Here is a 144,179-nt window from a genome sequence, read left to right as displayed (position 1 = left end):
AATTGTACAATTTTAATAAATATATATTTAAATAAAATGACAAGTAGATTTCTATAAATATTTTTAAATTAGTTTGGGAGAAGAATAATGTCAAATACTAATGAACATTCAAACCCATGATATAGCTGCTAGTTTAAAGGAAAAATTCAGAGCCTATAACCACATTATATATTTAAGTATGATGCATGTAAACCTCCTTTTTAAAGGCATTAAAGGTAATATGTGTGCATTTTGGAGAAATTGTTGATTGCAATCGATGTTATAGGAACACGATGATATTAAAAAAAAATCACAAAATGACCTTTTTGCCTCATTTTCTACTCACTGATTTTAGGTACATAAGTTAACTTTCTACACAGGAGTAGATTTTCTCAATCAAAGCCAAACATGCACTTTTGTGCAGACCCTGTGACTGCCTAACATTACATTTTGTAAAGTAGCTATTTGGGATAGAAGTAGAGTGGGACCCAGAAACAGATGCAAACTTCATCTGGAAATCAAAGCTTTGTAAAAGCTAGATGTGCTAATATTGAGCGTGTGAGGCTTGTGATTACAAGATTTCTATGTGAGATATGAATCAATATAGTTCAAGCAACGGATTTGGATAAAAATCAGAAGGTGAAATAGAACTTCAGAGTTTTTTGTGAGCCATTATTATTATTAGCATGTCACTGATGGAGACAGATACACAGAATGATTAGGTCATCTGCTTGAGTCAGTATCAAAGCCATGACTATCTTATGATAGAATTTACTGGCTAACAGAACTGAAATGTCCAGAAATCCAACAATGTCATCAGTTTTCTCCTTCCACATTTCAGGCTGGCTTTGTGCATGTGGAAAGCCAGATGATCTTTGGAAACTCCAGACACACAGAGAGACTCAACTGAGAGTTTCAATAAAAGTCTTTCTTGATGGCTTTTACTTGGTCAATATCCCAAGGAAAATTGGGCTTTGAAAATTTCATACTATATACTGAGTAATCTGGAAAATTCAGGGTTATATGATGTCACTTTTGAAGAAAACGAAGTACTGAAATGCAGCACAAATTCTCAAGACATTGTCAGAAGAATTATAAGGCAAGACATCAGTGATTTTGTGGATTTAGTAACCCTTATCAAGGCCAATGAGGCAGTGTGAGTTATGGTTACGAGCCAGGGCTTTTAAAGTTAAACAACTCTGGGTTGAAATGTTCAACTTTTACTAGCTGTGTGACCTTAGGCAATTTACTATACCTTTTCAAGTTTTGAAATCTCACTAGTAATGTGGGAATAATGCTATAAAATAATTCACAGATAACATATGAAAGGTAGTTGGGACTCTGTCAACTCCAAGATTAGCTACTGTTATGACAGTCACAATAAGATAATTTATAGATGTGTGATTAAATACTGTAAGAAGAGAAACAACACCTACTGTGGTTGGTAGCACACATACATTTTGGATTTGATGCTAACTTGCAATGATAGAGGTGCCTATCTTTTATATTTTCTTCAAGCAGCCTTTCCAAATTTCTTTATTCTCACTGATTCATCTTTGGCTCTGTATAATTGAACAGATTCAATTCCTAATTATAGTTTACTTACAACATAAACTATTGCATTAGTATTCTTTCCAATTTGAACTCAAGTAACTTTTCTGCAGGAAACACACCTTGCTTTTTTATTGATTCTTTATAGCATCAGCCTGAGCTTACAGTAATCAATAAATACTTGTCAATGGATTGACCAGAGGAAGGAACTTTCTTTTCTCCTGTAAGCCTAGATCTCTGTACATAAGTTGGCAACAGACCCACATACCAGTCAACCCCAGGTATATGGATCAGGATAAGTACCCATCTGATATTTCGTAAAACTCCTCAAGGTCTCCTTTGGTAAAGATAAGCCTCAGGCCCATAAATCCCACATTCTTCTCCATTCACAAAAGCTCAAATACATCTGTCATGCTGCTATTAGCTTAATATTCTTCAATATAAAAGACAGAGGGAAAAATGGGTAATGGGAGAAGGATTTTCTGTAACTCTCATACCCATGGATAAATGTTGCCATCTTTGACACCATGGTTTGGATTGAGGCTGAGCCGGAAGGTCATTCAGTATATGACAATAACCAGTGGTCAAGTGTCTCCTGAGATTCTGATCCAAAAGCAACATTATCAATGTTGTAACATTATCAATAGACTTAAACATTTGGTTCTTTCAGTAAGATATTTCCCAGATGCCTTTCAGTCCAGCAAGGTGGAGACTGAGGTATAAGAGTGTATATCACATTATGCCTCAACGGCAGGACAAGTCCCCACATTGAAAATTAGTTAGGAACATTCTTACACCCAAATAGCCTTGGGAAAGACTTCTAAAACCTTGTCCTCCATCTTCAGAATTTCTGTCCATTCTGCCTTCAATATATAGCAGCTCTATTTCTTGCCGTCTCTGCCTCTTCCAGTTGTCTCATTCACTTTTCCCATTTAGGTAACATTTGATTCAATAGTCCCAATTTCCAGGTCAGCCTTGGCTTCTGGTGCCCATGCAGGATATGGAACCATATCTGCCATTGCTTCAGTGCTTATAAGACACAGGTTCCCCAACTATATGCTTATAAGCTCCCCTTCCCCATTCCAAAACTATAACAAACTGAACTGGGCCAAAGACTACCAGTTGACAAGCTCATTGCTATTCTCCATCAACTTGTGTACTGATTAAGAGTCTCTGATCTTTGGTAGTTCCCCATCCCCACCCATCCTGGGAAATTTTGTGAGAAGGATACATTTAAGTTAGTTTCATAGATTCAAAGTTAAGATTACATATATTCTTACTTTCTCACATACTGATACTTCTGGTATCAGTTGTAATTCATTAAAGATAGACATCAAGTGTATAATGAAATAGTTTTAATCCCCAAATACTAACTCTGCAATGCAGTATACAACTGATGTTATCTGAAATTCAAGATACATAGAAATAGGACAACTTATATCAGAAGTTCTCGCCTATGGCTTATGACTTGACTTCATATTTTGTGGCAGACATGCCATTTAATAGAACTAAGGAGTGACATTCTCAAGTTGTAAAAATCAAACATATCCTGAGATTTATGACATCACAAGCCCAGATTGCACAGTTTGTCCCCCCCCCCACACCCCACATTCCCTGGACTACAAAACTTCTATAGAAAAACAAGAGCTTTCTCATCAAGAGAAGCCCCCAAAGTTTGTGGGCTACAGGAAAAGCAGTGCTGAGAATTTATACCATTGAATGCACATATTATAAAAGAAGAAACTGATAATCTAAGTTTCCCCAAAAAGAAACTAGAAAAGTAAGAACAAATTCAATACAAAGCGAGCAGAAGAAATAAGAATTAGTGCAGAAACCAATGGAATTGGAAATAGGAAATAAATTAAGGAAAGTAATGAAGCCAACAGCTTGTTCTTTCAAAAAAGAAAATTGATATACTTCTAGCTAGGCTAAGGAGCTAAAAAGCCCATAACTCTCCTGTTTATATATGAATACATGATCAGTGAAACTCCATGTCATGTACAACCACAAGAATGGAATCCTAATTAGAATAAGTTATACTCCATGTGTGTACAATATGTCAAAATATACTCTACTGTTGGGCTGGGATTGTGGCTCAGTGGTAGAGCACTGGCCGAGAACGGGAGAGGTCCTTGGTTCCATCCGCACACTTAAATCAACTAACAAAATATTAAATTACACACTGTATATCACTCTCACCTATCATCACACACACACACACTCCTGTCATGTGATACCTGAAAATTTAAAAAAAAAACACACTATTAATATCAGAAATGAAGAAGGGGCCATAACTATAAGTTCCACTAGAAGAATTGCTATGAACACTTTCATGCCAAATTTGATAACCTACATGAAATGAACCAGTTCCTTTGAAGATGCAATCTGCCAAAATCCACACAAAAAGAAATCAACAATCTAAATAGGCCAAAATCTATTAAAGAAATTTAAACCAATAACTCTTAACTTTTCCAAACTGGAAGCACTAAGCCTAGATGTGTTCACTGTGAATTCTATCAAACATTTAAGGAAGAAATCACATCAAACACTATCTCTTTGAAAGATTAGAACCAAGGGAATTTTTCCCCAAACTCAGTCCATAGTCCACAGGGTCAGCACTATCCTCATCAATATCAGAAAAAGATATATGAAAAACCACTGACTGATATAAACAAATGCAAAAATCCTCAAGAAAATATTAACAAACAGAATTCAACAATGGATAAGAAGAATCATACACTACAACCAAGTAGGATTTATCCCTGGTATGCAAGACTGGTTCTGGCTTAGTGTCTGAAACCAGGCAATGGGTTCATCTCCTCAACAGGCTATTAAAGAAAAATCATATGATTATGCCAATGGAAACAGATAACACATTTGACAAAATCCAATACCCATTTATTAAAAATTAAAAAAAGCTGTTAGGAAACTAAAGAGAAGGGAACTTTCTTCACTATATAACAAATATTTACAAAAACCCTACAGCTAATATCATTCCTGATAAGAAACTCAATTTTCCCTCAGATCAGAAACAAAGTAAGAATCTAGTCTCTTACTAATTCTTTCTCATATCATATTAGAAATCTCAGCTAATGTAATAAGAGAAAAAACTTAAAGTGGTACACAGATTATAAAGGAAAAAGTAAAAGCTGTTTATCACAGATAATATTGTCATCTATGGAAAACCTGCAAAAATGGACAATAAAACTCCTGGAATTAATGAATGATTATAATAATGTTGTAAGATATGAAGTTAACATAGAAAATTTAACTGCTTTGTATATGCCTGCAATGAACAAATGGAATCTGAAATTAAAAAAAAAATACAATTTATGTTAGCACTCCTAAAAATACCTATGAACAAAACAATATATACAAGAGCTATGAGAAAAATTACAAAATCCTGATAAAAGAAATGAAACAAATGGAGCAATATCCATGAATCAATAGTAAAACTCAAAATTTTCATGATTTCAGTTTTTTTCAACTTGATCTATGGATTTAATGCAATTGTACTCAAAGTACCAGCAAGCCATTTTGTGGCTATCTATGATCTGATTCCAAAGTTTATATGGAGAGAAAAAAGACCCAAGACACACAATAAAATATAGGAAACCTTTGTCAGATTCAAAGACTTCGTCATAATAAGAGCAACAAAATATCCTGGAATCTGCCACCCTGGCTCCACAGCTGAGGGATGGGGAGTTTCTGCTTGGAAGGGGTAAAGGTGAAAGAAAGAGCCCAGAAAACTATCAGTGCAGATGCTGGCAATTCTAGCAGCTGGCAAGTTTCCCAATACTCATAGACTTGCAGCCTGTTTAGATAAGTTACCTGAAATTTTCACAGTAGCCTCTGAAAAAGAATCTCACATTATCTCCCAGTAAAACCCTAGGGAACAGTAGCCATGAGCTATCTTGAGGGCTAAGCTATTGTCTGATTTTTGGACTGCTCTAGGAGTTAGAAACTCCTGCATATTTCCATCTCCTGATTCCAGACCCTACACTGCATTGACTTTGGGGGATAGTTGCCTTGCAAACCCATCTTGGTCCGGCAGAATGCCTGTGCCCCAAACCTACTAGGTGTTCAGCAGTGTAGGGAAGGGTTATTGCAAAATGAAGGAGAAAAAAGGGCACTGTTTTTGTCAACCAGGAGATCAAGGGGCTTTCCCTTTAAGATCAAGGGCATAATCAGTCACATATCGACTCATATCAGCTCCAGGACAGACTCATCCCCTTGTGCTGGACTTGTGGACCTGTTACTAAAAGGGTGAGGGAACAATAGTCCCCACTGCTGCCCTGATCACAGGGTGTATCGAGGGGTCTTAAGCAACTCTGACTCTGGCTATTGCCCCAACCCTGGATGCACATGGCTGGGGTGCTGGATATAAGCTTTCATGGCTCAGGCAAGGTCCCATTTCCAGATGGGCAGAGAGGAACACCACAGTTCCTCAGGCCGTTGCTTGTTAATGGGCCAAATAAATCAAAAGAAAAATATTAAAAATTCTGAAGACAAAGGAAGATGGAAAAACAAATCAAAACCTGTGAGATGCACAAGAAGCATTACTAAGAGGGAAGTTCATAGCAATCCAGACTTACATTTTTAAAAATAAATGATATCAAATAAACAACTTAAGATATATTTCAAGCATTTGGAAAACTAAGAACAAACAAAACCAAAAATTAGGACAGAAAATCAGAAAAAAAAAATTAGAGTTGGTTCTATGAAAAGGTAAACAAATGACAGACCATTAGATAGATTAACAAAATAATAAATAAATAAAATAAAGAGATAGTGTCTTTATTCATGACAGACCATTAGATAGATTAACAAAATAATAAATAAAATAAAGAGATAGTGTCTTTATTCACCTCTATTTTTAAGTTGTATTTCCAACATCATAGAATACAAAGGATCATTGTGGACTAATATAAATAATCATATGCTAACAAATTAAAAAACCTAGAAGAAATGGTCAAATTTCTGGACACATATGACCTACAAAATTGAGACATGAGGATATAAAAAGCATGTATAGCCCAATAACAAGTAAGGGGATCGAATCAGTAACAAACTCTTTGAACAAAAAAGCCTGGGACTGGATGGCTTCATTATTGAATTTTACCATCTTTGAAGAAAAACTGACAGTCATACTTCAAGCTCTTGCAAAGAGTTGGAAGATGAGAAACCATGCAAACCCATTCTATGAAGCCAGCATTGCCTGTTCCAAGACCAGACAAAAAAAAAAAACAATAAAAATAAAACTGTACACCAGTATCCTTGATGAACACAGATGCAAATTTTCTCAACAAAATTTTACTCATCAGAATTCAACAGCACATCAAAGATCATTCACCATGATCAAGCCAGGAATGAAAGTATAGAAGGATGGTTCAATACAGGTAAACCAATACATATATCACATAAATGGAATGAAAGATTAAAAAATGATATGGTAATTTCAACAGATGCAGAAAAAGTATGATAAAATTCAATATCACTTCATGATAAAATCCCTAAACTAGGTAAGAAATAATTTAACAAACTCATAGTCAACATATTACTAAATGGAGTAATAATTAAAACATTTTCACTAAGATGAGGGATAAGACAAGGGTCTCACTCACTATATATTCCATATAGTTCTAGAAGTTTGAGCAAGAGCAGTTAAACAAAAAATTAAAAGGCATACAAATTGTTTACAGATAACATGGTAAATTTAAAGACTCCACTAAAAGTTGTTAGCACTGATAAAAGAGTTAAGTATCAGGATGCAAAATTAACATAAACCTTTAGTAGCTTTTCTATACACAATTAACAAATTATGTAGGAAAGAAATTAGGAAAGCAATCCCATTCACAATAGCTACAAAAGTAGTTTATCTAGGAATAAACCTTAACCAAGAAAGTGAAAATTAGGAAACACTGTTAAAAGATACTGATACACAAAAGATGAAGGCGTCTCCCACATTCATTCATAGGAAGAATTTTGTTAAAATATCATATTACCCAATGTGGTCTGCAGATTCAAAAATGCAATCTCTGTCAATATACCAATGATGTTCTTCACAGAACTAGAAAAAGCAATCCTAAAGTTTATATGAAAACACAAAAGAGCCTGAATAGTAAAACCAATTTTGAGCAAAAAGATCAAGTTGGAAGCCTCACCCACAATACCCACTGTGGTACTGCCATAAAAACAGACATAGGTCAATGGTAGAACATAAAGATCCCCCAAATAAATTTCTATTTCTATAGACAACTAATTATCAACATAGATGCCAAAAACATATCTTAGATAAAGGATAGCCTCTTCAATCAGTGGTATTGGGAAAACTGGATCTCTACATGCAGAAGATACAAACTTAACTATGTCTTTCCCTGTAGAAAAATGGACTCAAGCTGCACCAATTCTAAATTAAAGACCTGAAACTTCTAGAAGATGACACAGGGGAAACACTTCAAGTCACTGGGACAGGCCATGATTTTATGGATAGAATTTTAAAAGCACAAGGAACAAAAGCTTAATTTGGCAAATGGGATCACATCAAACTAACAATCTTCACAGTAAAATGAATGATCAAAAGCAAAGGAAACCTGTAGAATGGAAGGTAATATTGTCTAGCTATTCATCTGACAGAGGCTTAGCATCCAAACTACATAAGGAACTCAGAAAACTTCACGAAACTCTGTAAGGCAGTTTAATAAATGGGAAAATGATCTGAATAGACACTTTTCAAAAGAAACACCCCCCAAAAATATGAAAAAATGATCAAAGTCACTATCTACCAGGGAAATGCAAACCCAAACTACAATGATATTATCTCAGTTAGATTGACTAATATAAAAACAAAAATTAAATGCTGGTGAGGATGTGGACCCAAAGCAAAAGCAACTCTTGTACACTGTTGATGGGAGTGTAAATTAGTACAGGCATCATGGAAACCAGTATGGGGTCCTTGAAGGATGAAAAACAGATCTACTATGACCCAACTATCCCGCTTCTGGATGCATATCCAATGGAAATGAAATCAGCATACCAAAGAGACACCGCACATCCAAGCATACTGTGGCGCTATTTACAGCAGCTAAGATGAATCAACAGAGGTGCCCATCAACAGAGGACTGGATAAATAGGGTATACATGCACAACAGAGTATTATTCAGCCATAATGAAAAACTGATGTCATTTGTAGTAGAAATCATAAAACTTGAGGACATTATGTTATGTGAAATAAGTCAGACACAGAAAGACAAGTACCAAATGTTCTCTCGCATAGGTGGAAATAAACAAATTTGACCTGAAAGTAGAATAGTGATTACTAGAGGTTGGGAAGGGTGTGTGAGGAGGCAAGGGTAGGAAAAGAGGAGGCTGGGTGGTTAGTGCTCACTATTTACATGACAGACATATCATGCTGAATCCCATTAATAAATGTTAATTTTTTAAAATTAATAAATAAGAAGTCTTGCTTTAAACTTACAGTAATCAAGAAATGTGGTATTAAAAGAAAGAGAAAGGAAGGAGAAAGGAAGGGAAAAAAAGAGAAAGATCAATGGATGGTAACAGAGAAACCAGAGGTAGACTCACATATATAGTCAACTAATATTTATAAATGAGTAAAGATAATACAAAGGACCAAAGATTGTCTTTTTATTGAATGGTGCTAGAACTGAACATCCCCTGACCAAAAAAGTGCATCTAGGCTTAGACCTCACATCCTTCACAGAAATTAGTTCAAAAATGAACCAAAGGCCTAAATATGGTGTTCAAACATTTTAAAGGCCTGTAAATAGGAGAAAACCCAGATGACCTTGGATATGGCAGTGACTCTTTATGTAAAACACTAAAGATAATACATGAAAGAAATAATTGTTAAACTAGACATTATTAAAATGAAAAACTCTGCTCTTCAAAGATAAATGTCAAGAAAATAAGACAAAGAGAAAATATTTACATAAAAATGTCTTAAAGAACTATGATCCAAAATTTAAAAAAGAAGAACTCTTAGAACTCAACGAGAAAATAACTCGATTAGAAAATGGACCAAAGAGTGCAATAGACATCTTACCAAAGAAGATACATGGGTAGAAAATAAGCATATAAAAATATGGAACCCATGATATATCATCAGGTAAATGCAAACAAGACCCCACTGTACATCTATTAGAATGTCCCAAATCTAAAACGTGGACAATACCAAATGCTGATGATGCTGTGGAGCATTAGTAACTCTTTTTTTTTTCCTGGTGGGAATGCAAAACCATACAGCCCCTTGGAGAAACAGAAGCTTTTTAGAAAACCAAAAGTACTTCTACCATATAATTCAGCAATTGGTATTTATCCTAGGAGTTGATGCCTTATGACTATACAAAATTCTGCACACCAATGTTTATAGAAGCTTTATTCACAACTGCTAAAACTTGGAAGGAATCAATCTTTCAGTAGTTGAATAGGTAAATAATTGTGGTATATCTGGACAGTGTAATAGTACTCAATACTAAAATGAAATGAGTTATTAAGCCATGAAAAGACAATAGAAACCTTGAATGCGTATTACACATTGTATAACTTCAACACTGTGGACATTCTGGAAAAGACCAAACTAAGAGCACAGTAGAAAGACCACTGGTTGCTCCTAGGTTTTAGAGGGAGGCATGAAGGGCATAGAGGAATTTTTTGAAGAGTGAAAATATTCTGTATTATACTATGATAAGTGATACATATTATTATACATTTGCTCAGTTATATAGAATATACAGCATTGAGCATGAATTCCAACATAAACTGTGGATTTGGGGTACTTAGGATATTTCAGTACTCGTTCATCAATTCCAACAATTTCCCCACTCTGGTGAGCCATGTTGATAATGGGAGAGGCTGTGCGTTGTCCTCTAGGGCATGGGGCACATGAGAAGTCCTTGTATCTTCCTCTTAAATGTGCTATGAACCTAAAGTTGCTCTAAAAAATAAACATTTAAGAAAAATCTCCTTGTGTCCTCTTTTGTAAAAACTTCCTAGAAACACTTTCATTAAAGACAAATAAGCTCACACACACAAAAAACAATATTTTTTTGTTGGATCAAACATGACCCAGTTGATGGTGAGATATTAAGGATACACAATCATTTGGCACCTGTGTTCAGGCATTTTGCAGGTCAAGATGGAAGCCAAAGAGCTCTTCTCAGAGGAAAAAAGAGGTCATGTCTTGCTTTAAAACACTAAAGGGCTGGGGCTACAGTTCCATGGCAGAGCACTTGCCTAGCATGTGTGAGGCACTGGGTTTGTTCCTCAGCACCACATAAAAATTAATAAAATAAAGGCATGCTGTCCACCCTTGACTATACACACACACATACACACACACACAAAAAAAAAAAAAAAAAAAAACCCACTAAGGGTTTGTTCTCTGATTCTTTTGTCTCTTGGCAGAAGCTCTTACACTTAAGATGCTACATCCAATCAACTACCAGTGGAATAGAAAGGCAACAGAAAAATTATGTTGAAAATGAAGGATGTGAGGAATGTTGTTGCCAAGGGTCTTTATTGAAGCATCTATTAGAAAGAAAAACTTTAGGCCATCCACATGTGATTGCAAAGATTACAGCAGAAAAGACTTGTGGTGAGAAATGAGTCCTTTTAACCTCAGTTCTGAGATTAAACAGCAGGCCAGGATAATGGCTTTGGAGCAGCATATGAACTTTATTAACCTTGACAAAATTGGAAGGTGGGATGAATGAGCAGAGGCAGTATGAATAGGGTGGTTTCCTTTCATTTTAAAGCTGAGAACGATGAATTGAGCACCAGAAGTAGAAGGGAACAAAGGTAAATACTTGCAAAGATAATTCTGTCCACAGATTCAGGTAGTAAAAGGAAAAGAAAATTCACTAGCTTATCATTGTTTATGACAAAGTTGAGATATACTCTTTAATTAGCGGATTCAGAGTTATTACTAAGCTTTATATTTAAAATATCCACTAGCATTTAAGTGTAAGCCTTCCAAGTGATAAACATACCCCCCCCCATGTTAAAGGATTTTAAAAAATGCTAACAAAACCTCCCTTTTCACTGGGCTGGTGTTGTAGCTCAGTGTAGAACCTTTGACTAGCTTGTGCAAAGCCCTGGGTTCCATTCATAGCACGGGGGGCGGGGGGTGGGGGATCCTATGCCCTTTACCTTAAGCTTATTAACATTTGAATGGTTATGGCTACTGTCCTGTGTAGTTTTATATAATCTAATAATTAGTGCACTAAATGTCAATTAAGCAATTCATGCTACTGTTCCCTTGAGGCTATATCTGAAATTCTCAGCATATTAAAAATGATAGACAAAGCTTTATATTATTTCCTAAGCCCAGGTGAGCTCTTTCATTAACATTTCAGGTAAATATACCCAAATCGATGGCAACTTCTTCAACCAAAAGGCAGCTTGTTTCTGTTGAAAATGCTAGAAGACTCATGAGTTAAATGCACCTCTGCTCATGAGGTATATCTAATATTAGTGATGAACGGCTAAAGTTGTTATTTGGCCAGAAGAAAGCACTTTCTAGATGGTGGAGTACTATCAACCATCCATCCCTTTCCCCGAACAGCGGAGTCAGTGAAGAGAGATGTCATTACTGTGGAAGGGCTGCTGTGACGTAGTACAAACAGGGTGGGCTGAATAACAGAAATGCATTTTTTAGAGTTCTGGAGTATAGGAGTCCAAGATCAAAGTGTACTCATAGTTGGTCTTTCTGAGGACTGAGAGAATCTGGTCCTTGCCTCTTTCCTAGCTCTTGGTAGTTTGTTGGTAATCTTCAGCCATTCTTGACTTGTAGATGCATATATTTTTTAAATTTTGAGATAGGGACTTTGGCAAAACCCTTGGTTCACCTCAAACTGCAATTCTCCTGCCTTAGCCTCGTAAGTAGCTGGGATTACAGGCATGTGCCATCATGCCTTGATTGTGGATGCATAATCTTGATCTCTGCCTTCATCTTTATATGATCTCCTTCTGTGAATGTTTCTCTGCACTTTTTTTTTTTTTTTTTTTTTAACTACACTAGTCATACTAGATTATGGGTCTCGCCTACTTCAGAATGAAGCCATCTTTAACTCTATCTGCAGCCATTTAGTCCTAAAGTCACAATGGGAGGGATTGGATGTTAGGACATTGCATATTAATTTGGGGAGGGTGTAATTCAACTTAGCAAGAGCAAAGAGAAGCAGGTAGTATTGCACTGACAGAACATGTAAACTGCCAGAATACATGATGAAACCAAAGTGGATAGCAATAGAAATTCTGTAAAATCAGGTGCCATCATTTTTTATGTGCTGAATATTACTGGCTCCTGTTAAAGAATTATCTATTCTCCCAGTACATCTTCTGCTTATTAATATGTATCACCGATTTGTAGGAGGGTAGATGGGTACAACCGAGGATGAAAAGAATGCATAATGAGATCTATGTATAAGTGTCATGAAACCAGGACATGTTGTGATGAAGGAAAACCTTCTTGAATCTCAAGACTTTCCAAATTAAATAATGGTTCATGTTTGTTTTTTCTGTCCAGCATGTTATTTATTGCAACCCGATATTGATAAATAAATACAATTCACTTCTGCTATTATATCAAGGCTTCTAACAATTTCATCTGGACTACCCATTCCTCACTGAGATGCATATTCTCTGTTCTGGAGCCAGTCATCTCACAAGAACCCTCTTCCAGTTTTAAAGGATAACTGGGGTGGCTTCATTGTTTACTTGTAGAAATAAACCTGGTATATAGAAGAGTCAAAAGGCTTTCATATCTTTCAGGTGGGAAAGAAACTATCTCATGAAATCCCATTTTAGCGGATCAATCAGTATTATCTAGGTGAGTTCTGGTATCTAAGAGGGTATTAAGCAGGAAGAGCTGATTTAGGACGCTATTTACACAAGATAATACAACATCCATGTCTATGGCGAGATTTTCTTCTTTTCTTTTGTATTGATATAATCAAAAGAATTAACTCCTCAGTCTGGTACTAGTGTGAGTGTAATCCTTATCACCCTCTGATCTCTCTTGTAACACAACAGAAGAAGCCACAGCTCAGGGGCCCTTGGTTACTTGGAGTACAATGGTGTTTCTTCATTCTATTTATTTTTATCATTATTTTCTAGTTATAGTAATTGATCTAAACATTCCATTCATGAAAGGAACAGATTTTTTTTAATAAAATAGAAAATTAAAGTAAGCTACAAAAATATAGTCATGCTTTTAAGCAAAAATATTAAAAATAACATGCAAATGCCTAAAACTTGGGAACCAGGGAATTCATTCTTTCATTTATTCCAAAGACACTTATATAAAAAAAAAAATCAAAAAAGCATTCCACTGGGTGCTCGATGAATGTTGCAGGAAAAAGTTATCCTCTGCACACAACTAACTTCATATATTTGACAGAAAACAAAGTCCCCTGAAATAACAGATTTTTCATTTGCTTCAATGGAATCAGGGCCAAATTCCAAACATTTTTGGAGCTGGTGGCCACGCCTCTTCCTCCTTTCCATTTTTTTTTTGGGGGGGTGGGGGTGGGTCCCTGGCAACCCTGTTTTGCATTGTTTTTGATCCCACCAACCACCTCTGATCCTTTTGGGAATAAGCAGAGTATATAAAAAGGGGGGGTGATTAATCAGTATCTGTTGAATAAATGAATATATAAGTGAATGAATAAGTAAACAGAAAATAGATGAGCTGAGAGGGAGAATCACAAAGCTCTGATTGTTCTCAGTCTCCTGTTTTAATAAGGAGAGTGATGCAAGGAGCTTACTGTGATTGGAACAGGGAAGGTAGCACCCTGCGTAGTCCCAGGTGGGGAAACGTGAAGTCTGAACCAGCAGGAGATTAGAAGCAAAGAAAAATTCCTTGGTGAGTGTTTGCCTTCTCCCTAGATGTGTTTGCAGGGTTGGCTGATAACCTCGCATCATCATTGGACACAGAAGCGACTTTTCAGGCAACTCAGAGGAAGCTAGAGAACCTTCTAGTCACCTTGGCTAACCTGCAGCATCAAACAAACTACTGAAGCCTGACTTATAGGAATCACGAAAAGAGTGTGTGTTGTTGATGGAAAGTGATTAAATCCCATTTGGAATGGGAACTTAGCCTGAATTAATAAGAGGAGAAAAGTGGCATAGAAGGAATCTGTCTTTGTTCTCTGCTCAAGAAAAGCATCAGCATGACAGTGAAAAGCTCTTCCAGGGACAGGAGAAAAACCCTCTGGGCCTTTTGAAGGTGGTTTTCATTCCTGTTGATGGGATGACTAATGGACTATTGAAGAAAATGTCCCTGGCAGAGCAAAGCCAGGCCTCAGAGTAAATCAAACTTCTTGTTCTTTGTTTCATAGAAATTTGCATATATGTACCCCACCCCTTAAATGGAAATCTCAGAAGGCAGATCTACTTTTTGATTCATTTTTGTATTCTCTACAGTACCCTTGATTTCAGCAGCAACAGGTGCTCAATATATATTGGCCAAATGTGTCCATGAAAGTAGACATTGGAAATCACTATAGCTGCTAGAACAAATTCTTTTCCATGAAAGTTTGAGCATCTACCATGAACTAGACACTCATTTTAGCCACTAAAGGAATTTAAAAAATGATTGCAACTGCTCCTGTTCTCAAACCGTTTGCAAACTCATGGCTGAGGTAGCCAGAGACACAATTAACTTTTACATGACTAAGAACATAAGCAAAGTGAGAAATAGTTAAGGATAAAGGATTCAGGTGCTCAGGGAGAGTGGAATCGGTTTTAGCCTTAGGAGTTGCTTAGGATGGGAACTGAGACAGACATTTATTGAAGACTTGAAGGATGAACTTCCATTAGGTATGGGTAACTTTGAAGGTTATCCCAGGGGGGAAATTGAGAAGGGAGATAGAACAGAGTGGGGGCACTCAGTAGGAGCTATAAAAATGTCCAGAATGTATGATAGAGGTTGTGTGCACGTGGGCACGCGAAAGCTCATGCATTGGGTTAGAGGGAGATGTTAAGGAAAGAACCAATGAAATAAAGTCCCTCTGGGTACAGACCTCCAAAGCCTTAACATCTTTGAGTCCCTTTGAATTGAATTTTAAAAAATGAATGTTATGTAGCAGGAATAGGGCACTGTCACAGCTTCTCTTTAGGATCTATATACAATAATCAGCACGTATGACCACCAAATCGAGGGAAAAGTTATTAACATCAGTTCAAGGTTCAGCCTTTTCTTTCCAGGTATCATGGGGGCTTTATTCAAAAGGAACCCCAAAATGATGACAGCTAACTTAGAGGAATAGTCTTATCCTGAAATTCACTGCAGATGATGAGAGAAGACTAGGTAAGAGACAGAGTCCCTCTAAAGTACAAGGTACATTTGTCTCTATTTGAGGCGCCTATTTAAAAAAAGAAAAAGAAAAAAGAAAAGCTTTCTTGAACATTCTCTTTTAAAGGTAAGAGCCAATGCATTTATTTTACTTTCCAGCAGGAAATGTATCCCTGGGTAACAGAATGCCCACAGTTGATGAGTGAAAGCTCTACTTCACAAAGGAATGTCAGCTGATAAGCTGGAATGAGTGACAGAATTAGAAAAAGCATTTTGCAAACTCTAATGTAATTGATTCAGGCACTAATTTTCATTTGGTATTAAAAAAAAACTATTCGGCAAATGGAAACGTAAGCTTATCATGAATAAAACCCAAGAGAGATCTCATCACTCCTCTGGTCAAAACTCACTACTGGCATGCATTTCACTTTGAGTGAATTTGAGGTTTCTCTTGCTGTAACAAAATGCCTGAGGCAACAAATAATCCAGAAAAAAGATTTTAGCACAGGCTCTGGTCCAAGACCAGGTGGCCAGATATTTTGGGACTTTGAACGAGAGTGACAAAGCATGGCAGGAGTGTGTAGTAGAATAAACCACTCAGGTCACAACCCAGGAAATGAGGAAGAAATGGGAGTCCCACAATCCCTTTCAAGAGCACACTCTGCAACCTAAGGACCTCCCACTAGGCCTCACTACCTAGATTCCACCACCTCCCAGGAGCACCACTCTGGATACTAAGCCTGACTGCATAGATATTTGGGGACACTCATCTAAACTACTGCACTGAGTAAGAGCCCAAGCCCTGGGCTCACAGGTCCTCAACACAATCTGCCCCCCATTACTTCTTTGACCTCAATTGAATAGGAGGTTTGTGAGCAGTCTGGTCAATCTCACTTTTGCCCAAAGGCAAAAATTACAACCATTTGAAGATTTTTGATCAACTTTAGTTTCCATTCTAGGATTGGGCAACACTTCACTTTGTAAGGGCGGGCTCAGCAGAGAAGGTTGATTTCCTAGACAGAAAAGGACTAGAAGAAAACACAAAGAACACAAAGCATGGATCGTTTCAAAATTACATTTCCAATAATATGAGAGTAGGTTAACAGAACAAAAGGAACACAACAGGTCAACATTACTTTATTTTCTTATAAAGGATTAAAGCAGAGGGGATTTTACTATTTTATTATCATGTGATTGAAAGTGGCCTGTTTGGGAAATTTGGCTGGGATCTCCACCTCCTGATTTTTCGGGAGGTCAGTCGATTTTATTTGGGTGATGTGGAGCTGTAGGCTGGGTGACTCCATTAGGATTCTGTCTGGTCTGTTGGGGTCCAGTGTAGGAGCTCAGTCGATCCAATATCTTTTCCTAATTTTTATTTAGCCCTTGATAAACGGCTACCCCTCTGCCTCTGCATGTAGTTATCGTACTGATCACAAGTGTGGACTGGCCCCTGTGTACTCGGAGGAAGAATCTTGGCCCATGGGCATTCACTACCCTAAGTGTGTGAGAATCGGTGCCTAATTAGGGGATGAGGGAAATGTACTGATGTTGAGAAATTAATGAGCTTGGGGTAAAGACGATCATCACCTCTGACAAAGAAATCTCTGAGAGAAACATAAATGCAGCAGAGGCCAAGAGGAGGGTGCAGCACCAGTTTCCAGACCTGGGGCCACTCTGCTTCAGAGACCTAAAATTTTTGTTCCTGCTAAATCTCACTAAACAACCAACAGTATTCTCTTGTTGAGAGCCACAGCCGAAGGGGCCCCAGCAAACTTCCAGCTGCCAGCGAACTTCCAGGTGCCAACCGATGATTGGCTCACAGCAGCCCCAGCAAACTTCTAGCTGCCAACTGATTGGCTCCTCTGCGGTGATGCTCATTGGGCTGTTTCCCCGCCCTTTCAGATCATGGAGCTGCTCATTGGGGGACTTTTTTGGCTCCGCCCATGCGACCCAGCCAATCGGCCTCAAGAGCAGGAGGACTGGGGGAGGGGGAGTGGCTTGTGGGAAGCCGGTGGTGGCAGTTGGGCTCTGAGGGTTTTTTCCTGAGCTGTTTTGTTTGGCGTGTTTGGTTCTAAAAATAAAGTTCATTTCTTTTGACAAGTGGCTCCTGAATTGTGCCCAGTCAGACTGTGGCATTCTCTCAAAGCCCAGGCACCTTCTCTGAACCTTCTCCATTTTGTGAGCTATTCTAGGAGCCACCCAAGGGGCTGCCCACGGGTGAGAGAATGCTTTGTCTGATTAGGGAATAAGGCAATCTGCTTCCTGAGTCCAGGAGGACCTTTGTGCAGGAAGAAGTGGGTACTAGATTTTATCACCCTCTGGAGTCAGAAAGCAAAGGGGAGGAGGCAGAAGCAAGCAGCTCAGAAGGGAGGCCTCTTCCTGGCTCTGTCTTCCACTAGATGTGGTCCATGTACCTGCAGCCAGTCCTGTAAGCTCTCCAGGAGACCCTGACCTCTCCACAGTGACACCTGGGCACTGCGCCTCTGTACATGCTGCTCCTCCTGCCCAGACTGCTGTATACATTCATATGTAAAACTACGTCTATCACCTAAGAAGGGATGAACAGAATTTTTAAAATTCTGAAGATCGTCTTTATGGATGGTTGAAGTCTTCTTGACTCAGGATTTCCAGGAGTGTGAGGGACAGTCCTTCCCTATGCTTTCCATTGAAATTTAAGAGCAGAACAATTTTTGCCCCTGCATACCTTCAGTTTCCCTTCAGAAAGGATTATTATTTTTTTCTCGTTTGTGGTTTCCCTTTCTAAACTGAGCTTTATGAGCAAAGCAGCAGCATTGTGTTACTTTTCCTATATGCAGAACCTTCCAGAGGGGCCTTCCTCATCCAATGAGGCAAGCCAGGACTTCTCTTGTATTTTGGTGACCAAATGGTCTCCAGTTGCTGTATTTCTAACTTCACAGGGAAATAAGAAGTGACAAGAGCAAATACAAAAATGTTTCCCTGAGGGCATTTATCACCTGGCCAACTATTATGGTTTGGATCTAGAATTCCCCCAAAGGCTCCTGTGTTGAAGGCTTGGTCTCCAAGGCAGCAATGTTCAGAGGTGTGACCTTTGGGAAGTGATTGGATCATGAGAGCTCTGACTTCATGAGTGGATTAATTTATTTGATTTATAGCTTCATGGATATTAGGTGGTAGAAACTGTGGGAGGTGGGACCTATTTGAAGGGAGTGGATCCTTAAAGGGTGTGCCCTTGGGGACCATGTCTTATCCCGGGCCTCCCATCCCCAGTGTCTCTTGGCTGCCATAGGGCTCTACCATGTTGCTCTGCCTTAGTACAGGTCATAGCAACAGAGCCAGCTGACCATGGACTGAAATACCTTGTGGGTCAAAACAAATCTCTCTTCCCTTTAAGTACTTTTTCTCAGGTATTTTGTTACAGTGATGAAATGCTGACCAACACACAAAACTTAAGGGAGTCCTACACTAGAAACAAAAGGACAATAACCCCTACCATGAAACACACAAATGTAAAAAACTCAGAAGAATAAATGAAAGAAACAGAAGAGAACCAAATCTTAGCATGTCAGAAAACTAACAAATTCCAAAAAAAAAAAAAAAAAGGTAAAAAGGAACAAAAAGTATACAAACCAAGCAAAAAAAATTATCTAAATAACAGAAGGAAGTTCACACTTATCCATAATAACATGGATTTAATTTTACCAATCAAAAAATATAGGTTGGACAAATGAATTAAAACCCAAACACCCAACTATATGCTATGTGTAAGAAATTCACTTCACTACTAATGGCATTGAGCAAAGGTGAAGGGTTATAAAAAGATGAATCACACAAATGGAAATCAAAATTAGCAGGAGTAACTATCCTCACATCAAATAAAGCAAAAATTAAAATTAAAAATTACAAAGAGAGATAAAGAAGGTCACTATACATTCATAAAAGGGTCAATTCATCAAGAAGATTTAACAATTTTTGTGCACCCAACATGAGGGCACTGAAAACATAAATTAAATATTAGATCTAAAGAAAGAGGCTCTAATACTAAAATGGTTGGGTACTTTAATACCTCACTTTCCTCAATGAACATACCATTCTGATAGAAAACCAACAAAGCAGCAGCAGTTAAATTGCATCATAGAACAGAGCTAACAAACATTTCTAGAACTTTCCACCCAGCCACAGCAGAGTACCCATTCTCATCATCAGCACAGGGAACATTCTCCTGGATAGGTCAATGTCAGGCCAGGAACCAAGTTTCAATAAATTTAAGAAAACTGAAGTCATTATGTATCTTCTTGGACTACAATGAAACAAATTACCAATCAATAAGAAGAATGCAAAGCATACAATCACATGGAATAATATGCTAAGTGACCAATGGATAATTGAAAAAATTAACAGGGAAATAAAAAAAAATCTCAGAAAATAAAACACATTAAAATCAAGCAGTATTAAAAGGGAAGTTTATAGCAATAAATGCACACATCAGAAAAATGGAAAAATGTCAACTTAATGCATCCAGGGCATTAAAAGAAAAAAACCAAAAGTCCACATTACAAGGAAATCAATAATAAAGATTAAGCTGAAACAAATACAAAAGATCAAAGAAAGAAAGATTTGAGTATTTGAAAGGATAAGCAAAATTGACAAAACTTTAGCTAGAGTAGCTAAGAAAAAGATAACTCAAATAATCAAAATTAGAGATGAAAAAGGAGCTCTTATGGTGGATGCCAAAGAAATGCAAAAGATCATAAGAAGCAACTGTGAATAATTATATGCTAAAAACTAGAAAATTGATAAATTCCTGAATTCAGCCTTCTCAAAATTCAATCAAGGAGAAAAATATAAACAGACTAATGAGATGAAAACAGTAATTAAGTCCTCCACTTTAAAAAAAGTCCAAGACCTGATGACTTTGCTGATAAATTCAATATAACATCTAAAAAATAATTTGAGCTATTCCAAAAAATTATAATAGAAGGAACTCTACAAAACTCTTTTGAAGCCAACCTTACACCAATACCAATAACCAAAGGCAAAATAAGAACAAAACAAAATACACACACACACACACACACACACACACACACACACACTCACTGGTGAACCAAATTCAACAGCACATCAGAAAGATCATACATCATAATCAAGCTGGATTCATGCGAAGGACACAAGGATGGTTCAACATATGCAAATCAATAAACAAGATGCAACACATCAACAGAATGAAGAACAAAACCCATAAGATCATCTCAATGGAAACAGAAAAAAAACATGTGGTAAGGTTCAATGCTCCTTCATGATAGAAAGTCAACAGATTAGGTATGGAAGGAACGTATCTGAAAACAATAAAGGCTACGTATGAAGAACTCACAATCAATATCATCCTGAATCGGAAAAAGCTTTAAAACCTTCAAGACAAGGGTATATAAATTCCCCACTTTCTTACTATAATGCCAGTATTTGGTTTTGGGGTTTTGTTTTGGTACTGGGGATTGAATCAGTCACACTTACACTGAGCTACATTCCCAGCCCTTCTTATTTTTTGTTTTGAGACAGCATCTTGCTAAGTTGCTTAGCACTTAAGTTGCTTAGCCTGGCTTTAAATTCATGATCCTCCTGCCTCTGTCTCCAATTTGTTGGAATTACAGGCCTGAGCCATGGCACCCAACAGTACCAGAAATCTTAAGAAAAATTATGTAGAAGTAAAGACTCCCAAATTGGGAAAAAAGACACTAAATAAACCATATATGTAGGTGACATGATTTTATATGTAGAAAAATCTAAATACTCTCTATCCAAAAACTGTTAGAACTGGTAAATTCATAGAGTTGCAGGATATAAAGTCAATATACAAAAAAAGCATTTTTATACAACAATAATAAACTTGAGAAAAAGTAAGAAAGCAATGTGGTTCAAACAGCAACAAAAAAATATTCAGGAGTAGATTTAACAAAGGATATGATAGATACCTATAATAAAATTATAAAACACCAATGAAAGAAATTAAAGAATAGAAAAAAAGACATAGCATGTTTTTGGATCAGAAGAATTAATAGTGTTAGAAGGACCACACCATGCACAGTGTTGTATAGAGTCAACACAATTCCCATTAAAATACCAAATGACTTTACATAAAAGAGAAAAAAAAATATATATAAGTATATATTTTCAAACACAACCACAAAAGACCCAAACAGATTCTGAGGGGGGGGGGGGGAGAAAAAGTTGGAAGCATCACAATATTTGACTTCAAAACATTCTACAAAGCTGTAGTAACCAAATCAACATGGTACTGCTCTAAAAACAGAGACCAAAGGGGCAGAACATAAGATCCTGAAATTTATTGATATTCTTACAGCTGATTTTTGACAAAGGTCCAGGAACTTACATTGGAGAAAAGGTCACTTTAATAAATGGTAACAACAAAATTGCATATAAGTATGAAGAATTAAATTGACCCCTTCTCACTGAATACAAAAACCAACTCAAAATGGACCAAAGATGTTAAAAACTGAAACTATGAAAGTTACAAGAAAACAAATACTTTAGGACATTAGTATTGACAATGATTTTTTTCTTTTTTTCTTTTTTAAAGATAAAATCTTCAAAGCACAGCAAGACCAGACAGCAATGTGTTCGACAAAGGACACCAAAACACAGGAGGAATTAGTTCTGTTTTCTATAGCACAGTAGGGTAACTATTAAAATAACCTCGGATAGATTTTAAAATAACTTAAATATGATGTCTCAGAAGATAAAAAGCAATGTTCAGAGATGGAAATGCTTTCTTTCAAACTAAGAAGCTTCTGCATAGCAAAGGAAATAAAGGGATTTAAAAGAACATCTGTGGAATGGCAGAAAATATTTGCAAACTATTCATCTAACAAGGGATTAATATCCAGAATATATAAAGAATTAAAAAACCGAACACCAAAAAAAAAAAAAAAAAAAAATGTCTGGTAAAAAAAATGGGATGAAAATGTAAACAGACATTTCTCAAAAAAGATATAAATAGCCAGCAAGCATATGAAAGTACTGTTCTATCTCACTAATCATCAGGGAAAGGCAAACCAAAGCCACAATGAGATACCATCGCCCCTCACTTCTGTTTGTGCTAATGCACATGTTATTTTGGAAATTCTGGAATTCCCCAACCTCCCTGGAGAAGAAGCATGATGGATACAACCAGTGAGGGGAAGCGGCAATCCCCATCCCCAGCCTTGATGGGAATGTAAATTAGTATAGACTTTATGGGAAACAGAATGGCAATTCTTCAAAAACAAAAAAAATAGAACATATGATCCAGCAATCCCACTACTGGGTATCTGTCCAAAAATGAAATTATTACAAAGATATTTGCACTCCCATGCTTATTGCAGTACTATGGAGAGTGAGCTATAAAATATGGAACTGATCTACAAGCCCATCAGTGGTTGAAAGAATAAGGAAATGGGCCGTATATGCCCAATGGAATACTAATCAGCCATAAAGAATGAAGTCCTGTCATTTGCAGCAAACATGGATGGAACTGAAGGACATTGGGTTAAGTAAAATAAGACAGACCCCCCAGGAAGATAAATACCACAAATTTTCACTTGTTTGTGGAAGCTAGAAAGTCAATCTCAGAATAATGGAATGGAATAGAGTCCACTAGAAGCTAGGGAGGGCAAGGAGAGGGTGAATGAAGACCAGTTCAATAAGGGGCACCAACACACAAGAGGAATTAGTTACCCTACTGTGCTACAGAAAACAGAACTATTAAAATAACCTCTGATAGATTTCAAAATAACTTAAATATGATGTCTCAGAAGATAAAATCAGTGTTCAGAGATGGAAATGTTTATTACCCCAACTTTATTACTACACATTGTATACATGTATTGAGTTGCCACAATGTGTCCCATGAAGACATGCAAGTATTATGTCTCAATATACATTAAACTCTTCCGTTTGTGTTACTGTGGATCCTGAGAAACACATCAGATACACACAGAAGCTGCTTAGAGAATGGAGGGGTGTGCAAACTTTTTAGTAAAGTAGAGAGAAAATATTGTGAATCCACTCTCCCAGATACAGAAGACCAAAGGGAAATAATATCAAATTCTCTAATTGCCATTAAAAATAAAAAGGTGGGAAATGGAAGAAGAAATGTGCAGTCACATGTAAAAATTTTGGGGGAAAATGTGGCAGGAGGGGGGACTTCAAAGACATAAAAATCAATTTAGTTGATAACAGGTGTGCTCCTGAGCCCAGTTTGGTGATTTCCCAATGCATACTTACGTCACAACATGAACTGTGTATTTTCAATACACACAGCTTACTGTATGACAATTGCATCTCCATAAAACTCCTAAACACTAAAAATCAGATGAAAGAAACAGCAACAAAAAGTTAGTCATGGTTTCTCTCTGACCTCTGGGCTCAGAATCTAGTGTCTGTAGGTGGAGAGAATGCATGTTATTCTGGGAATTCTGGAATTCTCCAACCTCCCTTAAGAAACATGATGGAAACAACCAGTGAGGGGAAGCTGCAATCCCAATCTCCAGCCTCTAGAGGGCTCCCTTCCCTGGGGGTGCAGAGGAAAGAGCAGTGGCAGAAGGCACTCAGCTGAAAGACTTCCAGCCCAGACAACTTCTGGACACAGGTCTTGCTGCTGTGGTTCTTATTGTGTTTTATCTCTGTGGGGCTCAGACATGCAGTTCAGTAGCTCTTGACTACCCTCCCTTCTCCCAAAGCTGCCTCCTTAAACTACTGAATGGTCTCCCAATCCATGGATCAGGCACCCTCTCCCCTCTGACCCCGTATCTTTCTCCCCCACTTTCCCCTACTCAAATTCCATTTTTTCTAGTCCTACTCCCACTTTACATATAGTTAACATTTGTTGAACACTAAGCCAAGTAAATAATAAAGCCAGTGTTTTATTTAATCTATAATAGCACCAGAGGAAACAGTAACGACCATTTTACAGATGAGGAAAATGATATTGTGACAAGTAAGGGCTTGCTGACATCCTGTCTCTTGTAAGTACAGAGCCCATATTGCAACAGATGCTCCCTCCAACATCTGAGCTCCTAACTTCCAGATATACCTCCTTTCATGATTTTCCCCATTTCCTCCTTGTATATAGGAGTTAATATGTGCTACTGCTATTAGGTAAAGTATTTTATAACATACAATGTAGATGTATATTACATGTATGAAAAATTCTCTGCATACTGTTAAGTACATGTTTTTACTGCTCAAAACATCCAGTAATTCTGTACTTAAGATCAGTGTGTAGGTAACAAACTAGAAGCATCAATTGTATCAATGATCATCTATATCATGGGTAAATGATATTTAGTTTTTTTTGTATATCTGCATTTCTTTAAATATTTGTGATGGAGACATTATTTATGTCATCAAAAAAAGTAAAAATCTGCTTAGAAGGGAGGGATGTGTTTTTCCATTTTAAAAATCTTGGTTCCTATTAGGAAGTGGCATCTCTCCTTTCCCAAGAGTAATGATGTTCTTGCTCATTGTAGGGAAATGTCAGAGGTGCAAATTGAAGCAGGCCTCAAGCAAAACTGAGTTCTCAGTTCAGAATGAGTGCTAAGAGTCACAATGAGCCAGAGAGGGGCTCATGCTTTGCCAATGTTGTGAACTTCCCTCAGATGCCACATTCTATCTAACACTTGCTATGTCTCTCTTGCCCTACAGCCACTTCCCTTCTTCCTTGGGGCTTGGCACTTCCATCTATACCTATCTTATAAAATCTATCATTTGCTCTCGACCAATGTGTTAATAGAGGGGTTTTAGATGTTTAACGTAAAGGTCCTTCTACCTCCTTACTTGATTGTGAATCAGTTTAAGAAAAGATATCTGTTTTCCTAATGTGGCCCTAGCAGCTAGCATTCATCTAAAAGTTAAATGTCTACTCTGCTCCATACTCTGGACTGAATTCTGAGGATTGATTAGTAAAAAAGACAGTGGAAAGTCTAGGCTTACCTAGTCATGTGGAAGGCACATCCAATAAACATGAGTCAAATAGACACTAGTGGACTGAAAACTACCCTTGAGGAAATCTAGATGGCAACCAGAGGAAGAGGGACTGGTTTTCAATATGGTGTTAGGGACAGTCTCTGGGTAAAGCCAATATTTGAGCTGAAAGTTGGACAGAAAGTAGCTGGTAGGTACTAAATATTTGCTTCAATGGTTGGACTGATTATTTCTTCATTCTCCAATAATAACTTGTACATGGAAGAAAACCTATAAATTATTGAGCTTGATTCAGACAACAGGTTACTAAGCTCTCCTTATCTGCTAAACACCAGGTACTATATATAGACTATCTCATGTAACCTCCCTAACAGGAGGTAGTCCTTTATTTTCCCCACATTCTGCTGTTGAAGAAAATGATCAGAGAAGTTCATTTACCCAACATCACACAGCTGAGGAGTAACTGAGTCCAATCTGTTGAACGCCTTCAAAAGTGCACCTGCTTCAACTAATTCCTTAATGAGTGAAGTGTATGTGAGATCATATACAATCTAGAAGATAATTTGACAAGGTGAAAAACCAGCCTCTTCCTCAGAGCAAAGCCTGTCCAAGGAAGGGACATCACCTTTGTCCTTGGAAAGACCCACAGAGCACTCCTAGGCACATTCCCACCCTGCTAAGTTGTTTATCTACAAATAACAGGAGAGATCTGCTGCACCAGGTGTCCCTGACTCAGTCAGGCTAGGTGGGGACCCATAGCAACCCCCTAGCAGCCACCAATCAGCATGAGACAGGGAAACACCTGGGATGCCAGATGACCCTCCCAGTAGTTTATGGTGGTTGATAACATGTTGGGAAACCATGTAGTTCGGCACGTACACCCCTCTTGGCTTAAACCAATCAGTTCAAATGAATACCCCTTTTGTACTGACCAATCACCCCTACCCAACTTGTTCCCGCCAGTGAATGTGCTAATCATGTTTTAGAGTTATTTGATTTTCCCGCGGTGTGTGATGATTTGCTAAGAGATGCTATGATGTATGTGAAGTCCCTGCCTTCTCCAAAGAATGTATAAAACTGCTGCAAACCCTGGGCTTGGGGCCTTTCAGCATCACCAGTTGCTGTGTGCGCGCGCGGAGGACCGAGCTAGCTTGCAATAAACACCTCTTTGCTGTTTACATCCATCTTGGTCTCTGGTGGTCTTTTGGGGGTCCCGAATTCAAGCATAACAAAGGGAGCTGACTAAAATAAACACATTTTCATTTAAAGTATGAAAATGCAAAGCCAAAAGACCATTTTATGGAAGCCATTTGTTCTTTTAAGCATGAGGTGAAATTCTCAAAAATCTAGACCATTTTTTTACAAGGAAAAAAAAAAAAGCCAGTCTCATTGTTTTGGTAACATTTCAAACTGGCCTTGCCATCGATTTGCTATGTGACCTTATAGAAACAAGTATACCTCTCTCGCCCTCAGGGTCCCCAACGATGCCCTAGTTGTCAAACACTCAGTATTGTAAGAGATTTTTGCAGATGCGTGGGTGAGAACTAGTGAGGTTAAACTTTTTTGAAAGTAGAGGAACACTGGGCACTTGAGGAGATAAATGGCATAATTGAAAATGGTTTTGATATTGGTTCTGGGAAAAAGGAATGAAGCTCATGATGGAAGAATAAAGAATATCAGGGCAAGGACTAAGGTAATACAGGAAAAAAACTGACAGTTTTTCTTCTTAAGTAGCCAGAGAGTCTTTGATGGCAGTACCTAATATTTCCTAATTCCCTATGAGACTTATCTGAGGGCTAACATGCATTAGAATTTTGACAACGGATTGCTTCATAGCTTGGGATGTTTTGAGAGATGGGAAAGGGCATTGTTAGTTGTTGTGTTGATTAGTAAAGGGATACAGAGATGGACGACAGTCTGAGGGCTAAAGGGACCCATTGGATAAGCTTCAGGAGTTTGTCACTAGTGGTAAGCATGGACATACTTCATGTGCAGATGTGTGTGTTTGAATAAGTACATGTGAGCACCTGTCTGTGGACGGCAGCATCTGATTTAGAAGAGAAATGGCATCAACTACTTTACCTCCAAGACTAATGATAGTACCTTAACAACAGAGGTGAAAGCCGGAGGGTTTATTATTAGTGACGAAACAGACCAAAGTAAAAGGAGTCTTAGAGGCAAACCTGTATAGACAGAGAAGGCAAGTCTCAGAAAGGTCAGCTTGCCCAGGGCTACGAAGCTTGACTGTGTCAGATGCAAGTCCAAAAACCTAGTTTTCTGACTTGCAGTCTTCAAGTGGCCAAGCTGGGTCTCTGTTCTCATTGTAGTGGGGCTGAGCAGGTGGCAGGGACTAGAGCTTGAAGGTGTCCTGCATGGGGTCCCAGCTTCATCTTGCTGCGTGAAGAAAGCATTTCCAAGAGGCTCAACCTATAGGCACTCACAGGTCCTAACACCATTCTGTCTGTGCTGGGAATGGGTTCTGCAGTCATCATGGGCTCAAGGTCCCAGAGCATCTTTCAGTAAATTGAAAACTTGTGATAACAGGCATCTGTTCTTTTCTGTAGCATGAAATGCTAAAGACCTAAACATCTGATGGCCCACTGTGAATTAAATGCTTCAGAAACTTAGTACAGTTTTAATATTTTCCCCTCACTAGAGTTTTGGTAGCACATCATTTAGGGAATCTGTCACATGCTTGAGAAAATTACAGCTTGGCTGCCATCTTTGGCATCACTCAAAACAGGAAGGACAGGAGCACAGCATGGCTCTCATTCTCCTTCACATGTTCCTTGTATAGGGAGGGGTCAGTGTGTAAAGTGAGTGGCTGTAAGCTGCAGCTCTGTGTGTACCCCAGGTCAGTGAGGAATGGAATTAGCTTTAGGAGGCTCTCTCCTGATATCAGCTCAGGGAGGTGAGTGAGGAGGCAGGTTATACTGGGGGTCAGGACATTCATGGGGTAGCCTTCCTGCTGAGTTACCACCTTATACTCTTCCCACCTCCACAGACCAGGCAATAGCCAACTCCTGTTCACTATCACTAAGTTAGACATGGTTTCCTGCTTTGTGAAGGAGACTCTAAGGCAGGGGCTATAGCTCAGTGGTAGAGCACATGCTTAGCATGCATGAGACCCTAGGTTCAATCCCCAAGACCACAAAGATAAAAGGGGCTTATGTTCAGAAAATTTTAAAACGTTCTAAGAGTAGCCTAGTGGTTGATGTATAGTCTCCAGAGTCGGACTTGTAGGCTTCCAATTTCCTGGCTGGGTAGGCAACTTAATCTCTTTGAGATTCCTATTTATATCTATGTAATAAAGATAGAGCTATTAGGGGCTGGGGATGTGGCTCAAGCAGTAGTGCGCTCACCTGGCATGTATAGGGAGCTGGGTTCGATCCTCAGCACCACATAAAAATAAAGATATTGTGTCCACCAAAAACTGAAAAATATTAAAAACTCTTTAAATAAAAAAAAGATGGAGATATTACTAATACCTATGTTAGAGGGCAACTGTGAAGAGTAGATTCTGCATCTTCATGATCTAGACATAGATGCAAGATAGGTAGGCAGTCCTGACAAGGCATGAGGTATCATAACCCACTTATAGCTATCTGTGTAGAGAGAGATCTATGTATGTATCAGTCACATTACCTACAATGTATACTTTATCTAATGTGATACCTTCTCAAGGCTGTCTGCCCAATTTCAAAATATATATTTTAGGCAAAAAATATATTTTGCCTGTGTTAGCAAGAGAGGAGGAGAGGCAGATGCAGTTTTACACATTACATACAACAATGTATCCATAATGTTCTAAAAAGTGATTGTCAGGAAGCAGGCACTATTGATAGCAATATTAATATTGCTGATATTAACTGTGTGTTCATTTCCATGGTGACTTTATGCTTCCTGTAGGTGCCAGCGTAAGACAGTGTAACTTTTCCTGGCCCCTATGAACCATAAAAAGTGAAATGACAGCAAGATGGTGACTCAGTAGCCTTCTCTATTTTGCAAATGGGATAACAGACCCAGCAAGAGGAGATTCCTTAAAGCTATACAATTAATAAGAAAATGCATGAAATTCAAACAAGCTGGAAGAAAAATATCAAACATCAAATCAAACAGTTATTAAACAGTAACTCTGGGCTAGATATTTTATCAAGCCCTTAAAAGAAACCTATCATTGACATATTACTGCTAGACCCATTTTACAGATAAGCTGAGGCTTGGAGAGGTTAAAATCCTACCTAATGTCAGAGAGCTAGGGTCATTCCAGACTCTGGGTTTTACTACGTTATATTATGTATGCAACTCTTGATAGTGAGATTATAAGTAAGGATTTAAGTACAGATTGAGCATCCTCAATCTCATAATCCAAATAGACAATCAAGATCCAAAAATTTTTGAGCACATGACATTACAAGTGGAAAATTCCATACCTGACCTCATGTGACTGGTCATAGTCAAATCCCAAGAACACTAAAACATTGCATAAAATTACCTTCAGGCTATGAGTACTAAGCATACATATAACAAATGAATTTCGTGTTTTGACTTGGGTCCCCTCTTCAATATATCTCATTATGTACACATGAATGTTCTAAAATCCAATGCACTTCTGGTGCCAAACATTTTGGATAAGAATCACTCAACTTATATTAGATACATTCAGCCATTGGTGAAAAAATCTTGTGCTACATTTGAGAGTTAGCTGCCATTTCATAGCTCTGCTGTTGACCTTGGGCAAGTCACCTACGTCCTAGGGTCCTGGGTTCCTTGAGTATAAAGTGGAAAAAAAAAAATCTGTCCCCAGTTCTGCTGAGAAAGTTAGGCAGCAGCCTAGTCATTAAGAAAGCAAGTCTGACTCACAGCTCTGCCACTCTAAAGTGGGATATTTGACATTTTATAACTGGCTTATAGCCTCAATTAAAATAGGTCAAGAAACAAGACCTTTACATGGAGGGGTTGTTGTGATGAGTAAAGGAACATTTATACAAAGCACTCAGTCCAGATCCTGAGATTCAATGAGCATTTCCTAAGTGCTGTTACAATGCCTATAAACCCTAACTACAGCACGCAACACATCACAGACAACCAATAACTGCTGGCTATTACATGGATGATAAACAGTTCTTTTGGAAAATATTAAAAGCAAAAAGGTTTACGCCTCAGCTTCTGCCTCAAGCCCATCTGGCTTCCCAGAATTAGAAAGATATACTTGGGGTAAGAGGTGGGATGGGACGAGGGTTGAGAGAATTTTATTTACCCAAAGTCTCCCTGTGGAGACTTACTTATGCTCTTCTCCCATTTTCTCTACCCCTTTCCCCTTTTTCTGTGATTGCACGTGGAAATCTGCCCCAAGGTATATCTGGAACTACGTTAGTTTGGCTTTTAGGTTTTTAGATTTTGAACATTACAACCTGGGAATGGTCTAAGTTCTGGAAATATAGCTTCCATTTGTTTAGCCCCCAGAATGGATCAGGTATAGTGCAAGTCACATAAACATTTAAAAATATTCTCCTGCTTCTTTTGTTCCTGTGTCATCATGGAAGTGGGTTGTGCTGAGACATTTCGTCACAGAGGGAGGATTTCCAGCACACAGCAGCCCCCCTGGGTAAACACTTTTCAATCAGTTTACTCTCCACAACCAGTAATCCACAGGGTTTCCTGGGCCAGGAAGGGGGTCTGCAAACCCCAAGGGGCAGCCTTTACACCCCTCCTTTTGTTCATAAGCAACATAAGGGAAAGAACCAGTGGAAAGAATTCTTTAGGCCAATTGGTATTTCCTCTCACCTCCCTCATATAAGAGGACATTGATTAATGTTAAACTGTGGACTTTGGCAGACACTGTAGATTATGAGGTTCATATTTTCAGATGAAACCACCTGTTCCTTGCATAAATCTACCAAAGGGCATTTAATCTACTAAAAAAAAATCCCATGACCCCTTTCCCCCTCCTAATCTGGGGGTGAGGGAACAAGTTTATCTTGGGTTATCTGTGCTCCACTGGAAGGAGATGCCTGCCAGAGGATCTAAGAAGTGAATATCTCCCAAATTAACAAGTGAATCCTAACACACCATTAGGGTGTCCAGGGACCACCCCCCCCCGCCCCCCCCCGCCCCCCCCACCAGAGCACACCTGGAATGTAACCCTTGAAGAGTTCCTTTAAAATCCCCCTGTTCCTGATGGACAGAATCACAGTTTCAGGGACAGGGACTCTTGTGAGTCCCTTGTGCTTCTCCTTTGCTAGCAAAGCAATAAAATTTTTTTTTCTTTCTCAAAACCATGTCCTCCTTGATAAATTGGCATGGGGACAAGGACCCAGCTTTGGGTTCCAGATGCATGACTATGCAGATCCCCCCAGCAGGATAATGAAATCGTCCTATAACACTTGACATCATTGAAAGAGTCACCTCCACCAGTTATCACGAGTGTTTGCTGGCCCGTGGCTATTGAACTAGTAAGTGGAAGAACTTGGATTCCAACCATGGGAGGTCTGATTACAAAGTTTATGCCCAGCCTCCAGCCTCCATGCATCCTAAGTGAGGCTGCTTAAGGGCTTGGGAAGGACTGGAAAAGGCTGCAGTTTACTTTTCACTTGCTTCCTCCCTCTCCCCTCCCCATGGAGATCTCATCTCAAGAGGACCCTGGATCACTTACTGTCCTCAGCAGGAAAGCAACAGGGATCTGAAATGCTTGGGGTCCTTAGCAAAGAATACCCCAGGTTACCTGCAGCTCCCAGCAGGAGGAGGTGCTGCTTATCATTATGTTAATGACTTTGCTAATGTGATTCCATTCATACCCCTCACTCTGATGAGAGGGGGGCAGGGAGGATGTTCTTTGGATGGTTATTTACTTATTCTGCTGGTCAATCCTTCTCCTGTCCTCTCATCAAATCTAACCTTCTGTCAGCCTTCAGGACCTCTCCATTCTGACCTCAACTTCCTTATTTTCTACCACCATGCTCTGCCCTAAGAAAGATGATTTCAATTTAATTCAGTACAGAGGATCCTCAGTTTATGATAGGGTTATGTCCCAATAGATCCGCCATAAATTGAAAATACCTTATGTTGAAGATGCATTTACTACACTATCATAGCAAACATCAAAGCTCAGCAACAACACCCTATAGGACACTGGTTATTTACCTTTGTACTCTTGGGGCTGCCGGAGAACTGGGGCTTCCTGTGGTAGCCCAGCATCAAGACAGAAAACTGGTACAACTTGTCACCAGCCCGGAAAAGATCAAAATTCAAAGTACAGTTTTTAACCAAAAGCACTTCACTTTCAACGTAATTATAAAGTCATAAATTTATTAAGCTATCATAAGTCAGCTATATTAAATATTCTATATATTAAATATTAATCAAATGTCTATTCTGTGCCAGGGGCTGTGCAAGGCTCTGAGGAATGAAGGGTGCTGTAACAGATAAGGTACCTGCTCTCCTCCAATGGCCCAGAGTCTCAATGGAGCCAGGACTGACAGGCAAACACAATGCACTGTGATAACAGCTCTGATGGGGAAGGCCTGGGGTGCACTGGGGACACTAAGAGAAGCTCAGACTACCAGGAAGGGAGCCTTTCCCTAGCACTGAAAGAAGCCCATTTATTTGGCCAAGAATTAAAACATGATGGAAAATAAGATGCAGCAAATGTCAGCTTTTTTTCTCGGAATTCCTGATTTGCAAACAGGAAATGTAGCTGCTGGTGACTTCTCTGCACAGATGTTGTGGCTACAGAGGATTCTGACACATCAGGGGCTGATAAACATTCTGAAAGAAATGAGAACTTTGAGCTTCAAGAATCAGTCTTCCCAGCCTCTTCAACTTGGTAGCAGGGCTAAAAGCAAATTTGGTATCCATGTCTCCCCCCCAAATGGTCTCTGCTTCCAACTCCCTTAAAAATTTGCTTCTATCACAAGGAACCGTATCCAGGCTGAGGCAGGGTTATCTTCTCCTCACCATCCTCTTCCTTGCTATGCTCAAGTCTGCTTATGCTGGTGCCCTAGAAGGCTACCACCTCTTCTTGCTTTAATCCTGCCAAGCTTCAGCCATCTCCCCAACCCTTCCAACCTTTACCACGAAGCAAGCCTTCTCTGGTTTTTGCAGTTTGCATTCCTCTTCTCTCTTCTGCCCAAGAATAAACATTTAGGTAATTGGAGATATGAAATCATAAAGAACACTCTAACTGGAAATGGTCCTTATGAGAGTTCTGTTTAGGACACCACTGTCTCATTGTGCTCCCATTGATTTCTTAATCTCTGGTACAATGGCCAACTAAATATTAAATAGTTGGGTGTGCATGGTATGGTTCAAAGTATTCAGCAGGTGTTCATTAGATTTTTGGACCAGCTTATGAGGAATAGAGCAAAAAGAGGCAGATTGGTCCAGGACATGGTGGGTCCCCAATTCTGAGATGGTATGGGATGAGAAGGGAAGGGGTACCATGGTACAGACACTTTGCTAATGACAGCACACATTGCCCCTGTTAATTTTAGTAACAGCTCTCAGCAATGAGCACTATTAACCTGAATTAATAGATAAGAAATAATATGGCTTTGGAGAATGATTCAGATTCTAATCCGATACTAGAGTTTTGGTCTTATATCGCACTGATTCCTCCAGCAGACTTGCCAAGGGGTGGTTCCCGAGATGTGCAGGAGCAGAGGAAAATGTTGGAAGGCTTTCACAGACCCATCTCTTGAGCCAGTGAGTATCTTGAATGAGGAGCAGAATCCCAGTAGCTGTAGTGTGTAATTGTATGGTTCCCAGGGGCGCAGTGATGGAGACGGCCCAGATGAGCTGGTTTGCAGGGCCACCCACCAGATTGTGCTTCTGTTTTGACTATTTTAGTATTTAAAGAACTAATGTTGACTTAAGTGGCGTAGAATCGCTTCTGTTTTTTTTTCTTTGTTTATAAAACAGCTAAGTGATTGGAATATATGAATCTCTAATTATGAGGGACATAAGATATTAAAGAAAAAACTTGGGGAAAATTGCCATTGCAAGGAGTACAGCCAGGTGTCAGTTTGCATCTCCAAGGCCTCGCCTGACAGACATGGAAGCTGCCGGCTACAAGCTGCTCAGTCAAGTGGAACAGCGACAGTCAGGAAGCCAGGAGATCCAATTTCCAAAGCCAAACAGTGTTTTGATGACCTTGCATGAGTTACTTCATCTTTGGGCTTTAGTTCTCAAGTCTGTTAAAGGCAGTGGTTGGGCGAGTTAAAAAGTCAAAAATCCTTGTTACAGCCTGAGAAGCTTAGCGGAATCAGGCCTCTCCCTCCTCCCTGTCCACTCTCCTTCCCACCTGAGGGCCCGAGTTGGCCCTCAGGTTTGCTTCTAATCACTTCCTGAGATACCCTCCTGTGCTTTTCCTTTCAAGATGGTTCTGGGTGCTCTTTTACATATGAGTTTAGCTCAGAATGGCTTTCCCTGACTCTAGGATAGTCCTCCCCAGGTCCAGCTCCATTACCTTATTTCATTTTATTGAAAGTATTCATTGTTTCTTAAAAACCTCCCTCACTGTATATTCTCCGTCTCTTCCCACCAGAAAGAAAGTTCCCCAAGAGCTGGGACTTTTGTTGATTCTATTCCATGCTCCAACTCCAAACGGAGAACAAAGCCTCATTCTAGTATCTGCTCAGAAAATATGGACTAACCAAATAAACAGCAAAATTGAGTGCTTCTATAGGTCTCCTCAGTTTTCAAAATAGTCTGCCAGATTTAGTCTCATTAAGGCTTTATTGTTCTGTAAGCAAAAATTATTGTATTTCAGTAATGACGTTTTTTTTTTTCTTTTAGTGGCAAGATGATCAAATTCAATAATCATGGGAGCATGTACTGGATAAGCTTATAATTTTTGATGCTGAATCTGATTTTAAAATGTCAGTGGCAAAAAAATAAATAAAGAGGAGTATGACTTAGAATCAAGAAAATTTCATTTATACCCATTTGTAAAATGGAAGAGAAACTTCCTTCATGGCCTGATGCTGGCCAGGGTTAGAGGCTGGCTCTCAAACTACTCTTTCATCTGATGTCTTGTGCGCCTCAGGCTTTATGATGACTAGCACCATCTCCATCACCTGCTTTCATCTGATGTCTTGTGCGCCTCAGGCTTTATGATGACTAGCACCATCTCCATCACCTGCTTTCATCTGATGTCTTGTGCGCCTCAGGCTTTATGATGACTAGCACCATCTCCATCACCTGCTTTCATCTGATGTCTTGTGCGCCTCAGGCTTTATGATGACTAGCACCATCTCCATCACCTGCTTTTCCATGGTTGAAGACACAGCTGCTACAACTCACTCCTGAGTCTTCTGTTGTGCCCTGAACTCTTAGAATCCCACACACGTTATCCCTCATCCTTATCTCCCGTAACCCAGTTTTTAAAAAATAAGAACTTCAAAGAAGGAACATAGGTTTCAGTTGACCTGGAAGGTTTGGTGAGAGAAAAGGAAGAGATGAACTACAAGGAAGACTGAGACCTCCCTTCACTTCCTGTGGCCAGGATGCAGAAGTGCAGATCCAGTTGGCAGGAGGAGGCCAGACTAGATGCCTTTCAAGGTCAGTTCTAATCCTAGGGCTTGGATTTAGGTGAACAGAGGAGTGAACATACTCAGGCACATTGAAACTTTATCATAAGCATATGCAAGTCCAGTGGATGGATTGCCCAAGAACTTGATTAAACAATTAAATATTAAAAAGGATGGGAAGGATGGTAGAATGAGACAGACATTATTACCTTACATACATGTATGGTAACACTATGGGTGTGACTGTACCATGTACAGCCAGAGGAATGAGAAGCTGTGCTCCATTTATGTACATGTACAAGGTGTCAAAAATGCATTCTACTGTTATGTATAGCTAATTAGAACAAATTTAAAAATTAAAAAACAAATAAAAAGCAATCTCCAGCTGGGTGCAGTGGCATATGCCTGTTTTAATCCCAACGACTCAGGAAGCTGAGGCAGGAGGATAGCAAGTTCAAAGCCAGCTTCAGTAACTTAGTGAGACCGTCTCTAAATAAAATTTCATATGTATATATGTATATATATATATATGCATGTATATATATCAGGACAATGCTCACGGAGCTCTTATGGCCCAAGTCTGCCATATATATATATATATATATATATATATATATATATATATATATATATATATATATATATAAATGAATGAAAGGGCTGGAGGTATGTGGCTTATTTAAGTGCCCCAGAGTTCAATCCCTGGTACAAAAAAAAAAAAAAAAAAAAAAAAAAGATCTATGGGAGATGTTCTTTCTCCAGTGGTATTTAAGATAAAAGTTTCTCTTCAGGAGGTCTAAGAGATCATCACAAGGTTATAAAACTAACTCAGAAACTCAAGGATCAAATGTCTTCTTTGATATGCAGAAACTAGAGTAAAATAAAGGGGGAGGGAAGGATAAGATATCCTAAAGTAAGGGGAAGATCAGTCATGCAGAGGAAGGAGACCTAGATGCAGAGAGGAGGGGTGGGTAGGAGGAGGCAATGCAGAATGAATTCTTAAATCATGTTATGTGTATATGTAAACATATACAGGGAACTTCACCTTTATGCATAGGTAGAAATAATCAAATATAAATAAACAGATGAGTGGAGAGAAGTCTAGTAAAAGAAGGAGAATGGAGGAGGGGAGGGGAGGGAGTACAGGAAGGAAAAGGGGATCAGGAAGTGAAACCCAATTCTATGCACGTATGAATTTGTTGGGATGAATCCAACTACTGTGTGTCACTATAAAAATGATGACTTGGTTTCTTTAGACACAAGAACATGATGACATCATTCCCACATGACTTAGGAGGCACTGGTGACCTCATGTTAAACAGGACAATGCTCATGGAGCTCTTATGGCCCACGTCTGCCATCTAGTAAGTATGAAAATGTCGGTTAAATCATGACTATTAATCTATTCCAGTTTGATATTTACATAAACTGTTATGTGTAAAGAGCCAAGAAAAGCATGACTGCCAAGGAGCTTGCATTTCAGCGGGGAGGGTATTATGCACATTAAGTACACTGGCATTGAAAAGGACTGAGTGACAAGTGACTCCAGATGGGACAGGTAAGGCAGAGCCATGTCCCCTTCATACCAACTAAACTCCAGCCCTCACAAGGTAGACCTAGATGAAGACAAAAGAGCCGATTTAAGATAAGGCATAAGATTTCCAAGGAAGTAGGGGATTTTTTGGGGGTGAAAATGATCATTTGTGATTTTTAAGATTCAAGAAGGATATTATAATAACTATAATAAACAATTATGCTTTTTCTACCACTTGAGGCCCGAAGGACTCCAGGGTGGAACGGTTCAGGGGGTGAACCTCTCCTGGAACACCCCATTGCCCTGTTTTCTCTGCAGCCCTGTAAAGCATGGGGTTTGCATCTTTCAGGCTTCTTCTACTGCTTTGAGGAATGGGTATTTAAAAGGACCAAACCACAGGTGAGGGAGAATGGCTATTGAGGACAATGACTCAATAGGGCATTAGGACAAGATGACCCCTAATTCAGTTACAGAGTAGCATCCTGAGTATATTCCACAATTGCCGTTTTGCAGATCATGACAGTATTCCCAGTTTAAAACATTTAACTCTGTTAGGGCAGCAAGAAACCCTTCTAATAGACCTTCAGGTATCTAAACAGGTGAGATGATTGTTTCTTGTCCTTCTAGGGAATACATGCTGGCATGAGAATCAGGGTATCCATGTTTGGTCCTTAGCTCCATGCATTTTGCAGGATTCAGCAAGTCAACTGCCCGCTCCTTGGTGCCCTTCTATTTTTGAAATCCCAGGAACTAAGATTTGTTTGACATGGTGGGATGCTAGAGGGATTCCCTTTTGACTCCTTTTATCTCTTCCCCCTCTCAGTATTCTGTGGGATCGAGGAAGCAAGGGGGTACTGGTGGCATTTTTCCATAGACTGAAGCCTCAAACTCAGCTTTGGGGAAATGAAGGCATCACACAGTTAGTGTTTGCATTCACAAGTTGGCCTCCCGGAGCTCATTATCCTAGTCTATCCATTAGCTCCATCTCCTTGGCCCAAATCTCCCATCTGAATTTGGTTTTGCAACTTCTTTCTCTCATTTTCCTTTAGCTAAAAGCTCTTAGGAAAAGAGTGCTGGCAATAAAGCTGAAGAAATTTAAGGAACCTGAATGTACTGTCTCCTTTATGTATTCTTGATGCTTTTTCACTTTTTACAGGGCCAGAAGCCTCTTGCTGATAGTAATGAGTTACTCAGGGCATGTGGTATTACCAGGCCTGGGTGTAATGTAAATGAAATTATTTGCCATGGAAATACCCAGTCCAATCTCTTAGCAAATTGCAATTCCTAGAACCAGGTCCCTTTGGAAGCTGCTTAAATAAATGTATACCTTGTTTGAATAATCTACAGCAATTCAAGAGAAATATTGGATTCTCTTAATACAAAAATAGATTGGCTTGGCTCTATGTGTAATAAAATTTAATTAGCAATCATTTATCAGAACTTGTTAATTGCCAGATTGTTCACTGTTTGACAGATTAGGCTGAATAAGTAAAATACTTGTCTGAAATGATAAATGTTTGAAGAGACAGAAATGTTTAGCCTGATATAAATATGCAATGTATACATATATCAAACATTATAGGATACCTCATTAACATACAATTCTCATGCTTTTATGTATCAATTAATACATTTAAATTAAAAAAACACTTCTCTAAGAAATGCAAACTATTTTCTACTTTGGTATACATGTATGTTGATATGTTTATATATTTGTAGAGGAAAATTAAACAGGCTTTTATACTTTGCCTGGTTAGATAAATATGTACCAAACTGAGATTTCTTCTGTGTTCAGAACTGTGCTAAGAGTAATGTCAAAGAGGGTACAAAATGCCTACATAACCATTTGAGAAACTTTTAAAATTGAATTGGGAGTTATTCATTTATAAACATGAACCAACCAGAGGAGAAACACTAGGTGACATATAGTTAAGATCACTTGCCCAGGTATTGATCATGCAGCTGTTTAGGGAAAGGACCTACCAACCAGGAATGGAGGGAAATAGGCCTTCCGCCATTATAATAAAAGGCTGGGGAATTTGCTGATTGCTCCCTTTTTAAAAACCATGAGGAAAATCCTTTTCAGGGGTCAGACCTAGAACAACTGTGAACCTGGCCAAGGCTTGCCATAGGTGTTTCAGGAAGACTGGAAGAAATTCAGTCGAGTGTGGTATTCAGACACAACCTGGAGTCGGGATTAGGGGCCTCCAGGTGGGGTTTGGAAAGGCCACCTTGCCTGCCATACAAAGCAAGCTCCTCTCCTGAATTCAAAGTCTCCTGAATCCCAGGTTCTCAGGCCCGTAGGTAACACTCCCTCCTTGAGTGAGTCGAATCGTATTAAACAGTACCTTTACAAGTTTTTAAGAATATGATTACATTTGTTGTCTGAAGGTTGTGCCATAGAGAGCGCTATGTCCCTGGGCAGAGAAGGGGAATCACACGATGGGGGAAATGAGGCATTTGTCCTCCCCATGCTTTGGCCCAGGCCTGTCCCTGAAATGCACCTACTACTTTCAAGTGCCGCCATGCATTTTTGAAACTTCAGCCTCCTTTCTGGGTAGCAGGAGTCCACACCTCCCAGAACAGCCCTTTTGCTAGCATTGAGTCTAGTTCTCCCCTGTGTTTTCACTAAGGTGAGAACTGTAAAGTTATAATATATATATTATATTATTAATTATTAATTATTATTAATCATTAATTATTATATTATATTATAATATATATTATATATTTCTTCTACATAGAAGAAACCAAAATACTCAGGAACTTGACCAAAGTTTTACAAAAAAGTACACAGGAGACCAACAGTGAACTCCAAGTCTTTGTGATCATGTTATAATGTCTGCATTAGGGATGTATGTACTGACAAGGACACCAGGAGACCAGGGCTATCTGGATTCTAGACTTGACTTTGCTGCTTCTTCATTCAATGATTTCAGGCAATTCCTTGTCACATTTTGGGTCTCAGTTTTCCACTGAAGACACAGCACCAAATGTTCCCTTAATTAAATGCAAAAGACATTTCGGTACATAGCTCATCAGACAAAGGGTTCACAGCTTTCACGGATTCACAGAGGAATTCATGATCCTCTCAAATGTTAAGCACTAATTTAACAACGCTGAGCAAGGAAACAACTGCCAGCGCTTATGAATACTGTCTTTATCCTTCTAAGTGCTGCACATGTTTATTTAATTCTCAAGACTAAGATAGCTGCTCCTTTAGTTCCGTTTTATTTTTTACATATATTAGTTGTCAATGGGCCTTTATTTTCTTTATTTATACGCGGTGCTGAGAACCCATCCCAGTTCCTCACACATGCTAGGCAAGCACTCTACCACTGGGCTACAACCTCAGCCCCTTTAGTTCCATTTTAAAGGAAAAATAAAACCAAAACCAAAAACAAAACAAAAGGTGCACAAAGAAGAAACTTTCCTAAGAACACAAAAAAGTAAGTAGTAGAAGCCAGATTTCAACCCAGGCAGCTGGCCCAGAGCCCTCATTTTTGACGATTCCACCCTATTTGCTTTCTAATAGACAGCCAGAAGAGGACTGTGCCTCCCAAGATTACAGCTGGAAGATCAGGGGCTGCTACAGTTCAGAGGAGGTCATCTGCTTCATGGCTTCTGAACCTTTTCACACTCCCCTGGACACTACTTTCTTATCCCCTACAAGGCCATGTGACCTTTACAGGATGCTGCTACATAAAACAGATGAGAGCTACTCAGAGAGAATGGGAGTGTGTGAGTGTATAAGAGCGAGACAGCGTGTGTGTGCATGGGCAAATGTGCACGTGAGCAGGTGGGGTGAGACGGTGGGACCAATGCCTCAGAATCCTGCCCTTGACGACTCTCAATCATCTCTTCCAAACCGCACAGCTTCAAAGAACGTAAGAATCACTAATCGACTCCTGCCCTTTTGTCTTGTAGGGTATTAGAAGAGGCACAGAGCACAGGTAGGAGGAACACATGGGACATCCTAGGTAAAGCTAGGCCTGGACACAGAGAAAAGTGCCTGGTTCAGGAGCCTGGGCCAGGCCACTTTTGTCTTTGTGACTTACCTCCTTACTAAAACCAGGTCTCTGCCCAGCTCCTCTCTATGGACTGTTATCAGTCACAAACACTCACCTTCTTCACACCTTGCAAGCCTCCTCCTGGGCTGCCTGGATGAATAAACTAAGTGTGAGTGAGTGTGTGTGTGTGTGTGTGTGTGTGTGTGTGTGTGTGTGTTTTGCTGGGGAATCAAACCCTGGACCTTGTGCATGTGAGACAAGAACTCTACCAACTCTATCCCAGCCCTGCCTGGATGAATAAACATTTCCCACTGTGCCCTGGCTGGATTCAGTCACTGGGAGGCTTTCTAGGCAGGGGCAAGTGGACAAAAATTCTGGGAGGGTTTGGCAATGTGGGGGATGTCAATGTCCCATGGATCATGTTCAGCTACAACTGGTGGAATTGGGGTGGGAGTGAGGTTGTCAGTCACCTGGAATATCCTTATAATACTCAAGGCAAATTCCTCCATTTGTCAGCTCCAAGTAGAGCAATCCGGATGAGGAGGAAGATGGCAGCTGTCCCCCTGCAGGTCCCCAGACACTGAGGAGACTGATTCCTCCAGATAGAACATGTCTGGGGATGTCAGACTTGCTTACGACTCACAGCTTTGCTGGCCTCCCTGCCACTTGCCTTCCCTTCTGGTTTGCTGTGATTTCCCTTTTCTCTTAGCAGTTGGTATCTGGACCTGGCTGAGTGTTCCAAGGAACAAGTTCTTGGGGAGTGGTGGCCCGATTTCAGCCGGGTGGGGACCAGAAGCCACAGCACTTCTTGGCAAGTCCCTGCAATGCAATGGAACTGGGTAATTTCCAAGCTCAGCCCACAGAGGAACACCCTGTGGGACCACAGTGAGGAAGGAACATTGGTGTCCTCCTCTGCCTACTTTATCTTACCACACTCAGGGGCTTTACCAGGCTGCAGATAGAAAATATTCTTTTCATTGAGAATCTATTGGGTGCTTAGCACTGTTAGGTGCTGAAAGAGAATGAAGAGAAAACCAGTTACTGAAACTAGTTATTGTGAAACTCCTGGTACTTAGGGGGAGACAAATTGAAATCCAATAAGCACATAGGTTATGATTAGCCATGGCTATAAACCACATGAAAGAAACACAGGAGCTGGAAGAACAAACAGGATGCTTGATTGTATCTAAGGATGAGGGATGGTGCAGGGAAGGCTTTTGTGTATCAGTAATACAATTGATATAAGGTCTAAGTAGTAGGTAAATTGATGAGGAGGAGAGGTGGAAATAGCATCCAGGCGGAGGGAACAGCAAGTGCTGAGATCAGATGGAGCGCTTCAGGATACTCACCATGGGAACATCAGCCACTTGAGTACATACACACATCCTGTTTATTTATCAGCTCCCAAACCACACAAACCTTGCAAGTTCTTGATTCTTTTTTTCTTAAGTTGTTGGAGAGGTAGACACAAATGTGGAAGAGTTAAGGTAAATGAGAGGTTAGAAGGAACATAAGAGGCACACAAGGGCAGGCCACACAGCCCGTGCCATCATTCTATAAAGGGAATTTATTGGGGGAAATAACCTTTGACCAAGAGTAAACTTCCCAGGCAAACTGACTGAGGGCAAGTAATCTTGGGTAGAGGGCACAACTGAAGTTGTTTGAGTGACAGCAAACAACCATCTGTATCAGTTATCTGCACAGATAACTGTCACCATTTCCGTGTCACTGGGAGACCATTGCATAGCAGCGAGACTAGGCAGGAAAACTTTATGTGACATCCTTGTGCATGTTTATTCTTCCTGCGAATACTTTCCTGAGCATCTGCTACATTTCTAGGCTCTCTCACTATGATACTGCACTAATGAGACTTTGTCCACAGCCTTGGAGTCAGTACTTTCATGAAGCAAGTACTGAGTCAAGAGAGGAAGACAACCCAGCAGACAGACGGGAGCTGGGGAGGTGCCTGGAGTAGCAGGAAGAAGCCACACTATGCAGAATATCAATGGGTCTTCATACTCAAAGCAGCAAGAAGTTCTATCAGGGTATTGAGGAGAGAATTAAACTCATTCAGTCTTGCATTTTGAGAAGATGACTTTGGCATCAGTGGAAGGAGGACTATTGTCTGAATTAGACGCCCTACTTTCTTCCCTCAATTAATGTCCATCAAGTCAGTGGAAGAGATCCGGGGAAGCCACTCTCCAGCATCATCTGCCCATGCAGAACTACCAGCAGCTTCCACCAGCTCTCTGTACACACTTGCAGCCATCTCAGGTTGCTAACAATGACGCCTTTCTGACTGCCTCTGAGGCTAACTGCAATGTCTTCACAACAATTATAGTAATATCAAGCCAGGAATGAGCTGATGGAAAGCTGTTCATCCATGTAATGAGGTTTCAGTTATATTTTAGAAATGTGTCAGATAATTTGATGAGAGATAGGAGAAATATTGCTGTTTGTCAGCGGGGGGGGGGAGGTGGAACTCGGGTTCCTTGGTTTTAGCTGCAGTGTGAGAAATGTCATCTATATGTGGGACGATAAGAGCAGAGTAAGAAAATGTGAAGGTATAGTGACAGCTGTAAGAGCCAAGGATACTATGCAAGTGAGAGGGGAAGGGAGAGTAGGTGTCCATGCCATAGTTATCACCTAATCATAACCTAATCATATAATAGGACAGCATTGCCTAGCTACTTCATTCGAATGATAGCCCTGTGGGACAGATCTTAACCTCATTTGACATAGGACCCCGTAGCATTCAAATTTATAATTTCTAACTTCCAACTCTAATACTATTACTCTGACTTTATGCTCTATCACTGGATTTAAAAAGCCCATACCTGTTTTGGTGTAGAATTATGAAGTTGATTTTCTTATTATTGAACGAAGAGCCTTGTACATGCTAGGCAGGTGCTCTACCACCGAGTTGTATTCCCAGCCCAGGATGTTTATTTTAGTTAAGGGGGGAAATGTGCACAAAATTTCTAAATAAGAGCATCTTCCCCACCAAGCTCAGGTGAATCTCAATATTTTATGTCTGTGTGATATTCATGGGATCTGAGATAGTCATTCTGATCGGATCTCCCAAGTATGGGGCATGCAGTGCCCCATACTTTTAAACAGTACCTAGAACCCACATTGAATAAAAGGGAATCATTGTAACAAAATTGGTCCTATTATTTCAACCCCTTTCAAGTTCCCAGGTAGACTAAGTCAGTGGTTGATAGCATCAATCACCCTGTGGAGTCATCTGGGAGCTTTTGCAAACCCCCTGGCTCAAGCTCACCTCAGAGAGGCCAATTTATATGGTCCCCTACAATACTTCTAACACATAATTGCCCCGAAAGTCACTTTGGGTCTTGGTAAAGTGCAGATTCTGATTGCATGGAGCTGGGTGGTTCTTAAGAGTCTGTATTTCTTACAAGCTTTCAAGAGATGCCCAAACTGCTGGTTGGGGGACATCATCTCAAGAAGCTGGGGTCTGGGATGCAGTCATAATGAGAACCTGCTTTAAGGAGAAGTCCCAGATTGGTGCTAATCTTGCCCCCCTCCACACCTTTTTTTTTAAGTTTCAAAAAATTTTTTAACAAGGATAAGCCATACAAACACAAGGAGCAGAAATCAAATGTTGTGTGGCAAACAAGGAGCTTGCCTCATTTCTATTCCCAAGTGCCAGAACCCCTTTCCTTCTACAGAATCAAATCATCCTCTCAGAAGGATCCTTGCATATGCAACCATGGAAGTATGTGCATATATCCTTTGAAAAAGGTCAGCTCCCTGTTCAGTACTTTGCTTCTCCCCGCCGCCACTTGACAATATGTCTAGAAGATGGTGTCATCATTTTGCATAAAGAGCTGCCTCATTTTATTTTATTGTGGTAAAATATACATACAACTTACCTTTTTAACCATTTTTAAGTGTACAGTTTAGTGACATTAATTCACACTGTCATGCAGCCATCACAACAATCCATCTCCTGAACAAGTTCATCTAGTTCTGTACCCACCATGTTCATATTTAATTTGGCTCATATTTAACTCTTTTTAAACAAAACCAGAGCTTTCAGCAGACAGGATCTGGCTAGAGTTGGCTCGCGTTGCTGTGCTCATTGCTGTACTACTCTGTGGCAAAAAATACTAATTTTCCACTTAAAAGTGGTTCTCTTTTTAAAGAAACCCAAGTTCCATTGAAGCAGCAATGTCCAGTAAGAGTGAAGTCTGCACCTGTTTGTACAGCAAAGTGTGACAGTCACAAGTGAAGGAATGACACCCAGGACACTTCCCTCCCTCTTCTGAGCACCCACCTGACCTTTACCTCCACACATGGAGCAGCAGAAATGGCTTTCATTTCTGGCGAGCAGGAGTTAGACCCATCAGCAATCTTTTCAATGTCTAGAGCTCCCTCTTTTCTCCTCCTTAACACAAGGGTACCAAAAAAGAAAGACGGGAGAATTCAATCCCAGGCACATAATAGGTGACATTGAGATTGCCCATCTAGAAAATGACAACTTTGAGGGTGGGTATCTGACTCCAGAAAAGGCAGAGAAGGAACATCCACTCTAACAGGAACCTTTATAACAGACCTTAGCAAAGGCAAGAGGTGGCTTCACTATGCAGCTCAGGAGAACAGCTCGGGATTGAGAGCCCACAGTCCTAGAGAGAGGTCCAGGTTATCACCCCTCAGCTCTGTGTCCTGTAGCATGTCCCCTTTACCCCTCCAAGCACCAGCTGTACTCATCTGCAAAATGCCGAGTTGAAGATTCAATGTAGTAGTGCGGGAGGAGTTTGGTGCTGTGTCCGCACATTGTTAGTGTTTAAGAAATGGAAATGTCATAGTCCTGCATTCTTCCCCACAATGGAATTAAAGAAAGAAGGTGGCTGCCCAGACAAGTATCCTCCTGTTACTACCCAGAGTAATTCAGCAGAGAAACCCTAGGTTGATAGAAGAAAGTGTGTCCCTAAAAGTAAAAATGGCAATGACCCAAAACATTTTGTACTCTTAAGCAGACTAAACAGAATTTGGGGGAAAAAAAAAACAACAAACCTGAAAACATATCTTTTTAGAAGCCAATAGTGACTTAATAAATATTTGAACATCTCCCATGTGCTTGGAACTGCTCTGTATGCCAGGGGACAAGACAAGAAGATGGACAGGATGCTTATGTTCAGAGGTTGGCACCCTAACAGGCTGCTCCAAGCCCCTGGCCCCAAGGCCTACACAGCTCACCTCACATATTCCCTGCTTTTTTCCTAGTGCCCTGGAAAGCCACAGTGTCTGGTGACTCCTGCCATGCAGAGGAAGAGAGAATAAGTGGTTTTATTTTCAGAGGTAAGGACAAGTATTGCTACCCTGTGCATTATACTAGCCCAGGCAATGGATTTGGACATCAGAAGAATCCTGTTCAGGTGGCGGCTTCACCATTTAACTGGTGTTGAACCTTTTCCAGTCTTGGTTTTCTAAGATGTAAACTGATGACTGCAATATTCACCTCATTCGATGGAGGGGAGAATTTCATGCAAGGGAGCACACGAGGGGGTCTGCACAGTATACTGAACACGTGCGCGGTAAAGGTGAGGAGCCCAGGAACACAGCATTATGCTGCTGTGGAAAAAGAGTTACAGGTATGATCACACGGGCATTAGAGGTGCTGTCCCAGCCTTCACTAGAATCCCGTCTTCCCTCTACAGAGCTCACAGCACAGTTATAAGAACACCACATAGGAGGGCCAGTGCGTTCTTGATATACAGCTGCAATGTGGACCACTATTTTGTCTGCTTTTATCAATGATGGAATTCAGAGGCTGGTCTTTAATCTAAGATGCCAATTACTTGAATTATCTCCCAGCATTGCAAACATGCTTTATGATCTGTCATCGGACACAACTTGCTACTAGAGAAGGCTGAAAAGAGAACAAGAGAAATTGGAAAAATAAAGAGGAGGGGCTTTGGAGAGAAAAACTCTGTCATTTTGATATATTCTTCTGTTGTTGGAGGAAAGTCAAGGCAAGTAGTTAAAGCAGCTCAACCATGCCTAGGAAAAAAATGAAGCAGAAGGAAAATGTACAGGCTCTACCAGCCAGAGCAGGGCTGAGGTGCCCAGGGAAAGAGGTCAGGCAGGTTTGTCCACATCACCTAGGAGGGGTGGCAGCAGGACGGGTTTTTCCAATGCTGATCTGTAATGGGTTATCAGACCATCTCCTGAGTGAGATTCAAGCCAGAGGAATTTGGCAGTGAGGGCAGAGGTGAGGAGCCTGGATTTATGGCCTGCTCTTCTGGCTGTCAGTCGGGTGGCCCTTGCCAAATCCATGTTCCCTCAACCTCAGCTTCTGCCCCGTAGGAGGGGATAATACCAGAACCCACTTCACAGCGTGGTTGTGTCGGGATTACAGGAACTAATCAGATAAATTCACACATAGCAAACACCGGATAAAGGAAACTGTTATTAATTCTTTTTGGTACTGGAAAAAGCAACTTGGAGCCCTGCATGCTTTGGGAAGTCACCATTTTCTTGGTCACAGTGGCCTTCCTGAGTATTGGGATCCCAGCAGGAACAAGTGCCCCTGCAGGGGGAGAGTGGGCCAGTGAAATAACAGGTACCCCACTGGCTGGGTGGGCGGCTCACAGAGCACAAGGAAGGGAAACTGACTTGACACCACAGGTTAACTCTAGATTTTACATCAACAGATTTAAGCCTGCACAGGACAGTGTTATCTTAAGGTTGAAAGAAGCTCCCTCAATGTTCAGGTCCAGACACTGCTACATCGATGTTCATAGCAGCACAATTCACAATAGCAAGACTGTGGAACCAACCCAGATGCCCTTCAATAGACGAATGGATAAAAAAAAGGGGGGGGGCATTTATACACAATGGAGTATTACTCTGCATTAAAAAATGACAAAATCATAGAATTTGCAGGGAAATGGATGGCATTAGAGCAGATTATGCTAAGTGAAGCTAGCCAATCCCTAAAAAACAAATGCCAAATGTCTTCTTTGATATAAGGAGAGTAACTAAGAACAGAGTTGGGAGGAAGAGCATGAGAAGAAGATTAACATTAAACAGGGGTGAGAGGTGGGAGGAAAAGGAAAGAGAAGGGAAATTGCATGGAAATGGAAGGAGACCCTCATGGTTATACAAAATTACATACAAGAGGAAGTGAGGGGAAAGGGAAAAAAAAACATGAAAATGTTTTACAGTAGATGGGGTAGAGAGAGAAGATGGGTGGGGGAGGGTATGGGGGATAGGAGAGGATAGGAAAGGCAGCAGAATACAACAGACACTAGTATAGCAATATGTAAAACAGTGGATGTGTTACCCATGTGATGCTGCAATCTGTATACGGGGTAAAAATGGGAGTTCATAACCCACTTGAATCAAAGTGTGAAATATGTCATGAACTATGTAATGTTTTGAACAACCAACAATAAAAATTAAAGGAAAAAAAAATGTTCAGGTCCAGAGCTCTGCCCTGGGTTGCATCACTGATTACGTCTAATGAGCAGACATCACTCCAAGACTAATCCCATTGGCCACCCATGAGAGAATTCTGAACAGAGGAGAAAGTTCTGGAAAGTTTGGAGAAATCCTAGAGACAGAACTTTGTTTTCAACCAGGCACTTCTCTCTCCACCCCCGAGGATGAGAGCAGGCCAATGAGTACTTAGAGATGCGTCTGTGGAGGGAATATTGGTTGGCTTTTAGAGTATGAACTCGTGGCCAACTGGATTCCCAGAGAAATTGTGTTTCCTTGGGAGTTTATTGAAATATGAGCTTGAAGAGGGCAGACTCTGAATTAGGACAGTCAGAGGTTCAAATCCTGACCCGACCAACCCACGAAACCTGACTACTTATCAGTTTTTTACACATATAAAAAGATTATCAGGGTGATCAGACCTACTTTACAGAAGTGCTGAGGAAAAAGTAGAAGCAACAAGTATTTGAGAGCTCATTACACACTGGTCACTGTTTAAATGCTTTCTATGTTCATTTATGTAGCCCCCATGATGATCCTGCAGGATAGGTTCATTATCATCCTCAGAGAGAAAATAAAATAGAGTGGTTAAGAAGATGGTCTCAGGTCACCCAGCTGACAACTGACAGTGTCAGGAACCATAAACCATGAAGTACACCCTTAACCACAATGACATATTCTCTGTTGCACATGAGACAATCTTAGGAAAATGTTTCTATTGATGCTGGGTATTAAAAAGTAGCTAATAAATGATCACTATCATTATGTGCTTAGTTCTTAGTAGTGCCCATCACATCTGGAAAATCTCCTAAGGGTTTGGAGAATTTGAGAAGTTTGGTTTTAGCCTTATATATACAGTAGTTTCTAGGTTAGGGCTGATTTCATGTTCCCCATTGTCAAGATGCACCAAAAGGAAAATATTCTTTAAGAAAACCTTTCTTTTGTTTTTTTAAAGGTCACAAAGTCACCTCTGGAGAAAACAAGTTCCTTTACAATATTTTTTTAAATCTTGGTAAACAGATGGGCAGAAGTATAAAAGAAACAACAATAACAACAACAACAAACCTTGCCATTTCCAAGAATCTCCATAGGCTTCATCTCATGGGATGACATTCTGTGATGGGGACCCACCTGGTATTGTCAATGTTTGTATAAAGCAGGGTTTCAAGGGGGTCCAGTGGAGAAGAAGGCAGTGTCTCTGGCGGGTAGAAGCTCAGGCTCCTGTAGCAACCAGTGTGAGTTCAAATCTGGATTCTACCTTACTACCTGGTGACCCTGTCCCCTCTAAATCCCATATTCCCTATTTCCAGAGACAGACAATAGCAAGGAGACTTAGTGAAACTGTCCAAGGAAACCCTTAGAATTTAGTGATTTCTCAACAAAGCTTACTGCCAATACGGCACATCATGGCCCAAGGAGCTGGAGAAGGATTACCGAGAAGTGTGGCCAAGATCCAAGCCCAGGTCTCTACATGCTTAAAGTAATTCTCTTTCCACGGTATGAAGTTGTTTGCAAGCACCTCCCTCCCCAGAAAATCACCAGGACTCTGTACTGGCTCCTGATTCAAAAATTAATTTTCTTTTAAAATAATCCATTTTCTAAAATATGCAAATCAAAACCAGCACAAAGAATAGATAAGGGGTGTCTTAAAAACAATCACAGAACCAACCTGAGGATCAATTATAAAATGTGATGCCTCTTAAATCAAATACAGCCAGAGCTGATGCCAGGAAGGCTCACCACCCATTACAACGAGGAACACAGAAGTGCAAGGAGGGACCTATAAAAACCACCAGCGCGTGAAACACCGCCAACCCCTTGTGGTTGCCAAGGAGCCCGCGTCACTGGGCTGCACTCTCCTGCTTCTCTCTGCAAAGTATGCTGGGTGTTAATTAAAATGTGTAAGTCGATTTTTGAGGTAGCTGCCTGGGAAAAGGGATCCTGCCAAGAAGTCTCTTCTGCTGATAGACTTCGTTTGGAATCCTGCGTTTTCTGCAAATAAAATTCTCTATAACAAACACTCCTACCTGTGCATCCTCTGCTGCCCAGTGTGCTTGCAGGGCTGAGCACTTGTGAGTGAAACTGCACCTGCTCCTATATCACAGTCATCCTAGGAGCTTGACAGAGAACTTGTGTCACAGGTGCATCTCAGCACAACCTGGCTGGCCACAGAGGGCGGCAGACATCATTCCATTTTACGGAGGAGAAGCAGGAGAACGGAGAAACCAAGAGAGGTTGCCCCCAGTTGCAGAGAACCGTAGAGTTCCATGGAAACACCCCAGATCCTCTGATCTCAAACATGGGGCCTCTTCCCAACCTAAAATTGAGTGACACTCCAAGATATGTGAGTAAAGCCTGGTGGGAATTTAAGAGCCAGCCTGACATAACTGGCACACTCTAAGTTATCTGAAATTGTGTTGGTATGACGAGAAGCCAGGCATGACTGTGATCAATACCATGTCTCCGGCCTCTAAGGACAAACTGCAGTGAGTCACCGGAGGTGCTGCTTATCAAAACTGGTCAGCAGGCTAGTCTTTCTATGGATGAGTAATTCTCAGGGAACAAAGTCCACTTGGTGCCTTTTGGCCTTTTCCTTATGTTACCCAAGAATGAAATCAATTGCCCCTTATGCCCTTAAAAACCCAGGTGCCCTTTACGTCAGCCTTTAGCTGAAGACCAACATGTCCGTCTTCCCAATGAGGATTGAATGGAGATGTTGAGGGTCAGGGAGGCAAAGTGGTGGTCATGAGATCCCCTATTTCTTTCTATCATTCATTCACTCCACAAATATTAACTGAACCTCTGCTAAGTTAATAGGAAGTCTGCTAAGTCCCAAGGACTCGGTGCTGAGCAAGCAGAACAACGTGGAAGGACTATACCTTATCGGTAAAAACTTGTGTTCTAGGAGGGAAGATAGAAATTTGAAAAAGCATATAGAACGTGATAGGCTTTATAAAAATAATGACCACAGAGAAGGAAAGGGGAGCAGCATTTTAGGTGCTGTGGTCTAGGAAGCCCTCTTTGAAGAGGCCAAATTTGAGCTGGACCCTGATAGGAGACAGGGAGCCAATTATGAAATAGTCAAGAGCAAGTAGAGGGAGGATGGTGTGCACAGGTCCCGAGGAGACAAAGCCTGCAGGTGGCCCGTGTTGCTGCCAACTGGAGGACCCGATGTTAGGAGAGATTGGGAAGGGGATCAGCTTAGGAGCCTCGAGGAATCTGGAGAGACAGGCTTCAGAAGCTGGCCTTAATTCTAAGTGACCCCAGTGTGCTGATTCCCTATTCCCCTTTCCCTTTCTTAAGCACCTCTCTCTCCCTCTTCCATTGCCTATTCTAGAACTTCCAGGATTTGCTGCAACCTCAGCTGCATTCACTGAATTCTTAATGACTCAGACCACGTGGACTAAATAGGCCGTTAATGGTCTCCAAGTGAAGCCTGAGGCATAGACACCAAGCTCTAAATTAGTTTATCAGCATGGCAGTAGGAGATGGAGGCCGTCTACCCTGTTCTGCCTAGAGAAAGGCTCTTTACAAATGCAAGGTGCTCCTCACCAGCTCTGTGCACTCTGGACCCAAAGTCTCTCTCAGTAAAACATGGCATCAGTGCAAGTCCAATGCACAGACTCTGAAATCAGTGAACCTGGTTTGACTTAGCCTCCCCGAGTCTCCTCATCCTCCTTAGAAATTATACATGATAACAACACCTGCATCATGGGCTTGTAATATATAACTACTTCACAGTCAGGCTTTGCAAACCATCAGACTTCAATAAACTTTCACCGTGACTATTTTTATTAGGTACCATCATAAAAATTCCAACTCTCTTCCTTATGCACATTTACTGCTTTCAAAGTTCTATATAATAGCATAGTAAACTTCTGGAAAGAGGCCAGAAATAGTACAAGCGATTACCAAAGCCTGCATGGCTCAGGCTTTCCCTATAAGCAATGCATTTTCAAGCACTATGTGGCAAAGGCTGCCTGCAACAGGCTACCTGGTCATCGGTGTCGGGAAGAAGCCAGGGCCACAGATCAACACCACTGGCTTCAGTGACTCTCAGAAGCCAGTCAACTACATGCCAGGGCCTGCTGGTTTGGGCAAAAATTTATTCCCCACATAAAGAGGAGTGGGGGTCCCTGGAGCTGGTGACAGACATAGCTTTAACCTCAGGGAAGGAGGTCAGGACAGCTTCAAAGACTTCCCTTGAGACAGCATCCCTACCCCCAGCCAGCAAGCAGTGGGGATAGCCTAGGAGAAAAGACCACCCCCATGTCTAAGTGTCCATCAGGATGCTTACCTGTGCTCTCCTTGGTGCAGGCCACAGCTATGGCAGGGTAGTCAGCAAGTCTTGGGGTTCTTATGATGATGGGGCACGAGGGAGGAAAGCTGGAAACCTACCACCCCCAGTTATCCCATCAGAGGGAGGCAAGCAGGAACGCTTCCTTTTTATATCTGGTTGGTGCAGCCAGTCCCAGCCCCTTCTAGAGGTGCAGCCTTCAATTTCTCACACCTGAATACAATTCCTCCGCCCTGATTTTCTCCTCTCCCGGCCTGCTGGAGAAACCTGCTTAGTCCCGCCTCCTCCTCCATTCTAGGCACCCTTCCAAGCCCTGCACCTCCACCCTGTCCTCCCCTGCCTTCTTGGCTCCTGGCAGGACTGGCCTAACCAGTTCAGGCATCCCAGAGAAGCGAGTTAGGTGCTGCTGTTAGCTGGTTCCCAGTTGGCCCCTGGTCCCTGCCAGCCCAGGAGAGAGCACATCAGTTAGAATCAGAACTTGGGACTTTGGCTGAACCCTGAAGAAAAGAAGACTGCTTACTTTCCTATTTTCTGATGCTTGATTAGAAAACTCTAGGCAGATGAAAGCCAGATATCTTGAAGCGATGGAGTCTTTACCGAATTTTTGCCATAGGTTGACTTAGGTTAGGGGCCGGGGGTTGGGGGGGTGGTTCTGACTCCTGAGAAGTGGTCAAATTGCACATTCATTTCAGGGGCCCCAGATTTTCTCACAACAGATGTAACAGCTAACTTTATTCTAGCAGAGAAAACTTGAGCAACAGGTTGCTATCTGCCCACCAGGTCTGAAAGAAATTCCATATTTTCCCCTTTTCAGTGTTGGGGAAATCAGCCAGGAAAGGTTAGCAAAGCACTTCATGTCTGCTATCAAATGTAAGAAGTCACCCCAAAATAATGGCTGTTGCAGTAAATCCACAGGTGGTCTTAAAGATAAGGAGTTAATTATTCTTGGGAAATGAAAATCATTACTGAGTTACCAAATCCGAGAATTTGAGATTTTATTTCCTTACTCGAGCAAAATAATATTATCTCCTTCCTTATCAGAAATTGCCAGAGTTTAGGATTCATAGGAATTTGGGGGGATGTTAAAAGTGGATATTTCTATGTGAAATTCATAGTTCCAGAAGGGCCCAGCAATTGTATTTTAAAACAGTCTCCTGTAGAGATTCTGGTGGATGCTCTTGAAATACTGCCTGAGACGAGATCTAAATTCTCCATTCCCTGCTTGGCATTCTTGGTGCCTCAAAGGCCAAGTTAGAGACCAGCTGTTCTTCATTGTTTCCAACTCAATCTTCTAGCTCTGCCTTTGGGAATTTTCCAGCTGACTCTAGTGTCTTCTTTCTCTCTTTAAATAAGATTTGTTAGAATAGAAAGTCTGAACTTTGTAGATTCTGCTCACTAGGAGGCTTTAAAGTGATAACATTGAACCATTATTATTCAAGCAAAGATGCTAGTCTCTGGTCCCATTTCTCCACCCGAGGCTCAGATGGCACCTTACTGCCACTTCTCAGTTATCTGCAGGCCCATCAGGATTACCTGTCCAAAGCCAGTCTCCCTCCCTGTGCCAATGTCTCTTCAGGAACATCTGGAGAAGAGCCCAGGTAAGTTGGCCCCACAGTTAGTTCTTCTTGCCCCATACTGAGGTCATTTTTGTTCAGTTTCTTTATTTCTTGAATCAGTTTTAGCTTTAGAATAAGATTCTCATGTCCCATCTTCACTCCCAAAGGGAGTTATTATACAGGTCACTTGATCCCATAGGATTCTTTGTCTATGTCAATAATTTACACATAAAGCAAGAAATACGGGACCCATTTCACTCAAGTCACACTTGCAAGCACTTGATGCCTACCAGGCATCGGCTGGGCACCATGCAGGCTGTGAAGAGGACCCGGGTGTCTCTGCTGTGGTTATGGGCATTGTTTTAGCAGTGGATAGGGCAGAAGGCACAGGAGGGGAATCAAATGATGAGAGTGGTGAGGAAACACCCACAGTTAAAGCCATCTGGACCCCAGGGGACATGCTGTGATGGCTGCCCATCCCTGTTCCATCAGTAGCTCAGGTGATTCCCTGTGATACAATGAAGAAACTATTAATAAATGTCTCCTTGCCTCCTCTGAGTTCCATGACATTTTCCCAACATTTTCTTTGGCTTCGATGCTCATCAGATGAAATAAACGGCAGCATAATCGAGAGATCTTACAAACACAGACTTTGACACAGACTCCCTGGATTCTGCTGCTTGCCTCCATCAGCTCACAGCTGAGTAGTTTTGGGCAATGTGCTTACCCTCTCTGGGGAATAATGACAGCACTTCCATCAAAGAGCTGTGACCAGCAGGACATGAACTGATCTGTTATTTTTGATATATATTTTTAGTTGTTGATGGACTTTTATCTTATTCATTTATTTGTATGCGGTGCTGAGAATTGAACCCGGTGCCTCACACATGCTAGGCAAGTGCTCTATCACTGAGCCACAACCCCAGCCCTATAAATGCTTTTTAACAGTGAAAATGCTTAAATATCATTGTTGAGGAGATCCTGGACATTGTTACTATGTGATTTTTTTTTTTTCCACCCTAAAGGACACAAAGTTTTCTTACCCAAAGATTACTAATGGCTCCCAAAATGCTTTGTGTGCTTCTCAATCCCATGTTCAAGTTTTTTTTTTTTTTATTAGTTTTTCCATGCTTCCCTTCATGTATTCATTCAACTATTTTTGTTGAGGATGTGGCATATGCCAAAAATGGTGCTAGCCGCTGGGATTACAAAGGTACACAAACACAGCCATTGTCCCTGTCTGTGTCCCCTGTCTGTGGTACAGCAAATGTTGATGATCGAATAAAGGAAAGTTGTAGAATTAAGGTTATGATGAATGCTAAGAGGGAGAGATCCCTGGTGCCGTGAAAGCATGTGACAGGGGGTTTGACGTGGCCAAAGGGCAAGGTTAGAACTGGGATGGAGTTAATGTGTGGTCTGTGGGAGTGGTACTGAAATATTCCAGACAAGGACCATGTTCCAAATGGTCTCCAAATCTTGGATAGTTTACTCCAAGTAGGCTGTGGGTTGATTGCGGCTTGGCTTGGACCTTGGCTGTGCTTCTCATTCAGGGGATCAAGCTGAAGGGACATTCCCTAAGTGGGACATGCTATGCTCATGGCAGCAGGAAGAATAAGGAACATTGTGCAAATTTGTCAAGTCCCCTAGAGCTTCTGCCAGGATAGAGCCTCCCTCATGTCTGCTTTCATTCCTTTGCTCAAAACCCATTGAGCAAGCAGGGATGCAGGTGGTCCCCTGAGGATACATCGGACCCAGATGGCAGTGGTACCAACGTGGTCTTCTAACAGGGAAGAGAGCAGGAATGAATAATAGCAAAGATAATATTATCTACTGGATTAAAGACCTGCAATAAAAGGCAAATCTCAAAAGATCAGAGACTTGTACACCTAGAGCTGAGAGAGCTGTTAGGAACTGGGGAATCTAGCCTTTCTATTGTGAACGGTGGGAAAACATTGACCTTTCCCCATCTAATCTCTCTTCTTAGTAGTTAAATGAATGCTTTTCACATTTTTTCAAGTTTCTGAAATGATGTCTGTTCATTACAGAAAATTTAGAGATGACAGGTAAAAAAGAAGGAGAAAAAATACAAATTGCTTTTAACTTTACAAATCAGAGTGAACCATCATTGAATGATATTTTGGTGAATGTATTTCTGGACCTTTAAATACTTTTTAACATTCAGGGTTTTTAAAACTAAAATTGGATCACATTCTTTGTCAGTGGTTATGAATATTTTCCAAGTGATTAAATATTCTCTCCATTATAATTTAGTCATCATATGGATGCACCATAATTTAATTCTCTATTATTTGGACATCTAAGTTTCTAATTTGCTTTATAAAAATTTCATAAAATTTTTTAAGAAAAATTGTGCAACAAAGTTCTTTATACTTTGCAACATCCATACAATTTCTTAGACGATGTATGGTTATATTCAAGGATATGAAAAATACTAAGGACATTGATACACATTGTCAGTTGTCCCTCAAGAAGAGTTGTAGCTAATGACCCACAACCTCAAAGTAGGATCTTTCAACACTGATTATAATTATTTTATATTGCCAATTTTATCAGTGGAAAATTTTTCTTTTATATTTATTATAACTCTTTGTCCTTGTATCAGGAAAAGACTCAATTCAAAATCCGAGCCTTTTGAACATGGTGCTTAGAATTCACTCCTGGTTCTTCTTCAGCAAAGGGTGACTCATTGCAAGATTTTCCTCTGCTTTCTGCAAGAAGCCAGTGAGGAAAAGGACAGTAGGAACCACATCCATGGTAGGGTGACAAGGTTCATGTCACTTTGTCTGCCTATCTGGAAAGGATCCCTCCTGTCACTACAGGGCACTCATCCTGAGCTCTGCATGTGTTGGGCTCCATGAATATCTGTGAGAGAATGCTAAGCACAGGCATCATGGCCCAGTGTGTGGGGGGTCATTGTTGAGCTGATGGATGACTCCTTTGGGAAGATTTGCCAATGGCTGTATTAATAAAAGATTGTAGGGAAAAATCTCACTCTGAAGGCCACTCGGGATCTCTCTTTAGATTGTACACACCAATTTTCAATGTTCATGATATAGTTTAGCAATATCTGACTATCTGATTAGAAAGAAGCCCATTTGCTTTATCTTTCTGTGATATGGTCTTTTGTCCACCGAACCAGAGTCAAAGAACTTCTCTCCATTTAAAATGTGGCATGGTTCCTAGTTAACTTTTAATAAGGACTTGAAGGTTGTTTTTCCCTCCGGTTAGAGGTTGTGTTACTGTCTTTTCAAGCTCTTCTGACGATATAACTTGTACCTTCGTTCTCCCCTCCTTGTGTGATGAGGAGGGGGCAGAAGCCTTAGAACACGAAAAGACCATTAACAGAGCAGGCGACTGTGTCATCTGGGAAGGCAGAGAAAAAGGCAGCCCTTGTTGACACAGTCTTGCTTTCCGGAATAATGGGTTAAGTGCTGGAGGGCCTCCTGAGGATTGGGGGTCTGACTATTTCCATTTCTCTTGGCCTTGTTCTAAAACGGGCCTTGAATCACTTGTCTGTCCCTCACTGTACCCTTGCCTCGAAGGAGCAAGGACGAAAGCCTGGGGAGCATCTGTCTCATCACCTCATGTCTTCTACAACTCATCAGAAGGGTGATTTTAGCACTATTCTTATCATTGCTTCACACGCCACCTTCAGTGACTAGAATGGTTACAAGATGACAACCTATTTGCCTTCCCAACATGCATCGATATTATCATTTGGTGCTGGGACCCCCAGGAACTCTAACTGCTGCACCCATTTCGCAAATATTATCTATGCCTTCAAACAAATAAATGCCCATATCCTTCTAGGAACAGTGGGATTTTGGTTTTTAATCATTGTTTTCCAAATGAAGCCAAGGCACACCTGAACAGGTGTTCTCTCCATGAATTACTTAATTAAAATGACTCTCTGAAGGCCTTTGAAATACCAGAGGAAGAGAGTAAAGCACGGAGATTTAATTTTGAGCAACTTCTTTATTAAAATGGAAGGAAATACAATCTGGCCTACTTCAATTTGGAAGACTGCATTAAAAATCCATCAACAAGGAATTATGCCCTTTAATAGAACAGTGTTTCCAGAGGGGTACTAGGAAGACCACATACATAGAATGATGTGGGAGTCTGAAAATTTATTCCTAGCTTCACTCTGGCCCTACTGAACTCTCTGAGGGTAGAGCCTGGAAGCTATATTTTAACACTGACCCAAATGATTTGTTTGTACAATACAGGGCTTCAGGATACTCTAGTGAGAGGATGATTGTGACATGATCTTCTTAAAACTCTGTGTGGCAGAACCTCATTCTTCTACCTCTGGTTTGCTAGGTCTGTGGAGAAAGGGACCAAGTTGAGTTTGTTCCAGTATTCCCAGGCTCAGCAGGATGCTCATCATATCACCGTCAGTGAGTATTATTATTTTTTTTAATTGATACTGGGGATGGAACCCAGGGGAACTTAACCACTGAACCGTGCCCCCAGTCCTTTTGATTTCTTATTTTGAGACAGCATATCGCTAAGTTACTTAGGGCCTCCCTAAGTTGCTGAGGCTGGCTTTGAACTCACCATCCTCCTGTCTCAGTCTCCAGAGTCTCTGGGATTATAGGCCTGTGCTATCACATCTGGCAGTAAGACGTTCTTTTAACTAAGAGATTCCTCTAACTAAAGGAATCATAAAGTCAACTCAACCTTCAGTTCTGAGGAGAAGTGCTGAGGAACAATATTGGTCAAATTATATTGTTATGTTGTATGCATGTACAAATATGTAACAACAAATCCCATCATTATGGACAACTATAATGTACCAATAAAAAAATGTGGAAAGAAAAAAATAATTGGTTCTGCAGGAGTCCTGACAAAAAATGAGAGGATGTGGTTCCCTGAGGAGGAGGACTTGGGCCCTCCAAACCTCTGAGCTACATGGGGACTCTACAGATTTGTTCATTGTTCCCACGAGTTCCTCAGTCTCAAAAGTGTCCAAGTGGGGGTGGCGACCAATGGCTTTTCCAGAAGTTAGTAGTTTCAAAAGAACAACCATCTACTTTTCTTGATTAGAAAGAAGCCAGGTGAGATCTTCAGTTCTCCTGATTCCTCATCTCTTCCTTCTTTGACACTGCCAATAAGAGGGTTTTAAGATTGAGCTGGTGCATTTCCTGTGGTCCTTCTCATTCCTGCTTTGATATCTAACCAACTTCAAGGTGGTGAGGGCATTTTTCTACTTAGATCCCTGATTCCTCTTTCAGGTCTGCTTTCTGGCTCTTCTCTCCTTTGTGTCGTTAGTGGAAGCAGAAGCAGAGGAGCTACTTCTTGAGCAAAATCATATTTTTCTAAAGAAGTCACTGAGCAGACTGTTTTCTTTTCTGCCCTCTAACCCCTTCTTCTTTCATGCCCTTTACTGCCCCAGATTCTGGAAATGAAGGATTGCCCTTAAAATATGACATGCTGAAACATTCTCAGAACCAAGCTTAAACAGAAGAAAAATCAACTTAATTCAAAAGAGAAGAGTGTGTTTTTAGAGAGCAATGTATGTAGAGGCAATACTGAAGCTCTAAACTATTTAGCATGGAGCCACTTCCACTGAAGATAATTTGGGGTTTGCTGTCCAGAAAAGTCAAGTCTATTTCACTGTTATCTTAGGTACTTCTCAGTGGACACCAAACTAATATTCATTTATGCCATGCATCTATTATGTACCAAGGGATATTCTAGATGCTGGGTGTTTGGTATCGATGGTCTCATGATGCCGACAGTATGTGGTCTGAGGACCAAAAGCATCCCTACTACTTGAGGGTTTATTAGTCTTGCAAACTCTGTACCCCTAACCTTCTGACTAGATGAGTAACTCTGGGCTCAGCCTATCAAGCTTTACTTTAACAATCTGGCAGATTAGCCTGATTCATGCTCAAGGTCCAGAGGCAGTGATTCAGAACTGTTTACTCATTAACAGTAGCAACCTATGGCTTTTTCTTCTCCACTTCAAATGAGATATTATTGGGTCTATAAGTTCCAATGCATAGTTTAAGATAAGGCTGTTTTAAATCCCAGGCACAGACAAGAAAAGCAAACAACTGGAAGCCTATCAATCAGGCACTTTGCATGCATTATTTCATTTAACTCAACAAGCTGCAACATTGTTCCCATTTTACAATTGAAAAGAGTGAGGCTTATAGAATGTAAATGAGTCCTATGAGATCATGCAGTTTTGTGAGGAAAGGCAGACCTGGCTTTTTTTTTTTTAATCAATTATTCTTTTTATTTGTTTTAATTAATTAGACATTACAGTAGAATACATTTATGTACTTTGATATATCATACATAGATGAGATAAAATTTTTCATTTTTCTGAGTGTACATGTTGCAGAATCATATTGGTTATGCAGTCACATTTATACATACAGTAATATTATCTGTTTCATTCCACTATCTTTCCTATGCCCACATCCCCTCCCTCCCCTTCCATCACTTCCCTCTACCTAATCTAATCAAGGTAAACATTTTCTATCTATAGTCACCATACTCCATCCAATCCTTTTGTAACAGTGTTTAACTTATCAATATGAGTCAAACAATCCAACTGCACTATAGCAAAAATGACATCTGTAGACCTGGAGCTTACTTCAAGATCCCCTGGACTTCCATAACTCACATTCTTTCTTATTCTACTTTTTCTCCAGGTCCTGGTTTTTATTTCACTGGGCTCCATAAGGACTTTTCAGAGTTTTAAGGGGGAAATAACATGGTCTATATCTTTTTTTTTTTTTCATATCACGAATAGCATCATCTTTACTCTCCACAGGACCTTGAGATTTGAGCAGTTCCCTGAACATATTACCTATTAACTGATTTGGGAGGACCCAGAAAGATGGAGAAGAATCTGTTATGGGATTGTTCTCCCTTCTCTGCATGTACCAAATACTTCCTAATAACCTTGTGTTTTCTTTATTACGTTCCAGAATAAATCAAATTTACTGGAGGAAACAAAATTAAGTTGGGTGGAAGAAGAATCATGGAGAGTATGTGCATGCTTGTGCTGAGAGCACATCTGTGCTTTCTTCTGGATTAGAGTTACACTGGAGCTTAGACTCAGTTGGCTCCAGGCAAAATAGGCAGTATCATTCATTCATTCATTCACCCATTAACCTTCTGTGGCTGCTTGGGATTCAGTCACATGAACCCATCAACAAACAGGCAATTTGAATATAGCAAGATGAGCTTCTTAACTAGCAGAGGAGGACACCGTGGACACATACAGGAGGACCATCTACTGCAGCCTGGAGCTGAGGGAAGGCTCTGGAGATGGTGGTGGCTTGGCTAATACCTGAAGACCACAAAAGCACCATCAGGTGTGGAAGGGGCAAGGAGAAATCTATAGGAAGAGGGAAGGTTTTTCTCAGTAGAGAGAGCAACATGTAAGCTGGAGATGTCACTCAGTGGTAGAGTGCTTGTCTAAAGGCCCTGGTTTTGATCCCCAGCACCCCAAATGTTTAAAAAGAAAAAACACTTAGAGAATATACCACAGAGAGTCTAGTGAGATCCTGGCAATGGTGCCCCAGACTAGCCTTGCTTTTAGGGGAATTAAACAAAGATGGAGATGCAATATCATCTTTGGTCCAGGCAGTCAAAGTTTTGACACCCTCATTATTCTTATCACCATGATCACTTCTGTATTTTATTATAAACAGAGCTCACAGTATTTCAGGCAATATTAATATAACCGTGTGCTTACAATGAAGGAAGGAGAATTATGTAGTCCCCTTTTTGGGATTGGATACCTCTGGAGTTCACTTTTCAAAGCCCTATTAGAAGTTATCCTGAAGTTTTTCAGGATATCGAACCCAGGGCCTCTCTCTTGCTAGGCAAGCACTCTACCACTGAGTGACATCCCTAGCCTGCATGTGCTGCTGAGAAAAACCTTCCCTCTTCCTACAGATTTCTCCTTGCCCATTCCCCATTTTGTGGTTGCCTCTGCAATCTTCAGGTATTATACCTCCTTAGGAGCTTTGCCTCAACTCCAGACCTCAGTAGATGGTCCTGCATGTGACCACGGCGTCCTGCCTTTGCTTGTTAAAACACTCATCTTGCTATACTCAAATTATTCAGTGATTAAAAAAATGGAAAATGTCCTATCTGAGGAATATAAAAAAGAACTGCCCTTCTTCCTTTAGGAGGGACAGGAGAGACCCTTTTAAATGTTCAAGTGTTATTATTGAGTGGACTTAACCATAATATCCAACCCTTGACTTCCTCCCATGGTGAAGCCAAGCTTCACTGTGTCACTGAGGCTAGGACCAAGTTTTTTTTTTTTTTTTTTTTTTTAAACTGTCTTCTAGTGCCCAGCACAGGGCCAGGCACAGAAGAGATACTCAACAGGTATTTGTTGAATGAACAACTGTAATAGAGACAGTATCAGCCAGCTACAGGGATTTTCCATCATCCCACCATTTGCAAAGGGCCTTTCAACTGGAAATTTGGCTCTACCTGAAAGATACAAAGCACATCACATCATTATGGTTGGTTTCCGTGATCTGTCTGTAGACAAATTCCTCTGGAAAGCTTTGCGTGTGGATGAGATGCAACGCGTGCTGGTTAGCAGCACAGCTTGGAGTTTATTGTTCACCATCTGTTCTATATGTCGTAAACCAAAAGATGCAATTGGAACCAATGATGAGAAAATGACACCCCATTTTTTTAGACCAAAAGACCTGGGGGCTGAATTCCCTGCCTAATCTACTCCTGAGCAGCCCAAAAAACAACTCGAGAAAAATAAATACGAGTAAAAACTTTAATCATAGAACTGCTAGGTTCAAGACCCCCCTGCTGGTTTTCTGAACTTCTTGGGCTTCAGGTCATCCTCCTAAGGACACTGCAGAATGTTTAGCCCAGTGTCTTCATTTTTTATATGGGTCAACTCAGGCCTCCGAATGTAATGTACGTTTTCTCCATTAGAACTTCTTATTAATGGCAGAGCAGGTGCCCTATTGAAAAACATGATTTCTCCACTATGCTTTCCTAAGTGGCTGCTGTTTTTTACTCCTCTGCATTCAGCTAAGTAATTTTCTTCTTGTAAAAACCAAAGATGGACTAAAACAGTTAGCTGTCTTTAATTTCTCCAACCTAGGACATGTTCTCCATAGTTACCTCTTTTTCTTTTGAACCCAGGGGTGCTTAAACACTGAGCCACATCCCCAGCCCTTTGTAAAAATATTTTATTTAGAAACAGGGTCTCGCTGAATTACTTAGGGCCTTGCTAAGTTGCTGAGGCTGGCTTTGAACTCGAAGTCCTCCTGCCTCGGCCTGCTGAGCCACTGGGATTACAGGTGTGTGCCACAACATCTGGCTGTAATTACCTCTTTTTATGTACAGCCTATAGTTGACACTTTTCCCTTTTTAACACTGCTGCTTCCTCTTTGTATTTTCTCTGCAAAGAACTTGTATTTAAGTTGTGATAATCACTCATGATAATCACTCATATCTTGGAATTCTGGCAACCTACCACAAAGTGACAGAGGAAGGGAAACCAAAAGGAGGAGGCACCTTCAAGACCATGGCTCTCAAATAACAAAGAGGCATCCCCTTTGCTGACTTCTTGTTCATGGTTCTATGATGATAAGATACACAAGATATAAGCCCATCCTGAGCAGCTCTTCATTTGAGGCGATTGACACTAGTCACCTTGCTTGGCTTTTTGAAAACCATATGATTGATATGCCCTTTAATCTTGATCTTTCCTATTGATTATAGATGCTTGTTCCTAACTAGACCTTAAAACGGGTTTCAGACTGAGATTCTAAGGTCACCAGAAAGCTTTTCCACTGTGGATTATCTTTCCCCTGGCCACTTGAACAAACAGTCTAGAGATAGACAAGTAACCCCTTTCAGAAGGCATTACATCCCCAGAAACCTCCTAGAAAGAAGTTCAGCTCATCTAGAGAAACTTATTTAAGGAATCATGAGTCCGTTTCCCAGAAAGCCAGTTTTAACCTTGGAAATCTTGGAGATAGATATATATATATTTTCCATAAGCAGGAACTAAGAGGTAAGTTTTGGTCTGTGGAAATTTGGAACATATATAAGGGAGGAGACAGGGAAAACGAGGAGACTCTTATGGGAAGAATAAGTAGTACAAGGATAGCCATGAAGAAACTTATATTTCTTCCTTATTTTGCACAGAGAAAAACTTGATAGAAAAAATAAAAAAAACGTGACTCCTAGAAAATTCAACATCTTTCATATATTCTCTTTTTTTTACCAAATACTTCATGAAACCTACTGTGGCTTAGTGGGCAAGACAAGAGAAGAAGAAAGAAGTAACATATTTGGTGTCAATTCCATCTTGCTTGAATTCATAATATAGAAACACACAACTAAGGGATGCCAAATAGGGCAGAGTTAGATGCATTCCATAACAGAGAAGGACCATTAGGAAGGGGAAGAAATGGTAAATGTCAATAATGTCACCTCCCCAACTCTACTTCAAGTTTGGGGAGAAGACTATCCTTCCTTTAGAGAAAACATAAACTGAGGCTAATTTCCCTGAAATCATCTTTTGGATGGGGAACAAACAGGCATTTCCATCTCCATGACAATAGAAGTGGGAAGCATTCTCTATTCACCTTCCCTGAGCTATTTCATGGCGGACTCCTTCTGCTGCTCTGGAAGGGGTTCTTGCTCTCCCCATCTTTTCCTGTTTCTTTCCTTGGATTTCACACTATTCATAGGAAATGAGATTAATAATTTTTTTTTTGTATTAGAACCAAAGGCAAACTGTACAACTACAGTTAAGATAACTAGATTATTCCAGATGTTGGGTTTTTAACTGCTTCCTTACTCTTTCTCCAAAAAAGAGTCCCAGATGGTACTGGGGATTGAACTCAGGGGCACTGGACCACTAAGCCACATCCCCAGCCCTATTTTGTATTTTATTTAGAGACAGGGTCTCACTGAGTTGTGTAGTGCCTCTCCATTGCTGAGGCTGGCTTTGAACTTGAAATTCTCCTGCCTCAGCCTTGGAGCCGCTGGGATACTGGTGTGCACCACTGTGCCCAGATATCAACTGAATTTAAATGAATGACAATGTCTGAAAAACATTCCTTCCCCAACTCCTATCTCAACCCACTGCTTCAGTTTTATTGTAATAATTTGAGTGTTTTGTTGAATGATGCAAATCTGGAAGTTGTGTTGAGAGATCCTGTTTCCCAGCTTTCTGAGCTCTGGTATTTGGAACAAACCTCCCATCCTGATCAAAGTTTCTCTGGAAAAGTCTGCTTCTAAGAAAGAGTAGTTGCTTATCTCAAATTAGAGCACTGAAGGGCAGGATATGAGCATTGTCTCCATTGATTATTACTTAGTGGATATTCTTGTTTTCTTTCAGGCTGTCTTTTGCTTTCTCAACTCAACTCTTTATTTGGGATGTTTTATTTAAGGAAGTGACATTGATTTTCTGGGCATTGGGACCAAGGTTTCTATAGTTTGGTTTGCTACCTCATAGGTGATCCCAGGTTACAATTGGAGATGAACACATCAATCATTGCTATATTCATTAGTGAAAAAAGAAATCAATTTAGGGGAAGAGATCTTAACTTGCCTTGAAGGATGATGGGTGAAGGGACTTCCTTATGAGTTAAAAGTGCTGCTATGTTTTATTAATAATGATACATAAAAATAAATCTTGTTGTATTGCCATGAAAGAGCCTGTTCCTCATATTTGCTTTGGAATAGTACCCTGTTTTAATTTGAGAGCTCTCCAACCTCATCCTTTGAATATCAACATTTTACTCCCAAATCAGAAAAAAAAATTACAAATAATACAAGTATACATGGATTATGCTGTTTGTTTTTAAGGAAAGTAAAGATGGAAAGTCAATAGCAAATGGTACCTCAAGTAATACCTTGCCTTGTGCTTGGTAAAATGTTTTAGAATTTACCCATCACTTAGATATGTGTTTCTTACCTGCTCATTTGAGAGGGCTGAACCAGGTATTATTATCCCCAATGCCAAGATGAGGAGAAAGATGCTCTTTCATTTCAAATGATTTGCTGATGGTTACAAGACTAACAATTCGAAGAATGGGACCTGGATCCAGGTCCATTGACTACTGATCAAAATTCTTTTGGATCAGCTCATAAGTAAGTTTTAAACTCAGGATACCACTTCCTCTGGTAGGCTTTTTTGTGCACTTAAGGCTGAATTAGATATATACCTCTGGGCTTATACCCTTTAGTTTGCCTTCAGATATGAAGAGTCTAGTTTTCATTGTGATGGGTTGTAATGAGTCATATTCCACTGGACTATGAATTCTATCAGGAACAACTCATGGGGGGTGGGCACACAGTAGATTTTATGTAAGTATTTGCTGAAGTAGTCTGAATTTCTTTTCTTTTCTTTCTTTTTTTTAAAGTGAGAGAGAGAGAGAGAGAGAGAGAGAGAAAGAGAGAGAGAGAGAAAGAGAGAGAGAGAGAGAGAGACAGAGAATTTTTTAATATTTATTTTTTAGTTTTTGATGGACACAACATCTTTGTTTGTATGTGGTGCTGAGGATCGAACCCGGGCCACACGTATGCCAGGCGAGCGCGCTACCGCTTGAGCCACATCCCCAGCCCAGTGGTCTGAATTTTAACACTTATTTTGCCAAAGCTAAGAAGATAGCAAAAGACCTACCATTTAGACAGACAGAAGGGCAAGTCAAGACAATGGTGCTGCCATCTTGAATCGCTCACTGCAGATGCCTGAGAGGGCACTCGACAGTTCTTCCTAACACAGATCATGATTCTGCTTTGGGAATCATCCCTATTTCAGTCTCAGTTGCAGGACCTACCTTCCTCATTGCTAATTGAAGCTGTTGAAGGAAGAAAGAATCCTAAAATTGCTCTCAAAACACTGAAACTTCCCTATTGATTTCTTACCAATGCCCACAACCCTGCAGAAGAGATTCTCTGGAGAAGCTCTATCTCTTCCCCAAACCAACCCTCCTCTACCAAGCAGAATATTGTAGTGATAAAATTGGCAGAAGTTATGATGATGTCTCATCATCTCAGACAGAAAAGGTACAAATATTAGGTGAAGAAAAACAATGAGAAGGTTCATTTAAAACCCCAAACATGAGTTATTCAAAATTGGAGGTGGGACTTAGGACCTCATTCGCCTTTGGAAACTTATAAATTCTACCCCTTTTCTGTTGGATTCTCCATTGCGGCCGGCACAGCTAGAGCTGGCTGGACTCCCAGGTGCAATGCAGAGTCCATCTGTTTGGTCACTCTGCCTGGTGTGTGCTCAGAGAATAGCTTGTGTGCATGGGACAGGTTCCAGTAATGTGTGGGATTTCTGAAGATATTAAAGATGCGGTTGTGAGTCCTGAATTCAATAAACCCTAGGAGTGAATGAGAGATTTCACCGTGGGTCCCCTCCCTAACTTGTTAGTTCATATACAAAAAGTTTAGAGGGTTATACCATGCTGTAAGTCTGAGAAATCTAGGTTAGCACAGTGCCTGGTATAGAGTGGGGTTTTAATAACTATTTGTTTAATAATAATAACAGTAGTTTTCTTAGTATTTCTAAACATTAGGTGATATGCTAAAAAGTTCTATCTCCTGTCCTCCCCTGCTTTCATTCTTTCTTCCTTTCTATGAATATTCATTGAGGTTTCTGTATGTATCTGGTAGTGTTCTAAGAGCTTAGGTTGAAGTAGTAAATGGGTAACATTATGTATCTAATTCCAGTATCAAATTCTAGTTGAAGGTGTATTAGTAGTGTTGAAGAAACAAAAAAATCCCCACAAATTCGTACAGTGATATTATGAAAAGATAAATAGAACAGTAATATGACAGTGACTGGAGGTCAGAGAACTACTTTTTTTTGGAAAATTTTTCTATGGGACAGATATTTAAACTGAGCTCTCAATAAATGAGGATGGAGAAAGAATTTGTCCTGTTACAGTGAGGAAAGGGGAATCATGACCTTCCACCCCTCCAACCAATCACTAATCCAGAAAGTGGTAGGGACTGGGAGGGGGATGGGAGTCAGAGTTAAAGGAGGCCAGTTTAAAACACTGGAACTTTCCTGATGGCTGTGTAACCCAGGAAGTGACCAATTCCTCAGGGCTTCAGTTTTCTCATCTATAAAATGAGACTAATAAGAGTGTTTTCCTTCCACTTCCTCAAAGTGTTGTGATAATAAAGTGAGATCATGCCTTCCTATTTTAAGTGCCCAACAAAATATAACTATAAACCAAACCAGTTAAAACACCCAGTATTTACCATGGCCCATTTGCCCTTTCTCTAGTCTTTCTTACTGTTATCTGGGTTGCAGACCCTGCTACCACCATATAGACTTCCTGAATAAAATTTTGAAGATGGGATCCAGGAAACTACATTTTCAACCCAGTCTTCTGCTAATTCTGATGCAAACCAGAGTTTAGAGATCACTGAACTAGACCATAAATCAAGACACAGAGGATGTCAGTGTTAGCCTTGGAAATTGAAGCTATATTTTTTTATTTTTTGCGAGCACATACAGTGTTAGTGTTAAATGGGATTTTGAAACTTTTGAATGCTTTCTTAATAGTATTGTAGCCACAGTCTCAGTAGTACACGAATCCTGATCTACTCCTGTCCATCTTCCATGCTCCCCCACACTCAAAACATTCCCAGGTGAATTACAATAGCCCCTTTTACCTGCAGGACTTATATTCTAAGACCACCAGAAGGTACCCAAAACTGTGTCTAGTACTGAACCCTATGTTCACTATATTTTTTCCTTATATATAATTACCCATGATAAAGTTAATTTTTAAATTAGACATAGTGAAAGGTTGGCAATAATAAACAATAGTAAAATGGAACAATGATAACAATAAGCTATAATAAAAGTCCTTTAAAACATATGAATTGCTTATATATGAAATTTTATGTTTAACATTTGCATCACACTGGACTGTAGATAACTGAAGCTGTGAAAAGTGAGACCATGGACAAGGGAAAATGACTGAAGGAGCAGTAACATGGTATTTAGAATAAAACACATTATGGAGCACATTATGGCAAACCCTAGCTTGATATACCTGCTTAGTCCCAATGTTTAATTCAAATGCTGACATCTCAATCTGGATATTCACATTTCATATTTAATATGTGCAAAAATCACATTTATTTGCTCCAAATTTGGTCCTTCTGTAACTTTTCTCACATAGGGAAAAGCATTCTTCTAGCTGCTCAAACAATTTTTCCCATGACCTGTATCAGCAAAACACGTTGGTTTTATCTTCAAAAGATATTCAGGTTACAACAACCCAATGACCCTGCTGCCACCACCCTGGGCTGGACCATCACCATCTCTCACCTCAAGTATGGAACCATGTACCTGGTTTTCCTAATTTTGCCAAAAGTCCATTAGCACCAGAGAAAGTTTTGGAAACTGAAGTCAAATCAGGGTATCTGTGGCAAGCTGAATAATGACCCCAGTCCCCAAATATATCTTTATATTAATCTGGAAACTCATGGATGTTACCTTATGTGGCAAAAGAAAATCAGTAGGTCTGACTGAAATAAGGATCTTGAGATGCAGAGACTGTCCTGGCTGATCTGGGAGGTCTGCTGTGATCACAATGGTCTTTAAAGGGCATGCTGGAGGAGTTGGAGTCAGTTGGAAGATGAAGTACGCCAGAAGCAGACGGGAGAGAGGTGCTGTGAAGAGGGAGGAAGAGGCAACACAGGCAGTCACTAGACCCTGAGGAGAGAAGGGAAGCAGGTTCTCCTTTCAGAGCTTCTGGAAGGTACCAGATGTGCTTACACCTTTCCCCTTCAGCACAGAGCAGTCAATTTTGGACTTTGGACTTCAAGAACTGTCAGAGAATATATTTGGTTTAAGCTGCTAAACTTGCAGTAATTGTAACAAATTTGTAGGAGCAGCCATAGGAAACTTAAAGTGGCACCCCATTCCCTTCTGACCTGAGTAAAATCCAAAGCTATCACGTGACTCCTAAGACCCCGTGCAATTTGCTCTCCATTCCCTTTGCAACTTGCACCTCATTTCCTACCACTCTTCCCTTTTCTCATTCAGTTCCAGCCTCTTTGGTCTCCTTGCTCCTATAGGCATCAGACATACTCCCTGAGCTCTGCCTTTCCCCTTCCATGCCTGGAGTGCTCTTCTCCCCAGATAGTGACCCTCTCTTCTTCAGGTGTCACTGGATTGTCCTCTTCTCAATGAGGGCTTTTCCTGGCCATCTCACTGGAAATCAGAACACATCCCTTTCCACCCCTCCATTCCCTGGTCCACTTGCCCATTTTATTTTCTCCTGCAGCACTTGGGCCATCTGATGGACTCTCTGTTTTACTTATGTGTTTACTAGAATGTCGTTATCTATTTTTCTTTGCTTTGTGTGCTGCTAGATGCCGACCAGCTACAATGATATCTGTACATAGTTAGTGCTCAAAATATTTTGTTAATTGGAAGGAATCCAAAGTGAATGAGATGCTAATCCAGTGCAACATCCAGCGTGATTTGGCCTGCAGGCAGACAGCATCTGGGCTCCAATAAGACTCTGACTCAGGGGAGTAAGAGCCCCACAGAGACTGAGAGCAACAGAGGCAGCTGACAAGCCCTTCAAGGGCAAGTCCTGGGTTGACTGACTGGCCCTTCAGGCAGAGAGGAACAGATGTTAATAGCTAGCCCTTATAATGTGGTGGTCCTATCCATTAATGCTCATGGCACAATTAATTCTTGATCTCTGATCAATTATATGAACAATTCTTACCCTCTTACCCTTAAATAGAGTTGCTTTAAAGACTTACTGAAAATCTTAATGAAGAGATTTAATAGGGAACCCATCAATCTCCAAACTTTCTGTTCATGACAAACGATGATCTATGAGCAAAGTTTGGCTTCCTTTTCAGTGTAACTGTGAGTTCTATGTGAAGCCAAAGCTCCTCAGCAGTCATCTCTTAGTGATGACATGATCTACGAAAACACACTCCCACACCCCACACTGTGTAAATGCAAGGGAAATTGACACAGTGAATGTGGTGTCCAAACCAGGGAGAGGATTCAAAGATTCTCCAGAGGGTCATGAGCACAGGGGTGGCAAGAGGCCAGCCTCCTTCTCAGTTCTAACGTGGCTGCCTAAAACTCAGTCTTTGTCAAGAAGAAGCAGGGAAAGGGCTATTTTATGGAATTAGAAACGCTGGGCTTGGGCCTTGGAAAGCTACATGTTACCATCTTGCTGACACTGAGCTAGAGAATGCCTCTCAGAGATTAGGATTAGCAGAACAAACTACAGAAAAGCCCGGCACTACAATTTTATACTCTTTCCTTTTCCTTGGATGGTCATCCCTGCCTAATATCCCACTTTAGAATGGACAAAGCAGGGAGAACAAGGCTAGAGGATGTGGTTGAACCTGCATAGTTAATGCACAGAACAGCTAAAAGTCCCAAGGTTTACAGCAACACTTGTGGTCATTAAGCTACTGAGCGTGACCCTCTGAAGGATAGGCACTTACAGAGCAGTAATTCAAATGTATGTCAGAGGCTGCTCATAGAGATCAGAGGCTGCATGGATGAACAAAAAAACCTATGGTCCTCATCTTGATCTAGCACTTTTTTTTTTTTTTTTTTGTGATGTTGGGGATTGAACCGGGGGCCTTGTGCACATGAGGCAAGCACTCTACCAACTGAGCTATATCTTCAGCCCATTGATCTAGTATTTCTTAACACACAAGCAGAAAATAATCTCACTAGTCATCAAATATATGATAGTTATTGATAAGAAGATAAAACTGAAAGGAAAAAAAATCAGGCCTGAAGAAAAGCACCCCTGCCCTTTGATCTTCTGTATTCTAGTGGATTGCCCAAGCTGCTCCGTTCTTGAACTTGGCTGTGATTCAGCCTCCTCCAGAGACCTGCTGATCCTGTGAGAAATACGGGTTTGATGTGTAGCAGATGAAGGTTTTACAAAACACATGTTCAGTGAAGAGGGGGCCTCAGTTTAAGTGGAATCAACACAGGTTCTTGGCCTGGCTCGGATCAAAGGACCTGGGAGTAAGATTGTCCAGAAGGTCATGTAAATATACGTGATAAAAAGCATAAATCCGGGGCTGGGGATGTGGCTCAAGCGGTAGCGCACTCGCCTGTCATGCGTGCGGCCCGGGTTTGATCCTCAGCACCACATACAAACAAAGATGTTGTGTCTGCTGAAAACTAAAAAATAAATATTAAAAATTCTCTCTCTCTCTCTCTTAAAAAAAAAAAAAAAAAAAAAAAAAAAAGCATCAATCCTCACAGAAAACTCTAGGTCCTTAGAGCTTCCTTGCCAGGAGGGAGAGTCTCCTTGTGGGGGATCATTTCCAGGTACCCTGTGATTTGCTGGGCTTTTTGTGATCCTTCTCCCACAGGTCTCTCTGCTATTAAATGGTTATGTGGATAGTCCTGGCAGCTGGTCCCATACAACATTGCTCTTGGTGCTCACAGGCTCTGATGATAGAATCTCCTCCTGTAGCTTTGACCCCTGGTGCTGGGGGTGGGGAATGCCAGGTGACACCAGGCAGAACAGATGGCCCCAGTTTTTCCTAATTCCAGTCAGGTTCTGTTGTTCTGCTGTCAGGTGTGTCAAAAACCACTCCTCCTGAGCAATAATCGTCACTTACATTATTATTTCTGGACTCTGATTTGCACTGCAAAGAAAAAAAAAATTTGGATGCAATTAAAAATTTAAATGTATTTATTTTATAAATTTAAAAATAAATATGGTAATTTTTTTTTCCTTTTTGGTACTAGAGCTGAGCCTAGGGGTGCTTTACCGCTGAGTTACACTCCCACACCTTTTTATTTTTTATTTTGAGACAGGGTCTTGCTAAATTGCGCAGGCTTTCCTCAAATGTGGGCTCCTCCAACCTTAGCCTCCAAAATGCTGGGGTTACAGGTATGTGTCACTGCATCTGGTGTATATGATAAAATAAATTCTAAAACTGTACCAAAAAAGCACAAATTTTTTTTTTAAAAAAGTCTATTCTTTGTGAAATTCTCCTACAATCTCTCTTATGAAAAGTAAACAATACTGATAAAATTTCTTACATATCCATCCAGAAGTATATCTCTACCCCTATCTCTCTTTCTGTGTTTGTATCTCTATGACTTTATTTCTATTTATCAGTGTATACTGGAAAAGTACAGCACACAGGGCTGGTGGTTAATAAGCACATGTGCCAATTATGAAATGAACTTCAATACAGCTGGTGGAATGAATCTGGCTGAATGCAACACCAAAACTACAATGCAAACTAGCTTGACGAAAAAGAAAATGTATCTCACAGAGATGTGGCAGGTCCTAGACATTTTTTGATCAGTGACTTATTAATGTCACCAAGGACCTGAATCCTTCTTTATTTTATCACCTTCAGCAGAAGCTGTCTCATTTTATGAAGGCCACGTGCTCACCGATGGCTGCAGGATTTGCCTGTCTCACCCTCCAAGACTTGAGAACACCCAGAGGAACAATAGGCAACCTCTTTCTGTGCTGCTTTTCCAGGGATAATTGAACCCTTTAACAAGGAGAAGTATCCAGAAGACTGTCTTCTAACATTTTATTAGCAAGCTGGGTGACATGCCCATCTCAGATCAGTCATTAGCAAGGGATGTGAAATTACCTGACCTGGCTTAGACTAATCACCATGTGCAGAATCAATAGGTGGAGTCATCCATAAAAATCCACTAACAGCCACACTAATGGTCCTGGTATTCTGGGGTGCCAGTCCTGGGCACAGAAAAGGTGGTAGTCAGCTACACAATTTAAGTTGGGCCAAAATGAAGGAGGAAGAGGCTTGGAGCTCCTGGGCTTGAAGGAGCTACTTCTGTGATCTCATAGAACATTTTCTGTGTTATAGGCAGGAATACATATTTTCACACTCTCTTTATTTTAGGGATAATTTTACTTTCTTAAGTATGGGTTTCAGACTTAAATGTGATTACAATTGGCACATTTTTCTAGGGTAATGTGTGTGTTGCATTTGGATAGGAGCTTATAGGTGTCAGAGGCTGCAACAGAAAAGACCCGAGGAGAGTTGGGCAGGCAAGGCAGTCACCTCAAACAAAGCAGGCACTGGAAAACCCACACCTCCTTGGCTCTACCTTCAAAATATATCACAGGACAAAATGAGGCTCATTATCTCCAACATCATGAGTTTAGTTGAAGTCCACCCCCACCTCATTTCCTGCCTGTCCTACTCCTGTCTAGTGTTCTGTTCCCCTCTCCTACCTCCTGTTTCCATCTAGCAGCCAAATGAGCTTTTAACAATAAAATTACTCCTGTTATTCCCTGTCTCAAATTCTCACAAAGTTTTCACCTTCTGTGTCAGTCAGGTTTTTGCTGCTGTAAAAAAGCACCTGTGATAACTCTACTTAAAAAGAAAAAAGTTATTTTATTTTTTTGTTTTATTTTGTTTTATTTTTCCAGAGGTTTCAGTTGACACTGCTTCTTTTAGGTTTCGGAGAGGCAGAACATCATGGTGAGAAGTGAGTGTATGGTAGAGGAAGCTGCTCACTGCATGGAGGCCAGGAAACAGAGAGGAAGAGGAAGGAGCTGGACCCCATGCACCCAATGACCTCACTTCCTCCCACTAGCTCCATCTCTTAAAGGTCCCACCACCTCCCAACAGACATGCAAAACCACAGAAGCTTCCTAAGAGTGAAATGCACTCTCCTTACCATTATGCCCTCTATGTCTTCATCATAAAGTAATAGACCACACTGTTTTCCTTAGTCCCTGCCTCCCAACCTGTGTAAACCCCTCTGTGGAATGTTTACCCCCCTCCGTAGGATGCTCTTCATTCCTACTGAACATGCCAAGCTGTTACCATCTCAAGGTCTTTGAACTGGACTTCCAGTTGGTCACATGATCAACTCCTTTGGATGAGGCAGATCTTAACTGCAATGTCGTATCTGCCAAAGACCTTCCCTGAACACCACAGCTAACAAGACCCTACTTCACCTCCCATCGCCTCCCTACCTCAACTTGTATTTTTATTTCTTCATAAAATTTTCACTCCTTGATATCTTATATATTTATATGTTCCTCCCAACTAGATGGTAAACTCTTTGAGGACTTTATTTAGTATTTTATTCCCAGCACCTAGAAAAATTCCTGGCTCAATTTATACTTGAGTGCTTAATTCATATTTTTAACAACATTGGAAAAGTCTATTTTCTCCACCCCCTTTGAAGAGAACTCTCACCACACAGGTTACTCATGGAACCTTGGGGGACCAAAGGACTTCCTGGCAGCCCTGGTTAGTGTGAAGCACAGGACCGTGAGTGAGTACAGGCTTAAGAACTTTTGTCAAGAATATAAAGTCCTGTAATGTGAAAGGGTGACTCTGAGGTCAGCTCACATCAAGTCAACAGGACCAGTAGGCAGGAATTAGAAGACTTGACATAGACTCACACAGCCTTGTTCAAAAATGAGAATCCCAAAATTGCCAGATCAATTTCTCCTTCTTCTGAAAACAGTGATTCTTTCTTGCTGAGAGAGATGCTAAAACAATCTATAAAATAAAGGGTCAGGAGAAAGAGGGCAGTGGAAGAAAAGAAGATACCTCATGAGAACAGAGGAGGAAATTTTGATAAAACAACTTCACATTGAGGAAAAACAAGGGAGAAGAGGGTTTTATTATGCATTGGTGTGAACCCTTTATTAGGATCCTTTTTGTGCTATTAAGTGGAAAATTGAGTTTCTTTTTTCAGTATCTTTGGGTATTTATTGTATTTTTTTGAAAACGAAGTCATCTGAAACTGAACAATAATAAAGGTTATAATAAAGAAATACAACTTAAAAACAATTGGCTACAACTAGGGTAAACTTCCTATTAAAGAAGTTAGTTTCACATCATTTAAAATTCATGCAGAACCTCAGGGACAATTTACAGATTAAACTTCTAAGAGCTGCTCCATTTCTTGCCAGATAATGTCCCTAATCTATCATGTGGTGGAAAGACCTTCTGGGGATAGAATGGAAGGAGCCTCATATTGAGCCACAGATGCATGGCCCTTGCCATTTCGTGGTTGGTACTGAATTGCTCCATCTGGAATTCATGCCAAAATCTCTTGCTAGATGAAGAAGATGGAAGCATCATGGGACTGAGGAGAGGCAGGAGAGTGGTAGCCAGCACTGGTCAGAGTTGTCTCTGAGGCCAGGGCCAGTCCTGATCTCTGTGTGCTCTCTTGCCTCTTGGAAGGAGGGGAATGATGCCTGCTCCATGCAGAGAAAGATCTGGTTTGAGAGCGACTCTCATCACAGCCAAAACTGGGCCCCTGGGATAAATTGAGCAGATCATAGGTGATGGACCAGGCCAGGTGAGCTGCTGAGGAGGGCACTGGACTCTGAATTTGCTTGTATGGCCTTGAGAGAGTTCCCTCCCTCTCTAGACCCTGTGTTGTTGATGTATGAATGGAGGGAACTCATTAGGATTCTCTAAAAGCTTTCCTCGCTTTGAGATTCTGCTTAGCAAAACAGCAGCTCAGTGTGTTTCTGCCACTGCATGAGCCATAGAAAGGTAAGGTTTAGATTAAATTAGGATGCCAAAAAGAAGGCAGAAGATGGCATCATGAATGGAATAAAATGAATTGAATAAGAAAGCCACCAATGAGAATGTGGAGCATCATTAATTAGGTGAGACAAAACAACCTGGCAATTGGCCAGGGCATTGCTAGGACTTCTCAGTGCCAGTTTTTCTGACGAAAGGATTTTTGAGGTATGAAAAACTTCCGATGAGAAATCTCCTATTTCTTCTTCCTTGCTCTTCATAGCTGCTCTGAAGACCTGATGGTTAACAACACTCAAGGCTCTCCACCACCTGGCCCCTCTGTCTTTTCTACTGTCTCTCTATAACCCTTACTGGTCTTTCATTATCTACCTGGGGCTCTTCCTCACAAGGGCTTTGTCCTTCGCTTTCTCACAGTCTCTGCTCAAATTTTTGCCTCCTGAAATGTCTTCTTTCCTTCCTCTGTCTTTCAAAATCCTACATACCCTTTAATTCCATCTCAAAGGCTACTTTTGTCCTTCTTTCCTTCATTTATCCATCCCTTCTGCCCTCTCTAACTAGCTTTCCTTTTAATTGAAGAAGTAGCATTCTTACACGTTATGATAAAAGCACAAGCATGCTATGATGTAAACGATAAAACATAACTTTACATACAAAACTCTCCTTCCAGAATGCCCTTCTGCAAGTAAGTGGTTATGACTAGTTTTGGGAGTCTCTTTGCTTTTTCTTTTTAACATTTCCTTTAAAAAAATCTTAGTTGAACGTGGACCCAATACTTTCACTTTATTTATTTTTGTATGGTGCTGATGATCCAACCCAGTGCCCCACAAGTGCTAGGCAAGTGCTCTACCATTGAGCCATAACCTCAATCCAGGTTTTGGAGTCTCTTATCTGACATTCCACACCCACATCCTGGCGGTTAGGTCACACTATCTGGAAGGAGGGGATAGAGTTCTACCTGGAGAATGGAGAAGGACTTCAGGTCTGCTGCAAATGCTCCCCACAGCTGCACGGGGTCCTTCCTAGGTCCCTAAGATCAAGAGAGCTCCCTCTGCAGGCAGAAGGGTAGAGCACAGCCTTGGGGTTCATGAGTCCCAGACTTCTAAGCTCTAAAACTTACCAGTTGTCTGTTTTGGAGAACTGGCTTCATCACTTTGGAGTCTGTCTTCTTGTCAGTTGGAACGATAGCTATACCTTCAGTAGAGAGCTGGGGATGAAATGAGAGGCTGCTTGTAAGATGCCACTTCAATAGCACATAGTGGTGCTGCACAAATACCACCTGAAACGCCCCCCCCCCCCGCCCCAGGCTCTGCAGGACTCCCTCCACATCTCTGCCATGAGTCACAAAAGGCTGCTCTGTTCTCAGCCTGTCCCATGGCTCCTTTGATGGAAAGATCTACATAGGTACAGCTTTATGTATTTGAAGATCCGATTCTAGTCCAGTGCCTACTTTAACACACATTAAATTAAATTTAAAACTGGGTCTTTTTGGCTCACAAAAGACAAATTATTATTATTATTATTATTTTGTGATGGGAAGACATGGGTGAGTAACCCAGTTCTGTCACCTAATTAAGGCACCTAATTAAGGCGTTACATCAGGCTAGTCCTTTTTTCCTGTCCATGGAAGGTGGTGGCCATTTCTACTCCACAGGGCTGCTGGGGGGAGAGCAGAGAGGAGTGCAGGGGGCTGCAGGACACAGCATTAGGATGATCCTTTCCACCAATGTTCGTGTCGCTTTCACATGAATTCCTTCCCTTAGGGATTCCCAGCATCTCTCTTCCTATTCCTAACCCTTTCCTCCATATTGAGTGCTTACAATAACCCAGGGCCCTTGGGAAAATAAGAAACGCAGGTCTGTGCAGATATGGTAAGAGTGATTCCATTCACAAATTTGAGCATTTTGGTGCACTGCAGCAACTTTCTGTTCCATTTTCAAGGTGACGTCACTGAGTCATCTCCATGGTCATCACTAGGGCAAGCCTCTTGATAGTTTATTGAGCAACAGAATCCACGCTGTTCTGTCCAAGCCTGTCCGCCTGAAAGACAGTCGGCAGCTGAGTGGCAGGACCTGTCACTCTGTGATCTATATTCAGCATCTTCTATGCAAGTTCTCACCACAGTGTCCAATTCTCTGACGTCTTATTTGATATTCCAGAATCTTCCATCTTACTGTCTCCATGGGCAAAGTACCCTTTGTATTCTCTGGTCCTTCCCATGTCCCATCGTCATAAACTGTTGAGGATTGTTGAGGTGAAGACAGTTAAAATGCAGGGCTGTGTGTGTGTGTGTGTGTGTGTGTGTGTGTGTGTGTGTGCTATTTCTCTGTCTTTTGTTGGCTGGACAATAGGACAAAATTCATAGGGACTAAAGGTCTTCTGCCCTCATCTCCAACTTTCACATCCAAGGACAGAGATATAAATTCTTGTTTGCTTATCATCAGCTCAGAGAGGGTGTCCCTAGGATCAGCCAAATCTGGAAACTGACTTTGCAACCATCTCAGTTGGCCCATCACTTGCAAAGCCCAGGACTACCCTCCCCTTTACTTTATCATTGGTCTAAGATTGACAACGTCTTCTTGACATACTATCCAAGAAAGTTCCAAGGCACTGCTTTGAATAAGCTTCTTTCCATGCGGAGTGACTTTTCTCCTGTGTGATGGGCACCTCCTGCCTTATGAAACTTGCTTCTTTTTCTCTTGTTAATCTGCTTTTTATTTCAGGGGAGTGTTCCAACTACAAACTGACGAGGGTCAAAGGAAATTATTGAGGCTCCTAAAAAGATTGTATTTATGTTGATTATACATGTTGATATTTAACATATTGGAAATTTTAAAATGACGTTACACTTTTATAAATTTATTTAAAAATAATAAAAAACTCATTACCTATTAACATCAGAGATATAACACCAACACATATTACGTAGTCCCTGGAAAACTTCATTTTAAACTCAAGGAAAAAAAAAGGAAAGTAAATAGGGAAATTAATGTTATAGTATTACAAAATTAATTTTGACCTCTTGGGTCTCTAAAATAAGTCTTGAAAACTTTTGAGAATCATTAATCTGGTCAAGGACATTGGAACTCTGTCCGTGCGAATGTGTACATGCATAATATAGAAGAATACCGATGGCACATTGTTTAGTGTGGATTAGACACTATTCTACTTCACAGATATTATTTCACATTATTTCTATGATAGCTTATGAGAGGAGTTACTATTATTATCATTTTACAGATTAATAAATGAGGCACAGTGAGGTTCAGACTCAAAACGAGGCACGACTTAGGCTTCTAAGGTATAGAAAAAGGGAAAGGCAAATCACTCTGTGTGTGTAGGGGGGTATTTTAATATGTGGAGATAGAAAACACAAAGATGGCCAGGCACAGTGATTTGGGAATCTAATGCAAAAGGATCACAAATATGAGGCCAGTCTGGGCAACTTAGTAAGAATTTGTCTCATTTAAAAAAAAAAAAATGGCGGGGTTGGGAGGTGGTGGTTGTGAGCTGGATATGTAGTTCAATAGCAAAGTATTTTCCCTAGTATACCCAGACCCTAGGTTCAATCTCCACTAATGCTAAAAGGAAATAAGTGAAAAAGAAAGGAAAAAGAAGGAAAAGATTTGAGGAACACTTTTCTGCAAACCAAACTGTAGGTTAAGGTTTATTTAGCCTTGGAAGATGACAAGAGCAACTTCTAGATGAGGTTCTAACGAGACAGGGAGAGAGGCCGCAGTGGATGCTATTAGAGCTGTTCACAGTGCACCTTCAGAGCTGGGCATATTGATGACTGACTGCCCTCAGTTGAGTGCCTCTCTGGGAATTAACACCTCTTCCCTGGAGCTCAAAGCTGGAATGGGTTAGCAGGCATATAAAGTCTGGCTCCTTTGCTTCAGGTAGGACAATTCCCTGAAGTCCATCCTGGTGCTGGACCTCCCCGAGCTGAGGTTCTTTCTTGCTTGCGCATCCTCAAGTCACTGATCAGTGCTTCCCAGCCTCAGGAAAAAGCATGTTCCCTTTTTCTGAGGTCTTCTGCCCTTCAACACAGTTCACTCCAATTTCTTTTAATTACTAGGTTTCCATAAGGTCAACAGTGAGTCTCTTTAAACTTGATAGTCAGTGTCATAGTCCTGACTTACACTCACCCAGTCTTCTGGGACAACCATCTTTTCCTTCCATGTTGGACACTTCTGACTTTGTGAGTTCTTTCTCCTCCCAAGTTGAACTGAGGGTGCTGTGCTGGTATTTTTCCACTGGGCTTAATGTAACTTGTGGCAGATTGGCCACTGGGCATTCATTCTTCCACAGGGCTGTCAGCATTCCTGTCTGGGTGGTATCTTCATACCAGACCCATGGAGATATTGCCGCAGTCAGAGAGAGCAGGATGTGACCATGCCTTAGGTCTTTCCTATGCTGAGGTTTTCCTGGGAGTTTTCTTTTTGGACATGTCATTCGTGGTATAATGATCATCCTCTATACCCTTCGCCTTGGGATACTGTCCACCTTCAGATGCGGGATGCAGGGACTTCTTGGTGATGGTAGAAAGGAAAACATGTCAGGCAAGGAACCCACAGAAAAGACTTTTCAGGGCTTCTACTAAGAAAAAGGGACACAGAGGTGACAGGACAGTGTCAGACTGGCTCCCAGAATAAGGACAGAGGACTGGTTTTACTCAGGTGAAAGGGCTACTTGCAAAGGGGGCTAAGGTTTGGAATGTTAATGGCTTTTGATACATTTCAAAGGTGACTTCTTCTTTTCCTAGGAGGGCACTTTCACTGTGAGGAAGGCAGGGTTGGCGGGTCATCCGGAGTCAGAGGTCAGTTTTTCATGGACACTGCACCAGCATCAACATCTCTGCCTTGTGATAGGGATGAGCTGCTATGGCTGTTACACAGGTGGGAAATAGAAGGGAACACAAATCAGGCAGGTAACAAGTTCCGGTCCTGGGAATTTACCATTTTGTTGGCTTCTCAACAGTTCTTATCCTTGATTCTGTTTGTACTTGGAGAGTCTTGGCAAGAACATCCTGGTCCTAAGGATGCCCCTGGGCTCTGAAGCTGGTGGGTTAAGGTGGATGGCAAGACACATATCAGGCTTTTAATAGCTGCCAGGCGATGAGCAAAGATGGGAGGGCTGAGAAAAGCACTTGGGCTGTTTCAGTGGCCATCAGTGGGGAGTGCTTTTTTGCTTAGTCCCTGCGGTGGTCCCTAACAGCCTTGTCTCCAAACCATGGCGAGGTGGCAGCAGAAGAAACTCACTTTGTCTTCGTCTTCTTTTTTTCTGATACAGGGAACTTGGAGTGAGGATACCAGGCCCTTCTTGCCCCATGGTTTTCAACTTGCCCTCAAATGCCTTCTTTCTCCCAAAGCAACTGACTTTTGCTTCGTGTCATCTTCCCTGCTGTGTCCTGGAAGGAGGACAATTTTCAGTGTTATTTTTAATCATGCAGCACTCAGGCAGATAATGATATTGATTAAAATGCGAGCCCGAGGAAGGGATTTCTCTTTGAGAGCAACGTATGGGAAAAGTGTGTTCAGCTTCAAAGTCCCACTAGGTGGCATCTTTTTAAAGCAGTATTGCTACTCTGGGCGTTGGAGTCCTCACTTACACTATTATTCTTAAAGGGATAGTATTAGCTCCTTGAAAACTTAAACATCCACATCTCAATGGATAACTATGGTGGGATTTGAAAAAAAAATTTTTTTTGTGTGTTAAAAAATAAATTAGCAGAGCCATGCCCTGCTAAGTCCAGTTTATTCTTAATAGGGCACAGAGATTTGAGGAAAGATTTATAATGTGGGCTGTGATTCTAACTTACGTGACCTTGCATAGGTCACTTTCTGTTTCTAGGGGGATTTCCTTTCCTTTGAAATGAGAAGAAAAAGAGCACACTAGTCTCCAAGGTCTTCTTACTTCTAATACTTAATTCTCTTTCATGTGTTACTGCATTTAAACTGCCATTGTTCTAATACCCTCTTCACCAAATTCATAATACAGATAAAATTAAACCCTTGGTTTGTTTATAAAATATTTGTGTTATGAACTTTTTGTGTTTGCATATGAACTTCCCCAAAGACTCATGGGCTTAAGGCTTGGTCCCCACTGTGGCAAAATTCAAAAATTGGGCTTTGGGTAAAGGATTGGATCATGAAGGCTCATCATGGATTAAACCATTGATGGATTCATAGCTGAATGAATTACTGGGATGCAGTAAAAAAAATGTAGGAGGTAGAACATAGTTCAAGGGAGCTGGTCCTTGGAAGAATGCCCTTGGGGACTATCTTGTCTCCAGTCCCTTCCTTTCTCTTTCTTTGCTTCCTGGATGCTATCAGAACAGCAGCTTTGTTCCACTTCATGTTTCTACCATGATGTTCTATCTCATCACAGGCCAAGAAGCAACAGGGCCAAGTGACTGTGGACTGAAACCTCTGAAACCAGGGGCCAAATAAAATCTTTCCTTCAATAAGTTGTTTTTCTCAGGTATTTTGTTACAGCAAAAAAAAAAAAAAAAAAAAAAAAAAAAAAAAGATGGCTAACACAACATGAAAAACTGTTGTGGTTTTAAGCCATCCTAATTTTTAATATTAAGGAGGACCTCTCAGAGGCATTTCTTTTCATATTGAGTTTCAGAATCTTTTATTTCAAGCTAAACAACTTCAGAAGCCGGCAAGCTCCTGTCTGCCGTTTTAAGCTGTTGTGGAATGAGTTTCTTTGAAACCTGCAGAAACTCATCTGAGAGAGCAGGAGAGGTCTTCACAGATAATTATCAGCATTAGCCAGGTGAAGAGCACCTAACTCCTTTGTCCAGTTCTGCAAAAGAAACCTCTTAAACGTTTCAATTCTTCAGATTGCTTTTACCTGAATGATAAAAAGCCCAGTGAACAGAAGCTTATCATATTTCATGATTTTGTAGAATTTTCCCCATCCTTCTATTAATGACAGACAGATAGACTTGATAAAAAGAAGGATGGCCCTTCAGAGCTCACAGTTCTCTGGGCCTGTACCCTGGGCTCAGGAGAGGCAGTTTAACTCCTTGAGAGCATTATCTTCTGCTGTGGAGGTTTGAAACTGGCTTCTTCTCCTTTCCCAGTGTAGCCCCCCTCCCCAGATCACAGAATCTACAGCTGCTGAGGTCACAGAGGACTTTGGCTGCCTGGCTCCATGTTTATCAGAGTGTCTCTTGAAGGAAGAGGTGCTGTGTGGAAAAGTAAGGGCTCTTCCCCCAAAAAACGTTTTAGAAAGTCTGCAAGAAGATCCTCCAATTGTCAAAGTGCACATTAGCATTCTAGCTCTCAGGAAACTCCTGCAAACAGGTGTGTGACCCAATGTGTGATGAATCCCTGAGATGTTTTGGGAAATATAGCTCTAACTTAGCTATTTTATTTTTACAAAAAAAATGATGAAACAAAATTTAGTCAAGAATAAAATCAAGCATTTTTTTTTTTCGTCATTAAAAACACAGGGGGCAGAAATGTTTTCTGGCTTTGATCCTGTTCTTTCCCTATACATCCTAATTGCAGATCCAGATCAGACATTCCTTATAACTTTTCAAAATGTCACATGGATTGCACACATCATAAAGCAAAGGCAGACCTACATAGAGTTGCTTGATTTTGGTTTGTGAATCATGGGTGAAGCAAGATGCAGAGAGGATAAACTGTTATCCCATGATCAAGACCAAGGAAGAGCAGAACTAGCAATGGGTGAATTTTCTTGAGTGAAATATGCTCAGGGATCCTGTGTATAATAATGCCTCTTTCCACACAAACCCATAGCATTGAGTTAAAAATGAAGATGACATTTAAGTTGTCTTACACCCCATATCATTACCAGCCATAGATGAATTCAGCTGAATAGGATCCTTCCTTTTACTTTAGCAGAGGATTGAACAGTAGAATAGGTAAGTTCGATGACATCATTGCAAACAGAAAGAGCATAAAAGTATGTATCAGATTAGAAAATGTCAAATGCATAACTTTGAACATAAACTCATCTCCTTTAAAGATTGACTTAGACTAGTTTAGTAAGAAATTGTACAATTGATAGATTTTGTATGCAGTTCCAGCTCTGGGTAGCAGTGTAAAAGAGTTTGCATATTAAGGATAATGTTAATTATAGAAACAAAGATTAAATAATATTTTAAGTGTTTATGCAGCACCAGTCACTGAACTGAGGACTCACATGCACTTAACTTTCACAATAAGGTAGGTTTGTCCCTGTTTTACAAATGATCAAGCTGAAACTCAGAGAGATTAAGAGACTTGGAGAAGTTTACACAGTAGCAAACGGTAAAATAAGTATTTGAACTCAGAAATTAGTTTCTGGAGTTAGTCTTCTTAAATGCTTTTTAACATTAAGAAAATGTCACATTAAAACTCAAATTTGAAAATGCTATATTAGAAGTGCCTTTCTCTCTTGAACGTTTCTTTAACATCTGGAAGCACAAGGTCTCCATTGTTTTCTCTCACTTAAGTCATTGAGTTCATTGCTGGTTGTCCCTTAGAACAGCCTATGCTGTCTTATATTCTGAGGACTCTTAAAATATGACAGAAATTCTTCCAATTTCATCAATTACATGAATTGGAGAAGGAAGAGGGCTTAAGCCAAACTTCCATGCCCTGGGAAGAATGAGTTTGCCAGAGCAAGTGATATGAAGGAGACTCCCAGATGCAGGCTGAAGTAAGTGGACAACTTTTGAAAAGCATGACTGTTCCAATGACATTCTTCACAGAACTAGAAAAAGTAGTCATTAAATTCATTTGGAAAAATAAGAGACCCAGAATAGCCAAGCCAAACTTTAGCAAGAAGAGTGAAGCAGGAAGCATTACAATACCATTCCTTAAACAATACTATAGAACAATAGTAACAAAAACAGCATGGCATTGGCCCCCAAATAGAATTGTGGACCAATGGTACAAAATAGAAGACACAGAGACAAACCCACATAAATATAGTTATCTGATACTAGACAAAGGCACCAAAAACATACATTGGAAAAAAGCCTATTCAAAAATGGTGCTGGGAAAACTGGAAATCCATGTGTAACAAAATGAAATTAAACCTCTATCTCTCACCCTGCACAAAAATCAACTCAAAGTAGATCAAAGACTTATGCATTAAAATAGAGACCCAGCACCTAATAGAAGAAAAAATGGGCCCCACATCTTCATCATGTCAGCTTAGGATTTGACTTCCTTAACAAGTCTCCTAAAGTGCAAGAAGAAAAATTTAAGAATCAATAAATGGGATGGATTCAAACAAACAAACAAAAAACTTCTTCTCAGCAAAGGAAACAATCAATAATGTGAAAAGAGATCCTACAGAATGGAAGAAAATCTTTATCACATGTACCTCAGATAGAGCACTAATCTCTAGGATATACAAATAACTAAAAAAATTAACATAAAAAACCCAATCAACAAATGGGCTAAGGAACTGAGTGGACATTTCAGAGAAGAAGAAATACAATTGATCAATGAACATAAAAAAAGTTCATCATGTCTAGCAATTAGAAAATGCAAATGAAAACTACTGTAAGATTTCATCTCACTCCAGTCAGAATGGCAATTGTCAAAAATACAAGCAATAATAAATGTTGGTGAGGATGTGGGAAAAAAGGTACACTCATACCTTGCTGATGGGACTTCAAATTGGTGCAACCAGTCTGGAAAGCAGTATGGTGATTCCTTAGAAAACTTGGAATGGTACCTCCATTTGACCTAGCTATCCCACTCCTCAGTTTATACCCAAAGGACTTAAAATCGACATACTACAGTGACACATCAATGTTTATAGCAGCTCAATTCACCATAGCTAAACTATGGAACCAACCTAGATGCCCTTCAAAAGATGAATGGATAAAGAAAAATGTGGTACATATACACAATGGAATGTTATTCAGCCTTAAAGAAGAATGAAATTATGGCACTTGCAGGTAAATGGATGAACTTGCTTCCTCCTGATGACTTCATGTCTCTGGCTTCTGCAGCCAATCATGCCAGTGGCCCATTTTCCAGTGTGGAGAAGAAGAAGACTACTCACACTGTGTGGATTAGATCACCTTAATGGAGATATGAGAGGCCAAGGAGAGGGGTCACCTTGTGTCCTGCAAAGTTTTCCCCCACTCCTGGTTCCTTCTCTTTCTCTCTCTCCTCCGCCTCCTTCTTAGGAACCAATTTCCCTTCCTGCCCTGAAGGTGTGATCATCCTTCTGAGAGGGCTCAATGTGAGGTGACAGCAGCCTCTACAGCTACAGCTCAATGACCCCAAGAGAGCCTCTCAGGCAACCCTCAAAAACTGTGGTGTGCTTCTGAAGAGGAATTCTGTAGCCAACTGCCAAGAATAAAATTTATCTCCACTTATTATAACTGTATAGAGTTGAAAATAGCAAAATCGTGGCTCTTCTTCCAAATTTCACACATCTGATGTCTCATAAGTACAATTCTCTCTCCTCCTGGCTATTTAATACTAACATCTGATGGAGCAAATTGTTCTATTAAAAATGCTATGGCTCTAAGGTATCTGCTGTCTCATGAACCCTCACCCCTTCTTTATAGGAAGGAGGGAGAATATTGCTTAATTGCCTCAAAGATGAGTAAATCAAGCACTGAGTGTCACTGAAGTACGTTGATTTTAAGTCCTTTGGGTATAAACTGAGGAGTGGTATAACTAGGTCAAATGGAGGTTCCATTCCAAGTTTTCTAAGGAATCTCCATACTGCTTTCCAGTGATTAGTCAAAACCCAACTTTCTGTTTATCTGACCTCAACAGCCACATTCTCTTCTAATGTTCTTCACCACCTTTCTGATTTGCACCCCCTAAAACCTACTTCAGAGAATCCTGAGTTCACCAACACACATATACCATGGCCAGCTATGCTCTCCAGTTCTGGCATCTAAGACCACCGTAAAGAGAGAGAAAGATGGAGGAAGCAGAGACAAGGAAAAGACATCATCACTGGCCTGCCAAGGATTTGTCAAACCATCTGGGAGCAGCTGTCTACCATGGAGCAGGAATGGGCTTTCAATTTCAACTGGTTCATCATTAAAGTTTAAGTAGCTTCTCGCTCTTGTGTTGCAATTCATTCCCCCGAACATGGTCCTGAGTGATCTCCTTGCCCCATTTTGATCCTTCTGTGAGTTTCCTGCTCTTTCCCTCTGCTCCAGTCACCTGGCCTCTTTTTCTAATGAGCCATACTACCTTCTGTCTTAGATCCCTCTTGCTTGCTCTGCTCCCTGCCTAAAATATAACTCCACCACCTCACCTGCAACCTTTACACCTGTTCAGTTTTTTTTCTGGTTCTGTTTTCCACTTATTTGTCCCTTTCTTTTTTTCTTTTTTGATGATTTTTTAAAAAAATGTTGATTTGTTTTATATGACATTAGAATGCATTGCAAATCATATTACACTCTTTCTTTGGAGAGCCCTTCCATACTATCCTGTGTCAGGGAGCCTGTCTTTCATTTCCCCCTATTTATTGTCATCATCACATCCATCACAGACAGTATGACTTGTGTATTTGATTGCTTATTCTTTCTCCTGGTAGACTTTAATGAGTTCCAAATGTACTGCTTACACTCAAACGTTGCTGGTGGGACTGCAAATTGGTGCAGCCACTATGGAAAGCAGCATGGAGATTCCTTGGAAAACTGGGAATGGAACCACCATTTGATCCAGCTATTCCTCTCCTTAGTCTATACCCAGCATAAAAACAGCATACTACAGGGACACAACCACATCAATGTTTATAGCAGCACAATTCACAATGGCTAAACTGTGGAACCAACCTAGATGCCCTTCAGTAGATGAATGGATAAAAAAAAAATGTGGCATATATATACAATAGAATATTACTCAGCAATAAAAGAGAATAAAATCATGGCATTTGCAGGTAAATGGATGGAGTTGGAGAAGATAATGCTAAGTGAAGTTAGCCAATCCCAGAAAAACAAATGCCTAATGTTTTCTTTGATATAAGGTGACTGACTCATAGTGGGGTACAGAGGGGGAGCATGGGAGTAATAGACAAACTTTAGACAGGGCAGAGGGGTGGGAGGGGAAGGAAAGGGGCAGGGGGTTAACAATGATGGTGGAATGTGATGGACATCATTATCCAAACTACATGTATGAAGACATGAATTGGTGTGAACATACTTTGTATACAACCAGAGATATGGAAAATTGTGCTCTTAATGTGTAATAAGAATTGTAATTCATTCCATTGTCATTTATTTAAAAAATAAAATTAATTAAAAAGATAAATGTAGTGCTTAGCATAGTTCTTAGCCTTTGGTACACTTTCAATAGATAACGATGAACGAATGCTTGGACGAATGCATGTACAAGGCAGCAAGGAAGAGTGCTTCTTCTGTCTGTGTTCAGCTCCTTTACTAGCACATTCTACAAATGCCTATTACTGTGTATAGTTAGGGGACCCAGGATTTGATCTGATATGACCCCTGCCATTCAACATTCACAACCATGTGGGGAGTTATGCCCAAGGCAGTTTTCAAGTGCAATAACTAAGCACAGATTTAATATTTTCCAAGTGGCCTTATCTACAGCCTTCCAGAATCTCCTTAAGGTGCCCAACACATTCACACTCCATACATCAGGATGACCTTTAAGCTGCTAGGTCAGCTGTATTAAAGCCAGCACGGCTTCTCCATCCTGCAGTGCCCGTGATTTCCAGGCTTCAGTTGCATTATTTCCTGAAGAACTGCAAGGACTTGTAGGATTAGGAGCCGAATTTAATCTGTTTGTTTATCACAAATGAGAAGGCCAGTCTGCCCATTCCCTTCCCAAAAGGAAAGTGTTTTTAAATTGTGCATGAGAGCACTTATTCCAATCCTCCTAGCTTTCAGAGCTCATGCCAGCCTATGCTTCTCCCTGAACCAGCCTCACCTATTGTGAATTTTCTGTGTCTATTCTTTCTACCTCTTATTTTTGTCAAATATTATTGCCTGAATACATTGCATTATTATTTAGTGATTTGAGGACTGTGTGTATATGTGTACTTTCCTTAGAGAGTTCTCTCTGTGTGTGTGTGTGTGTGTGTGTATGTGTGTGTATATGTGTACTTTCCCTAGGGAGTTCCTTGAGGATAAGAACACTTCTCTCATAAACCTGTAGGAATTCCTTCCTTAAAAGGCTAATTATGTAGACCCCCCCCATGTCATATGTCACATCTTGGTACTAAATAAACCTTATAAGGAGAACTTCATTTTGGACAAAACTCTTGCATTGAGCGCTAGCAAATCAGACTTAAAGTCAAATTGGAATTGCCCTTGACGTATGGTTCTATGTCTTCAAACTAAAACAAACTTATATCTGACATGTCGAAAAATCGGGAGATTGATAACAGCCGAACATCTCAAAACATGCCAGTTTCAATTGGCATGATAATAAAATTCCCTCTCCCTTAATGCACCCACAAAAAAAGATAAACTGGAGCAAGTGGTATTAACCCATCAGTTTTCTACTACTGTTCTGTGACCCTGCTCCTACCTTACAAGGAAAGTAACCTTGAAATGACCAACCTCCCTTTTGTTCTTTGTTTCTGCTTTTTTTTTTTTTTCCAGCCCATTTCTGTCTGTAAAACCAATCTCTTCTGCTCAGTTCTGGACCACTTACTCTATTCTCTGGAATGAAGTGTTGCCGGATTCTAATACTGCAAATAAAACCAATTAAGGTCTTTAAACTAAATCTCTGTGATTTCACCCTTTGACATTGGGCTCTCTGAAAGCAGACAGTGAAATGAAGTTCGGCTGGCAGGATATCTGTTAGAGATCAGTGAACATGGAAGAAAGGTGGGAGGAGGACTGGGCAGAGGGCCATGAGAATTGGGATGCAGGCCTGGGGAAATCTCAGCCACCAGGGTTATTCCATAACAGGCACAAACCTGGCCTTTATATTGTCTAGCCTCTTCCTTGGTTAGTGAGTGTGGGGTTCCCAGGAGGGGCATGACCTTGGGTGGTTTCATGTCCCTAAGACAAAGCTGGAGGAAGCTGTTAGCCCATGCTGTCTGCTGATAACTGTAGCAACACATCCTCCCTTAAAGAAGAATTTGGGTGGCACAGCTTCTCGCCCACCATAAAACAGATTGCACCCTCTAATGAAAGCTTTATGAGATTAAAGTTCGGTAAATATTTATGGAACAGAATTCTATTAATCAGACTTCTGGTTAAACGGAAAGACCAAACAGGAACCCCGACTCCACATAGTAAGAAAAAATACTTAAGAAATTTTGTTCTGGGAGTAATAGAGGACAGATAATGCATCCCCCGAAATGGAGAAGATTACTCTACTCGTAGAAAAAAATCCTCCATTTCCAAAATCTACCCAGGACTGTTCCTTTTTAAAAAGTTCTATGCCCAGCAAATAAAATCAAATGAGAAAATATTTTCTCAAAAATGCCTGAAATCTCTACCATTTCAACATATATGACATCATTTGACTTATAAATATCTGAGGCTGCAATACCTTATTGAAAATCCACAATATACCCAGCATTTCACAAAGCTCTTTCTTAATGTTTATAGAGTTTTTTTCCTTGGATGATCTCACTTAATTACTATAACAACCTTACCCTTATGATGCACATTCCTTTATACCTATTTCACAGGTAGGGAAACTGAAATTTTATGAAGGGAAGCAACCTGCCAAGGTCCAGGCAATATGACCAGGCAATATGACCAGGCAATATGACCTTATGGGAATTTTAAACTTTTTACTATAAGGACAATACTTTCTCATTAAGGAAATCTTCCTTTTTTTTTTTTTTTTTAAATATGCTTCTACTAGTTCCTTAGGTTCTCAAGGCCTCCAGGGCAGGGCCCAAAGTTTCTGAGGGTAGAAAGCTATTTTGCATGACAATTGCATTGTAAGGACTTTCAAGTTCCTCAGGATGGGATGCTGAGGCCAGGTAGCATGGCTTCTTTGTGGAGAAAGTCAGAAGGCATCCCATGACCCCATCATAGTAGGGCAGCTCAGCTCAAGAGGTTTACAACAAAAATAAGTGATAAAAGAAGTTCAAACAGAAAAAGCTGAGTCTGATCATGCATCTAATAAAAGCTTCAGTGAAACTGACACTGCATATGAGGATACTTGTAATAAGTAGAATCTTCAGAGAAACCTGGGGTGAGGAGAGCTTCATCTGGGGGTGCTGGTGACGGAGAAGAATCTTCAGGACAAAAGGACAACTGAGAGCTGGGTTTCCTTTTATTTAAAACTGCCCATCAGGATACTTGACACTGTCATCTTAAGGCTGGTGAAATTGTGACTGCAAGACATTAACTTGCCAAATATCATACAGAGAGTAAGGACAAACTCAAGTGTCTAGACCAAACCAGATCCTGTAGCCTGTATTTGTTCTCCATGACCCTAAGCTGTCATCAGAAGAGGTCATGGGAAATAATGAAACAAAAACTTTCTAATATTTAGGTTCCTCTCTTAAGTCCTTAATTTGAATCTCGTAGACCTGAAGAAACCAAAAGAAAAGTGACAGCCATAGAGAAGAATCCTTCTGAGTGACTGTGTGTAAAATGAGAGGGAGCCCTACCCCATCCACTGCAAATCCCTCATCTGACCCCAGGAATGACAGTAATCACAGCATAAAGAAGCAATAGCTGGTGGAGGAGACCCAGGAAGCCAAAGGATTTTCAGCCTTAGAAAGCTGGAAAAATTGCACACTATAACCTCTCCAAATGGTGGATCCTGTTCCAATCTATATTCATTTCTACAAAGCAGTCATGAAATTTAATTCCAAGGAGATTAGAGCATTGCTTCAGGAGCCAAGCCCCTAACCTTCCAAAGAGAACTCATGTTTATATGAAAAGGAACCTGAAACATAAAAAGCTTGCTGTGTCACATAAAAAAACCAGCAGGGCACTTTCCTCCAGTTGTCTCATTTTTGTTTTGTTTTGTTTCATTTTTTTTTTTTAATTGAAATTGACATGCTTACTGGGAGCATTTGAAGAGGCCAGGTGTCCTCATTTGATTCTCACATGGGAGGGTGGAAAACCTACGCAGGTATAGGTTCTGAGCTTTGAACATTGTATTCCACGCCAGGCTCTGTTCCCAGACCTGGAGACACAACAGAGAACAGACATGAGATCCTTGCCCTCCTGGAGCTCACTGTTTAACAGGCAAGATGAATAGGAAGTTGTGTGTCGTAAGACGGGGAGGGAACCAAGAAAAATTCTCAAACTCAGAGGAGTCAAGCATCCATCCCAGTTCCTTATCCTGAGGTACAAAGCAGCTTTGGGATAAGAAATAAGTAAAAACTCAGTTATTAGAACCATTTCTTTCCAGCACGTGATTAGGTATGAAGGGTAAAGTGAAGATTGCTGTGTGGGGTCAGGATGAGCCATGGATTTGCCTCTCCTCCACTAGAGCCATGGAGATCAGAAGAGGTATAGCAGGGAGCTCAATGGACTTCTTTCACCATTCTCTTTCAGGGATTTTCACAAACTTTGGCCCTTTTCTTGGTGGCTCCCTCCCCTTTGAAGTCCTCTTTTCTAGTAGCCTTTACCCTTGGCCAGTCATGTCTTTTTACTGGTTGAATTGATCAAGATGACAAAACATTTGAAGTGTTGGTTTCAGTAGATTAATTAGGAGTCTGAGATAACTCTAGAAACCACCATCCCTTGAGAAGCAGATTTGGGTGTTCACCTTGTAGTGCCTGACCTGAGAGTATCCCTGGAGGGGACCTGTCATGGTGCTAACCAAAGGTGTGAAGATCAGAGGTGGAGACTCAAATTAGAGAGATGGGAACCTTCCAGCTCCTTCCAACCATCTGGTCCATTTCTTTCCTCTTTCCTCCTCTGTCTACCCAGATTTTTTCTCACTCTGTCTCATTTTTCCTTTTGAACCATGTAACTGAACTGAGAAAGAACATCCCACCACGAATGCATGGACCATCTCTGCCTACAAAGGAGTTACCAAGGCAGGTACTGGGTATAGACTCTTTGAAGAATGCCTTCCTTTTCAGAAGGAGTCCACCCAGCAGGGTGAAATCATTGTCAGGTTCAAAGTCTGCCCCTAGACAGATTAACAGCCAAGATACTAAGATCCTTAAGAAACTACCTGATCCTTGGTTTTAGTCTGGTCATCCCCATATCAACCCAATGGCTCTGAGAAACTGATGTGACTCTATTTTTGAGAAACCTCTACCTCAGAGCAGGGCCTGTCCAAAGGCAGGGGGGTGAGGGGAGAAGGGAACGACCCTTGTCCTTTTAAAACTGGTTCCTAGGTGCATAGCTACCCTGCTGAGTCATTTGTTCTACCAGATGTTCTAGACTCAGCAAGTGCAAGTTCCTGAAAAGACCAAAAGAATGCTTGAGGCCTAATTGGGACCATAGCAACAACCAACCAGAGTGAGACAGGGAAAATATCTGAAATGCCAGGTGGCTCTCCCCGTGGTTTCAGTGATTGATAACATTATTAGGAAACCCTGCAGTTTAGCATATACACCCTTCCAACCCATCATGGCCTAGACCAATCAGTTCAAATATATCCACCACTTGAATTAACCAATCACCCTTACCCAACTTGTTCCTGCCAATGAGTGTGCTAATCAATGATAAGAGTTGTTGTTTGATTTTTCCCGTGATATGAAATGATTTGCTGTGTGATGTTGTGGTGCATAGAGTATCCCCCAAAACCTATAAATCCTCACTGAACTAAGGGTCAGGACTCACTCTTTGGGACCACTGCATCCGAAATGGTTGTGAGTCCAGGCTCGAGCTTGCAATAAATACTCTTGTGTGATTGCATCGGATTCGGCTCCTGGAGGTCTATTGGGGTCCCACAAATCTGGCATTACAGCTCAAACATCTACTCTGTCATTCACATGCACAAAGCTCACCCAGAACTGTCTGCAGAACTAGCTTTATTTTCTAAAATTCAGATGCCACTACTTTGGTGAAAATATTCCCGTCCCTGGGCCCCATCTCGGCTAAGCTGTCCTGTTATATTGGGTAGGTGGGGTGTCCTGGGATCAATTTTTATGTTCCTACCTGAATATGCTTCTCATCTGGTTGGAGACAGACCTGAGTGTGACCTGAAAATATCAAGTGATGTCTTGTCCCCCAGTCTGAGGATAGCATCCCTTTCTTGTTTTCTAAGTTTTGCCAGAAACTTCTCTCTGAACTCTCTACCATCTTCCCTGCAACAATCTCCCGTTTTGGAGAAAAAGAGCAGAGAAAGGAAACTTGCATTTCCTCTGTGCCCCTCTCCCACCTATGTCCCACTGTGTCCAAGGTCACCAAGGAAGGTGCTCTCATGGTGTCTCACACAGAGCTGTTTGCTTCCTGTCTGGGACTGAGGTAGAAAGGAGGTTGCACAACCCATGAACACTTTCCATGTGGGGCTGAGGAAAGATTCTCAAAGTATCCTCCTTGACAGCTTCCTGCCTACACACACACACACACACATGCAAACACACACAGAGACAGGACTGTTAGAATCTCCTTCGTTTCCAGTTCCCACTCTCCCACATAACCTGGTCTTGCCTTGCATTAACCAGACATAGAATCTGTCCTCTCTTCAAGTTGATCCAAAATAACTCACTTCCCCCAGAGAAGCATGAGTAAGCCAGGCAGCTTCTGTTAAAGACACTGAAAAAGCAAAAAAGAGGGAGAGAGCTGTTACTAGGGCCCACCACAAGTATTTAGCTTGCCCCTCTCAGGATTTGATTGTCTCTAAATCTCATCTGGGTCCCTTCATGCCTAGAAGCTTCCCAGCATATGCAGTGCGCCATCTTGTTTGGTTTTGTTCCCACAGTCCCCACACCAGAACCCACAACATAATTTCACCTAAAATACAAAGGATTTTCAGCTCCCCCCAGTCCTTACTCACACCTGCACATTTACTCCTATCTGAATTTGCACTGTGGGTAAGGGCTTCTTCTCAATGTAATTCAACCTCTTGAGAGTTTCAATAAAATGTTTCCCTTATCTTTTTTCTTTCTCTTGTATACCTATAATTCTTTCTTCTGTGACAGTTTCCTATTCTTTTTCTTTCTACTTTCTAGATTTTTACCAAAATTCCTATTAACCTCTTGATAATTCTTCAAATTAATTAATGAGCATTTATCTTTCTACCCATCCATTCACCCATCCATCAGATTTATCTTCCTGTATTTGTCAGGCATTTAATAGTTGCTATACTGATAGCTTCATTACTATGATGACAAACTGTTGAAAGCAAGCACTGTATCAAGTTCTTGCTTTGAATCCCTCAATGTTCAACATCTCAAGCAATTAGAGAAATGCAAATCAAAACTACACTGAGATTTATTTCACTGTTGAAGAAATCTTCCTGTGTTTCTATTGACATTTTCTGCCTTGAAGTCTATTTTTCTGATATAAATACAAACTTCTAGCTTCCTATTAATGTTGGCATGGTGTGTATCTTTCTCCATCCTTTCCCTTTAATCTTTTGTCTTTGTATCTATGTATTAGCATATTATGGGTCTAAATTTTGTTTTATTCTGTTTGATAGACTTGGCCTTTTGTTGAGAATGTTTAATCCATTTACATTGAAGTTTGCTATGGTTAATTTATTTCCAACACTTTGATAATTGTTTTCTATGCATCTTATATATTTTTTATCCGTCTGTTTCTTCTTTATTACATTTTTTTTTTGGTGAGTCATCTTAATCCCTCTGTTAAATATTTAAAAGTCTTTTTCTTAGTGCTTGCTCTAGGGATTACACAATGTGCCTTACCTTATCAAAACCAACTTCATATTTATTCATACCTAATTTCAGTTGAATATAGAAAAAACTGCTCTAATCTAGTCTCATTCTCTTTCCCCACTTTGGACATTATTTTGTATACATTATATATACATATGTCATAAACCTAGTAAAACAGTTTTAATAAGTTTGCAGTGCAGTTGTCTTTTAAAACAGGTAACCTGAAAAAAGGGAAAATGAGTTCATATTTTCTTATACACATACCTTTATGATTACCTTTATCATGCTCTTTATTTTTGTGTGTGTAAATTTGAGTTACCATATGGTTCCATTTTCTTTTAACCTGAATTTCCTATGAGATGTTTATGGCTGATATGCTAAGAACAGAAACTTTCCACATTTGTTTATCTGGGAAAGTCTTTATTCTACCTCTCCTAAATTTTTGGAAGGTAGTTTTGAAAGATTGAGAGTTATTTATTGAATTTTTTTCCAGCATGTTGCATAACTATTGCTTTGTGGTTTCTCTTATTTCTGACGAGCAGCAGGTATTACTCTATTGTGGTTTCAGATTTACCCGTTGTCTTTTGATTTTAACAGCACCCAGATGCTGAGCTTATTGTCTATATCATAGTTGGAGATTGTTATAATCTTGAAATGTGCACATCAATGCATTTTATAAAATCTGGGAAGTTTGAAGCCATTATTTCTTTACTTCTTTAATGTTTATATTTTCTGCCTCTTCTCTCCTTTATTTTTCTGGAACTTCCAAGCTGTACCTATTGGCACTCTTAATGGTGGTCCAGGTCTCTAGGGCACTGTTTATTTTCTTCATTTTTAACTTGCTTTTTGGATTTTATCTACTCTCAAGTTGGCTGATTTGTTCTTCTGCTAGTTCACATATAGTACATAGCCTCTCTGATGTAATTTTTATTTCAGTTATTGTACTTTCAATTCCAGCATTTTCAATTTTGTTTCTTTTAGATTTTGCTATCACTGTATTGATATTATCTATTTGGTGACTCATTGTTCCTCTATTTTCCTGTAACTCTTTAAATATTGTTTTCTTTCTTCCTTTAAACATACTTATTATAAGAGCTGCTTTGAGATCTCTGCTAAAATCAACATCTGGATCCACTCAGACATAATTTCTATTGATGTTTTTCCCCCCATGTATTGGCCAAATTTTTATATTTTGTTTAATTTTTTATAATGTTTTTGTTAAAAATGGACATTGGATAATATATTATTAACCTGGATGATGAATTTCCAATCCTAAGGGATGTTATCATTGCTTTAATTGTCTGTTTAGTGACGTGGCTGAACTGATTCTGTCAAATACTTCTACCTCCCCTGCATATTTTGAGTATTTTGTTTTGCTTTGTTTTTTTAACTTAAGTGTGGCTTTTCACACCTTTCTCTTGTTATCTTAGGTTAATGTGGAAGGTTAATCAGAAGTTAGGCTTAAGAATCTTGAAAGTTCCATTTTTAACTGTCAACTGTGTCGATTGCAGAATGCTTTCATAGTGTTGGAAGTTATTAACTGTGCCTCAACTTTTGTTTGCTGCTCCCACAAGGGCTCACTTTCAACCATGGAAAAGTAGATTGCTAGGGCCTGCTCTCATTCTCTAGAGCAAGCATGCAATTTTATAGACCATCAGAAACATCTGAGATTTCAGACAGACACATTGGATCTTTCTTGTTCTGTGGATTTTCCTACCATGTTTCTGGCTAATGTCTTGCTAGGTTTAGTCAGTATTGCATCTTCAGGAAGCTATGACAGTTGACCTCCTAGAATGGCACTGAGACTGCTACTATTTTCATCAATGCCCTCGGACATGTGGCTTTTCAACAACCCGAATGAAACCAGCTCTCTGTGCACCTAAAAAAATCACAGCCTCCCTTTTTCTCTAGATGTTTCATTGTTTTTTCTTGAATAAATATTTTCCAATTTTTTGTATGACTTTTGGACAATTTCCAGAGTTCTAAGATGGTTGCTGAAATCATGCACAGGTTCATCACTGTATTTTGGGGAAATGATTTGACAAACCTGTGACATTTTATGGAGTGCCATAAGGTAATCACATTCCAAAGTTGGACCCCAAATCATCATAAGGTACTCTAGCCCCCCATTGCAATCCATAAACAAAGTTTAGTTTCTTCCTTATTCACTCTAAAATTGCATGCAAAATATAAAATGGTGTCAAGATTAAAATAAATAATGGAACTGATAATATTTTATTTGATCAGTGGTAAGGGCAGAAAGAATAATTCTGCATCTTATCTATTTCTAGCATGGCTGTAACATCATTCCTAATGCAAACAGTTGAGAATCTAGAGGATTAGTGTGGTAGAGTTACCACAGATCTAAATATCATTTATTTGACTCCCTTATTTTACAGATGAGCAAACTGAGTCCCAGAGAGATTAACTGTGGGAGTAAGTTTTAGATTGCTACTTTTCAGTTATATGTACATAGCCATTATTTTTTTAGCTGTGGCATATAGAGTTGGAGGAGTTGAAAAGCAGTGTAGAAGACTGATGTTGGCTGTTTGGCAGGATGAAAGTACTGCTAGTAATTCTTTTTACTTTCTTTCTGAGGAAAAGAATATGCTTTGTTGTGACAGCAAAGGGCTCTTTCTACAGGAAAAGAAAAATCAATTTCTACAGATGCCAACTTTCTATTCTCTAGCTATATGGTGAGAAATATGAAATTGAAATGTAATGGTTAGGGATTTGTATTAGGACTCACTTGGGGATGTTTACTGGGAGAGGACATGACAAACACACATTACATTAAGTTGCTTCTGCACAGCTCAGGAAAGACACGTCTACTTGGGTTATTGATATAAACAGAGTCCCACGCTCCCTTAGCATCTTTTACAAGATTCTGGGTTGAAGGAGACATGTGCTCTCAGAAATGGACAAGACATGAGCCAACAGTCCTCTTTAAAAGAGGCAGTAATTTTCTGTGGATTGGCTAAAGATTTCATCCTGTTCCAACCTTCATGGTGCCAACTTCACATTATGTTAGAATGCTTTGTTAGATTTGGTTCCAGTTGAGACTTGTTTTGTACCTTGTACACCAAATACTCGATATTGGATTATAGATAGAAAGTCTCTGTAATCATGAAAGTGGCTTGGATATTAAACACTAGGTAGAGGTGTTTTCATCTAAAGTAACATTTAGATTTTGAAGAGAGCAGAGAGACTAGGAGAGTGATGCTTCTGGGTTCTCTGATGCCTATTTTTGAAATCATCTGCTGTTAGAACAATTTTCCTCTAGGGATAAGTCCTGTTGTCTTGGTGTAACATTACCCCAAACTGAAGATTAAGAAAAGACTGATGTCATTTTAACAGGGTCTGATGCCTCTAGATGCTAAACATATTGTCTATATCATAGTTGGAGAAGAAAGAGACGAGAAAGATGGAGAGAGGCTAGGAATGCAGTGAAAAGGGGAAGGGAACAGGGGAAGATACAGAAGTGCTTCCCCTGTAACCTTATTGGAGTCCACCACTCCTCCTTACTCTACTCCATCTTGCTGCTGTTTTGACTTGTGGCATGCACGCCTCACCCTCTGATACCCACCTACCCCTTGTGCACGACCATTTCCTCTGCTTGGAATGTTCTTTCTCCAGATCTTCATGAGGGCAGACCTGAGGATCTCCATCACTGAGATTTCTGCTTAAATATTGCCTCCTTAGAGAATCCTTCTCTGAACTTCCCTAAGACCTCACCAGTGTCCTTCCCTTCTTTCCTTTCCATCCCATCATTCAATGCCATTGATTGACTATGTAGTATAATATAATATGGTATAAATATATGTATTGATATAGTTATTATCTATTTCTCCTTAAGGTCAGCATTTGGTCTTATTTGCTAATATGTATTCTTAGCAATAAGTACAGTACCAAGTATATAGTAGACACTCAGTAAATATTTAGTAAATGAGCCTTACAGTCAGCTGTGGTGATAGGCCAAAATGGCTTTAAAATCCCCATTTACTAGACCAGAATGCCACAGTATAAAATAGACATCATCTTAAAATATCCTTGATTTGGCTATTTGTGAACTTATTTCCTTGTCACTGTGAACACCTGCTTTGCATTTGTACTTGACTTCAGCGCTGTGCTCTTCCTCCTCAACTCTAAAACATCCTGCTCTGATTAATAAATTGCAATCAATTGCAATGCCTAATTATCTCCTTAGGAGGTCTGAGAAGAATTTAATAGATGTAGCATACTTACCTCTCAGCATGGGAGGGGAGCTATGGCTGAGTAACCTGGGGAAAAATGCTTTTCCAAGAGAAAGACATAATAAGAGAACAAATGAAAAGTTGTTCGAGGTGACAATAACTGGAATATATTTGCCACTTCCATATATCAAGCTTAATAAAAAGTTGTTGGCTTGATGTTCAGAGTGCCTAAAGCATGGTTCTCTGGGAGTGGTCAGTAGACCACCTGATTCAGAGTTACGCTCGATAAAATTGCAGGTGCCTGGGAAACTCCAGATGGAAGAAACCTGATTCTGAAGGTGTGCTCTGGAAATATGCATCATTACTGACTTCCTCATGTTGCCTTCAGATGCACATTAGAGATTGGGATAGAATTGACCAAAAGTTTATTCAGTTTTTTAAATTTTATTTAAAAATTATTTAAGAGTACTATATTTGGAGACAGGATTTGTCCCCTTTATCACCTGCCTTGCATTTACAAACAGACATTTCCTGAGTGCTGAGTGCTTGGATGAAGAGATGATTAAGATATGAATTAGTGGCTAAGAACTTCTGGGACTGAAGTTCAAAGAGAAGGCAGTTCAGGCCATAGAGGGATCCCATCCTGCCGTCTGAGCTCTGCATGAGAAAGAGGCTGTCAGGGCATCTGAAGGGTTCTCATGTGGAAGGGACAGATGTCACTTTTTATGTGACCCAGGGGAGAGAACTAAGGCCAATGGATGGCTATCTCAGGAAAGTTAATTTGGGATCTATAAAGCAAAGCATTTTCCTGTCATCAGAGCTGCCCATTCAGGGAGCAAGCAACCCCGTCACTGAACTATCCAAGTGGATACTGAAAGACCATCTGTTAGGGATTCTGAAAAGGGAGTCCTACATTCGGTGGAAGGTGGAGCTCCATCAATTCTGACTTCCTTCTGTCTGTGAGATTGACTGGTTCACCAAAAGTATAACTGACATGCCCAAATCAAAATTTTAATTTATGGATCCAAAATTTTTTTTATTTCCAGATTTTGAGAGAGGTATAAGGTAAATAACACAGGCTCACCATTTTTAGAGACCAGAATAAAAAGACATGTACCAAGCTTGATAGCTAACATTTCTTGAATGCCCAGGGTATGGTAGATCTTATGCTAGGTACTTTCTATGCATCACTTTCTTTTGTTCATGGAGCAATACCCTGAGTTGGATACCATTATTATTTCTATCTTATAGGTAGTTGCAATGAGATTTTAAGCCAGTGGTCCTTCATATCAACCTGTTTTCTTTTACTATAACAGAATACTTGAAGCTGGGTAATTTTTAAAGAAAAAGGGTTTATTTAGCTCAGAGGTCTGGAGGTCCAAGTGTAGGACCCTGGTTTCTGTTTGGTTTTGGTGAAGGCTCCATGGTAGATGGCATCACAATAGCAGGAATGTGTATGGGGGGGTGGGGGGCAAGAGCTCATATGGTAAGAAAGGAAGCGAGAGCACACAGGGGTCAGCCTTCCTCTTTTTATAACAGCCTACTCTCATGAGAACTAATTTACACTGCAAGTCTCACCCTTCCTGAGGCTGATGTCCCAAGTGATCTAATACCTCCTGGTGGACCCCATCTCTTAATGTTTTCACCACCTCCAACATGGCCACACTGGAGACCAAGTTTCAACATATGACCATTTCTAGGGTATACCACGGAAACTCTAGCACCATCATAGGGAGTGGAGTATCACTTGGGATGAACTGGTTTTGCAGATTTGAAATCTTAAGAGAGTTCTCATGTGATTCATTGACTCTTTCCCTAGATAGTATCTACTCAGCTCTTGAGTAGTTGTCCCTTCCCGGGGACAACTGTTTCAACTCCCCTAGATTAAACTAGATCTCAAAATCATCTGTTCCCACCATACCCTATAACTCTCCTTCTTAGCTATTATTCTAGTAGCCATGAACTATTATAAGAATAGGAAATAGCTTGAAACCCACTTAACAGAGGTTCAATTTATTCCATTGAAACTGAAAACTCATGTTATGATATAATGACACACTAATTGCAGAACCCCCAAATGCTCCTAGGAGGTTGCCTGGCCTGGAATGGCAGGCACTATAGAATTTCATTTTTAGTATAGCCTCTATCTGTCACTCAAAAGTCTCCTGGGTCCCTAGGCTCATAGTCAGGAGCTCTGGCTCTGTATACAAAGGCCTCCAAGGCGGTATCTGCACACCACTCTCCTGACTCCTCTCCTCCATTCCCTTTGCCGGCTCACCATATCACAAATGCCAGTTACACTGAAGTATTGGCAGTTCTCTCATGAGCCTGGCTGTTTCTTGTCTCCATTATTTGGCCGACATTGTCATGTCTGCCTGGCATTCCTGTATCCTTCCTCTCTACTTGGATATCTTTCAAGACGTTTTTCTTCCCTGTGAATTCACCCCCTCCTTCATTTGAAGCCCACACTATTGTGTCTCACGCAGAAAATTCTCTACTGGCACTTGCCACACTTGATTCCACTTAACCCTTCTTTTACTGGATCAGGGATCAGCAAACTTTTTTTTCTGTAAAAACTGAATAAATATTTTTGGCTTGGTGAGCCCACACAGATTTTGTCACCACTCTGCAGTTCTGCTGCGACAGCACGACAGTAGCTGCGGACGACACGGAAATGAATGAGCATGGCTGAGCTCCAATAAAGCTTGATTTAGTGAACCAGGCCCTGTGCCAGATCCAGCCCACAGTCCCTCATTTGTCAATCACTGTTCCAGAGTTTAGACTCTTTGGGGACATTGAATGTGTTTTATTTATCTGTCTCGACCTAGAGAGAGCCTGCTACTAGCACAGGGTGTGTTAGCAAAATATTGGTTGGCTGAAGAAATGATTCTTATCCTGATATAAGCTTTGTTGTGAGTTGAGACAATTTCGCTTCCAACCCTAAGATTTTAAAGTTCGAATACTCATTCCATGTTGAACTTCGACTTCATGATTTTGACCAACAGGGGTTCGCCCTGCATCACTCCTGGGGGGTTGCAGAGGAGCAAAGTGACCTTGCTCTTGGCTTGGACTTCTGTAAAGCACAGCACATGAATGAATGAGGGACTTCATCTTCTACCACATGCTGCTGCATCTCTGGTCAGTGGAGTCTTCATTCAAATGTAATAGGCAAGAAAACACGCAAGATCAGGCTTGCAAGTGAAACTGAAAAAAATAAATTGTAATTGACAAAGAAAGATCTAAAGAGCAATTAAGCAAATGGAGGAGGCAAGGAGAATGACTTGCATTCAGCAGCTGCACAGTCTTACCTGGTTCTCAGGTGGATCCGCTGCCTGGCTGCTTCCTAATTTGTCTTTCAGATTATGGGTAGTGGAGAGATTCGTATCCCTGCACCAGTGCTGATGGCTTTCAAAGTTCTGCATAACGTATAAAGAAGTGTTCCCAGCCTGTGTCCAGCCTTTGTGAGGACCTTTACACCACAGCTAGTGTTGCTCACAGAGCTGTCATTTTGAGATAGATGGTTCACAGATCGAGTTGCATAAAGACCTGAGTGTATGCATTGCAGTGGAGAGCTAAGGAAAGAGTGCACAGTTTTCCAGGTCTTAGTCACCCGGGAAAAGCAATATGAGAAAATTAAGAAACTGGGGTGAGAAGATGCCTGAATCCGGACAAGCAAAGATGACAGAATCTGCCATTGCTTTCCCCTGCTGTTCCGCTGGTGAGTTCAAGTGCTATCTAGTACTATTGGTACTTAGATCATCTGTGAGATGGGTCAATTACATTCCAGTGGGCTATTCTAGAATTTTTTCTCCATTTAGGACATCATCTTCTTTATCAGGATGTTAACTCCAAAGTTTTCCCGACTGATTTAATAAATTTATGAACCTAGGCAAGTTTTACTCTGACTTCTATCTAATAGGACTTTTTTCACTTTGTATGTGAATGCTCTACATCCAGCTCATTCACCTGACTCCATCCAGCCTGGCTCTAACACTTATACTAAAAAATCTCCTGGGTGCCTTTTAAGATGGTTTGATGCCTGGTACCCCATTAACCGAGGTTCTAGTATATTGATATTTGTTAAGCCCCTAAATGACTCATTTTTTGCTGGAGTTGAACACGGTGGTTAGAGTTTAGCTTCTTGAGACAGATAGTTCCCCCAGTTACTGTGACCATGTGACCATGAAAAGTGGCAGAACTTTTCTTCTGACCTGTTTCATCTTGTTCAGTGAACTAACAGAAATTTCCACATAGGGTTATGACGATGAAGTACAGGTAACATACAAAATGTATTTAGAAAAACATATAGAACATGGTAAGTGTGCAATACATATCTGTCATTGGCTATATGCTATTGCAGTTTTGTTCTTATTGTGGTTGATTCTGTTGTTATGATTATCATGAGAAAAATAATTACTGATATACACATTTTGCTTCTTTTCCCTATTTTTTATATCCTTGTGGCTATTTCCAGGCACAACAGCAAGCTAATTTTTCATTTTTGCTTTTCCATTCCTTGCCAGATTCTGTAAACACATGTGGAATAGAGGTATATACTAGAGTCAGGAGACCTAGGTTATAGAACTCAGCTCTGCCATATAACAGCTTTGTAGGCTTGGGTAATTATCTAGTATTTCTAGTTGCAAAAAGGGCACACCAATATAAATATAAGAAAGAATATGATCTGTTATCATTGCTTTTAATAAATGATTAGACCATGAGGCTCTCCAACTGCATCAATGAATTAATTGATATAATGGATTAATAATTTGAATGATTCTTGGAAGGGGGGACCTAGTAGGAGCAAGCAGGTCACTGAGGGCATGCCCTAGAAGAGTTTATCTTATCTCTCTTCCTCTCTCTATGCTTCCTGGTTGTGAGGAGTTGAGCAGCTTTACTCCAACTCATCCTTCCGCCATGCTGTTCTGCCTTGGAGCCAGGAGGCCATGGACTGAAGCCTCTGAAATCATGAGCCCTCATAAACCTTTCCTCCTCCAAGTTATTTGTGTCAGGTATTGGCTTACAATGGTGAAAAACGGACTGACACACCCCCATTCCCTCAGGGGGAGAAATATTTACCCTTCTTTTTTTTATGCATGCTGTTCCACTACTTCGGAATATCTTTTCTCTTGATCATGCTTCTCCAGTAGCAAGGAAGCCCTGCTTTAGGCTGTAGGTCTGTGGGTTGACCAGGGATATCCTTCCCTATGGGTCTCCCTCCTCCTTCTGGGATAGTTAATTAGCAGAGGCATGTTCTTCTCATGCTCATGGCATTTGTGCAAGAGGATAAGTTCAACAATGCAAGCTCACCTATGCAAGTTGTTACTTAAGGTGTGTGTTAACATACCATTGGCCAAAGCAAGTCGCGTGGTCAAGAACAAAGTGAAGGCTAATGGGAAGAACTTTAAAGTTTCATGGCAGAGAGGATGAATGCAGGAAGGAATGAAGAATGTAACCAACAATTTCATCTAGCATTTGGGTAGAAAAAACATTTCTCAGAATATTTAATATGGAACACTATTTCCAGCAGATGTGTCTAGGTGTTTCACAATACAGAGGGTGGGATGGGATGCTAGAGTAGGTTAAATATGGGAAGCACAGGGTTTTATTTAAAGGTTTTTACTTTGTTAACAGAAGCACATTCAGAGCTTTTGCTTTGTTAACTTGTGTCATGAATGCCAAAGGACAATAGGTTGGGTAGCTTTATCAAAACTTGCATGAGCATGAAACCTTGTTAGGCACTCCTTTTTGCACCGATGTTCTGTGGGACCAATTACAGGACATACTGTGTAGAATAATGGAATACATTTTTATTGGCCTTTCTCCTAGATAAGAAGTGTTCTTCTTTCTCAAAATCACTTTGGCAATTTTGCATCTTTTGTGGTTCCAATCAAATTTTAGAATTGTATTTTCTGTTTTTGCAAAAAATAAAGGCCATTAGTCTTTACACAGGCATTGTATTGAATATTTGGATTTCTTTGTATCGTGTGGACATTTTAATAATACCAAGTATTCCAGTCCATGCAAATTGAATTTTTCAATGTTTATGTTATTCACCTCTGCAGTTAAGTTTATCCCTCTGTTTTTTTGATACTATAATTTTTATTAATCTCCTTTTCCGATCTTTTGATAGTGTATCAAAGATTTTGATACAACTGATTTTTTATATGTTGATTTTGTATATTGATATGTTACTGTGTTTCTTAGCTCCAAAGTTATTTGTGTGTGTGTATGAAGTCTAGGTTTTTCTACACTTAAGAACATGTCATCTACAAACAGAAATAATCTTCCTTCTTCTTGTCCAGTTTGGATGACTTTCATTTCTTTACCTAATTACACTGGCTAGGACTTCCCTAAGTGTGTTGAATAGGAGTGACAAGAGTGGGCATCTTTGCCCTGCTTCCCATTTTAGAGGAAATGCTTTCCATGTTTCACCACTGCATAAAATAGATTAAATATTTAGAGGTGGATAAAAAATATAGAAAACTACAAAACTACTTAGATGTAAGATCTGAAAACTTAAAACTCCTACAGGAAACCCAGGAGAAAACCTTCATGACAGGTGATAACATGCTATCAGAACCACAGGCAAAACAACAAAGTGAGATAAGTGGGAATCCCAACTAAAAGATTCAGCTCAACACTGGAAAAACCAACAAAGTGAAAAGACAACCTAAAGAATGGGAGAAAATATTTGAAACCATCTATCTATTAAGGGATTATTATTCAAAATACATTAGAAACATGTATAATGCAACATACACACAGAAAAAAATTCTGATTAAAAAATGGGCAAAGGACTTAAGTGGACATTTCCCTGAAGAAGACATACAAGTGATACAGGAAAACGTCCCCATTGACTTTTATCATTAAGGAACTGCAAATTAAAATCAACAGAAGACATCACTTCATACCTACTGGAATGGTTATTTTCAAAAGGTAAGTGCTAGTGAAGATATGGAAAAACACTAAGTACTTGTACCCCATTAGTGAGAATGGAAAATGGTAAAGCTACCATAGAAAACACTGTGGTGGTTTCTTGAAAAATAATAAAAAAATAGGAATACCATATGATCTAGCAATTATACTCCATGGTATACAATTGAAATCAGGATCTCAAAGAACATATGAGTACTACCATATTCACTGCAACAGAATTTAACTTAGAAATGGAAGCAACCTAAATCTTCATTGACAGATGACTAGGTAAAGAATATGTAGTATGTACACAATATGGAATGCTGTTTGGTCTTAGAAGATAAAGATGTTTCCATATGTGACATCATGAATAAACCTTGAGAAGATTACACTCAGTCATGCAAAGAAAAACATGTGTGACTCCACTTGCATGAGGAATCTAAAATAGTCAAACTCTAAGACTCAAGTAGAATGGTGTTTGTCCAGAGTTGAGGGCAGGGTAAAATGGGGGTTTTGCTGTTTAATAGATATAAGCCTTCAGGTAAGCAAGATGATTATGTTCCCAAGGTGTGCTGTATAACATTGTGCTTATAGTTGACAATATGGTGTTGTGCACTCAAAACTTTGTAAGTGGATAGAACTCATGGTAAGTGTTCCTAACACAATAAAAAACATTTTTAAAATAAAATACAGTAAAAATGCAGTTTTAATGTGCTCCTGGGAATGTAAAGAAAATAGTTTTAAAACCAAGACTCGGTTCTCATGTAGAACAGTAAGAATTTGAAAGAATACTCCATTAAATGATAGAAAATTGCACAAAGTGAGGTGAAGTCTTAAAAAAAAAAAATCACATTCTTGGGAACCCAAATAATAAATGTAGAAAGTGAGAATTCTATGCTTCCCCTATAAGTTACTATATTGTCAGGGCAGAACATGGTTACTGAAAAGAGTTAGGATTTTAATTAACATTTCACTAAATTAACCATGAATGGTTTGGGTGGACAATGGCCATTCCCTGAGGTGCCCAGCCTCAGACTGCAAAACAGGAGCTGGTTTTCAGGCTCAGAGGGAGTAGATTATGGGCTCATGCTGCTTCCTTGCTTTTCAATTAATGTAAATCTCCCCTCTCGGCCCTTTTGTCTTCTGCTTTTTAACTTCTTTACTGAACTCTAATCCTGAGAACATGGAGTTAAAACTCACTGGGCTCAGTTGACAAATAGCTGATGCATTGATTAGATGAATGGAACTGATAGAAACAAAGCTATTGTTGGGAGTGGAATGAGGAATGAAGATAAAGACAGAAGGAAGGAAACTAGGAAAAAAGACACCAAGCCAATCTCACAGCCTAGGAGAGCTCATTCTATACCACTGGGGCCAGGCTGCAGGGAAATTTACCGAGATAAGCTTGTGAATCAGACATGAATAATCATCTGAAGTGAGAGACAGGAGTGAGAAGAATAAAATTTAAAGATGCTGAAGAGTATTAAATAGACTTTTCCTGCCAGTTCAAAAAGAAATACATATATAGATATTGTTTGATCTCCTCATGACTGTTTTGAGTTTTTAGAGCTAAATGTTGAAGTCCCTTCCTAAGACATGAGACAACAATGATACCTTTTATAGCACCTGCTAGGCTCAAAAGCCAAGAGAGAATAGGTAAATGACTTTGATGGGTGAAGGGATAACGTGGGGATGGCCTATTGGTGTGTGGACTGTAAGGCACATGCCACCTTCAAAGCATGGAAATCAGGGAACAAGTGCTCATCCTCAGGTAATTGTGTTCCTGCTGGAATGGGGACGCAGAGCGCCAGATGTTCATCTGTCCACGGAAGCCAGTAACTGCATGTTTTTACATGTAAGTTAGTACATTTGGGGACAAGTTTTATGGGTATAATCCAAGCCATTATTCAGGAGTCTGTGATTTCTGCCTCACAGGACTATGGTGAGACAGGACTGGGAATGTTGGAGTCTGCATTAGAGTGAGACACATGGCCCGGTGGTCACCTGAAAACTGACTCAAAATTTCCTTATTAATAAGATGAGGGATTTAATACCTACTTCAAAGATGAAAGTGGTCTAACATGCTCCAAGTCATCATAGCAGAGAGCAGTTAGCTGTCCACCAATATTTTGCTGTCCTTTCTTGGTATAGAGCCATTTCTGAGAAGTGACAGCCTGGCTGTAACTACCTCCCTAGTTCCCCCTAGAGTCGGGTGTGGCCTTTTAGGGAATTCTCAACGTTGGACTGAGCAAAGGAATGAAATGTGTCACTTTGAAACCAATACTTGTAGGAAACAGGAAAGATTTCTTCATCTCTGTCAGTGGAATACATGTGACGGGAAGGGTGGCCAGAAAGACAGGATGAAAGGAACCTGGGTCAGAATCACTGCATGGAGGAAAGCTAGCTGTCCACAGAGAACGTCCACATGTGCTCAGGTGAGTGAAAAGGGATCATCTGCTTGACTAAACATCACAGTACACACTTTGAGATCAATTTTGTTACTATGGCTTGTCCACGTTCGACAACACAATCCTTGACCCAAGGCAAGTGCCATGTAAATGTGAGTGGCTTTTTCTTGAATTGTCTTCATAACCACACAATTTCCTTCTCTTCTATGTCTACGTGTGCAGTGCTCATTATGCATATACCTATTATCTGGGCAGAGCTTTGGTGAGGAACAGCACTTGTCTGTACCATGTTCCTCTGTACCACGGTTCTGCTGGGTAGATATTATCACTTTCATTTTATTGATGCAGAATCAGCAACTCTGACAAGTAAAGTTACGCATCCAACGTAAGCACTGGTGGGTGGTAGGGGGCTACCATGTGAACCTTGTCTATCTGCTTTCACCTGGGCTCCTTTTTTTTAGTAAACCACACTGTCTTCATCTCCTAGAACCGGGACCAAATGGATATAATGGGAGAAAGATTTCATATGGCCCTGAATAATAATACTATGCTACAAGTTTTAGTCCCTTTGTCCTGTGTGTGTGTGTGTGTGTGTGTGTGTGAGAGAGAGAGATAAAGAAATAGAGCAGAAACACCTTCAGAAAACATTTCAATAATTTAGAAGAATTTGTGTGACTTCCTACCAGAGCCTAAAAAGTACTTTCGCTTTATCTAAATTGGATAAAGGATGTTATTTTTTCTGAAGAATCTTCATACTGAATTATTCTATGTCAATAGTATCAGGTTAGACTTATTCAGTTGCGTTTAAAATAAGGGAAAGGAAAAGGCTTTTCAATGTCCGAGAGATGGTATGATGTAATCTCAAGTTTGTCTTTGTATCCTTAGGGCCTCACCCAATGATGGCTTGGGAGGATGGAAGAGAGGAAAGAAGAAACAAGAGGAGGAAGGGTGGAAGGGAAGGAAGAGAAAGGAAGGAGGAGAGGGAGGTAGAGGAATTGACGAGAGGACGGATCAGAAGAGGAGAGGGATCAGACAGCAACTAGGAAAGGAAGAAGATGCAGGAAAAAGAGAGAGGGACCGATAAAGGACAGAGAAAGGAGAAAGAAACCATCACCAATTCCTTTTTTTAATGTGGATCTGGGGGTCACACCCAGAGCCTCATGCATGCTGAACACAGCTCTACTGCTGAGCCACACCCCCAGCCCCACTGTGTTCTATTTTGATTGAGGTTCCAGTGTTTTCAGTAACCATCTGTGTCAGCTTCTAAAACAGATTTAGAATGAACAGTATCCCCCAGGATATCTTGCCTGAGACCTGTCTTCTTTGAAAATGAAGAACCCAAGAATGAGTGATTGGACAACTCTTGCAAGGTCTCTCAACTAGTTAATCCTAGAACCAGGGTGAGGACATAGTTCCTTTGACTCCCAATGACACCACCTTATACAACATTCTGCTATACAGCTGCTGCCTTGAGAATGTGGATGAGATGGAAGCCCAGAGGCTCTTTGGCAGAGAAAAGTCTTCCTAAGTCAGTGCATCTGTGTGTCTACGTAGCTTCACAAACCAGGGACCTCCGACACACCTGGCTAAACCCCACAGTCAAGACCTGATATACATCTAATTTTGGCACACTTAATTCTGGGTTAAAAACAAGGAGAGGGAAGGAGGACTGGAAGAGTTTAAATCATACAGGCGATCTCACCAGTGATTCTACTTGAACGCATGTCCTGAGGCAGCCTGACACGGGAGCTGTGGGTATGCTGTTCCTCCAAGGGTAGCCAGGCCTCCCATGGAGTGAGCATCTCACTGTGCTGCATGTTTAGTGTTTAAAAATCCATATTTTTCATACAACATTGCCCCTGAACGCAAGCCAACTCACTACTTCATCTGGTCCTCCACTGAAGAAAGAGCAATCTGTTCTACAATTGGAGCAAATGCAGTCTGCATTGGATGAGCTGAGAGTTAGGATTAGAATCTCCAAGGCAGTACCTTCTGAGGAAGGCTGAAGGGTGATTTCTGACTCTTTGTTGTGTTTGCTTTAGAAGCTGACTTGAGAACCCAACCCCCTGTCGAGATGTGACATTCCTGTATTGATTTCTGCAATGTAAATTCAGTATCCAATTTCCTTGCTTCTCTGACATTAGCGTGATCAAGCATCCTACACTTTAATCACAATTAGCAACTTTGCAACCTTGACTCCAACTGTGTTATTGGAAGAATAAATGTCAGGGTGATTGGCAATTCCCTCACACTAGAAAAGCAATAATACCAGACTGGTGCATTTTTTTTCCTCATTGACAATATTTAAGATTTCTCTGATAAGGAGTGTTCTTTTCTCTGATGGTAAAAGGGATATCAACTCTTCTTGGACATAGATTCCTCCAGAGGAGACATGAGTATTCCTCCAGAGACATAAGTGTCATTGACTTCAAAGAGCAGTGGATAGTGGCCAAGGTCCCCAGTTCAAATGAATTCTGACATTGAGAGCCAGGGGTAACTGGCATGTTGACTATCCTAATGGGATTTGACTTCATCCCCTAAAACAAGTGCAGGTAATAATTCTCATCTCAAAACTCGCTTCCAGATTTTATATTTGTTTCAATCATCTATTAAATATGGTTCCCTTCCTTGTGTGCACAAGGACTTGAGAAAATGGTTCTCTAGAATCTGTTTGCCCACCTGCCACTTGGTAGATGAAACAAGAGCCAAATTGGGATTTGAATTTGGCTTTTTCCTTAATTAGAAGTTTGATGCTTTCTTACTTTCTCATATGGGATTTTTTTTTCTTCTGTTGCAAGTGCAATCACTTATTAGATTCAGCTTCATTTCTTTTTAATTTTAGCATTCCATTTTAGCATTCAAAATGGAAGAAATTCTTAACATATGTTTCCCTTTCCTCCCACTGTGGCCTCATTGCAGTAAATCAGGGATTTGCTGACCATCATGGGGTTCTTCCAGTTTCTGGGTTCCAGACTATTTAGAGGCCACCAAAGGTCCATTACTTGAGAGATCTTGCCCACGTCCATCTGGTTCTCCCAAGAATCTATGTCTTTTCTACCCACCAAACAGGAATATTAATCCCAAACTGTCCCAGTCAAAGCACAATATAGGCCCATAACATCCTATCAGTTTTTGAATTAAGCAAAAAAAAAAAAAAAAAAAAAAAAAAATCAGCAGCAAAATGTGACCAACACAAAACACCTAATGCTAATAGAGAAGATACATAAAAGATACAATAGTTTAAAGAGATGGAATGTTACTGAAGGGAAAGATCCTGCAACTACAGCTCGTTCTAAAGGAGGAGTACATTCCGAGACCCCCGAGCCTTTGCTGAGCCATCAGCTCAGGGGCTTCTTTCTTGCAGAGCCAGAACATGGATGTGCATTCTCGTGTCATGAGGGAATATGTTCTTCGTGTGTCTGCTTCTTCACCTGAATGTGAGGACTTCGGGACTCAGAAGAGGCACTTAATACATGTTTTATTTTTACTAAAAAAAATTTTGGAACACTTTTTAATCATTGCTTTCCTCTTGACAAAATTCTCCTACTTTCTCTAAATGGAAGGAAAATCTTGAAGTTCAAGGTCCTCTCTTCGGAGCATATTGATGTGTCATTTGAACATAGAAAACCTTATGTGGACAAGAGTGATGATAATATGGAAGCAGAACAAACTAAGCAGAATGAGATGAAGTTAGAATATAAGCACAATCCAAGCAATTCTAAGTTAGACTAGAAATGTATGACATTGGTGATGGGGAGGGTAACTGTGGGCTGGGGTTAGTGTGGAATTCACCTGCCTGAGTCATGTTTAGGAAATAATACCCTACTTAATCCTCCGGTTGAATTTTTCTTGTGAGAAAGTTGGGAGTGATCTTACACTATGTTATCAGAGCCATGAGAGGCCCCAAGTTTACTCCATCCTGCAGGGGGAGCCATATTGCCTGAACAGACCAGCTCTACTCTTCCTTCAGTCCTTGGGGCATGGAAGGGGAAACATAGGGTCTTGGACAATAATGTACTCTCTTCTGTCTTTAAGAGTCCTGATGCTCCAATAGTAACTAACATCAGAAAGTACCTCCACTAGATTGTCTTGTAGCAATATCAAACATCAACTGCAAGTGGTAATCTAGGAATGAAGAACTATGGCAATACAAGAACGATGGGGGGTAATCGAGAAATATTTCGTTGATTTAATTAAAAAGAAAGTCCCCAAAAATGTTTCTGAAAGGCTGAAGAGATTCTTGTGGCACAGCTTCTTTCAGACGGTCTAAATTTGGCCTCTGAAGAGAAGGCAAAACAAACCTTGGTGATTTGCCCTGTGCCAGGCATTCTGGGAAGCACGTTTTCCAAGGCTTGTCTTGCTCAACACTCACAAACACCACTACACATTATTGACTATTAAAGATTCATTTTTGAAGATGTAGAAATTATATACAATGATACAATAACTAAACTAAATCTGCCAAGAAGTGCTGGAGTCAACGCAAAGACCCAGGGAGTCTGAGTTCAGGGCCCACGTGTTTAGTTACTGGTCATGTGGAGTACTCTCCTGATGCCAAGAGAGTACTCATCATGAACTCATTATGTTGGAAGCTTTAAAATTATGTTATTTAAACATCTTTCTCTCAGATATGGAAACAGAAGAAATTTAAGTGACTGGCCTAGTACCACATAGTGAGTGGCTGAGAGAAGTCTTATTTCATGGCTACACTTTGAAAATGAGGGAATATTGAAAAAGAAGAGTTCTTGAGTCCTCTCCTGTAGAGTTTTACAGTCTTATAAAGAAAAGAGAGGAGAGAGGGAGGGGTTGGGGAGAGAGAGAGAGAGATAGAGAGAGAGAGAGAGAACGGGAATTACAATTCTGGTTCAAGGTATAAGCTTATCAGCTGACTGCTATGGGCCAGGAGGGACAGGAGGTAGCAACAAAGCTGGTATCCCTGAGAACTCTTAGAGGAGTGGGGTTGGTTCTTGTATTTGAAGAAAGGCCTGTCAGTTTCTCCTTTCAGTCGCCTGCCCTTCTCTCTGTTTCCCTTCCACGCATCTTGAAATAAACCTCTGGCCTATTTTCAGCTGAATGATACCATGGCAATGGCCCCGGTGTCCTGGAAGCAGAGCTCTCAGCAATCTATTGTGAAGTACTTCAAGACTCCCTCTCCAAGGACCAGGGGCAAAGCCACCTTTGTTGTATACGCCTGGGCTCTGTGTGGCATGAGGTAGCTGTGCTGCTTTGTGAGTTCTAGAGGAAGGCCTCAGGGATTGTATTACAAATTGGAAATAAAGACTGCCAATTATTAACATTATTTGCAGAGGGATGAATTCAGTGCATTGTGTGTGGACAGATGGGCCAAGGAGATGCTCATTAGAGTGACAGCAAAAACATGCCTGTTACATATTTTCACATTTTTTTTTTTTTTAGTTTTTCAGGAAAAAAAAAAAAGCACTTGCATTGAGTGTGTGCATGCATTTCTATTCAGAGGGATGCCCTTTCAGCAGAAGATAAAAATGCAGAGTTTAAAAGAGTTTTGAAATCAAGTCTCTAAGTACAGGTTGGTCTGGATCCAAAACTCAAGCTTTCCAACTTGACATTGCTGTTCTTCGAGAATGCTCAGGGAAAATGTGATAAGGAACACTTGATGTGTTGATAAGGAACACTCTCAGTCCTTCCTCTCACATCCAGAAGCAGATTCGTGCGGATTCTATATTTGCATGTGGGGAATGAGCAAAAAGAGTGGTAGCTATCTCCACTGGGATAAGGTCTCCTGCAAGAACCACTGTGGAAGTGTTTGTCTCTTTGGAGGCAGCTTGGGGGAAACTGCCAAATGGTGGGTGAAACTTACTAAAGAGCCTTCACAGAACAGCCCATGGGTGGCTGGACATGTCTCCTAAGTGCACTTGCTCTTGGTTAAATAGCAGCCCAACATAGTTCCCAGAAATTATTATGTAATCTCATGATAAATTAATTCCTGTGAACCAGCCATAGTGAATTCTTTTGTCAGAAAAAAGTCCCTCTGACTTAAATTATCTCATTTGACAAATGGGGAAATTGAGGCTCAGTGACAAGGTGACTTACCCACATACCCATTTTCTCTGTCATACTTGTTTTCCATAGGTGACCAATTTTTTTTTCTCATACAAGTCTTCTATGGATGAAGTTTATCTACAGGAAACATAAACTTAGCCTATTTATGTGGCTTTTATCCTCCATGATTGCAATCAAAAAGCATTATTACAGGTAACATATAGAGTTGTTATTTTTTGACCTAATTTTAAAGGAGTAAAACTCTTAATTCTTAAAAATACCACACACAGAAGTCTGTTGGGAAATGTATTGTTTTTTTCTTCTCAATAGCATTGCCCCTTGTTTGATCAGGGCTACTTCTCCAAGGGGGAACTGTCATTCTATACTCCACGTGATTCAGATGGAACTAAATTAAAAAGAACCTTCACAGGGCCAACATGTGACCTAGACAGGCCAATAAGAATACCAGAATGGTCCCAGTGAGCACACCCATGAGGCAAAAGGGAATCAAGTTTGGAGAGTTCCCCCCCTCCCTGGCTTTTGAGAGAGAGAGAGAGAGAGAGAGAGAGAGAGAGAGAGAGAGAGAGAGAAAGAGATCTCCATTATACAAGCAAGGTCTAGAGAATAGAAGCTTGGAATGTCAAGAGGCCAACTTGCACAATATGAAAGAAACCTATCTGAAAATGAAATTTAAGAGATGATGATGATGATGATGATGATGTGTGAGAGAGAGAAAGGCAGAAAGAGAGGAAAAGAAGACAGACAGACACAAAAAGAAGGGATATCCTAGACATATATTTATACAGATCACATAAAACAAATACACAGATAGTGAAAGATAGGGCTATAACATTCACAATCTCTCTCTCTCTCTCTCTCTCTCTCTCTCACACACACACACACACACACACACACACACACAAAGAGTTAGGAAGACTTGATGCTACTGACACTTGATTTTTTCATTGGACTTCCTGGAATTCTTTGTACCTACAACTGTATCTGTCCATTGGATTCCTGGGGCTAAGTAAGAGCCAACAAACTTCTCTTTCACTTGAGCCCTTTTGGGTTTGAGTCCTGAAGAATATATCCTTGCTTCTGACTCTATCTTACTCATTCAATCAACCCATCATCTCATTTGAGCTCCAGTACCTTAGTTTTTCATCATTTGAAAGGCAGCAAAGATACCTGCTTTTTCTCTCTGAGATCTGATAGGGTGTTATGAAAAGAGTTTGAATTTTAAAAAATGCTATACAGATATATGGAAATCATCACAGAACAGAACATCTGAAAAAAATACAAATTTGGCAGTGATTATCGTTTTTATAGTGTTGCAATTTTCACATTGGACAAGGCTGTAGAAAAGCTAATTCGCATAGCAAGTTTTTTGAGGTAACAGAAAGCGGCTATTATAAGGTGTCAAACATTTGGGGAGCTGATATATCTAATAGGAGGAAATTGCTTTGAAGAGAGATGATTGTTCCTTTTAAGGACTCCTTGAGGAAATGACCCAGAAAATTAGCATGATCACCTGCTACATACTAGTTCTCCCTTCTTCATTTACTTTCAGATGAAAAGAAAATGGGAGAAGGACACATAATTCTGATCTTTATTTTTGCTGATTTTTGCAGAGTTGAATCTCTGATTAAAAATAAGAAAATGTTTCTCAGACTTCATGCTCGTGCCTCTCTGACAGGTGTTTTGTTTGTGATTCGTTGTTTTCTTGATTGGTATCCACCAGCAGTGAAATTGCCATAACCACTTTGTATGGTAAAGAAATAATAAATACATGGCTGTTATGACCAAGGGGTTGCTTCGAAAAACTCAGCTGAAACCTTCTGGAGGAATCTATCTCAAAAACATTTTATTAGTCAGCTTTACATCAATATAAGTGAAATACTCAAGAGAGGATCCCTATGAGGAAAAGAAGGTTTATTTGGGATCTTGGTTCTAGGAGTTCAAGTTCAATGTTTTGGTGTCCCTCATTTGGGTCTCTGGTGATGGCTTTCACCAGGGCATTAATAGATGTTGGAGTGAATTCTCACAGCATGAGTCAGGATGCAGGGAAGAGAGCACCAGTAAGTTCCTACAATCCCTTTTGAGGGCATGCCCCCAACACCCCACAACCTGAGGACCTCCTTCCAGCTCCCTGGACTCTTAAGGGTCCAGAATACCTTCCAGTGCTAATAACCTGAGGACCAAACCCTCACTTGTGGATCTTTGGGGTATGTCACCCATGTTCAAGCTATAGAAAATTAATTAATTAAAAAGTGTAATTTTTAATGAGTGCAGGACAATGAAATATATGCTTCATGTCTTTTGTCTCCTTTTGTACTTACACATGAGGTAGGGATTGAACAACATCTTAGATGAGTTAACTGATGAAGAAACCGTGTTATAGAGAAATCAGAGGAAAGTTTTCCAAACATACTCACACTTCAGCATCATTTGGGGTAATCTATTTTTTAAAAATAGAATCCTTGGCTTAAGGCTCAGAGATTCTGTTTTAGGAGACAATGCCTCCTTGGGTTAAGTCAGCCCTCTAGGTGGTTCTGATGTGTGACTATGTTTGGTTAATGTTCTGTTCAGTAATGACTCAGATTATATTTCTAGTTGTGGAGACCAGTACTTAACCTAAGTTTTCCTGAATCCAAATTTCATATTCTTCTTGTCTTATCGTTTTTGTAGGTGAGCCTTCAAGGTAACTTAAAACAAGTCACTACAGACCTCCTTTGCTTTGCTCCCTAGACTGGAAACCTTTCATTAAGAGATATGAAATTACAAATCCTGCCGTGTCTACACTTGTGGCCAACTGGAGAAGAATCATATTTTCTCTCTAATAATGCTTTTGTCTACATTATGCCCACCCCAGGAATAATTAAATGCTCACTGTGCTATGCCAGGTTTGGCAAGTGACATTGGACCAGTTATCTGCTTGCTGGAGAAATTAAGAGAACAAAACACACTCGCTAGAGTGTGGAAGGTCAGCTCTCCTTAATAAAGGGTTTTCAGCTATGTGAAATTGGAAAAGAAATGATGTATTCTGAAACGATTTTCATCCCATTAACTCAAGTCAAGAAGAATAAAGGCAAATGCAGTTTCAAAGCCTAGCTTCCAAATCTGACGAGCATTGAAGGGGAATAACTGACTTTTTTTTCTACCACCTCCGTTGTCCTTTCCCCCATCAGCTTGGAAACTTAGAACTGGGATATTAAACAACAACAACAACAAAAACTGAAATATTTAAAAATGCTGGTAGTATACATGTATTTTTCATGCTACTCTATCACAAGACATACATTTTCTAATCAATTCATCTGCTTCTGTTTCCTTTCCTCAGGCCAGACATCATCTAACTACTTTGGGACAGAAATCAAATAAACATGGACCATGATGCTTTTGACACTTAAATTAGAGCTAGTGGCAAACTCACTTTAAAGCAGTACAATCAGGTTTCATTCTCTAGTTGGTCTGTATTATAGTTTGGAATATTCTCTCCTAGTGGTTTTAGTTTTCTGAGAGCATCAGTATAACTTAGAAAAAAAGAAACAAAAACAAAAAGCAAACAAACAAACAAACAACAACAACAAAAAGGGAATTCCAACTAGAGGGAAAAAAATAACATCTCAAGTCCTTTACAAGGGTCAGTTCCCATGAACCACAAAAGAATTTTTCCACAATGTCTTTTGAGGGTGAGGTATACATACTTTATAGACACATAAACCTTCAGTTTTCCACAGTATATAGCACTTTGGAATTTTTGCAAGTAACTCAGATATTCTGAACTATTTTAAAGATACGAGGTCTATTTTTTTAAAATAAAGAAATAGATCTGGGTCCCCATCACAGTAAAAAATGTTAGAGAGAAAAAAGTAGAAGAGATTAACAGGAATCTCCTTGAAATACACAAATCAGATTTTGAACCAACTACATTTATCTACCAAATGTCTAATGGTAGACGAGTCCTGGGTTGTGAGGGCACAACATTATAAAGTGTGCTTTTAATTTAGATAAATCATTTCACTATTTTCATAGGATGCATCCATTATTTTAAGATACATTAATGATCTTGTGGACAGAAATCCACAACTAGGTTGACTACAAAGCTGTGCTTTAAGCCAGCTCCGTGAATTAACCCATGAAGTCCATACTTCTAGAGTATGGGTGCTCCAATGATTATCAGGATAACTCGGTGTGGATTCCTGTACCCCCCATGGCTCTGCATTTGGTTTCAGCTCTCATGGGAGCTTTCTCCCATTTTTAGCCATCTAAATTGGACAACTTGATTTTCCTAGGTCACTCCTCTTTCCACATTTTTATGCTTGACTTCTAACATTTCCCACACTGGGCCATTCTGGGAAACCACCTGGTTCACTCCAACCCCAGGCTCCAGGATGCTTCTACCTGTATCAGCATCCTTGGTTGGTGTCCCTTTGTCTTTTGGGGGGTCTCTCTGAGAAGTACCAGTTAACTCCATTTTCTGCCACTCACCAAATAACCAGATCTCTAATTTCCTCTACTTTTCATTGTGGCAGATGCCTATTAGAAATAAAATTGAAGTAAAGGTTAACAGCATTAGTTCTCTCATGGCAAGATCCCAAGCCACTAAGCCCATGACCATCTATCTGCCTCGCATAGCCGCTATAAACCCTATTCTCTCATCTCCTTCACCTGGAGAAGAGGATGATCAGAAGTTAGTTCAGGCAAACAATCACCACTCATCAGTACTGTTAAGGTTCCAGTTCCACCTCTTTCGCATCTCACACATCTGCTGAACCTGCCTGACACAACTGTGAGATGCTATCTGATCTTTGGTCTATGTGAGGGCTGGCCTAAGTGTTCCCTTTCTATTACCTTATTTCCCATTGGCTTTCCAAGTTGAAAGGAAGAGACATCTAGGAGGAGGATCCAGGTCTCTAACTTCAAGGACCAAAATAATTAAGCAATTCCATAAGACAAAGCCCAAGAGAGAATCCTCTTCTGCTTTAGTTCAGCCCACAATCTCTTTTCTCTATTTCATTTTTATAACCTGTCAAAGCATCTCCTTTTTCTTGGTAGTGAAGTAAGGTGTGGTGGAAAGAGAGGGAGGGAGGGAGGGATGGAGGGAGAGAGAGAGAGAGAAAAAAAATATGAATATGAAAATGTGCATGTGTGTGTGTGTGTGTGTGTGTGTGTGTGTGTGTGTGAGTGTGTGTGTGTTGAGGGCTCTCCCTTAGGGTCAAAATGGCAGCCAACAACAGACCTGAGGACACTTGAAATAGGTGGACAGTGAAGGTTTAGGGCAATTCCACACTTCCAATGCTGCTGTCTTGAAGGGGAAATTGGTAAAATCTTGCTAAAGGATAACCTGCCAATATTTACCAATTTCTTAAAAATGTACAATGTCTCCTTTAGGAATCTGTTTTTACCTAAATAATAAGAAATCTAGAAAAGGATTTGTGTACATTGATCTGCATCTCAGTATCATTTATGCCAATGAGAAAACTTTGAAATTTGTTATTTTTTTGAAATATCCACACAACAGGACTCCACTATTAAAATACTGTTCTGTATAATAAGTGAAAAGAATAGATATAAAGTCAAGAAAATATCATGCCAGTTCAGCTGAAAATGAGATATTGAAAAAGACTGCACAGAAATGTTCGAAGGACTTTGGCTGGGTTTTTTTTTTCTTCTTTATATTTTCTTTTTTACACACACACACACACACACACACAGAGAGAGAGAGAGAGAGAGAGAGAGAGAGAGAGAGAGAGAGAGAGAGAGACATACATCCCACTTCCAAACTATAGCCACTCGATAAAAGGAGAAATATGACTTATGGGTTAATTAGACCAAACAATGCAAAGCTCCAACATCAGATTCCACTGACACAACAGAAGTTGACGCTGACATTCCAAAGCAAAAAGGAATGTATTAGAAGACACTTGGGGCCTATAGAATAGTGAGAAGACCACGCCAAACATCTGTGGGCCTGGGCCAGAGTATAAACGGTGACCCACATACCACCTGTTCAAATCTATAAATTATACATCAAGCTAGTAAATGATTACATCCAATATGTCCTATCCTCTGCCTGCCCTTACCAAATGTCTTCATTATGACAACAAAAATACATGCACAAAGCAACAGTTACTTCCAAATAACTCAGGAGAGGGCACTAAGAATCCTCCCCGGCTTGCTGGATCCTTCCTTCAGTCCCCTGATGGCTCAGGAAAACATAGGATAAGCTCCCACATTTTTCCCTCTCTGAGGTGTCCTGGAGGCTCTCAGTCTTCTGCCCAGTGGCTGGCTTAGTATTCACTCCTTTACCCCTCATTCTGAGAACTCACTTCATAACCTTGAAGTTCTTCCTCACCCTTCCTTGTCCAAACGAGGCAACTTCTGTTCACTGAGTGCTCCAAGCACTACCCCCAATGTTGCCTTTTCAATTTCTCAAAAAAAGAAATCTCTGCCTTCCACTCTTATTTTCTCACTCACCCATGATCCTTGACAGAGCAAAAACCGCTAACCCAGACTGAGTTTTATTCATACTGTACTTGTGCTACCTCCTTGCAACATGATCCTCCTTGGTCAATCTTTGGTCTTAGGGGCGCACACACCAGGGGAGGTGCAATCTGCCCCCAGGACTGTGAATGTGGGGAAATTGTGGATACAGTCAGAGGCCAGTTAGACCGGGAATACTCTGGGTATCCAGTATGAGCAGGTGGGTCTCAGATGGGCACATCTCTTTGGCCATGTTGGAAATAGGAATAAAGAAGTCCTGCAGGACCAAGAAAGATGCATGGAACCAGGACTGGCCACCAGAAGAGCCTGATAAGAAAGGACCTGCCATTATCACTGCTGCCTCTGCTGCTGATAGTGAGCCAAGATTCAAGGTCTCAGGGAAGGCTCACCTGATTGGTCATGCTTGGGTCTCCTGAAAGCCCCTAAATGAAGCAGATGGCTGGTAGACAAAGTATAGCGCTACTGTAGTTGGTGGAGCAGGTACTGGAAATTCTTCTGCCAAGATAATACACAATGCAAAAAGAATTCTCCAAATGGATACAAGAAGACTGTTAGGAGGAAAGGAGGCGGGGGACTCACCTGGAAAGAAGCAAGACTACAAAATATTCTCCCTGTGTAAGAAGGGGATACAGCCACTGCTATTCACTGAGATTTGTGGTGATAGGTATGAAATAGATGTGGCAAGATGAGTTAGAAATTCTCTGTTCCTTAAGTGAACACTAATGGTCACCTCTGACTCAAGTGGCCATCCAAGACTATCATCCTCAGATTGCCCTTGTATGGGCTTGGACTCCAGGTAATTCCACCCCACTTCTATGGGTCCTGGAGAGAAGGCTCCTGTCCACCAGACTGGAGTATGTGTGATGCTGAGTGAGGCAGGTTCTCTGCTTGCCTCAGCTGTGGGATACATTAGGAGGCAGGGAGGCAGGCACACTGTCCTAGGTCTGGAAGAAGTGCTCCTGGGCTGAGGTTAATTACACTGATTCTCATGGAACTAGTTTATGAAGAATTAAATGGCTTCCTAGGGGCATGTTTATCTCTCACTCTCTCACACCCACACAACCAAGAAGACCTTGTAACACAGAAATGCAGGAAAAGAATTTACAATCTCAAAGTGTGCAGGTGAATGAATGTGGAGAGAGGGCCGGGAGAGGAAGAACCCCTTATTTCATCTCTCCATTGTAGTTAAATGCTTCTGAAAGTCACAAGAGGCAGTCTCTGGAGCTTGAGATTACAAATGGCCTCCCACATGCCCCATTATTTCTAAGCTCTAACTCAAGAATGTAAATGCTTGTGCTTCGATGCTGAGTAATTCATGGCTTCTACTATATATTTTTTCCTTTGAAGGTTGAAGCAATAGCGGTGTCTTGTACCCTATGAATTTTCTCTGTCCTCTCATTCTCTCTCTGTCCTCCATCCAAGGCTTGCTTCTCCTCTCTCCTTCTCTCAGCTTTCCTCATTTCAAATTAGCCAACTCCTCAGACATTGCTGCTCCTGTCAATGGGGCAATTATGGTTCATCTCATTCAGAAATGAAACTTGGGTGACATTGCTCCTCCCCCTCTCTTCTCAGGTCTGATCAGTCACAAGTTCCATCAGCCCCGACGACGTTGCCTTCTCATCATTCATTTCAGAATGGTTGCTATGCGGCCTCCGTTCTTACTCTTCTTACGTCTGTATTATGTCCAGAGGTTAACAGTCTCTTTGGAAAAACTTTTCTTTTGTTGCCCACTCCTATAGACTGTTATAAGATGAACATATGATTAATAAGCTTCTTTTTAAACTTTCCAAAGAATTTCACAGGCAAGAATATAAAGTTCAGATTCCCTGACTTGGCAATCAAGGCTCTCACTCCACTGGGTGCCTGGCTTCTCTTCACCTCACTCCCCACGGTTCTTAATCTGCACTGGTCCCCTGAGGATTCTGGACCATGCAAAAGCATTCTTAAACTGGATTTCTTTGCTGTTTGGTTGCAACTGCCTGGAATCCCCTCTCTCTGTCCCCACTCTCCAAACCCTGTGCATCCTTTAGAGTCTGTCACAAACCTGAACTTGACTTTGAAACCTTTTCTGATTGCATAATCTACAATAGTGTCCTGTCCTAATAGTCTTTCTGTTGGGCTGGGGTTGTGGCTCAGAGGCAGAGCGCTCGCCTACCATGCGTGAGGCACTGGGTTTGATGACCAACACCACATAAAAATAAAATAAAGAGATTGCATCCACCTATAACTAAAAATTAAATATTTTAAAAATAGCCTCTCTGTGCTATTTCTCACTTCAATATAATACTAGCTGTAATATCATTTTTCCAATTGTAGGGATGTCCTGTCTTTCCACTTAGGTTGTGTCTTCACGAGCACATACTTTTCTTTCTTTCTTTCTTTCTTTCTTTCTTTCTTTCTTTCTTTCTTTTTTTCTTTCTTTCTTTCTTTCTTTTTTTTACAGGTGGAAACTCTTTAAAAACAATTAATGAAAATAATAATAGTGGCATTCATTGGGTGCTTTCTATGTGCCAGGTGCTGTGCTAAGTTTTATGTGCATAATTTACTTGTCTTTACCACAAGTAATTGGTTAATTGCTATTATTTCCCCTTTATGGATAAGGAAACCAAAGCTCAGAAAAGGAAAGTAACCAGTCTGAGGTCCCCAAACTAGAAAATTTTAAAGCCAGCATTTGAACCTTGATCCTCCTTGAAGCAGAGTCTAACTCATAAGTCTGTTCTGATAATCCCAGTGCCACTCAATGCACTGGAATATTCACTTCATCCAAAAGTTTCCTGAAACTCTTAACAAGAGTGCCAATCAAAAACAGAGCGCTGATCTTATAATGGATTAATTCCTATGTCAACTATAAATAACCAAAGCCATCTCCAACTAGCTTGCCTAAAATGGGGGGGGTATCTCCTGTGGAGGCACAGAACATTCCAGGGGACCCCATTGCTGGAATGACTGTGTGGTGCATTCAGGACGGTTGCAAATCCCTTTCATCTCATTTAATGGAGAAGTCAAGTCTAATTCTCCTCCCCTTGAATCTGAACTGGACTTAGTGAGTTGCTTAATTAATGAGGCGGCAGAGGGGAATGCAGTGGCAATTTCCAGTCCTTGACCTCTGGGACTCGCAGCTTCTGGTTCTCTTTTAATATACTTTCCAAGGGAATCCTGAGCAACTATGAAAGAAGCCCAACTAGCCTGAGATTGACAGCCACACTCCAGAGGCCACGTGCAGATGGTCGGGTTGATAGCCCTATAGACAAACCGTTCCTCTCAACTTCACCGTGGCACCACACGTGTGAGTTGCGGCTTCCCGTGTGGTTTATGCCCAAGGAGTCTTGTGTTGCAAGCTCAGTCTTCACTGAGGCAGCATTAAGAGGTGGTAGAACACTTAAGAGGGGGAGCCTTGTGGGAGGTGATTGGGTCACTGAGGGCATCACCTTGAAAAAGATTAAATAGTCTTTGTAGTTTTCCAGTTAGTTCCTCTGAGAGTAGGCTGTTAATAAAAGAACAGGACTGTCCTTTCCAGCTTGCTGTGATCCTATGACCTCTTCTTCTTGAACATTTTCCCACCATGATGCTGTCCCCTGTGAGGTCTTAACCAGAGGGCAAACAAGTGGACCTTGTCTGACCTTGGATTTTCAAGTTTCCAAAATCTTGAACTAAACAAACCTGTTTTCTGTATATATTATACAGCTTTGGGTATATTTGTTATAGCAGTGGAAAACTGACCAATACATGAGTGAAACCTTGATGATCCCTCCAGACAGGCTGTCTGCCTGCTAAACATGACTGAATAACCTAGATTGATGACATATGAATCAGTAGATTCACCCAACCCAACTCTGCCTAACTCACAAAATCATAAGCTCTAATAAAAAGGTCATTTTTTAAGGCACTAAATTGGTAACAGTAACCTACTTGGCTCTATGAGCCTGTGAAGTCTTCCATTCCCTTTTCTCGCTAGATGCTTATGTTACTCTCTCTCTCTGGACTGACTACCTCTATTTTCCTGTGCATACAGCAAGGATTGATCTTCATACCATTTACATACTTCAGTTTATAGATTCTTCTATGTTTTATGTGTATAATTTACTTCTGTCTTTACCACGAGTGATTGGTTAATTGCTATTATTTTATTATCACTTATTGAAGTGATAATAAAAGTTGAATAGTATTTCTTATTTGAATCCTGAATTTCCATGTGAGATATTTTGGATTAGTCTCGGTTTGAGCCAGTTTTTAATGCCTGCTTTCATAAGCAGAACCAAAGAGAAGAGGTCACATAATAGAAATATCTTCCATCAGCTGCCACAGTATGTGTGGTGGGGGAAAGTCCGGTCTCAGAAAAGAACTGGGTTGGGCTTCACTTAAGGGGCTGTCTCCTTATTTCCCAGTCCTCAAATGACTCTGCCCTTGGCTTCCAGACAGTGCAGTGTATCAGCCTCCTAGAGCGTTTCACATGCTCATTAGCACAATATTGATCTCTTGAGGGGCCTCCAGTACTCAATGTCTTCCAGGAGTTCTTCAAGAAGGATAGGAAATTGCTCCTGGGGAATAGTCAGCTTCTTTCCTCCTCCTTCCTTTGGTTAAACATTCTCCCCAGAAGCAGTGACTGCAGATGTTGGTCCAAGGGCAGAGTAACAGTAGCTAGGAATAGTCAAGAAGGACTGATACATTGCATGATGCTACATTTTCCAGACTTCAGTCATTCATTATCATCTTATGGATTTGGGGCCATTTTGGTCTACTACTGAGGATGATATACGTTTTTCTTTAAGTAAACTTATCTATTTAAAATATATATGAATTTATCTAAAAAGTTGCTGGGCATGGTGGTGCATATACCTGTAATCCCAGCTGCTTGGGAGGTTGAGGCAGGAGATTCATAAGTCGAGGCCAGCCTGGGAAATTTAGTGAAACCCTTCTTCCACAGAAGAAAAAGAAGAAAAACAGGAAAGAAAGAAAAAGAACTGGAGATATAGCCCCGTAGTAGAGCTCCCCCGGCCACACACAGTAGTAACTATTTCTGCTACAAGTAGGAGACCAGTATTAACTGCTATAAATCAAGGAAGATGTAGAAATTCATACCATTTATTGCTGCATACCACTGTCTGCTGAGATCTCACAGGCTGAGATTTATTCCTTTGTTAAATAATATTATAGAGGAGTTAAACATTATCACCAAACACATTTTCTTGTTCATGTAGTCAGACAGAATTGAAAAGAACATAAAGGAGAATACCTGTGTCATTGTATTACTTAATACTACAACATCATAGATCACAAATAGCCACGTGCTCATTGAACATGCACATCCTTCTTTCAGGAAACCATTATGAATTTTTATATCACTGCAGCATCCATTTTGAACACAGGTTTAACTTTCTGATACCAGATGCAGAGATTTTTTTTTCATCCTTGACACAGATCCTAGCTCTTCTGTGTGGTTGATGCACATGTCTGCCTTATCTGACTCTCTCCTGGTAACCACTTCCCCAGGGGTAACTACAAACAGCTGACTTGCCAGGCCTCACTGACCCCCACATCACTTATGGCTATGAAGATATGTCATAGTAACCACCTTTCAGTCGCAGCATGATCTCCTAGAACTTGACCTTGCTCACTTTAAATCCCTCAAATAAAACTACCTGCAGAAAACCCATACGGATAACACCTTGGACCCCAAGAGGGGCAATGGCCCATGGATGACCCTCTTTCCCTCTTTGTGCTCCCATCCATGGTCTTTAATTTTTAAAAAAATTTTCATTTTTATCCTGTATATCTCATAACTGTAGAAACAGGGCTCTTCATCTTAAAGATCCTAAATTAAACCAAAATATTGAAGGAGTGTTCCATTGGAAATTGCTTTTTTGAATTAGACTGTCTGAGTCTGCCCAATTAACAGGCTTATGTGACTTTGGTAAAATCACTTTATCTCTCTGAATCTTGATGTGCTGAAATGGGAAATACTAATAGACTGTATCTCACAGTATTTTCGTTAGCATTAAATAAGAATCTATGTAAAGCATTTAACAGACTTAGCAAAACAGACATTACTTTTAACATGTACTACCTATGATGACATGATAAATTATGGTCACTGGGGGTGAGAAAAAGTTATAAGATGTTTCTCCCAATTCAACATATTTCATTGTCAGTTTTAGTCATTTACACATAATTATAAATAAATACCAATCTATGTAAACTTTTATGTAACTGCCAATGGTATTATATGCAAATAGGTCTCAATTCTGCTTGTGCAACAGAACTATCTGAAGAGTTGTGAGAAGAATTAGAAAAAAGTATAGATTTTTCAGTTCCTCTTAGATCTCATGAACAAAAAATTCCTTGTATGAGATCGAAGCATGCACGCTTTCAAAACGCTTCCCTGGTGACTTTAATATTTGATTGTATTTATCAGTTTCCTAGAACTATAATAACAAATTACCATAAGTTGGAAGACTAAAAATAACAGAAATTTCTTCCACTTTTGGAGGCTTGAAGTAAAAAATCATATTGTCATTTGGATCTTGCTCTCTCTGGATACTCTAGGGTAGGATATTTTTCTCACTTCTTACCTTTTTTTTTTTTTTTCTTTATTTTTCTTCTGGTACTGGGGATTGAACACAGGGACACTTTACCACTGAGCTATATCCCTGTCCTTCCTATTTTTTATTTTGATGCAAGTTCTCACTAAGTTGCTGAGAATAGCCTCACACTTGTGATCCTCTTTCCTCAGCCTCCTTGGCATGACAAGTGTGCACCACCATCACACATACCCAGTTACTTTTCCTACCTTTTTGATGGTTATTAGCAAGCCTGGGTACTCCTTGGCTTGGAGATAACTCATTCTGCCGTGCTCTCCCTGTATGTCTATACAAATTCTTCTCTCCCAAGGATACCTGTTTTGGATTAAGGCTCACTCTAATTCATATGACCTCACCTTACCTTTATTTTATCACCTTTATTTTATTTTATTTCTCATTGAGTCACATTCACAGGTACTGAGGATTAGGACTTCAACATACCATTTTAAAGGCTACAGTTCAACTCATAACATTACCCATGGTTGAGAATCAGTTTTACACTTGAATGTTGACATTTGATGACAAGAGCAATAATAATCGCTACCACCAACGTCAAACACTTAAAAGTCCTATCACTTTATGTGATGATGAAGGTATTATTTTCCTCTTACTCCTATTTTATAAATGAGAACACTGAGATATGATGAGATTTTAAAACTCGCCAGTTAAGAGATGAAGCCAAGATAGGAACTCAGGACTCTAGATTTCATCATTCTTTAAGGAGACGCATAACAACAATAGAACTTTTGCATATCCATGCTGTGTCCTGCTGAGCTATTTCCACATTGCTGACACTAAGACTGGAATCCCATAGTTACAGAGAATAATCTCCCAGTGTTTCAGGATATTTAAAAAAAATTGGATGGGAAGAGCTGGACTGGGAAGATTGGTTTTCTCCATTCTTGGAAGTCGTTTGCTCACTAAAGGCCATCAGCAAATCCAACATAGGGTGGTTAGGATGCAACAGAAAAGAGTTAGAATAGCCTCTCAGCCCCTGAGTAACTTGATTTGGCTGGGTAGATATTGAAAAGTAGCATATGGTAAATTTCAAATGAATGTTGTTGTGAATTGGACCACAGGGAAGGATTCATAGACTTGTTAATATTAGAGCTGCCAGGATTCTCAGAAATAATTTGATGTGATTTCCTCTTTGAAAGAAGAGGTGCTGTGTCCTAGAGATGTTAGCTGTCTAGTCTAAATTCACCCAGGCAGACAGAGGGCAGCAGACACTCCAGAATCCCCCATCCCATTCCTAGGCTCTCCTCACTGTGAGCACATTCGGGCTTGTTCACGGTGGGTTCCTGCAGCATCTCTTATTGAAACAACAGGTACTAACTGAGCACCAGGTGACCATGCTGCATATGCCACTTAATCCACAGATACCAGAAAGCAGGTGCTACTGTGCATGTGGTTTTCAAGTGCAGTTACTAAAGCTTTGAAGACCCCAAATTCCCTACCCAAGGTCAGAGCTTCACAAGGTCAAGAGCCCAGATTTGACTGATTTCAAAGTCATGTTTCACTGGTTTTCTTTTCTGGTGCTCATTTCATGATGAATTCCCACCCTCACCCCGCTTGTTGTAAGTCTCAGAGACAAACTAGAACCGGTCCCCTGCTAACTGGCCCCCCTCAGGATGGTTCAAGGGAGGTTGGAGTAATCCTCAAGGGACACAATAGACCATCCTTCGCCAAAACACCTGTTTTAGATTCCAGAAGAACTGTGGTGAAGCACCGCCAGAGGGCCAGGATCCATGTCACCTTCAGAAAGGAGGACAGGCAGAGGATGTTTGAAGATGGCTGCTTGAGAACAACAGACCTTGTCGCTGAAAGGCAGGGAATTACATACTAGAAAAAAAAGCAATCACTATCTAGCACTGTGAAAACTGACACAAAGGTCAAAGCATTCTGAGGAATGCTTAGGTCTGAAAAACTTCTCAACAGTGAGAGTCTGTGGTTGCTACCTGGGGAAGTTCCCATGTCCACACCCAGCTCCATGACCAAAGAAGTTCTTCCAGGATGGGACAAGCCTTGAGGAGCAATAGCTTCTCTTTCACGCATGAAGGGAAAACCACTGGATTTGGAGAGGATCGATGCTCATCAGCATTTTTGGTAAAAATGAGAGATGTCGGGTGACACATGGTTTCTCGAGCTGCAGTTTACAGTTGTGGCTGCAGAAAATGTGTTCTTGGCTAAGGCAGCCCATGTCTCAATGGAAAATAGCCAGCAGAAAGTAAAATGTGAGTCACATTTTAAAATGATCTGAACTTTTGTGCAGTTCCTTATCTAAACAGACCCATTGATAGAGAGTGGGAGATTTGGTCACAAAAGGTATTTGAGCTCAGCTTCTTTTAAATCATGGGTTAGCAATGAAGTTATGTAATGTGACCACACTTAGGCGGTGAACCCTGAAAACCAGGCTGGAAGGAAGAACAGGAGGAGGGAAACCTTGAGCAGAGACATCAGGCTAGACATCCTGGGACAGGCAGATTTCAGCGAGCCAAGGCATGTTACTAAATCAAGACACAAAGAAAAATAGTAATAATGACCTTTGGGGAAAAGATAGAGAAGTACAGAAAGAATTGTTGCTAAAAGTCTAGTTTTGGACACCAAGTTATCTGACAGGCAGAGACAAGAAAGCATATACCACATTCAGAAAGCATATACCACATTCAGGGAGGAAAACATTTAATATAGTCAATAGAAACTGTTCCTAAGAGGCCAAGCATACTGTACATGCCTGCCTACAATCCCAAGTGACTCAGGAGGCTGAGGCAGGAGGCTCACAAGTTCAATGCCAGCCTCAGCAACTTAGTGAAACCCTGTCTCTATTTTGAGATAGGGATGTAGCTCAATGGCAGAGAACTTGCCTAGCATATGCAAGGACCTGAGTTCAGTCTGTAATTTTGAATACAATACAATAAAATAAAAAGGATGGGAGATGTAGCCAGGTGATAAATCAAACCTGAGTTCAATCCTTAATCTCCCCACCCCAAACAAAATTAAAAACCAACCAAAACCAAATCTAAAAACTGTTCTTAAGTGTTTCAAATACTGGAATTAGCAGAAAAAAAATGTTTTAATGTAGCCAGTATAAATATATTCAAGTAACTAAAGGGAGCCATGTTTAAAGAATGAAATGAAAACATGGCAATAAATAAAAAATAAAAAATGGAAATTCTGAACTTAAATAGCATAACTGATGCAAAATCACTAGAAGGACTAAGAGAAGATTTAAGCTGACAGAAGAATCAGTGAAGTTGTAAATAGACCAAAAGAAATTGTTCAATCTACAGAACAGAGAAAAATCAAGTGAAGAGAAATGAACCAAAAATCAGAGACACCATCACGGGTTTTATCAGACATGCAGCAGGAGTCCTAGAAGAAACTAACACAGAAAAAAATCAGAAAAACAACATTTGGAGAAATAATGTAGTAATTTTCCTAAACGCAGGCTCACACCTAGACACATCACAGCTGAACGTCCCTGAGGGTCACACCGTCTTTGGCCAGACTCTGTGGCAGGCACTTGATTAACTCTTGTATCCATGGTGACATGGAGATGGATGGAACCTAGTATCTCTTGACAAGACACCTTGTGATCACTTGTGGATGGTCTTTGTTTGTGACTTTGGAACATACTAAAAATATACTCAACATTTTAGTGATAAAATCTACTCAACTTGGCCATGTTTGGAACACTTTTCTACCCCCTTTCTATCTGGAAAGAACCGTTGGCTCAGAGGAAAGTGTTCAGTTGCTCTTAGCATTTCAGCTACATACAATTCCCCAGACAAAAATGATGGAGACTTTCCACTTCTTCTGAATATGGTGGCAGGGATGTTCACACCTGGGGAGGGCACAGATGAGCCTATTAATAGACTGACATCACTTTCATGAGGATTCACTAAGGCTGGTTGCTGGTGCTTAGTTTTTCTCTCCTGAAATCCCTCAATCGCTCATTCTTTCTTTCTAGAGTGTCCCACATATGGCCTGACTTCTTCATGTAGGAACTACTAACACCCTTGAGAAGTGAACGCTCAAATCAAAGCAGGAGGTGTTGAGGAATCGCACAACTCCAACTCTTGGGCTAGCCACTATCCGTCCCATTACCTAATTCCTGGGGACAACAAATCTTTTTTCATTGTGAATTTGAAGCCCAGATGACAATCTCTGGGAAAGTACAAAGCCTCTTATTAGATTGTCCACCAATATCTCATCAACAGTGGGTCTGGCTGTGCCTGAAATAGGTCATAAGCTGGGTAGATCAAGACAATTGAAGAATTTCCTACTCTAATCTTCTTATTCCCCTTATCCTCAAAGGGTATTATGTTAGCAGGATTTAAAGAAGTCCTCCTGCTGTTGGCCAAACCCTGGGAGGCAGAAAAAGAAATAGCAAGCTCAAAACCAAATTCGCAGCCAACAGGAGAAATGGAAAGGGTCTAAATTCTAGCAGTGACATTGCCATGTTCTTACTAGACTTATGAGTCACTTAAAGACAGGGGTCAGGTCTTATTTATCTTGTATCTTTGGGTATGACTACATAGTAGGTATTCAGTGTTGACACTTTACTTGCAGAATATCTATTCTGGGAGATCATAATTGTTTTCTGGATAGTATCAGTTAGACCTGTGGAAGTTCCTGCAAGACACACTTAGCCTCACAGGATGCTGAATATCTTTAATGTTCACAGTCTTTTTGAGTTTCTTTTTTGTTCTCCACCTAATGAAGCATCTATTTGTAGTGTACCCAGAATATTTCTCAGTGTATTAACATATGTTGGCTCATCTTTTTTTTAGTAGAACATTATTTTTAAATGTACTGCATAAATAACAAAATTTAAGTACACATATTAACAATTCTTTTCAATTTGCTGAATAAACTGAAAATAATTTCCATAAGTATTAAAAGTCCTTATAGACTAAATCTGTTCTTTTGCCATTTTTTTGTTTTCTCCACTGTGTGCTTAACCTTTTCAGTTTGCTTTTCTCCTAATCCACTGGGAAGGTGAAGGAATAAGACAGTAGAGATATAACCACAAAACATTCTTTTGTACATAGACAATGTGTTTTTTTCTTTCTAGCTTCTTTGGAAGTCACAGTCTTTGGCACAAAACTTTATATTAGCTTTGGCTATCAACTTGAGCTATGAAAGTATTTATAATTTATAATATTTAAAATTTTGATTTCCCCATAGTCTACTACTGAGTCTTTATTTACTCCTGCTAGCTGGTTCATGGATAGGCATTATCAACATCACCTAGAGGTCATTAGAAATACAGAATCTTAGCCTCACCCCTCCCATTGCCAGACCAGCCTATTTGCATTTTAAAATAAAAAATGATTTGCGTGAAAATATGGTTTAAAAAGCATGGCTCATCCAGGCATGGTGGCGCATGCCTGTAATCCCAGCAGCTCAGGAGGCTGACATAGGAGGATCGCAAGTTCAAAGCCAGTCTCAGCAAAAGTGAGGTGCTAAGCAACTCAGTGAGAGCCTATCTCTAAATAAAATACAAAATAGGTCTGGAGATGTCGCTCCGTGGTCCAGTGCCCCTGAGTTCAATCCCTGGAACCACCCCCTCAAAAAAGCATGATTTTAATACATTGTTTCTTAAACTTAGCTGTACCCTGGAATTATCTTACTTGTTTTTTTAAAAAAATATTGATTTAAGATCTTGCTCTCAGAATCCTGATTAAATTGGTATGGACAATGAAATTTTTAAAAATTCTCAAGTGACTTTAGTATGCAGCAACAATTGAGAACTATTGCTATCACATATGCACTATATTTCCATAGGTACATTGACAGATCTCTAGAAATAAACTGTACCCCATGTTCTTTTCTCAGAAAAACTAGGAGATCAGCATGTAGATTTTAATATGCCCATTTTACAAATGGAGAAAATAAAAGTCAATAAAGGTAAGTCACACAGTAGGGAAAATTTTATTGATACCTACGGTACAATATTATGCTTCCAATGGTCTCTTTTGCTACATTGCCTCTTATATTAGCAAGGAACTAATTACTATTTTCATGGCTTAGAGTGTATTTATTGCATGCATGATTTTTCAAACCCTACCAACAAAAGTCAGTTTCATTAAAGCAATTTGATTTTTCTGTTGATGAATGTGAAGAATGATGAATGTTGAAGAATTATTAAGTTGGAATAAAACCAATACCAATATAATCTCTTCATTACTTAAGAAACAAAGATGGCAAAGCCATTGGCCAAAAACCAATATGAACACCAAGCATAAAAAAATGGGATTCAGTGTCCTGCAGCAGGGGAGAACACACTCCTGAGCCACCATGATGGTCTTAATAAGAGGTAGAGGCCAGGAGGGGCTTCTCACAGGACTTATGCTTGTGCTAAAGAATTCTCAGGAGGGCTTAAGGAAGCAGGGATTGCAAGTTCAAGTGAGTTGATTGGGGAACTTAATCAATTTTTTCTAGAAGAAGAATTATAGGGGTCTAGAGGTATAATTGGCAAAAGAAGCAAACAAATCACTCCTGTCAATAAGAGGCAGAGCTTAGTCATGTGTGGCTGCAGAGTGTGGCTGCTCTGTTGCCTCTGTATTGCTCCAAGCATGATCATAGTATGTTCTTTTCTGAGCCTCATTCATATCCTTCGGTGAAATATCAGTCAGGCTGCAAGGTGGTTGTTTTTCCACATTATCAAAGCATTCCTATCAACACCTTTAAATTCCAATGACTGCAGAGGTGATTGAGAGTTTAAAAGGAAAGAAAAAATGAACACAGGAGGGATTCTCTTTGGAAATGAACTCAAATATTTATAGACCCCCCCAAAATCATCATTTATAACTGAATGGTTAGCTTTTTCCCCCTTTCTTCCTTTCTATTAAACTCGGGGGCAGTATACCACTGAGCTACATATTCTCAGCTCTTTTTATGTTTTACTTTGAGACAGGGTCTCACAAAGTTGCTGAGCTGGCCTCGAACTTGTGATCCTCCTGTCTCAGCCTTTCTTGTCCCTGGGAATATAGGATGTGGCCCTGCACAATGACTTTTTAAATAGGGTGGAATTTTGTAGCTAGGAGGAGTTTGTTGCTGTTCAAAACAAACAGAAACCAAAAAAACAAAGTGGGGGGGAATATCAAGCAGGAAAAAAAAAAAAAAAAACAAATTTCCCAGTCAATTAAAAAAAAAAAAAAACAATAATAAGGAGATAGAATAAACAGCATAAAAAAGCAGGAAATTAGGAAAAAAAAATAAGATGGTAGAAATCAGTTCAAATATGTTAGTAATAATTAAAATGGATTATGGTTGTCAGAAGACAGAATATAACATAAAATTTTAAAATATAATATTTAAAATGCACAAGTTTAAAACTTAAGACTATAGAAAAATTGAAGAAAAATTATGGAAATAGGCACATAAGACAAATCTAACCAAAAGGTACCTGAGTTATGAGATAATCTGTGTTTTAAGATAAAAAAACATGATTGGCAATGAAATTATTAAGTAAAGATAGTTTCAATTTATCAGGAAAAATAATTGTATATATCCCATTAAATATATATACACAGAGGCTGAGGTTGTAGCTCGGTGGTAGAGTAAACAAGAACAGCTGCTCAGTGGTAGAGTGCTTGCCTCACATGTCGGGGATGCTGGGTTCAATCCTCAGCACGAAATTAAAAAATAAATTAAAGGTATTGTATCCATCTACAACTAAAAAATATTTTAAAAAAATATACATACACAGGTGCATGTATACGTCACATATGCATATATGCTTATACACACATATATAAGTGTATATGTAGAGAGATACACATGTATGGTGGAACAATGTGGGCACACTGATAGATCCAAAATTGCAGTGGAAATTTTCAATACACCATTTACAATTTTAACTCAGGCATAAGAAATCAGTGGGATGTAGAAATCCAGACATACACAATGGTTTTAGTCCCCTAACCCCCCACCAAATGAGGCAAAACTAATGCATGCTAATAGATGACAGAATAGTACATGGGGGGAGGGACTGGAGGCTGGGGAGGTGCATAAGGGCAGGTACTAGAATCTTGATAATATTTTGCATATTGATCTGGATAGTGGATTTTTTGGGGGATAATAGCTCTGCTACAACCCCAACTACTACTAGTACTCTTTTTACATGCTGAAAACTTATGTTTGTGCCTTTTTACGTGTGCATTTCAATTAAAAGTTTCTCTTAACAAAGAAAACAAAATGATGTAAAATATTTTTGATGACTCCATAAGGCAAGTAATTGTAAACTCCAAATTTGGAATAGTGATTACCTCAGAGAACAGGGAGGAGGCTGGAAAGCTGGTGGGAGGAACTTAGGTTTATACTCAGAAATGAATGCTTTTGTCTAGGGGTCAGCACATTTCCCCCCCACAAAAAAGAACCAGATGGTAATATATTCTTTTTATATTTTTACCTTTTTTATGCAAATATATATTTTATGTATTTTTGCTTTTGAAGGTTATAAAATCACTATTGCAACTATTCATCTGTGCCATCGTCATATAAAAAACCAACCACAGATTATATATGAATGAATGGGCAAAACTGTGTTTCAATAAAACTCTATTCAAAAACAGTGATATGGAGCTGGGGTTGTTGTTCAGTGGTAGAGCGTTTGCCTAGCATTTATGAGGCATTGGGTTTGATTCTCAGCACCATATTAAAAAAATAAATAAATAAAATAAAGGCATTGTGTCCATCTACAACTAAAAATATTTTCTTAAAAAAAAACACCAGCAGTATGGATTTGGCCCAATGTGTCATAGTTAGCTGCTCCTTATTTTAAATCTTTATAGAAGGTTAGTTCACAGATCTTCCAGGCACATGTTTCTGTTTGTTTGAATTTATGTGTTCTTCCATATTTTAATAAGTATTTTCCCACCAAATTCATGTGAGTAGAATGGAGAATCCAATGTGACCATGGTTTTGAGGTGTACTTGATATATTTTATATTTCAGTTGTCCATTGTGTGGATGCTGTATGTTTCAGCTGAACACACTGCAGAAATGTTAGTACCATTACTTGTTGGCTAACTGACCTTGAGCAAATTACTAGCCTTTCTGTTTCTTCAGCAATGGGAAAGGATCAAAATAATGCCCAATTTTCATAGTTGGTTATGAAATCTAAATGAAATAATGCAGACAAAGTCCATAACAGTGAACACAGTTCATCAGAAGCCCTAGGAGCACCTGCTGTGACTATTATGCTTATTACGCTGGTGGCTGTTGCTGCTTCTACTGCTGCTGTTCTACCACCATGCTGCTGCTATTAACCTCCAGTGCCCACATGTCATTTGCTATCAAATGAGGGATATGGACAAGATAAACCCTGGAGCTACTTCCAGCTCCGTATTCTAGACCATGGGAATTGAGTTAGAATGACACGTTTGCCCAGCTTGATCTAATGAGTAAACAAGAACAGCTGCTCATCAGCTATTGTACATGACTCTGTACTACTGCTGTCCTCGAGCACACTTGAGGACAGTTTGCTTCCTTAAGTAGTTCAAACATACCCACAGTACCATGAATTCACACTGGATACAAAGGAAGTGTTTGCTGAACAAATTGTAACAGTGGTCTTCCTACAAGAATGCTCAAATCCCAAATATGTTAAGGGTTTACTGCAAAGAAGATACTTAGAAGAGGTCAGGGGAGGGGAAAATACATGTACACACACACACACACACACACACACACACATACACACACAACTTATCTGTATCTATATTCATATAGATATATAAAGAAATAAGTTCAATGAAAAATTCAATGTTGTTGAAGAGCAGCGTAGATGAGAGCATTGTCAATGAACTCTGGTAGGCATGGATTCTGCCTGATTCTCCTACTTCAAAACATAGTCACTGATGAAGTTATGTCAAGCTGGAGCCTCAGTTTCCTTACCTGTGAAATGGAGGTGAAAACAAAAGGTGACTCTTCATGTAAGAGTACCTATCAATCATTTAGCTCTATGTCCTATGCAGTAACTGTTCCACTGTCCCTTACTAACTAGCATTTAATACCCAAGTCTGAATGTTCTTTTTAGACATGAAGATCAGAAGACATGTTTTAAAATCTACATCACTTTAAAGGGTTTGTTTTTTTCTCACAAGAAACAAGAAATTGAAAATGAAAGAATATGCTATGCATGTATTTATTTATTCATTTTCAAAATCTGCTGTATGGAGTGTGTGTACATAAATCTCATTCGATCCTCTCAAAACCCTGCTAAGGAGAACATTGGTATCTTCTCCTTTACTGAGAAAGAAGCTCATGTGGACAGAGGATGAATAACTGATTCCTCATCACAGGGGCTTTATTCACCAGAGGCTTAACCACGGTTTTTCTGACTCCAAACCCAGTACTTTGTTGCAATAATTTCTCCACATTTCCTTTTTTTTTTTTTGATATATCTTTCTGATTTGCCACAATGTTACCACTGCGCCTGCACTTGAGTATTGGTTTCTGAACTACTGGACTTTCTTGTATCATAAATCCAAGGCTCTCAACATCCCTTGTACCCTACAAGGTAGCTTTTAAGTGCAAGGACTGATCCTTGCACTTAGATCCCTCATAGATACAAACATCTCCTGGAGGAATCAGTGGTCCATGTATCTATTCACATAAGCTTCTCAGAACATACTACAGAAGACTGCATATATGTTCTTTATAGGCCAGCCTCTTCTCCCAAGGACCATTACAGCCGTGTTGTTAGACCCAAAAGGAAGCATGTCTTGATCTTCTCTAAGAAAAACAGTTTCCTATACCCAACCAAAAAAAAAATAAATAAATAAACCAAATAATTACACTGAATGGGAAATGTCATGGAGCAAAAAACTGAGAAATAGTAGGAGGTATTTTGTCGAGTGTAGGATCTTGACATCCTGGTACGAGAGGGTCAATTTGGGAAGGGCAGAGACAGCAGGCACTACTTGTCCCCAGAGAGTGTTCTGTCTCCCTAGGAAAGACTTGGCTCACTATGTTAATTACTCCAGCTGAACTGACCCAAGAGGAAATCCACTGCTCTGCTAACAAGATCCACCTGCTGCCAAGACATCTCCTCACCAGCATTCCTGAGCTGCTTTGTCACTTTAATGGCGGGTTGACAACTTTTAAGACATCATTTTGATCAGTCCTTCTTCTGACCTGTTATAGACTGAATTCCTAGGTCCTCTTCATTCACAGTGGAGGGCCATTGTTATGGTAATAGGAGGTGGGTGGGGATTAGTCCATGAGCTGGATTGATGGTGCCCTTATGGGAGAGACCCTAGAGAGCTCCCTTGCTCCTCACCATGTGAAGGCATAGCAAGAGACGCTGTCTATGATGTAAAAAGTGGAGGAGCCTCTCCAGCTACCTCTCAAGCACCTTGCGCCTGGACTTCTTAACTTCCAGGACTGTGAAAACCAAACTTGTGTTGGAAAGCCACCCAGTCTGGGGAGTTTGTCATGTCCATCCTTGTGGACTAACACCGATATACCTTTGTGGTTAGAGTCCCGAATTGATAACCACACAGGCTGGGAGAAACTTGTTGGTCTCCAAAGATGTTAAACCCACTGAGTTCCTGAGTGACATTTATGTTCATTAACCTAATTGATATTTCCTTCTCTACTGACTTCATTAAGTCATTTAGTTTATATTTAAGTCAAAAAATTAATTAAAATATGGTTGGATATAAACAGAAGGAACTTCACTCATTGTCCTCGTATTCTGTGACAAGTGCTGTTCTAGGTGCTTGATATACATTATTTGATGCAGTTCTTGACCCAACCCTGAAGCAGATTGTTATTCCCATTTGTAGGCAAGAAACACAGACTCAGAGACCAGGGGTGACTCAAAGTCCCAAAGGCCAGAGTCACATGCATTTTCATGGTATCACACTCCCTTATCCTATGCAATTTACACTTTAATCCTCATGCTAATCTCTGTGATAAGCAACACTATCATCTCCATTTTATAGATAAGGACCTCGGGCCTTATAAAAACAAATTGCCTAAGATGACATAAATTGTACATACAAACCTCCCCAAATTCTCATTCATGTATGTATGACTCCAAAAAATTATAAGTATTAGCAATAGAACCTGGTTGTGATATTCACATATTTTTAATAAAATACTAGTCCAATTGAGCTGATTCACCATAGAGCTGCTACGAGATGGCATCTATGCAGAATCAGTATTATCACATGGATAGAAGATTTGGTAAGCTCTAATATACCCTCTGATAGCCACCCATTAACCTCTTCTCCTGTTTATCCAAGGGGATGGGAAATTGCTGACTTAGTATTGTTTCTTCAAATCTTGACTAAGGACAACTGTTGCTTGTATTGAGCAGCAGAATTATTACAACTGAGATGAAAAGTAAAGCAGAAAAATTACTTTGCTTGCTAATGCATCATTACTTTCCAGAAAGGATAGCCATTTCTAGGTGTAGAGAACAGGGAAAGCATAGTGAGTCCTGAGAGTAAATTCTCAAGCTTTGCAGAGATTTGGACCAGGCAAACCCAATAGACTCTTCTAAAGTATCCCACCTGCTGCCGACGATTGGCACAAGTTCAAGCCCTAGGGTGTTATAAAGATTAAATAAATTGGTGCAGTTGGTATATTTGACATAGATCCTGGTGTATAGTAAGAAACACTTTATAATGGCTTACCATTTTATCATTATATAGCATCATCCAGTGGAGAGAATGGGGTTTCTGTTCTCAATCATTTCAGTCCAGACTAAGATCTATCTTGGTCCTTCAGGGTGCTACCTCTTTTTCTTCCCTTCTCTTTGAAAAGGGGAGGGTGAAGTGCAGCACAGGGATCTCCTGAGATGCTGCCTACAGCTTTGCATGCAGCCTGCTCTGCAGACCAGGTGTTCTAGTCACCAAAATTTTTTGCAGGTATTTAGCAAATCTAAGCTGACAGCAGGAGTCTGTCAGCCTGACATATGATAAACACCCTCTGCAATTTAGCGCTTTAACACAGCAAGTGAGCTAGCAGGATGAGTTAATTGCCAAGCTATCAACAGAGCGATGTTTCTTGAGCACTCTGTAAACCAGCTGAGAATCATCTAAGAAGCTCTGGGACTCGGCTATAGAGGGATGATTTTCAAGCAAAAGAGAAAAGTAATGGAGGTGGTTGGTGAGGGACTGACAGACAATTGGTTATATTAACCAACTCTTGAAAAGAGGTTTCACTAAAAGCAGGCAAAACCCAATAGAGCAGAATAAGAAAGAGCTTGAGAAATAGGACAATAAGAGCCTTTCATTTTACAGGAGAAGAAACTGAGTCTACTGTAGGAGTTGAGAGGTGAGGAATGTCTTGAAGGTGACAGAGGGCTGAAATCCTGATTCACAAAGTCTACGGTTTCTTGCAATTTTATGATCTATTCCTTGCTTTTACTATTAAAGTTTTTCTCTGGAATTCTTAGTGGGCAATATAGTGTAGACTTTGGTTATATCTTAGTTTGGCCAAATACTAGTGCTGTTATCTAAGACACATTACTTAATCCATTTGTGCCTCAATTAGCATATCTAGAGTGGGTTAGTATCTATTCCATCTAATAGTACCATGATTATTACAGTTTCTAGATTATTGGCTTTGAGTTACTTGGTGATGGGCATGGCTGCACTTTGGTAGTGACTGAGGAAATGGTAGAGACATCAACTCTGACAATTGCAATAAGATCCCTGTCTTATGTTCCTTAAACACTAAAGGAATAAAGCTAGAGAGGAAAAAGAGTCCTAAAAGAGTGTCGTAGAATTTGCTTCAGGTCTCAGCTGTGAATGAATTATCGGGTAACAATACACAGTACACCAGACAACTTTGAGCCTCCCTTTTCTTATCTGCAAAAAGGGCAATAATGTTGATCATGTTGCATTACTATGAGGCCGGAGTCAGATAATGCAGCTGAAGTATTTTGTAAAATTTACATAAACAAAAGAGCATACAAACATATGGGCTTATGTGCACATATAGATCATATGTATGCCCTATAGACTTTATTTTTAGGATTTTCAGGATTTTTTTGTCATAGCAAAATTGAGCAGAATGCTGGGAGATTCCCCTATGCCCTCTGCCCTCAAATGGACATAGCATCATAGCCTTCCATATCTGCATGCTCCACCAAAG

The sequence above is a fragment of the Callospermophilus lateralis genome, chromosome 5 (assembly GCF_048772815.1).
Source record: "Callospermophilus lateralis isolate mCalLat2 chromosome 5, mCalLat2.hap1, whole genome shotgun sequence".
NCBI lineage: Eukaryota > Metazoa > Chordata > Mammalia > Rodentia > Sciuridae > Callospermophilus > Callospermophilus lateralis.
Note: the sequence above shows the minus strand (reverse complement) of the source record.